Source organism: Peromyscus leucopus, chromosome 8b (genome assembly GCF_004664715.2).
Source record: "Peromyscus leucopus breed LL Stock chromosome 8b, UCI_PerLeu_2.1, whole genome shotgun sequence".
In the NCBI taxonomy this organism is placed as follows: domain Eukaryota; kingdom Metazoa; phylum Chordata; class Mammalia; order Rodentia; family Cricetidae; genus Peromyscus; species Peromyscus leucopus.
In genome coordinates, this window is record NC_051086.1 from 99,233,209 (window position 1) to 99,334,561 (window position 101,353).

The 101,353-nt window shown below is 45.1% G+C and overlaps 4 protein-coding genes and 1 pseudogene across 9 annotated transcripts; 1 reads left to right on the top strand and 4 right to left on the bottom strand.

Moving 5' to 3' along the window:
* Positions 1-2,841: 2,841 nt before the first annotated feature.
* On the bottom strand, positions 2,842-14,787 carry LOC114707073 (CMRF-35-like molecule 4). 3 transcript variants are annotated; one of them, XM_037200808.1, is made up of 6 exons: positions 14,498-14,787; positions 13,930-14,045; positions 7,931-9,321; positions 6,382-6,744; positions 4,337-4,457; positions 2,842-3,083 (listed from the first exon to the last, which is right to left on the bottom strand). In XM_037200808.1, the coding sequence occupies exons 3-6, from the start codon at positions 7,989-7,991 to the stop codon at positions 2,936-2,938; spliced, it is 693 nt and encodes a 230-aa protein (XP_037056703.1). In that variant the 5' UTR covers positions 7,992-9,321; positions 13,930-14,045; positions 14,498-14,787; the 3' UTR covers positions 2,842-2,935. The 3 variants fall into 3 exon arrangements, with proteins under 3 accessions (XP_037056703.1, XP_037056705.1, XP_037056704.1); XM_037200810.1 differs by lacking the exon at positions 13,930-14,045 and having other exon boundaries at positions 7,931-8,186; XM_037200809.1 differs by lacking the exons at positions 13,930-14,045; positions 14,498-14,787 and having other exon boundaries at positions 7,931-9,688.
* Positions 14,788-30,526: 15,739 nt separating this feature from the next.
* On the bottom strand, positions 30,527-39,320 carry LOC114707074 (CMRF35-like molecule 3). The gene is made up of 4 exons (XM_028889702.2): positions 38,903-39,320; positions 34,622-34,963; positions 33,586-33,679; positions 30,527-31,296 (listed from the first exon to the last, which is right to left on the bottom strand). The coding sequence occupies exons 1-4, from the start codon at positions 38,937-38,939 to the stop codon at positions 31,137-31,139; spliced, it is 633 nt and encodes a 210-aa protein (XP_028745535.1). The 5' UTR covers positions 38,940-39,320; the 3' UTR covers positions 30,527-31,136.
* Positions 39,321-48,761: 9,441 nt separating this feature from the next.
* On the bottom strand, positions 48,762-69,541 carry LOC114707032 (CMRF35-like molecule 3). Of its 3 annotated transcripts, XM_028889629.2 has the most exons (5): positions 69,308-69,541; positions 65,386-65,727; positions 64,239-64,524; positions 58,992-59,093; positions 48,762-48,903 (listed from the first exon to the last, which is right to left on the bottom strand). In XM_028889629.2, exons 1-5 carry the CDS (start codon positions 69,342-69,344, stop codon positions 48,858-48,860), a joined length of 813 nt encoding a protein of 270 aa, XP_028745462.1. In that variant the 5' UTR covers positions 69,345-69,541; the 3' UTR covers positions 48,762-48,857. The 3 variants fall into 3 exon arrangements, with proteins under 3 accessions (XP_028745462.1, XP_037056698.1, XP_037056697.1); XM_037200803.1 differs by lacking the exons at positions 58,992-59,093; positions 64,239-64,524; positions 65,386-65,727; positions 69,308-69,541 and adding exons at positions 50,260-50,374; positions 51,487-51,849; positions 52,547-53,612 and having other exon boundaries at positions 48,762-49,005; XM_037200802.1 differs by lacking the exon at positions 48,762-48,903 and having other exon boundaries at positions 57,242-59,093.
* A 1,311-nt stretch (positions 69,542-70,852) lies between these two features.
* LOC114707033 lies at positions 70,853-71,683 on the top strand (annotated as a pseudogene).
* A 2,454-nt stretch (positions 71,684-74,137) lies between these two features.
* Positions 74,138-87,840, bottom strand: Cd300e (CD300e molecule). Of its 2 annotated transcripts, none has more exons than XM_037200813.1 (4): positions 87,687-87,840; positions 77,810-78,079; positions 76,940-77,048; positions 74,138-75,471 (listed from the first exon to the last, which is right to left on the bottom strand). In XM_037200813.1, the coding sequence occupies exons 1-4, from the start codon at positions 87,724-87,726 to the stop codon at positions 75,345-75,347; spliced, it is 546 nt and encodes a 181-aa protein (XP_037056708.1). In that variant the 5' UTR covers positions 87,727-87,840; the 3' UTR covers positions 74,138-75,344. The 2 variants fall into 2 exon arrangements, with proteins under 2 accessions (XP_037056708.1, XP_028745467.1); XM_028889634.2 differs by having other exon boundaries at positions 77,732-78,079.
* Between the last annotated feature and the right edge of the window lie 13,513 nt (positions 87,841-101,353).

Sequence of the window (101,353 nt, forward strand, 5' to 3'; positions counted from 1 at the left end):
ACTCTGCACCAGTATTTGTCGTTAGTCTTGTGTTCCTCCTCGTGCTGACACCGCACACTCAGGGACTCCCCCACAGTGCCTGTCACCTTGCTGGGGCCATGCAGAGGGACAACAGCCTGGAAAAACACAAGCCCAATTCTGCACCCTCACAGCTGGATGGGGTCAGGCTCCCTGGTCATGTCTTAAGGACCTGTCTGCTCTGGAGAAAGCATCAAGAAAGAAGACAGGCTGTGTTAGACCCAGGAGTCAGGACTGAGGTGAGCGCCTGTGTTGTCCTGAAGAGGGGGCAGAGAGGGGGCTTGTCCCTGGAGAACGGAAGGGCCCAGGAGGAAACAACGTGTGTGTGTGTGTGTGTGTGTGTGTGTGTGTGTGTGTGAGAGAGAGAGAGAGAGAGAGAGAGAGAGAGAGAGAGAGAGAGAGAGAGAGATTTTCCCTATGTACATATATAAGTGTATGTCTCTGCGAAAATCAGTGCTTGTGTGTGTTTGGTATGCACACACACGTATGCAAATACATGTGTGTACACAATAAGATTGTGTGGTGTTATGGCAATGCCTGTCTCAGCTAACCCTCTCAGCAGGTCCTGACTGTCTCAGGTGTGGTAGTCATGACTGTACTGTGCACTGATTCCTGACAGCACCTGTGAGGTGATGCTGGCCACTCCTGCTGCCCCCCCCCCCATCACTCCTTGTCTTCACTCTGGGCCCATCTTCCTCTGCTGGCTGCTCTCTCCCACCTCCCATCCCCCATCCTGCCCTCTCACTTACTCCAGGAGTTCCCCTTTCAGAGCTGTAACCCCCACCCCACCCCCATCCCCGTGCTCACCTGGGACCTGCAAGAGGAGCAGAGCTGAAGGCAGTCACTCTCCCATCACTCCTGGGGTCATTTCTTCAGCTCTGATGTCTCCTGCCCACACCAAGCCCAAGAGGAGAGGGGCAGTGTCCTTCTAGAAAGTCCAGTGTTCACATGCCGAGTTCTCCTTTCTGTCCTTTCCTTCCTGATACCCTGGGAGGCTCCAGATGAACTGGTACAAAAAGTGCCCTGAAGATGATCCAGGACTCAGGGGCACTGGTTCCTATCACTCCCAGTGGGGGACACAACCTGGCCATGGATTGAGAATGTCACCGGTCCCCCAGCCTTCTGCTAAGGGCTTCACAACCTTCCCATCTATGGCCAGCCCTGGAGAGCATTTCCTTTTTTGTTCATGCTGTCCATCCTCTGTAACAAGCCACTTCCTGAGCTGACTTGAGATCTGTCCATCTTATCTTGCTCCATCTCTGTGAGGAGAGGAACCACCTCCTTCACTCTTGTGAATCCCACATCATATGTGCCTTGTTGCTCACAGTGAAACCCTCTTGAGTTCGTTGCGAGTGGCCGGTTCATGGGACAATTCTGATGGATGCTTGGCCAGTCTCCTCTTTGTATCTTGGGTCTTGTTAACCCCCCAGGTGGTGAACATGGATGGTAAACACATTGTCACGTCTTGTATTCCTCTTCTCATTTATTCCCCCTTGGGAACTTGTGCAGTGCTGGGACTGAGCAGAATGAAGGTATTGGGGACCTTCTGGAGAGCCTGCTCCAAGGCCACCTCCAGGGTAATGCAAGAGAATCCACTAAGGGGGCATGGGCTAGACTTTCTATCTGAGAGTATTTAGAAATAAGTTTTAATCATCTCTTACGGGTGAAATAAGGAAACACACATGCTTTCTGATGTTAACTTATCTTTTACTTAATCTTAATAACCAATTAATGGCCTCTGACTCTTCCTGTCTCCACACAGCTACACATCTCCACACTGCTGCATAGAGCTGCATATCTTTACAGACACACATCTTTTCACATGGCTACACAATTTCTTTGACATACATTTCTCTTCTCCATCTCTTTTCTAGGCAGTTTCATCTTCCTTGTCTGCACACAGCCACAGCTAAGCATCATTTAAACAGCCCTCTCTCCACACAGCACCGTACACAGCTCCTAGACACAGCTCCTCCACAGAGCTCTCTCTCTCTCTCTCTCTCTCTCTCTCTCTCTCACACACACACACACACACACACACACACACACACACACACACACACACACTACATGATTTCCTTGCTCTTTATTCACTCTTTCACATGTCCAGGTCCTCACACTTCTCTCATGCTTCTTTTTCTCCATCTCTCAACACACACACACACACACACACACACACACACACACACACACCCATTCTGCAGCAGCTCTCACATAGCTCTACACAGCCATCTCTCTTCACACCGATGCTGCTGCTCCCTCTCGGCCAAACTCTGGACAATTATAAGTCACATTTTCAGCGTGCTACCCATTCTCAACACACAAGATAAGCCACTTAGTTTCTCCTAGGCTGGTAATGGCACATTGACCCACGCACGTAGCTCTAAGTTGGTGAGGGTCCCAGACATGAAACACCGGCTGAACCTTGAGCTGTCAGGGTACCGTATGCATCAGCAGCAGAGAGGGAACTACTGCAAGGACTGAGTCTTGATGGAAACAGCCTGGCCTTGATTCAGCAATGAACAACCTCTGGGAATTAGTCTGTGTACATTCTGTAGGGGCAGCTTAGTCTGTTTTGGACTAGTTCTAAGGTCTTTGCAAGATATGTAAAAGGTTGTTTTTGAGACTGAGAATACCTTTATTTTCCTATGTCAGTAAAGTAGAATATTCTGGTAATATTTCTGTTCATCAGAATTATACAGCTTAAACAGAAATCCAGAGCAAAGTAAAGATATTCTATTAAATGTATGTATATGTATTTATTGGGCACATTCTTTTATGTGTTTGACACAGCACAAAGAGTCTTCTAAAAAAAAAAATCTCAGAGTATTCTCAGAATCACAGATTTATTTGTTGTCCTCTGTCACCAGAAGAGCTGTGTCCAGGGACACGAACAGAGCTTTGATGTCAACAGACCTCACTGATTCTCATAATCGGGACAATGCTGCTTCTTCCCAGAGCATCTCTGAGGCCTGTTCACCCAGAGGACAGCACTGAACATGCTCAGGAGCAGGGGCACCTCCAGAAAGACCAGGACCTTGAAGAAGATTCTGCTTTGCAGGGACCTGTGGGGACAAGGTCACAATAAGCTCACTTCCCTGAAGGTGGTGATGATGCCCTGCACTGTGTGAGTGTCTCTTTACCCAGGTGTGTGTCCAAGGTGTTCTTTTCAGGGACAAGGACAAGGAACCCTGCCGGATTGAGCTGTGTGACTGAGCCCAAAAAGTAGCCTGGAATTGTGAATCTGGTCAGTCTCTCCGTGTACCTCCACTCCTAAGGCCTCTATACAGGCAGGCACTGCCTCCTCCACCCAGACCCCAACTCTCTTCTAAATTGAGTTCCCCTATTTCCTCCTGGTGGCTCTTATTTGTTATTTTGCTATTTACTTATGGTTTTTTTTTTTTTTTTTTTGGGTGAGGCGGACAGGGTTTCTCTATTATGTAGCCCAGGCTGTCCTGGAACTCACTATGTTGACCAGGATGGCTTTGAACTCACAGAGATCCACATTTCTCTACCTTCCAAGTACTGAGGTTAAATGCTTGTGCCACTACAGACCAGTGGCTGTATTTATTTTCATTAATTAATTATGAATTAAATAAAATTAATTAATTTGCTGGTGTGTGTGTATGTGTGTGTGTCTTCATGTGTGTGTATGTAGGTGCACATGTGTGTGCATGAACATAAAGACCAGAGGATACCCTTGGGTGTCATTCCTCAAGAATCATCATCTTGTTATGTTGATGTTGGGACAGGTCTCTCTGTGGCTCTGGCTAGAATGAAATTTGTTATGAAGTCCAGGCTGATTTTCAGCTCATAGAGTGGCCTGCCTTTGCCTCCCAAGTGCTGGATTAAAGGTATGAGACACCGCACCTGATCCATCTATATTGTTATATGACAGGATCTCACATTGACTTGGAGCTTGTCAAGTAGTCTAGGCTTGGCTGCCCAGTGATTCTCAGGGATCCTCCTGTCTCCACCTCCACTGCTCAGGTAATTAGAGTGTATGCCGCCATGCCTGACATGTGGGTGATGAGGCTCAAACTCAGATCCTTTACCAGCACAGCTGTCTCCCCAGACTTGGGTGTGTTTGTGTTGTAACTTCTTGACAGGAAACTAACTCCATCTCAGCAGGTCTGGGTCTGGGTGTCATTGCTGTGCCCCAATCTGTAGATGAGCAACTGTTGCTAACAAGACACTCCCCCAGGTCAGTGTGGGACTGGAAGATGCAGGAGATGCCCAAGGAGGGAGATCCAAACCCTTCCACCTCCACCCTCTCAGCATTCCCCCACCCACAATCCAGAGCCCTCAGGGTCCTCACCGGGGTTGTAGGCTGGGACCAGGAGTTGTGTCGTCTGTGGTCACGCTGTGCTGAGTGTGCACTGGTGAGGATGTGGGGGACCCCAGGCTACTTGCTCTGTTCTCGGGGCTAGAGCCTGTGACTGGAGCAAAGGATGGAAACACAGACTGTCCCAGTGACCTCCACTCCATGTCCTCCCCACTGAAACCTCTGCAGCTCTGCTGTACACGGGTCCCTAGGGACACGGTGGACCACTGTGTGACAGCCTACAAGCCCCATGGCCCCACCAAGTCCTGGTCAGGGCTTCCCTCCCCAGGCCTTCCCATGGTGCATTGGGGCTGGTTGGCACTTTCAAACTTGAAGCCAGTCTTCCTGTAGAGGAGAGTTTAAGCCTCAGTGACACCTTTTACCTCTTTGTTTTCCATCCTTCTGGGGACAGATACAGAGTAGTGGGACTCTGTCTGCCTGTCCCCCTCATTCCCACACTGTCACTCAAACAGAGCACTGGATAGTGTTCTCTGAGGAATAGAGAGATGGAAAGATCTAGAAAGACAGATGCTTGAAGGAACCTGTGGAGAGTGACCTCTGCTGAGGGGAACTAGAGACACCAGTGAGATTTGGTTCCACACTCCTCACTATGGGCCCACAGAGGCTGTTGGAGAGAAGCTTTTATGAGGGGAGAACCAGAACAGGAAGCTGGGTGTGGGGATGGGAACCTGTAATCCCAGTGCTGGAGAGGCAGAGTCAGGAAGATCAGTCATTCAAGTTGAATTCCTACCACACAGTGAGTTTGTGGCCAGCCTGGGCTACACAAGACCCTCTCTCAGAAAAGATAAATACTGGGAACAACAGAGCAGTTCATCGCCTTCAGTCCCCGCCACCACCCGGCCCTTAAAGAGATGCACTAATTCGGTTCTGTAAACAAGGGAGGCTCCTTGGGGAGAATGACTGCAGACATGGAGAACATTGGGACCAGAGGAGCTGAGAGACTGTCTTCATGCAGCTTCACCCTCTGCCTGGGAAGGGGCACTTTTGGGGGATTCTCTGAGTTTCTTCCTGCAGTAAATGGTTCCTGGGAAAGGGGAATGTAGGGGGACTTGGACGGGTTGAATGGATTTCTCGGGAATCAAGAAGCCCAATATATAATCTACCCTTCTTGTGTCTGTGGTTCCTCTCCGAAGCCCCAGAACCACTGTGATGAAGCTGGCACCTTGGGACCTCCATGGAAGGGAAGTGTCCATTCAGTTTCAGGACAGGGCATCCTCTGAAGAAGGGGAGTAGATAGGCTGGGTACTGTTCCCACATGAGATGGGCACAGGACCAAATGAGACCTGGGAGAGAGGACTTGTCTCCTATCAGGACAGGAAGTCACAAAGAGCCACTGATTCATGGCTTGTCTCTGGGCCTCAGACTGTCACATGGGACACACAGAGAATCTCAAACATTGGTTGATGAGACAGCTCAGTGGGGAAAGACCCTGCTTGTGAAGCCTGATGACCTCAGTTACAGCCCCAGGACCCCACTGTGGAGGGACAACTAAGTGCGAGTTCTCAGACTGACACACACCAGGGCTAGTCCAACTAACTAATTAACTAAATAAATAAATAAATGTATGTAATAAAAAGAGAGTTTCTAAGAACTCAGGTTCCCCATTGTGCCTGTGTGTACTTGCACACACAGATATTGGTGTACATTCACTATCACATATAAAACACATGCTCTCAGAATGGTACATGTGGCCGGGCGGTGGTGGCGCACGCCTTTAATCCCAGCACTCGGGAGGCAGAGCCAGGTGGATCTCTGTGAGTTCAAGGCCAGCCTGGGCTACCAAGTGAGTTCCAGGAAAGGCACAAAGCTACACAGAGAAACCCTGTCTCGAAAAACAAAACAAAACAAAACAAAAAAAAAAAAAACAAAAAAAAAAAAAGAATGGTACATGTGGACTCACACCCAGTGGCCTGAGTCACTGATTCACCAAGCTCACCATGCTATTGTATCTGGCTTCCTTCCTTCATGAGGGAATGACGGACCTGGACTCAGGGTGCCCTGACATGAAGGGAGCTTACCTGGGTCCACCGACACCACAACTTTGAAGGAGTCATCGATCCCCAAGGTGGGAATGGTTTCCCAGAATGAGCCATTGATAAACGGTATGTCCACCACACATTTATAGATGCCTGCATCCTCTAAGGTGAGGTTCTCCAAGGTCACTGTGAAGGTGAGGGTGGCTGGATGGTCCCTGATGGACACTCGGCCATTCCCAGCTTCTTTTGAGGCTCTGGTCCTGACAATCACTTTACATAATGGTAGTGAAACTCTGCACCAGTATTTGTCGTTAGTCTTGTGTTCCTCCTCGTACTGACACCGCACACTCAGGGACTCCCCCACAGTGCCTGTCACCTTGCTGGGGCCACGCAGAGGGACACAGCCTGGAAAACACAAGCCCCAATTCTGCACCCTCACAGCTGGATGGGGGTCAGGTCTCCCTTATTCATCTCTTAAAGAGCTGTCTGGTCTGAAGAAAGCATCAAGGGCTGGAGAGATGGCTCAGAGGTTAAGAACACTGGCTGTTCTTCCTGAGGTCCTGAGTTCAATTTCCAGCACCTACATGTTGGCTCACAGCCATCTACAATGAGATCTGTCTCCCTATTCTGGCCTGCAGGGATACATGCAAACAGAACATTGTATACAGAATAAGTAAATAAATCTTTTTTTTTTTTTTTTGGTTTTTTTTTTTTTTTTGGTTTTTCGAGACAGGGTTTCTCTGTGTAGCTTTGCGCCTTTTCTGGGACTCACTTGGTAGCCCAGGCTGGCCTCGAACTCACAGAGATCCGCCTGGCTCTGCCTCCCGAGTGCTGGGATTAAAGGCGTGCGCCACCACCGCCCGGCTAGAAGAAGTAAATAAATCTTTTTAAAAAAAAAAGAAAAGAAAAGAAAAGAAAGCATCAAAAAGGAGACAGGCTTTCTTAGACCCAAAGTCTTGAATGAGGTGAGTGCCTGTGTTGTCCTGAAGAGGGGGCGAGGAGGGGCTTGTCCCTTGAGAAACGAATGGCCCAGGATGAAACAACATGTCAGTGTGTGTGTGTGTGTGTGTGTGTGAGAGAGAGAGAGAGATAGAGATAGAGATAGATAGATAGATAGATAGATAGATAGATAGATAGATAGATAGATAGATAGAGAGACAGACAGAGACAGAGAGCTGGTGGGGGGGGAAGTCTTTACATATGTATATGTGTGTGTGTATGTCTCTGTGGGTGTGACATGTGTCTATGAAGGAATCAGTGCTTATACACATTTGGTGTGCAAATACATGTGTATACCCAATAAAGATTGTGTGGTGTTATGACAATGTCTGTCTCAGCTAACCCTCTCAGCAGGTCCTGACTGTCTCGGGTGTGGTAGTCATGACTGTACTGTGCACTGATTCCTGACAGCACCTGTGAGGTGACACTGGCCACTCCTGCCCACCCCTCACTCCTTGTCCTCACTCTGGGCCCATCTTCCTCTGCTGGCTGCTCTCTCCCACCTCCCATCCCCCATCCTGCCCTCTCACTTGCTCCAGGAGTTCCCCTTTCAGAGCTGTAACCCCCACCCCACCCCCATCCCCGTGCTCACCTGGGACCTGCAAGAGGAGCAGAGCTGAAGGCAGCCACACTCCCATCACTCCTGGGGTCATTTCTTCAGCTCTGTTGTCCTCTGCCCACACCAGCCCAAGAGGAGGAGGGGCAGTGTTCTTCTAGAAAGTCCAGTGTTCACATGCCGAGTTCTCCTTTCTGTCCTCTGCTTCCTGGTCCCCGGGGAGGCTCCAGTTAAACTGGTACAGGAAGTGCTCTGAAGATGCTCCAGGACTCAGGGGCACTGGTTCCTATCACTTCCAGTTAGGGGCACACCGTCAGACACTGCCATGGATTAAGATGCCACTTGTCCCTTAGCCTTCAGCTAAGTGTTTTACAACCTTCCCACACCTGGCAGAGCCCTGGAAAGTATTTCCTTTTCTGTTCAGGCTGCTCCACCCTCTGTGACCTGCCACTTCCTGAGTGGACCTGATAGCTGTCAATCTTTTCTTGCTCCTTCCCTGTGAGCACAGAGGAACCATCTCCTTCCAAAATTCAGCTTAGCCTTCCATAGCATGCTCTTAGTCCATGGGGTCTCTGGCACTATTTCTGGCTTCACGCAGCTGGTTCAGCAAACACTGTGATCCTGATACCTTAATCAGAGTTTATGTTGATACAGAGTCCCCACAAAGGGTACAGACCTGTAGGTCACAGCTTTTTCTCTCCTCTTCCATCTTATTCTGTTTGTTTGTTTGTTTGTTTGTTTGTGGCAGATCTCTAGCTCAATCTGGCTCTATACAACTAAGGATGACGTAGAATTGATCCTCCTGCTTCTACTTCCTGAATCTAGGTTATTATAGGTGTGATCTACCACACGCCATTCATGCTGTGCTCAGGATTGAAACCAGGGCTTCATGCATGCTAGGCAAGCACTCTACCAACTGAGATATGTCTCAGATCTTGTTTATTTGAAAGAGTATCTCACATTGCAACCCAGGATGGGCTGGAATGCACTATTTCAAGCTGAACTTGAACTCACAGAAACCCTCCATTCCTTGAGTGCAGAAATTATGGGCATCAGTCACTCTACCTGACCACTCTGTCTTCGTATGTCATGGCCCCGTATCTAGACATGGGCCTGTTGTCATTATTTTGGGTAGGTATTGGGTGTTGGGTGTTTGGAGGGGGAATGAAGAAAAACCTCAGGTCTCTCCTTTCTGACAACTCAGTTCCTAATGCTGGAGGTCCATTTCCCTCTCATGTTGGGGAGGAAGGCAAGAAAATGTTTCCTGGAGCCCAGTGATACACCTAACCATAAAGGCATCTGCACCTCTCTGATATATGTCGGTATCTAAAGGCTGTGGTAATATTTAGGGGGACATTGGTACTTGCTCATAATTGGCCTGGGGCTCTCCTCTGGGCAATCATATGTATTCCATTTGTTTCCAATCCCTATTAACAGAAAATGCAGAAATTTTCTCAATGTAACACTTTCTCCAGTTCTTGCCTCTCACATATACATCTTCAGGGTGTCTGTCTGAATTTTGTCTGTGTCCTTTGTTTCTTTATGCTCAACTCAATATCAGCTCAACAAGAGCAAATAATCTGCTTTGTGTATTCACTTGGGGACTCCAATGCCATAGTCTATGCTTGGTATCTGACCTAGTCACTACTCTACTGCTGTGAAGAGACACCATGACCACAACTCATATTAGAGAAAGTTTGTCATTGGATTACATTATCAGAGGCTTAGTCCATTATTATCATGGCAGCGAGCTCGGTGACAGGCATGGGAGACAAGGTTGTGGAGACATAAATGAGAGCTACATCCTCATTTTCAGAGAGAGAGAGAGAGAGAGAGAGAGAGAGAGAGAGAGAGAGAGAGAGAGAGAGAGAGAGAGATCTGCTGAGCAGTGCCTAATTGAGATGAGGGAATGTGTTCTGATTCCGGTCTGTCCTATAGCAGGCCTCTGACCTGTGATATCTCCTCAGCACAGGGCTTGATTTATAGCACAGCAAATGACTTATAACTGAGCTTAGTGAACACATCAGTTCTTACATCTAGCCCAGACTTGAGGAGTGTGGTAACAGGGAGTCACATTCAAGGTGGAGTCACAGAACCTCCTCTGTGGCAAATCAGTGTACCAACACAACACAAAGCCACATTCCCTTTGTGCTGAAGACTTGAGTGAGGACTAGGGGCTCAGAAGTATCGGTGACGGCCACGGCTGAGCCGCCAGCCGTACCTCATGGTGATGTTGAGTCACTCTGCAAGAGCTGCGTTAGTTAGATAAGTGTGGACAGACAAGGAACTCGCACACACAAGAAAATCTTAGAGTTCTATAGAAATTTGTAAACACAATGCTGTAACAGGAAGTTCTATGTAGGATCTGGATTCCTTCCTGTGGCCCTCTTGTGGCCACATAGAAGGCCCAAGACCACTTCAAGGAGCCTGGTGTCTCAGGGAACTCCACAGGCTGGAGATGGCTCAGGAGGTAAGTGCTCATTCTGCACAGGTGATGACTAGAGTTTAGTTCCCCAGAAGCCATGTCAAGCTGGACAGTGGTACAAGCATCTGGACTCTCAGGGGTCACTGTAGCACACATCTGGACTCTCAGGGGTCACTGTAACACACACATGTACTCTCAGGGCTCCTAAGTAACTGAAGTTTTCCTGTGTCCCATCCAGTCCGCAGACGCTCAGTCCCAAGTAAACACACAGAGGCTGATATTAATTAAAACTGCTCAGCCATTAGCTCAGGCTCCCTACTGAGTAGCTCTTGCACTTAAACTCAGCCCATTTCTGTTAATCTAAATGTCACCACATTTTCCATGGCTTTTCCTGTGTCCCATTACATGCTGTTCCCTGGATAGAGGCCTGGTGTCTCTTGACTCAGTCTTTCTCTTCCCAGAATTCTCCTTATCTGCTTATCCCACCTATACTTCCTGCCTGGCTACTGGCCAATCAACGTTTTATTAAACCAGTGCACAAAAGCATTATCCCACAGCACTGGTTCATATGTGTTTTGGGGTGCGGTGTATGGCTATAGTAAGAACGTGTGTATGTGTACATGTGTGTCTGTTTATGCAACAAAGCCATTGTTCATATTGTATTGTTACAACCTTGGCCATCACAGTCACCCCTATTAATACACCCTGACCTCTTGTCTGAGAAACAGGACCATTGGCAAGGTATGTGTGTGGTATATTCCTCTGTGTAAAGAGTTGTGTACATATATACATGTGATGTGCATGGTATATATACATCATGTGTGTAGCATGTATAGCATGTGTATGGTGCATAGCTGTGTGAGATATAGAATATACACATATAATATTTGCAATATATATGTATAATGTGTAGTGTGTGCACTATGCCCTGCATATATGTGTCATAAGTACACTGTGTTGCAAACATGTGTGTGGCATGTGTAGCAGTGTCAGGAATGTTCACATGTCTATGGTATGATATACACATAACAATGCATGCATGTGTGTGATAAGCCATGTCCCCTCTTGGTCCAGCACAGTTTACAGTTGCATTGATGGATGTGCCTTGGGGAGCCAGACCTTTCCTGGGTAGCTACAGTCCAGTGATTGGCCAGGCTACTTCCATGAGCTCCGAGAGTGTGACTCAGGAGCTGGCCCTGTCTCTGGGAGCCTGGCTCTCCTCACAGAGTGCAGAAGTGAGGGTTGCTCCACCTGCTTCTCTTGGAAGGCAGAAAGGAGTTGGAAGGAGGAGTCACAGCTTTGGCTGCTCCCAGAAATGGATTCTCACCATCCCCATTCTGAACTACCTGTGCACACAGCTTGGATTCACTGACTTCTACCACAGTTGTTGCCAAAGCAAAACCATCAACTCTAGACTGCTGCAACCACACAAGTTTATTTCTTGTTCTTAGGAAAAATGAGTCAGCTCACCCTTCCCTCCCGCCCAGACTGAAGATGCCTCCAGTCTACTGTAGGTGGCAGAAAACCCCATGGTGGCCTTTATTGTCTCAGCTCTGAGGTCCCCAAGTCACATAAACTCACATCATCATGGGGATAGGGAAATGACTCCCTTCTCTGCAAGATCACAGCTGTTGGGGAAACAGCTCTGCTCTGTGAGTCCTGGTGACTCAGTGAGCCCAAGTGACCTTGGGACCCCAGTAACAGCAGGGAGGTTAGGCTGAACTCAAGTGTATTTATGGAAAAGGTCTGCGGGTCATTTGCAGTGGGAGGTTAGCAGCATGGCCATCAAGCTGGCTCCTGGAGAAAGCTTGTCTACCAGACAGATGCTGGAGCATTGGACCACAGGAGTAGGATGGACCGTGGCTAGTGGGGTGACAGATTCTACATGAGGTTGAGGGGACACTGTCCAAGTTAACTCAGTCACAGCTACTGGGAGCCATAGAGGTTTCCTAGTGAGATCTGAGCTTGCTTTACCCAGCAGGACTGCATAAGAGGATGAATGGACCACAGGCCTGGGTACCAGGTGTTTGGAAGGGTCTATACTTGGTTGTATTGAGCAAGGGGATGGTCTTTTGGCCCTCCCCTTGGCATTGTTATATAAAGTCCTTTGAATAAATTTCTGGCCTAGTAGATAAGGATCCAGGCCCTCCTAAGGCTATCCTGTGCTTCTGTCTTTCTCTCTCCCGTCTATATTTGTATCTAAAACTCTTATCCCTTACTCCTCGGGAGTACCCAGGTAGAGGTGGAGGCACACAGTCACCAACATCATGGATCTTTCTCTTATTTCTTTGGACATTCTGACATCTTTCCAAAGAGAAAGCTTTGATTTTAACTGTAATGGGTATTTGATTTTTGTTTTTAATTAAATTAATTAAAGTTTTGATGCAGTCTTTCTGTATCCCAGGCTGGTTTCCAACCCTAGATCCATCTGTCTTAGTCTCCAAAGTGCTGGGGTTATTGTAAGGATTCTGTATAAGAGCAGTTCGTCTGGCATCTTATTACGTCATCAGCAGGTGACTGTATCCCAGTCTAAAATCCAGACGTGCACCCCAGGACTCTCTTTGCACTCTCTCTCCATGCTGTCTCTTGAGGTCTTCCTGTGTGTTTTTCTCTGTGTCTCTCTCTGCTCTCGGTCTCTCTCTCTCTCTCTGTCTCTCTCTCTCTCCTCTCCCCCTTCTTCTCTCTAATAAAGCCCATTCTAACTCTGGTAACCATGGCTCGTGACTCTTCCTCTCATGACTCTTTGGCCGTCGACCAAACCAGCGCCGTATACCCTTTCAGTTATAGGTACATGCTGCTACATATGGCTATCATTTTTATCTTTGGTTCTCCCAGACAAGTTCTTACTATGTAACTCAGATAGACTGAAACACTCTATGTAGGTCAGGCTGGCCTTGTACTCATGGCCATTCTCCCGTTTCAACCTCCTGAGTGTGGGATTAGATACATGTGCTACCATGTTTGGCTAGTTTGTTTACTTCATAGAATTAATTTCTGGGACTTGGAAGACAGGTAAAGTGCTGGAAAGTATGTGAGGCCCTGGCCAATCAGCCATGAGAGACCCTAAGTCTCAAAAAAAAAAAAAATCCCAAAGTGGACAGTACCCGAGGAAGAACACCCAGGCTCTCCACACTCAGGTGCACTCGTGCACACTCACACACACCCATACACACGTACATGTGCACTCACATATGTGTGCATATGCCCCCACCCCATATGAACACACACTAGCACACAACATTTCTGCTTTCTAGACCCTCCTTCAACACTACTACAGCATTTACTCAAGGACATCACCTTGAAGGATTTATAAATGTTACTGAGTCAAAAGTACTGGTCAGAGGAGGGATCTTTAGTATAGACATCAGCAACAAGGAAGTTAGCCTTCAGAAAGAAGTAAATCGGCAAATTTGAGAGAAAGAGCTGGTTTTGACGGGAAAGATGGAGCCACGGAGATTTGGCAAAACAAAGAAGGAGAATGGCAGAAGGAAAACTTGTTTTGCTTCCTCCCCTTCCTCCTCCTCCTCTTCTCCTCCTCCTCCCCACCCCTCATCGGTGTCATCTTCCTGGTCTCCTAGAGACAGGGTCTAGCTATGTATCCCTGGCTGACCTGAAATCAACTGTAGTCTGTCTGGTCTCAAACTTGGCCCAAGGTCAGGATCACCCTGCTAGGTTCTTCTGCATTCTTCAATTTTAGGAAAGAGGGTGTTGACCTGGTCAGGTCGTCTAAGAGGAAGTAGAAAACAAAGAAGGAGGTCATGAAGGTAAATGCTAGGCTAACAAATGACCCCCAGCTGCTGGGCTGCTGCTGGCTGCTGCTCAGTTTGGAATCTGATGAGGCATGAAGCCAAACACTCAGGTTGGACCATCTCCACACTTAGACACTGCTGCCTGGAAGGAGACCCCAGAAATCAGGATCTTGAAACAGGATGAAGTGGGTGGTGACTGACACTCTGGGAAGATTTGAGGAAGGCGGTGGCTTGGTGCAAATGTGCCCCTCTTCCCAGAGTGAGCAGAAAACAGAGCTGGAAGCAGAGCATTCGTGTCCACCAACCGTGATCGCTTAAAATCAGGGCTCACACTTGCTGTGTTCTTAGTGCCTTGCCCATGGTAGCTATAGGAAATAAAACTATACATTTGACAGCAACCTTCAGAGACTAGAGAAATTAGTGACTTACTTTTGTGTCCACAAAAGTCTGGTGAGGTACAGAGTCCACACAGCCAGGGTTCCAGGCTTCTGCTGTCATCCTGTTCTGTGAACTCTCGAGAGTTGACTTCATCTGCACATTGAAGATGGTCATTAGTGCAAGAGTCACATTAGTGCAAGGGTAGAAAGGTGATGGTGAGAGCTTTCTCCAGGGGTGGGGCAGATTCACACTCCTCCACACCTGTCTGAACAACAGAGCCACAGAAGCTCATACAATTGCTATGGAGAAAAGAGGAAATGGAGAAGACAAAGGATGGACTTCTCTTGCCTCTTGCCAAACTCCACCCTACAGTGAAAAGCAAGAAATCTCACTGAGAAGAGGAACAACCTACATACAGATACTGAAAGAGGAAGTGTGTGTGTAGACACATCATGTGCTCATCACTGCAACTCCACAGCCATGGACACATGCAATGTAGGCCATCTCTGGACGTGTGGCACCCTCCCTGTGTCTCTTCAGGGTCTTCCATTGTGATCTAGGCATTCCAAGGAGCAGGATGCAGGCAGGTCCCTCTCAAGCAATTGAGGCAGGTGCGGCAAACAAATGCCTACTGTGGGCTGCATGACAGACTGAATAAACAGCAAAGGGAAGAAGGAGGTGGAGCACCAACATCATGTCTCTGCTTTCCACTCGTGGATGCAGCATCGCCAGCCACCTCACACCCACCACTGTGCATTTTCCATCATGGCGGCTTATTCCTCCAAACCATGAGCTCAAATAACCCTGCCCTCCTCAAGCTGCTTTTGGCCCATTATTTGGTCACAGTAAGGAGAAAAACAGCTAACACAAGGCCTTTGGGAAGGAAGGGAAGAAGAGAAAGAAGAGAAAGATAACAACAGACAGAGAGATTGATGACAGTGTCTAGTAAATTTTTGTCAACTTGATACAAACTAGAGACTCCTGGAAGAAAGAACCTCTATTGAGCAATAGTCTCCATCAGACTGGACCAGTGAGCTCGTCTATAGGGATATTTTCTTGATTGCTAATTGATATGGAAGGGTTAGGCATCTTGTGCCCAGATTGTAACCCCCAGAGAGACCACCGAGGGCGAACATACCAGAATGCAAAAGCAAGATTTATTTCCATTACAAGTCACTGCGACAGGGAACTCATCTCAAGCACTCACTGGCCACAGCTCAGTGAGGCAGGGAGGAGTTACTCTTTCTTGGGGAAGTTAGTTTTTATAAGCAAAACCCACAAAATCTCTTAGAGGAGAGGGGGATTGGTCCAGTTTTTCCTGGGCCTGGACTTTGTCTTATTTCAGCTTCTCTGTTTGCACTGTTAGGAGTTTTACAACCCATCTCTGGTTCTGGTCATGTTATCTCTGGAGAGGGTCATCTCATGGTTAATCAGTCACCACCAGACATCCTGACTTTGTTCTTTTGAAAACACCTGACTTCACCCTCTCCAGGAAGGGGGAACTGACTCAGTTCTGTTTATTTTTTAGATATCTCTCCCCTCAGCTCTTTTGAATTTCTCGGGAACTGTGTCTGGGTCTTTGGTGGGGGTCTTTCACAGCACACCATGTGTGATGCCACCCCTGGGCAGATGGTCCTGAGTTCTATAAGAAAGCTGGCTGGGCAAGCCTTGTAGAGCAAGCCAGTGAGCAGCTTTCCCCGAGGCCTCTGCCTCAGTTCCTGCCTCCAGGTTCCTGCTGAGTGCCTGCATGCTTCCTTCAAAATGTACTTGACATGGAAGACAAATAAAGTCTTTCCTCCCAGCAAGTTGGTCTTGGTCAGTGTTTTATCACAGCCACAAAGCTCAGACTAGAACAGATAGGTAGATGGATGGAGAGATCAGAGAGACAGACAGGTCTGTTTACCTCACCACTTGACTGACACCCAGGGTGGCTTTTTCCTATTTGTAAGTGACATAAACTCTCTCCCTCATGATCCAGCTTCTGCCTCTATCTTGATCCCCTTTTCTCAATCATTCTCTTTTATATTTATTTATTTTCCCAGGACTGGGTATCTCTGTGTAGCCCTGGCTGTCCTGTAACTTGCTCTGCAGACCAGACTGGTCTCAAATTCACTGATAGCCACCTGCCCCTGACTCCCACATGTGGAGATTAAAGGCATGAACCACTACCACTGGACGCTCAAGATCCTCTTTATTGGTCATTATATTCAGCCTCATAAAAGACAGATCCAGATGAAAAAAAAACTGTAAACAGGTTACAGTGTGTTTAAAAATGTACAAAGGCTTAGGAGAGAAAAGAAAAGAGATATAGACAGTCACACACACACACACACACACACACACACACACACAAATATATATCCAAAAAAGAAACCATTAATTTCAAAATATCTTACATTGGTATGGATTTTTGTTTATTGACACAAATTTAAAGTTAATTTTGTTATACTGCATTTATGTTTCTACTCTTTTGTGGGGAATTGTGTTTATACAGCTCATTTAAAAATGTAATATGTAATTATGAAATACAGATTAATAGTTAGCTACCTATTACAATCAGTCTTATAGGTCATGTTAGGTATGTTTTCAAGGTCATACATAGATATACATAGATAGACAGCTGGTCCTTGAACACATCAAAGACCTACAGAATATGGCATTTAATGTGCTTAATTGCCTAAAACTTTTCATAACACTGAGACATTTCTGTTCCTGGCAGCACTAATCTACTTCAGAAAAGATGATGGGCATCGAAGAAACTCCATAAGGAGTTTGCATTCTTCATGTCAAAAGCTAACCATTGGGCGAAGGAAATCCTCTCCTCAATTGCTAACAGTATACTGTCCAAACTGGATTAGCAGGACACACACAAAAAAGCAACTGCCAAACTTTGCCAAGAGAAAATTCTCTGCTTCTGAAAAATGTCTATTAGGTATGCTAGGCCTGTAGGCCCAAGTTAGATGCTCCAATGTTACAGAAGTTGACTGTCCAGATAGTCAATGTCCCTGTTGCTAGGTAACATTTCATTCTTCTGTGTTCTTGGATGGAGTTTGTCTTAGTTTGTGTTTCTGTTGCTGTGAGGAGACACCATGACCACAGCAACTCTTCTGTAGATGTAACCAACCGTCTTATTAAATAAGAAACACAGAAACAATGTAAAAGAGAAAGTCGAGAGGTCAGAGCTCAGAGCTAAATCTCACCCTTCCTTCTGCTGTCCCAGCTTCGCGAAGAGAGACCTACTTCCTGTCCGTTTGTTTTTTTATAGTATGTCGTTCTGCCTTCTCATTGGTTGTAAACCCAAACACATGACTGCCTCGTCACTGTCTGAATGTACAGCCCCCTAGGTCTTAAAGGTATATGTCTCCAATGCTGACTGTATCCCTGAACACACAGAGATCTTATGGGATTAAAGGCGTGTGCCACCACCGCCACACTCTTGCTATGGCTCTAATAGCTCTGACCCCCAGACAACTTTATTTATTAACATACAATCAAAATAATATTTCAGTACAATTAGATTACCACCACATTTCCCCTTTTCTATTTTAATAAAAAGAAAAAAAGCAAAAGGTTATAACTAACAAAAGAAAAACTATATACAAAAGTACAATAACTATATACAATATATACAAGTAATAAATACCTAAACAGGTATTTGACAAATCAGAGAAAATAATTCCATTATCTATCCTATTTTGGTAAATCCAAGATGTATCTAATGCACTTTCTATCCTAATTAATTTTCAACTATAACTAACTAATCTTCAACCATAACTAACTAATCTTCAACTCCCTCAGAGACCCAAGAAGGGAATAATATTAGCTAACAAAAATAAAAACAGGAAGTGCATGCAAGCAACTTCCAAAAAATTTTGTGAGTTGACAGAAACAGCCAGCTGCCTGGGCAGTCACCTGAGGTTTCTCCGCAGTGTTGGGGCATCATCTTCAGCCTATAGGCTTAGTGTATCTGACAGACTCATTTGTGAAGTAGGATGTACACAAGGTCAACAGTTCAACCTCACATTGGGTGAGAGCAGTCCACGTACCAGAAACACCTGAATTCCACTAGTGTCCTGTCATGATTCAGGATTTTAAATTCTGGAAATTGTTGACAGTTTTTTAATTCAGCTGTCCATTCTTCTTGGCTGTGTATATATGGCTTCATCTCAGCATCCCCTTCTTCTCCACATCCCTCTATTAAATGCCAGTCTACTTTCGAGAGGCATGAGCTTTCAGCTGCTGTTCCATTGCACAACAGAAGCCATCGGCCCTCTGCCTGTTAAGCTGCTTTGAAGAAAAGGGCACCGTACCTTTTCCGGATGCGAAGGCCATTTCAGGGATGGGGCCGTATTGTCCTGGCCTCAGAAGATGCCTTTTGATAAAGCCATAACCACACTTGTTTTGGCAAGAATCAGTAGTCCCTTGTTTCGTGTTCTGTCTGTCCATTTTGTCCTGTTGATTCGAGGATACTTTGTTGTCCAGTGGCTAACTTTTGCCACAAGGAAAGTTGACTCCTTATGCAGTTTCTTCAATGCCCATATTTTCTCTGAAGTAGATTAGTACTGCCAGGAGCTGACATGTCTCAAAAAAGAAAAATTTTCTAAGTTATTAAAACATTTTAAATGCCATATTCTGTAGATCTCTGAAGGGTTTGAAGATGACCTGTCTAAAACATCTCTGCTTAATTTTTTAAAACATATCTAATCTGACTACAAGTTCTATGATAATGTCTAACTACTAGCTTTCATTTCTTTATATCCTAATAGTTGATAATAATAACATTCAAGGATCAGAAATTTGCATTACATTGTTAAATGGATGGAATAAATACAATTAGAAATATACATATAGCATTTTCTAACAATATCAGTTTCAAATTTGTATACAATATAAAACAATCCAATCCAATGTAAAGTATTTAAAATTAGTAATTGTCTTTTTCTTTTCTTTCTTTCTTTTTTTTTTTTTTTTTAAAACAAGAACCTTAAATCTAATCTCCTTTGCTTAGCCTTTTTCCTAACCCTTGACAATAACTTGTAACCAACCCCCCTAAATACTGAAAATTATCCCAGACCCAAAACCCATTAAAAAGACTAAAAAACCACCCGCCCCACACCACCTCTTTGGGAATGTGGGCGTCGTATTCTTAAAATTGCTTCCTGCTGGGTATGGGCGAAGTTTTCTTTATCCTGAAAGAAAGATTTTAGGTTAATTGTCAAATTCTAGGAGAGGTAACTATATCCTTCATTATCCAGTCTGTGTATAATGCCAAAGTTCAGGGTTTATCTCAAGTCCTTATTCAAGTAGTCTTTGAGACTGGATCATCTCAGCTAGTCATCTCAAATTTGCTCTGAGCACCTTGTAGTTCAAAGCTGATCTGTGGATGATGTTTGTCAGCTTAATGATATTATTATTGTCCACGTGGAATTGTTGTTGTTGTGGGGCCCCATCTTCTTTCTGGAGACTTCAGTTGATGTTAGGCCTGGCCGTGATTTCCTGCAGAAAACTGATAAGAGACTCGAACACAAAAACATATATATGCAGCTAGCCTTTTTTCTAGAATTAGTTAGTACTCTATGTGACCATTCATATCTTAACAAAGTTTAAAATGTATATATATATTAATCTTGTAAATTTTGATATAAAATTTATACTTTGAGAAAAGTTTAAAGAATCAGAATAGAATCAAAGAGTTGAGATTAGTAATAGAATAGTCCCTTAATTAATTTTGCTTTTGTCCTGTACCATAGCAGAAGATGGCTCTTATTCTGGCATGATACAGGGAGTTTGCATTTTCCTTTTAACAACATGCTTGAGTTTAAAGAAGGAGAGAGCCATTCTCCAACTCCAAAGTCAGCTTTAAATTTTAATTGAACTGGGACTATTAGAAAACCAATAGTGTTAAATCTTTAGAGAAAAGCAGAAACAAACATTTAGGAAGACATAAAAAAATTTTTAGATAATATATACCCATACACCGTTTCACTCTGTTTCTTGGGATAGATGATTTGTCCCTTTTCTTCAGTTGTCTCATTTGTCCAGTGTTCTTCAGATTCCTTAACCTTCATTCTCCTAAAAGACAAAAACAAAAACCTTTCCCCAAGACTAATTTTGGGGATGTTCCTTTTTGGCAAGTTATTATCTGATTAAATGAAAAGGCATGTTTTATTGATACAAGTTAGTTTAAATTGGATGTTCATGCTGGTTGATGAACTATCACCTCCTCAATTAAGAGGTCTCTCTTGTTCAAATCGAACCTTTATCAATTTTGATGGTACCCACAGCTTATCTTCTCCTGTAGAAACAAAAGCAAAACCACGTCCCCAATGTAATACATACCCTGGTTTCCATTCTGAGGTCAGCACATCCTTAAAGTATATAGGCTGATTTAATTCTGTAGTTTTTTCTATTATCCAATGTCTCTCTGCAGCTGTTGTTCCTTTCTCATTGGCATTCAGAAAATTCAAAGTTAGAAGAGCATTATGCAGTCTATTTCTGGGGGTTTTTGTTACCCATTTCTGTTTATTTAGCATATCCTTTAGAGTTCTGTTTGATCTTTCTATAACTGCTTGACCTGTAGGATTATGTGGTATGCCTGTAATATGCTTTATATTGTAATAAGCAAAAAACTGTTTCATTTTAACAGAGACATATGATGGAGCATTGTCAGTTTTGATTTGTGCAGGTATACCCATGATGGCCATAACTTCTAGCAAATGAGTGATTACAGAATCAGCTTTTTCAGAACTCAAAGCAGTTGCCCATTGAAATCCTGAATAAGTATCGATAGTGTGGTGTACATATTTCAATTTTCCAAATTCTGCAAAATGAAACACGTCCATCTGCCAGATTTCATTTCTCTGAGTACCCTTTGGGTTACATCCTGCTGGTAATGGCATTTGATTGTAGACGGAACAAGTAGGACATTTCTTTACTATTTCTTTGGCTTGTTGCCAAGTTATGGAAAAATCCTTTTTTAAACCTTTACTATTGACGTGATGTTTTTTATGAAATTCTGAGGCTTCCAGCACATTTCCTATCAATAATTTATCAATCTCATCATTGCCTTGTGCTAGAGGGCCTGGCAGACCAGTATGGGATCGAATGTGAGTTATATATAAAGGATGATTCCTTTTCCTGATTGTATCTTGTAATTGAATAAATAGTGAAGTTAATTCTGAAGCATCAGGGATAAATTCTGCAGTCTCAATATGTAACACCACTCTTTCAGCATACTGAGAGTCAGTTACTATGTTGAGAGGTTCTGAAAAATCCATTAATACCAATAGAATAGCATACAATTCTGATTTTTGAACTGAATTATACGGACTTTGAATCACTTTACTTAAATTTTCTGATTTGTAACCTGCCTTTCCTTCTTTGTTGGCATCTGTATAAAATGTACGAACTCCAGATATGGGTTTTTGCCGTACAATTCGAGGCAAGATCCATTCAGCTCTCTTTATAAGATCAATTCTATTGCTTTTGGGATATTTGCTGTTAATTTCTCCCAAAAAATTACTGCAAGCTCTTTGCCAAGGTTCACTTTCTGTCCATAATTTTTCAATGTCCTCCTTAGTTAATGGTACGACAATTTCTGCTGGGTCTATGCCTGCTAATTGACGAAGTCTCAGTTTTCCTTTGTAAATCAAGTCAGAGATTTTTTCCACATAAGTTTTTAATTTTTTATTTGGTTTATTTGGTAAAAATATCCATTCCAATATAATATCTTCCCTCTGCATTAATATTCCAGTAGGAGAACGCCTAGAAGGTAAGATAACCAAAATGCAATCCAGCTTTGGATCAATACGATTCACGTGTCCTTCATGCACTTTCTTTTCTACCAAGGCTAATTCTTTCTCAGCTTCAGGTGATAATTCTCTTGGACTATTTAAGTCCTTGTCACCTTCTAAGGTTTTGAACAAATTAGTCAGTTCATCATTTTTTACCCCAACAATAGTTCGTAGATGAGAAATGTCTCCAAATAATCTTTGAAAGTCATTAAGAGTCTGTAGTCTATCTCTCCGAATTTGCACCTTTTGGGGTCTAATTTTTTGTAGCTCTATTTTATATCCTAAATAATTAATAGAATCTCCTCTTTGTATCTTTTCAGGAGCAATTTGTAATCCCCAGCAAGGCAATATTTTCTTTACTTCTTCAAATATTATTTCTAAAGTATCTGCATTTGAGTCAGCTAGTAAAATATCGTCCATATAATGATAAATTATAGATTTAGAAAATTTTTTACGTATCACTTCCAATGGCTGTTGCACAAAATATTGGCACAGAGTTGGGCTATTCAACATTCCCTGTGGGAGGACCCTCCATTGAAATCTTTTAACCGGTTGAGAATTATTATAAGTAGGCACTGTAAAAGCAAATCTTTCTTTGTCTTTTTCTTGTAAGGGTATTGAAAAGAAACAGTCTTTTAAATCAATAACTATGAGAGGCCATCCTTTTGGTAACAGAGTAGGCAAAGGCATCCCAGATTGTAGAGAGCCCATTGGCTGAATTACTTTGTTAATTGCTCTAAGGTCTGTTACCATTCTCCATTTACCAGATTTCTTTTTAATAACAAATACAGGAGAATTCCAAGGGCTGGTTGATTCTTCAATATGCTGAGCATTTAACTGTTCTTCTACCAGCTCTTCTAAAGCCTGGAGTTTCTCTGTTGTTAAAGGCCATTGCTGGACCCATACAGGCTTGTCTGTTAACCATTTTAAAGGTAGAGCTGTTGGTGTCTTTGGAAGATCATCAGTTATTGTGCCCTGTTCTTGTATAATATGGATGGCTGGTGACCACTCATTAGAACAATATCTTCTAATATTTCTCTCAGTAATATGTGCTAGTTTATGATTTGTTTCTGAGATTGGAGGGATGTTAATCTGAGTATTCCATTGTTGCAACAAGTCTCGACCCCACAGGTTCATAGTTATGTTGGCCACATATGGTTTTAATTTTCCTCTCTGTCCTTCTGGACCTATACATTCGAGCCATCTTGCACTCTGTTTCACCTGAGATAATGTCCCAATTCCTAACAGTTGAACGTTTACCTCCTGAAGAGGCCAAGTTGGATGCCAAAATTCTGGTGCAATTATGGTAACGTCCGCACCTGTGTCTACCAGACCAGACAACAAAACACCATTTATTTTTATTGTTAATTTTGGTCTTTGTTCATTAATAGAAGTTTGCCAAAAAATTTTCTTTATGTTTTCTCCTGAATTTTCTATTCTCTCTGTTTCATCATCCTGACCAGCATGATTTATTCCAATAGGCATTTGGTTATTTAATCGCTCTCCAGAGCAGGCATTTCCTCTATGGCTGCAGGAAAGGTTTGAACTGGATTTGCACTGGGGGCCTGCGCGAGGCCCCTCTGGGAGTTTCCCGAAGACTGAGGCAAAGGATTACCCTGTCTGTCCTTTGTTGATCTACATTCGTTGGTCCAGTGTTTTCCCTTACCACACCTTCTGCATACTCCAGAAGGAAGGGGCCTTCTGTTGCCATTGTTCCTTGAAGAAACATTGTTTCTGGGAATGACCTGTCTACAGTCCCTTTTCAAATGTCCTTGCTTTCCACATCCAAAACATCTAACACTCCTCAAACCTTTTGAAATTACTTCTCCTACCCATGTATCATCATGCTCATCAGCTTCAACATTAATTGTTTCTCTAATCCAATCTTCCATAGGTGCAGATCTTGCCCTTAATGGCCTGATTATTGTTTTGCATGCTGCATTCGCATTCTCAAAGGCCAAAGATTCAATTATTGCCTTACTAGCTTCTGAATCCGAGACCATTCTCTTTACTGCTGAAGCCAGTCTTTGTAAAAAATCTGTAAAAGACTCTTTTGGGCCTTGCTTCACCTTTGTAAATGACTCAGATTTTTTTCCTGGTTCCTCAACTTTGTCCCATGCATTCAAGGCTGCCGTTCGACATAAAATTAGGGTTTGGACATCATATAAACATTGTGTTTGTGCTGAAGCATATTGGCCTTCACCCATAAGCTGATCCTGGCAAACTTGTATTCCTTTATCCCTCCATTGTTTTTCTATGTTTTTAGCCTCCTCCTTAAACCAAGTCAGAAATTGAAGTCTCTGGCTGGGTTCCAGAACACCTTGTGCGAGGTCCCGCCAGTCCTGTGGTACTATCCTATTATATGTTGACCAAGAGTTTAACATTTGCTTTACATATGGGGAATGCATGCCATAAGATACTATTGCCTCCTTAAACCTTTTTAAATCCAACATTTCAATTGGAGCCCAATTATTTTGTGTAGCCATTTGATCAGGCATCTGCTGTACGGTTACAGGATAAATTAAGGGTGACTGTGTGAAAACAGGCTTTCTTTCTGCAACCTTATGATCCCGACTTGAAACAACTTCACTGTTAATTTCTTCTGTCTGAATTTTTACAGGTTTAGCAAGTTCTTCTAAAGCTGTTATCCTGGCACTTAAATTGACTATCTTTTTAAATATTAAAATGTGGATTATTATAGTGATAAGGTGCATAATTCCACCAATACTAATATTATATAGTTGTTCCATTGCCAGACTGCCTAAAATTTCGAACAAAAACCAATTTTCTTCCAATGTACACATAAAACCCATTTTTTTTTTAAACGTGGAAAAAAATTCTCTTTTAGATAGTTTCCTTTAAAATATCTGATATATTATGACTTACCAAATCTGCGTAGAACAGTAGAAATCCGAGGGGATTTTCAAAACAGCCACCTAGTGTCCCAGGTGTAAATCCAAAGAGAAAGAGAGAGAGAGAGAGAGAGAGAGAGAGAGAGAGAGAGAGAGAGAGAGAGCAAGAAAGCGTAGCTGGCTAAAGTTTAAATGCAGCCACGTGTTCCCTCTTGTGCCGAATCAAGGCTTGGGTCTGGCTTCCTTAAGCTCCGACCACGTGCGTTGGCTTTACAGGCAGGGCCCTGTTCGGCAGGGCAACTCTGGGTTGTTTGTAGCACCGGCTTTAAGCAAGCAGGATTTAAGCAAGCAGCTCACCGATAGTTCAGCCTGAGGTCAAGCAGAACTAGACCCAGGCTCGGACTAAGAAGCCGATCGCCGCCGGCCGCCGCGTGCCACCGCCGCTGCCGCGGGCCGCCTGGCGCCCTTGCGGGAAAGCGGACCTGCCGCCAAGCCAAGCAGTTTTTAATGGATTCTTGTCACGTTGGGCGCCAGATGTAGATGTAACCAACCGTCTTATTAAATAAGAAACACAGAAACAATGTAAAAGAGAAAGTCGAGAGGTCAGAGCTCAGAGCTAAATCTCACCCTTCCTTCTGCTGTCCCAGCTTCGCGAAGAGAGACCTACTTCCTGTCCGTTTGTTTTTTTATAGTATGTCGTTCTGCCTTCTCATTGGTTGTAAACCCAAACACATGACTGCCTCGTCACTGTCTGAATGTACAGCCCCCTAGGTCTTAAAGGTATATGTCTCCAATGCTGACTGTATCCCTGAACACACAGAGATCTTATGGGATTAAAGGCGTGTGCCACCACCGCCACACTCTTGCTATGGCTCTAATAGCTCTGACCCCCAGACAACTTTATTTATTAACATACAATCAAAATAATATTTCAGTACAATTAGATTACCACCACACTCTTCTAAAGACAACATTTAATTGAGGTGTCTTGCTTAGTTTCAGAGCTTCAGTCAATGGTCCTCATGGCAGGGAACAAGGTGGTGGGTGGGAGATGTGTGTGGTGCTGGAGCTGAGAGTCCTTCATCTTGACTCAGAGGCCAGAGGAAGTCGACTGACTGCCACACTGAGTGAAGCTTGAGAAAAGGACCTGCAAGCCGCCCCACAGTGACACACACTCCAACAGAAGGTGGTGTTGGTTTTATTATTATGCGGCGCTGTTTACCATGAGAGAAAAGCTATGAGGCACAACAAACCCCACTTTGAGAGTTTATTAGAAGGGAGGGACAGGAAAGGGTGTGCTCAGGCCTGTTTGAGAGACGTGTGCGGGGAGAGAAAGGAAGAAGGAGAAGGGGGAAGAAGAAGAAGGAACGAGTCTGTAACCTGCTTTTTATGGGTTCCCCTGCACATGCACTTAGGGCTCCCATAGCTAGGCCACACATGGGCATTGATTTCATGGTCACACTGAGTGCAAATTACATGACCACACAGCTCACAGATTTTGTAGGATGTAAGGCCCCTTGCTTGGCTACTGAACAGTATATGTGCGGTCATGTAGCAACAGGTTTGGCCCAGATTATAGTTGTGCCATGCAGCCTTCTCCAACAAGACCATGCTTCCTCCAACAAAGCCACACATCCTAATAGTACAACTCCCTATGAGCTTATAGGGGCAAAATACAAACTACCACATTCCACGTTCTGGGCCCCATAAACCTTTAACAGTATCATAATGTAAAATGCATTTAGTTTAATGTCAAAAGTTCCATAGTCTATCAAAGTCTCAACAATGTTTAAAAGTCCAAAGCCTCTTCTGAGATTCATGTAATCTCTTAACTATAACCCCTATAAAGCCAAAGCAAAAAGCAGGTCACAGACTTCCAATGTATAATGGCATAGAATATACATTACCATTCCAAAACGTAGGGAAGGGAGCATAGTGAGGAAACACTGTACCAACGCCATGTGGCAGAATGTAGACGAACATAAATGGGTTAATTTAAGTTATAAGAGTTAGCTAGTAACAAGCCTTAGCTATTGGCTGAGCATTTATGATTCATGTTAATCCTCTTTGTAGTTATTGGGGAGTGGGCTAATGGGACAGAAAAGTTCTCCTAAATGTGTGTACACACCATTACACACATACACACAAATACATACTCATACACACTTAATGATTTTTTAAAGGACAATACTCAAGGAGAATCAGATAGGACATGGATGATTTTTGCTGAGATCTAGAGATACTGCTGTTTATAATCAAGGAGGCTGTGAGATGGGAAGCAGGACTCTGTGGCTTCCACCAATTTTTCTCCTTTTCAGCTCCCCCCGGACCCCCCCTCCCGTTCTGGGTTAGTTGTTCTGTGGCCTTGGAGACCTGGAACCATAGGGCTTACTTGGGAGTCAGAGAAAGTCTGTTCTAGATTCCAGGGAGAACAAACATGCCAGAATAAATGACCGACTCCTGTCTCACAAGATCTCTCCCCAAGTGTCCAGAATGATGGTGGGGCTGACTCTTCTGGGTCCCTAACAAGATTCTATGAGTGCAGACAGCGCTGAAGGAATTTTGACATAGTGTGGGGTCTGTGCTACATTGGTTATTTTCTGAGCTTTGATGGTGTCCTTATAGAATGGGCAATAACTGGAAAAAACACAAAGTTTAGTGGATAGAATCTGCTTGTACAGCCTGTGGGACAGAGGACACAGCTAGACTTGGGATCACAGACCTCAGCTACTATTATCTATGTAGCATGGGGCAAGTTACTTCGAGTTGCGTGTCATGTGGGAGGAAAAAGGAGATGAATTAGTGGGTGGTGTGGTTTCTTCATGATGTGTTTGTGCCAGATCAGGGGTGCTTGAGGCAGATGGGAGTGTGTTTGCCTGATATTTCTGCTCAGGGACATCATTCCCAGAAGAAGTGAGAAAAAAATCTATCTTCATATCATGGGCAAATGACAGAGAGTTCTGGAATTCTCCATGGAAGATTTTGTTTCTTTCTCTCTATTATTTAATTAATTAATTAATTAATTAATTAATTAATTAATGTACTTATTTATTTGTGACAGGGTTTGTTTGCGGAGCCCTGGATGTCTTGGAACTCATCCTGTAGACCAGGCTGGTCTTGAACTCACTGAGATCATTCTGACTCTGCTTCCTGAGAGCTGGGATTAAAGAAGTGGTCAGCCACAGCCTGGCTTCTTTCTTCCTACCATCCTTCCTCCCTCCCTCCCTTCCTTCATTCATTCGTTCCTTCCTTCCTTCCTTCCATTTTTTTCTTTTTTTGAGACAATGTCTCTGTATAGCCCTGTCTTTCCTGAAAAACAGTCTGTAGACCAGGCTGGACTCAAGCTCAGAGATTCACCTGCCTCTGCCCCCCTTCTTCTGAAATTAAAGGTGTGCACCACCACCACCAGCACTCTTCTTTCTAATGCAGCCCTCTCCTACTTACGTGACCTCTCTCTCTCTCTCTCTCTCTCTCTCTCTCTCTGTCTCTCTGTCTCTGTCTCTGTCTCTGTCTCTCTCTCTCTGTGTCTGTGTGTGTGTGTGTGTGTGTGTGTGTGTGTGTGTGTGTACATACCACTGAGTTTAATTAGGATTGCTTGTCTGAACATGGGTAGAACACAGGCAACTTACCATCTACTACTCCATTGAAGCAGTCAAAAGCCTTGTCTCAACCAAAGCAGACTCACTAGAGGTCCAAACATGTCATCCAGGAGAAGATGCTCACATGGGGTCTCTTCCCACACAAAGTGAGGAGCACATCCATGTTAGATGTGAGTTTGAGCTGTTGGTGTCAGAGCCCAGCCTGATAACAACACTGTGTGTTGTGGGGTGCATAACTCAGCATGGCTGAGGCTGGATAGCTGGGAACAACTATTTTCAGGCTAAGCATTTACCTTTGAACCTTTCAGCTTCCTCTGTGGATTCAACCAGGTCTTTCTCATTTTGAAGCTTGTATTTGGATGGTGTGTAATGCTTACACATTGAACAGATGCTTCTGAAGGAACAGAAGGACAGCCGAGTGACCTGGTGTGGAGATCGACCCTAGAAGGATCAACAGTGTAGCGGGTTTTTCTCTGTCCCACCAGCCAACTCCCATATAATGACACAGAGACTTCTTTTCATTATGAACGCTTGGCCTATAGCTTAGGCTTGTTTCTAACTCGTTCTTATAACTTAGATTAACCCATTTTGATTAATCTACATCCCGCCACGTGGCTCAAAGCTGTTACCTCTTCTCCTGTATGTTCTGCTTCCTCTGCATCTGGCTGGCAACTCCCCTTCACATCATTCTCCCTGCCCAGAAAATCCTGCCTAGCTATTGGTCATTTGGCTCTTATTAAAGCAATCTGTGTGACATATCTTCGAATTGTACAAAAAGATTGTTCTACAATGCAAGGGGCTGATGTGGACTCCTGATTCCTGAGAGGAAAGCAGCCTTCACCAGTTAACTCCCCTGGGGCAGGATTTTCCTTTGTGACCACCAACCAGCCCTCAAATCATGACATGGAGATTTATTATTAGATATATGAATGGTTGACCTTAGCTTAGGCTTGTTTCTTGCTAGCTCTTTTTTTTTCTTTTTCTTTTCGTAATACTTTTATTATTGATGAAGACAATTAGCAGGAATCCAGTGGTTGTCAGTAGATCCTTTCTGGCTTTAGTGAAACAAGTTTGGGAGGCATGGAGGGAGGTGGCTTACATGGGTTCTGGAAGGCCCCGTTCACGCCACTTTACATGTCTGGCTAGTTCTTATGAATTAACCTATTTCTCATCATCTACATTTTGCCTCGGGGCGTTTTACCTTCCTTTCTTTCTGTATTCTTACTTACCTGGCTTCTGGTGTGTCCCTCTCTTTCTCCCTCACTCTCTTTGTTCCACTTTCTCTCGAACCTGGATTTCTCCTCCTATTTATTCTCTCTGCCTGCCTGTGCCCATATCCCTCTCCTGCCTAGATATTGACCATTCAGCTTTTAATTAGATCTACCAGGTGCTTTATTTAGGCAGGTAAGGAGAAACAGCAACACATCTTTACATAATTAAACAAATCCACCATAAACAAATGTAACACATTTTTACATAGTTACAATAATATTCCACAACACTCCTCATTTGGCCTCACTGAGCTGAATATCCGGACATCAAGGACCAAGTCTGAGCTACACCTTGGGAACCTGGACAGGTGGCACAGAGACTCAGTCAACTGCTCCATCTGTGTTTGGAACAGGTTTAGTCACTGAGTTGTGTTGAAAACAGGCAGGGTGTTTTCTCTCTGTAAACTACAGACATCCAAAATGACAGTTGCAAACTTTTATGCCACTTGGTGAAGCAGTATTTCTCAGATATTTAGTTAAACATCTGTATGGTGGCCCACAGGCTTTGTCCTCCAGGGAACTGGGGTCCTAAAAAGAAACATGACTTATCTTGTATTTTCTCCTCCACTGGAGGCCATCAGAGGAAGAAAGGCCTAGGAAGCACTGTAGAATGTTCTGAGAAAGGGAGAACCTGAGTGGGTTCCAGATTCTCAGCTGTCCCTGCTATAAGAGGTGGCTGACCCCACAGTACCCCAGAGTCATGGCACTGCTGACCACAGTCATTTCCTCATAGAAATATTCTTTTCTAGGCTGGGGAGACGGCTCAGTTGGTAAAGAGCTTGCCTTCATTGTAAGTACAAGCACATGAGTGTATCACCACAGCCCATGGGTTTTTTATTTTGTTTTGACGTGTGTGTGTGTGTGTGTGTGTGTGTGTGTGTGTGTGTGTTGTAAGCTGGGGCAGTTTTGTGTGCTTGTAATGTCCAGATAGGAGGTAGAGTCAGGTAGGTCCCTGGAGTTCCCCACTAGCTAGCCTGGTCTACTTAGCAAAAGTCCAGGGCAATGAGAAATCCTGTCTCAGACAACAGTACAATGACACCTAAATTTGTCCTCCACATACACATATGCACCCACAATGTGTAAACACACACACACACACACACACACACACACACACACACACACACACCAGGGAGAGAAATAGTATTTTGTGTCTTTTGGAAGGTGTTTCTCCCTTACTGGGCATCAGAACTCTGGGCCTTCACCAGGTCAACTTCACCTCCCCCAGAGCACCTCTGAGGTCTGTTCACCCAGAGGACTGCACTGAGCATGCCCAGGAGCAGGGGCACCTCCAGAAAGACCAGGAGCTGGAAGTAGATGCTGCTCAGCAGGGGCCTGCAGGAAATGAAGGAGACAGAAAGTAAGCTGTCACCAGGCATAGAGGTCTCAGGCTTCCTCGTGTCCATGTCCTACCTTCAGTGACCAGATAAGGACAAACCTGGATGCAAGCAGGATGGCCTCCCTGCAGGTGCTTGGCTGGTCAAGCTGCCTGCAGGCTAAGCTCCAGCCTGGGGAAGCTTCGCCTGATTCCCACCTCTCTTCTTGAACCACTCCCTTCTCTATTTGGCTGACTGTGTGAGTCCACAAAGATTTCAACTTTGGGTTTGACTCAAGGTCAGAGGGTCAGAGTTGATGTTGCTCTCCAAGGCTGCATAATAGGGTGCAAAGGCATGGTCACCGGTGTCTTACACTTCAAGGCCTAATCACAAGATGCTTTGCCATGGTCCATGGGTTACCAGGTGTTTGGAAGGGTCTACACTTGGTTGTACCTTGTGCTTTGATCTTGAATGGGGGAGGTCTTTTGCCTCTCCCCTTGCTAGTGTATAAAAAGCCCATTGGAAACAAACTCAAGGTTGCTGGGTATTGACCCAGAGCCCTCCTAATCCTATCCTGTGTTTCTTTTTTCTTCGTCTACTTCTATAATTTCTGTCTAGCATTTCTCAAATTCCTCACTCCCTCCTTCAAGGGACCCTGCAATAGGTCAGGTTGGAACCCCAACCCTGGTCTCCTGACAGCTGGTCTCCCAGAAGTCCTCATCTAGTCTGCATTCCAGTCAGGCTGCTGGCTTCCCTGTTCCCTGACCTTTTGACCTTGGCTTCTGCTACATTCTTCACCCAGATTGCCCTGCCCAATCTCATCACTGCCTATGTGGAAGCTGATATACATCTTAGGAGGCTTGGACAAACTACATCGAGAAATGGTTGGTGGCTACTCCTGCTCTGTCACATGAATTGATACTCATGTTGTAGGTTTTTTTTGTTCCTTTATTATACCCCATGGACCATGAGGCCCTGAACAGTATTGATCCCCTATTCCTACCTCTCTGTCATCCTCATCCCCTGCCCAGGACTCCATCTCCTTTTTTGACCATCCTTGATTTCTCTTTTGGCCCAACACAAGGCCATCCTGAGCTCATGGAAAGGATCTACAACTGCAGATACTCTGTGAGTCACAGTTTGGCATGAACATGTTCCTGGAAGAGAGAAGAGCTGCCACTTGTCAGACCATGCATCAGATGTGCTGACATGTTTCCCAGGACTGAGCTCTGTCCATGCTCTACAATCTCTTGAACTCTATACATTTCTGGATCCTCTTACGTTCTGTCTCTCCATAACTAACACTCCATCCACTGCAAAACAAATTAACAAGAACGCTTCCAAAGTACTAGGAGAGAAAGAAAATTTTAAAAGTGATCCTCAAGATAGCTTAAAAGGTGGGAGTGTTTTGAGACATGTTTGTCTACCTTAAGATTTAGTGCATAGAAAGAACACAATAGAGGTCGGAGTGGAGTAGAACTAAATAAGACTTGAGGGACAATTCTCAGGGAGGGTTAGTGAGGCGACCTCTGCCTTTGCTATAGGGAGATTTGGGGACTTGTATTTTAGCTGTGTCCTTGACATGGAGACTTGTGTTTTAGCTGTGTCCTTGACCTGGAGACTTGACCCCAACAGGCTGGGATGGAATTATGCCAAAGCAGCTATAAGGTGCTGGGAATTCCTCTGGACACCTTCAAGAGTGACGAGCATAATACTGGCACAGCACAGCCCTCAGTTTCCCATGTCCTCCTCTGCACGGTGTGGACCCATACTGGCTCCTGGCAGAGTTGCATTGGAACAAGGTTTGTTTATGAAGCTGAAGCAGGAGATGATGGGAGAAGAATCTCTTCTAACTCAGAGGAGACCGAAACATGGCCCTCTGTCCTGCCCTCTGGGGGACACATGGGGAGACAACAAAGTCCAGGCTCAGTCTCTTTTGCCACTCAGAAAAAGATGTTGCCTTCCTGTAGCTGAGGCTTAGAAGGGAAGTCTTGGTATACTAAAAGGTAAAAGGTTGGGAAGCCGACCTCAAACTTTGACATCAGAATACAGCAGCCCCAGTGTCCCTCTAAGATACTTACTGAGTTTAGCAAATAAAATTACAATATGGCCAGGCCAATTTGATATTCAGATACGTGACTTTTTCAAAATTATATATATTGCCGTGTAATGCTTGGGATGTACATGAGCTAGAAATGAAAGGTTTTCATGTATCCTAGGAGTCCTGGGCATCTTGTGTTTTATTCAGAGGAGAGGCCACAGGGACAGTCCAGAGATGGAAGAGCTGCCGGGGTCCAGCTCTGCTTACCAGGTGTGGGTGTTGGTTTGAGTCCCTCCATAGTTGCCAGTGTTCTCCATGGTTGACGCTGTGGTTGTCAGGACTGGGGCCATGGTGGTTGACGCTGTAGTTGTCAGGATGGGGCAATGATTGACACTATTTTAGTTGAAGTTTTTGTGGCTAAAGACACAAACAGCACATGGTTCACTCTTCCTGTGGACAGTCCAGCTCTGGGTATGGCCTAATCTTTCCCCACTAGTAGCTAAGGGATTTGCTTTCCAGTCACCATCCAAACCTTCAAGTTAATTCTTTTCTAAAGAAAGATGATGTGGGAACAAAGCAGCCCCCCTTTAAAACCAGCTTCCTTCCTGGCTCACTCATTACTGCCTGGTGTGCAATGTGCAGAAAAACTTCAGTTTCGCAATTTTTCTCTTTTTAAAAAAATATTTATTTATATGTCTACGAGTGTTTGCTTGCCCATATCTATGTGCACTATATGTATGGCCACCATGTGCCTGTGATGTCCATGGAGACCAGAAGAGGCCATCAGATCCCCTGGAACTGGAGTTGAAGATGGTTGTGAGCTGCTATATGGGTGCTGGGATCCAAACCCAGTCCTCTGGAAAAGCCGCCCGGGCTCTCAATCACTGCGCCCTCTCTCCTGCTCCAATTTTCTCTATTGTCTTTACTGTAGTTGTTTCACCAGACACAAATCTGATCCTTATTACTCTATCTTATGCAGAAACAGAGCTTCTGTGGCTTCATCTATTTTATGAAAAGGGTGGTGTTGGGGGTGTCAGGATGGGAGTTTAGTTCAGTGGTAAGTGCGTGGCTAGCACACCTGAGGGTCTGAGTTCAGTCCCCAGATCTGCACAAGTGAGAATGTGTGTGCAAGACTCACATGTGGGGGCGGGAAGACAAGGCCTCCCCAGCTCACCTTTATCTCAGTAGAAAACAGGGGCAGAGGAGTCAGCTGTGGTTATCTTTTCCAGTAAGACTTTTACAGTAATGAGTTCAGGGTCCCTGATTCCTCACCCCAGCCAGAAGCTTCTGGAATTTTTCTTACCTGGGTCAATATTCACATTAACTTCAAAATGGGGATGAAATCCAGTTCTCTGAATCGCACACCAGTAAATGCCAGCATCACTTATCCTCAGGTCCTCCATGGTCACTGTGACGATGAAGTCTGTCTGGTCATCCCTGATGGACACACGGTCCTTCTTCACCAACTGCTCTGATGCATCGGTTTGAATGAGGATCTCACATGTTCTCCAAACAGCTCCTTGGCACCAGTATTTCTTGTAATCCTTCCAGGATGAGGCATAACGGCACTGCACAGTCAAGAAGCCCTGCACCTGACCTCTCACCGTGTCTGGACCTGTGATTGGATCCTGAGCAGTGGAGCAGCCTGGAAAATACAAAACCACGGATAACTGATCTCCCACTCTAAGAATGGGACACAATATCCTGTGCTGAAAAGAGTTCACAACTTATCATCAATTAAGAGCAACCCCTTTCTCAAGACAGATCATCGCCATGCTATTAGTCAAAGACTCAAGAAAAAAAAATGCTGAAGGGCCCAGTTACAGGTCTCAAAAGGTAAATGGTGACACTAACCAATCATGACTTCTGTCATCCATACCTCTTCACTCCCCAGTGGACAATAAAAGTACATTTCTAAGGATCCTTTTGCAACCATCTTTGTGTTACCCTGGAGCAGAGGACATGTCAGAAGGGATTATGCACAGGACGTGATCCTGAGTTCATTTCAGTACCCATGGCCCTCAGAAGGTCCATCTGAAGACATCACATTCTGTGACCATGCAGAGGCCACTTCAGGGAATTCAGTAGTCTCTAGGGGCTGAGTGTGTGTGTGTGGATGGGGGGGGGGGGTTACTTATATAGGAAGCACAAAACAAACAAAATAAATACTGCTTAAAACCAGTAAAGGAAGCCCTTCAGGGTATTAGATTCAACAATAACAACAACAATAACACCAAAGTGTGTTCCTAAGGGCACAGGTAATAAAACAAAAATTACTAAATGTAATTATTTCTTACTAAAAGGACTCAATCAACAGAGTGGGGACACAGATTCCAGCCTGGGAGAGCATCTTTTCAAGAAGTTAATTTCCTATGCATCTGACAAGAGGTTAATTTCCAGACTACATGAGCAAGAATTCAACTCAAGAGTCCACCAGCAGTCATAATCCAGTAGAAAATGATCTACTGAAGCGCTGTAGTGAAGGTTTAGTCAGCGAGACACCTGCTGTGTTGGCCTAAGCATCAAGATGAGCGTGTGTTCCCAGCAACCATGTAAATGTCAGGAGTGCTGGTGTGTCCCTGGAGCCCAGCACTGAGGTGGACTATGGTGATATTTTATTTGTGCTGAAATGTGATTTTATTTGTATGTTAATAAATAAGTTGCCTGGGGGGTCAGAGCTAATAGCAATCCATTTAGCAGAAGTCTGGCAGTGGTAGCACACGCCCTTAATCCGATCATGTGGCAGGCAGAGACTGTGTGTTCAAGGACATAGTCAGCTTGGTGACCCATGCCTTTTATCCAAATACCAACCATAGAGACCTGGAGGTCTGTATAGACAGGCATTAACAAAGAAGTCATGTGGTTGGGTTTAGAACCAATAAGAAGGCAGAACAGAAAGTCAATAAAAAATACAGACACAGGAAAGTAGGTCTCTTTCTCAGGGGAAGGAAGGCAGTGGCTGGTAAGCTAAAGGCTATTAGCTAGTGCTCTGATCTCTTGGGCTTTTAACTCTTTATTTGGCTCTGTGTTTCGTATTAAATAACACGTTTGGAATTACATCTACAGTAGACAGTAGAGACAGAGGATCCTGCAAGCTCCTTGGCCATCCAAGCCAGCCTCAGTGTCAGTGTGGAACCCTGTCACAAAACATAAAGGTGGGAGTAGGGCAGTGGTGGTGCATGCTTTAATGCCAGCACTCTGGAGGCAGAGGCAGGCAGATCTCTGTGAGTTCAAGGCCAGCCTGGTTTACAAAAAGAGTTGCAGGCCATCTGGAACTACATAGTGAGACCATGTGCCAAAAATAAAATAAAATAAAAAGATAAAGGTGTGCATGCACACTTGCTCACACCCATACACACATGAGCAGATGAACAGTAAACAGTTCTCAAAGGATGTACAAATGGTCAATAAATAGATGGAGAAATGCTCTATTTCAATAATTGTCAGGAGGATTTATGCAAATCAGAATCACAGAGAGACATCATCATCCCCCAGTCAGAATGGATATTACCCAAAAGACAAAATATAACAACTGTAGATGTGCGTGTGGGACAGTGGAAGTCTCACACGCTGTGGGATGGAATGTAAATTAAACATTGTAGGAAACAGTATGAACGTTTGTCAGAAAAGCATAGAACTGCCACATAATTCAGCAGCTACACTCAGGGATAAAGCCTGTGTTGGTGAGCTTTTTGTCAACTTGACACCGCCTGGGGGTATGCTAAGAAAGAACATCAGCTGAGAAGATGCCTCCATCAGGCGGGCATGTAGGCAAGTCTGGGGGACATTTTCTTGATGTGGGGAGGTCTAGTCCACTGTGGGTGGTGTCATTCCTGGGTAATGAAAGAGAGCAGGCTGAATAAACCATGGGGAGCAAGCCTGTAAGCAGCACTCCTCCATGATTTCTGCCTCAGTTCCTGCCTCCAGATTCCTGCCCATCTTGAGCTCCAGCTCTGGATTCTCTCCATGATAGACTGTGATCCGGACATGTAAGTAAACAAGCCTTCTCCTCCCCCAGCTGTTCTTGGCCATGGTCTGTATCACAGTGATAGAAAGCAAGCCCAGAGTCCAGAGAATTAGTGAGTGTACTGCAGTGATCCTTCCCGTGTTTCCTGCAGCAGATTCATGACAGCCATGGCACAGGATCAGCCTCAATGTGGATGGATGGGTAATAAAGTGTGGTACATAAATGCAGTGGAATAGGATTGTAGATGGATTGAATTCCGTCATTTGCAGCCCAGGGATGGGATTGGAGGAAGTGAAATAAACCAGACACAGAAAGACACTACCACAGATTTCTATCTATATGTGGAAGCTAAAAAGTTATTCTCTGGGTCTAGCAGATGGGGAGATGAACAGGTCAGTGAAGTGTTTGCTGCAGAAGCAGCAGAACCTGAGTTTGGATCTTCAGAACACATAGAAAAATTCAGATGAGGTGGGGTGTGTCTGTAGTCTAAGAGCTGGGGAGTCAGGGAAAGAAGGATCCCTGGGGATCCATCTCTGGCCACCTAGACTGAGTCAGTGAGCTCCAGGTTCAGTAGGAGAGCCTGTCTCAACAAACAAGGTGGAGCGGGATAAAGGTATCCAATGGTAATTTCTGGCTTCCACATATATGTGTGCACACACATATGTTCCTAAGCACACACATACAAACACTAAACATTTACACATGCATACACCTCGCAGACAGATTTTTTTTCCAAAAAGCATGAAAGTTAACATCCAAGAAATAGTGAACAGAATAGCCATTATTGGCCTGGGAAGGGTGCCAGGGAAGAGGTGGACAGAGAGAGTGCTGAGAATGTAGGGGTCGTTTGGTGAGTTGACAACGTCTAGTGTTGTACAACACAGCTGAGAAATATGGTTGACGATTCAGTATTTCAAATTACTTCATAGAGATTTCCGATGCCTCTAGTACACAGAAATGACAGACTCCTGTGGTAGAACGTCAGCTACCTAGATTTGACTATCAAATCCTATATACACACATGCAGATATGACATTGTACCTATCAGTTTCTTTTTTCTTTTTGAGACAAGTCTCCCTATGTGGACGAGATGGGCCTTGAACTCACAGAGGTCCACCAACCTCTGCCTTCTGAGTACTGACATTAAATGCATACACTACGACACCCAGCCACTATAACTATGTTTAAATACTGTGTCAATTAAATTTCAGAATGCAACTCGAAATTGAGATGCATGCTAGAAATCACAACACTCAGGATGGAGTCCAGAGGATCACAAATTCAGGATCGTCCTAGACTGCATGAGATCCTATCTCAAAGTGCCAAATATAAAGTATAAACATATTTTTAAAATAATTCATTTATCCATTCACTCAACTGCTTTTGTGGAGCAACAGGGTTGAGAAACACACTCTGGAAGATTTTTGAAAATTTGTTGTTTATTTTGGCTTTTCTGAAGCACCCATAGGATCCATCAGATGCCAAAGACTTGCCTTTTATTTAGGGAATAAGCAGCTGGTGGATGAATTAGCCTTTCCTGTTTTCCCTAACCCAGGGCAGACTCTGTGTCCTGTGCCACCACTGACTCTGTGATGTCTTAAAGCCCCAGCTACTTACCTGGGATGAAGAGGAGCAGAGCAGGGAACAGCCACATGGTCCTGTCTCCTCTCCTGGCCGTGGTGGTGACTGATGCCAACACCCGGCAAGGACTTGTGGTTCAGCCTGAATTTCCTTTAGGTCTCTCTCATTCACTGCCTTGACAACTTCTCACTTTTGCATATTTCCTGAAAGAGGAAGTCAGTCTTTGAGAAGACCAAGCCATTGCTTGTGTGGTACAGGTGATAGATGCAATGCTAGATCTGAACTTGAAAGATGGGTGGGACTTCCAAGGAAAGACACAAATAGTCAGAACAGTAGAGACAGATGCAATACAGCCAATCCCTCTGATCACCCGGGACATGAGTGAGCTTCAGCGGATCATGGGAAAGGGGAGCATGTAACGAGCTTTTCTGTGTACTGCCGGCTCCTGAATAATGACACAGAAAACTTTTAAAAATTATGAAAGCTTGGCCTTAGCCTAGGCTTGTTCCCAGCTAGCTCTTTTTTTCTTTAATTTTTATGTCTTTTTATTTTATGTATGAGTGCTCTGCATATATACCTGTATGCCAGAAGAGGACATCAAATCCTATAATAGATGGTTGTGAGCCACTATGTGGTTGCTGGGAATTCAACTCAGAAACTTTGGAAGAGCAGCCAATTCTCATAACCTCTGCACCATCTCTCCACCCCCCTCAACTAGCTCTTAATACTTAAGTTAACTTGTTTATATTAATCTAAATTCTGCCACATAGCTCATTACCTCTCCTCAGTACCCTAAGTCCAACTTCCTCCATGTCTGTCTGGGGAATATCCTACTCCTCAAAATCTTTCCCTGAGTTCCTTTCTCTGCCCGGAAGTCCTGCCTATCCTCTCCTCTCTTGCTATTTGCTCTTCAGCTCTTTATTAAACCAATCAGTAAGGGAGGAGAAAGATACATCTTTATACTTTGTACAAAAAGATTATCCCAACATTTCCCCCTTTTAGAAATCCAATAAAATGCTCTTTCTCTAACATCAATAAACTATATACAATAAAAACAATTATCAGGCAAGAATTACATTCTCAATGTCCAGCCCATTTGGAATTTCCAACTGTGGAGAAAGTACTCTATCATCTATCCTACTTGATGAGTCTGTAGTTTTGTACCTAAATCACTCTTTATCATAACTTATATTACTAGGCAAAGATATCCTTTTAGAGATTAAAACAATTTTAGATAAACAACTTAAGCTTATGTTTCTCAACCTTTATAAACTTTAAATCTCTTTCTGAATTTCTTTTTTAAATTTGGTAGCAATGAAAACTATAAAACCATAACTATCTAGCCTTTAATACCATCAGAGACCTGAGAAGGATAAACTATTACCTGAGTAAACAGAAAGTACAGAGCAAGCAACTTCCAAAACTAAGAAATGACAGAGATGACTGACTGCCTGGACAGTTACTCAAGATTCCTCTGCAATGTTGGAGCATCCATCTTCAGCCTTCAGGCCCAGAGTATCTGACAGACTTTTCCTGGAGCAGAAACTTTGAAGGACTGGCCTTCCTTGTTTTTGCAAAGTTTAACAGTCAACTTCTTTTGTCTCCTATTTGTCCAATGTGTACAGCATACTGTCAGCAGTCAAGGCAAGAACAGTTTCTTGCTCAATTGTCAGCTTTGCCACATTTGAAGCAAACTTCATATGGAGGTCCTTCAGTGCCTGTCATCCGCTTCAAATTAGATTGGTGCTGAGCAGACAGTGTCACTGTCATGAAAGCTTTATGTTATTCAAACATCTTAAATGTCATATTCTATAAATCTCTGAAGTGTTTAAAGACCACCTATATATCTAAAATGTATCTCTGTTTAACTTTGAAAACGTACCTAATATGATCACAAGCTTGATTGTTATAGATGACTATTAACCTGCATTTCTTAATTATCCTTAACAGTTTATAATAGTAGCTTTCAGGGCTAGAACACTACATTACATTTTTAAATGAGTTGCATAGGTACAATACCTTAAACAGGAGCAGAAACATCTATACAATATGTTTAACAAAAATAAACTTAAATTCATATCAATGCACAAAAATCCACGCAGTGTAAAATATTGAGACTAGTAGTTGCTTTTTAGTTTCAAAGTAGATTCAAAAATCTACCCTTTTACCCTATCATTCCTATATCCCCCATTTTTTCATCCCATATGCCCCTTTCTTTCCCCAACATTAGATAAAAGAGGAAGGAGGATAGAGGAAAGAAAAAGGAAGAAATCCCTTAATTTAACTCTTTGTTTAGTTTCCTCCCTGATCATGAACAATAATAACTTGTACTCAACCCCCCTAAATGACAACAAACATCTGTAACCCACCAAATGACAAAAAACAACCTTCCATATCTCTCAGGAATGTGAGTGTCATGTTCTTAAAATTGCTTCTTGTTGTCTGTGGGTGATGGCATCTTCAGGTGACCCAGAGAAAATTGGGACAATGGTCATGTCTTGGGAGAGCTAGTTGTATCATTGGTTGTCCAGTTTCTCTGTGATGGAAAAGTGCAGGGCTTAACTGAAGTCCTGGCTAGCAGTCTGTGAGGATGGATCATCTTAACTAGCAGCTTTGAAGTTGTCCTGTATGCAGATTTCTGAGGAAACAGCAACACAGGCATTCTGTGAGTCTGGATCACCCGGGCTACTTGTCTTGTCTTCATTAATGTCTTGTCCTTTTGTTCTGAAAACATACAAACTTTTAAAAGTAACATACATATCTACATTAACACAAGTATGGAATGTGTGGTATGCACAAATCATCTAAAGATGATTCTCTGTTCTATATTTGAGCAGGTAAAAGGCATCTGTCAATTTTATAAGTCTGTTTGGACTACATACCCAAACTGTCAGGAGCACATTGTAGGCAACAAGATTTATCATGGCTCATCCAGTTTCAGAGCTGTTCCCATGTAGAGGGACCAGCATATAATGTTACCTGTCTTATAGTTTTCTTGGTTCCTTCCTCATCTGCAGCCATGATTTCAGGAGATCTCCCCTGATCAAATATGATCTTTATTAATTTTGAAGGAGTCCATAGCTTTTTTTTCCCTGTGGAAACAAAGGTATAACCTCTCCTCCAATGTAACACATTTCCTGAATTTCATTCTGAAGTTAAGACATCCTTAAAATATATATGATGATTTAATTCAGCAATTTTTTTACTATTCATTGTTTCTCCACAGTAGCTGTTTTTTGTTCATTAACATTTAAAATATTTGAAGTAAATAAAGCACTACATAATGTCTAAATGCCCTGTGTATGGCATTTCCCATTCTTACATGGCTTATTCTGTTTATATTACTTTACTCTCTCTTTGAAGACTTACTTTATTTTTTTCTAATAATAAATTAAAAAATAATTTAATTTTTTTCCCGATGGCTGTCTACACCCATTTAATTTTCCTTCTTCAGCACCTAAGAACATTTTCAAACATCTTGTACCTGTTCAGAGATTTTCTGTCTGGCCTTGGTTTTCTGCTTGCCTGCAGCATATCTCTGACAGCATGAGCTAAGCCTTAAAGGGCCCCTGTCATGACAGACTGGACAGGAAGGGGTGATTGTACTCAACAAGCACCCACAAGCCTGCTGGGGAGACTGTGGTTTTGAAACTTCTTTTCAGCTTTCTTAGGAGGGTGACTGCAATAGCAAGAAAGCATAAGGCAGCCCAGGCTAGCCCAGTGGTGAGGGGCACTGCAGAAGGCTCAGCCTGGGGCAGCACTGCTATGAACTCAGAGCAGCGAATTCTCTGGCCAGGGACACCTGTCACAACGGCCACTAGGGCCATAGGTGTTTGCAGAGACAGGGAGAGTTTGGGTTTGAGACAAGGTCTCATGTAGCTCAGTCTGCCTTGATCCTCCATCCTCTGGCACCAAACTGCTGGGATTCCAGGCATTCACCACCATGCTCAGTGTTATGAGGGGCTGAGGACTGAACCCAAGGTTTCATGAATGCCAGCAAGCACTCTACCCACTGAGCTGAATCCACAACCCCTTGTGTTGTTTGTATAAGACAGAGTTTTACTGTGTACCCCAAGTTGTCTTCAAACTCTCTCCAGTGTGAGTCTCCCCAGTGGTGGGAATCTGCAGTTGGTTTAAATCCAGAGGACAAATTGTATGTGTCCATAGATACAGGTACAGAGTAAGCCTGGGATCAAACTTTTGGGAGGAAAATTTAAGCATGCATACACACACACACACACACACACACACACACACACACACACACACACATTTAATCTTCATTGCCCACTTGCCTGGCTTTGAAATCACCAAGGAGAATACCCTGTAGGTACATCACTAGGGTGTGTACAGGGAAGTTTGAATGAGGATGTTGGCAGTTCTAAGAACTCTAGGCTGAGGTCTATATTCTGTCATACTCATAGACTGGCACTGCCCCAGTTGTCATCAGAGAGCTGTTAGCCAGTAACTGATGGAAACAGATGCAGAGACCCACAGCCAAGCATTGGTCCAAACTTGGGGAATCCTGCTGAAGAGAGGGAGGAAGGATTGTACCAGCCAGGGGGACAAGGACATCACAAGGGAATCCCAAGAAACAACTAACCTGGGCTCATAGGAGCTCAGAGTCTGGACCAACAGCCAGGGAGCCTGCATGAGATCAATCTAGGCGACTTACACATGTGTGACAGTTGTAGCTTGGTCTACTTGTGGGACTCAAAGAAGTGGGATCCGGGGCTGTGCCTAGTGCTTTGGATGTCTTTTGGGAAACTCTTCCTCATACTCGGTTGCCTTGCCCAGTCTTAGTCCAAGGAGAGGAGCTTAGTCCTACCTGAACTGGATATGCCATGCTTTGTTGGGACCCATGGGAAGCCTGCCAAACAGAGGAGGAGTGGGTGGGGTGGATAGAAGTGAGGAGGGGGAGAATAGGAGGAGTGGAGGGAGGGGGAACAGTGGTCAGGATGTAAAATAAACAAAGTTAATTTACAACTGATGCTGATTGAAGGAAACATTAAGAAGACTCTGCCATCTACTGGCCTAAGCGACCTCAGAACGGACACCCACAAGGGGAAAGAAGATTGAGCCTGATAGGTAGGTAATAGGAGTTTTAAAGAATCTGCAGCCAGGACATTAAACTGCTACAGAAAAGGGTCTAAATCTAGGATGGTCTCATTGCTTATTAGAAGGACAACAAGATCTGAAGGTGTGACACTATACATGCCCAGTCACAAGGCAGGCAGAAGAGCTGACTCCACCCTGCTGACTGGTCCCCAACTCATCCCCACATGCCCATCTGTGCACCTTAGGTCCGTCCCCATGCCTGCTGGGAGCACCATATGGCCCAGGCATACACCCACAGCTCTCAAGTCTCCATCCTCTGGTCAGAGGTCACAGACTAGCATCTGAGGTTCTGCACAGACTAACAGGCATGTTCTGGTTTGCTCATAATAATTCAAGGGAAATTTGTCTGTGTAAGTTGAACTGTGGGTGCTCTGTCCTTGGTTGAGAATCCATATTTTAGTGGCCTCATCCTTTCCTGGGCTCTAGGTAATGTCACATGTCTTCCACTCAAATGGGTCTGACTGGTTTTTGACAAAAACAAAAGCAGTGTGGAAAGATGGTGTGCTTAACACACACTGCTGAAACATTTGGATATCCACACCCCAGAAAACTAAATGCCTAGACCTGCCCCCACTTCAGAACAAGAAATCCCAATTAAATCATGATTCATGAGCTCAAAGGTTGACAAAAAGCTACAAAACTCAGGCCTTTTGGCTACTAGCCTAGCCAAAAAAGCAGTGAGCTCCACTTCAGGGAGAGACCCTGCCTCAAGGAATGAGGTGAAGAGTGATATAGCAAGGCAACTCACACCCTCCTATGACCTCTGCACGCTCATGTGAGTGTGCGAATGCGCGCGCGCGCGCACACACACACACACACACACACACACACACACAAGGTGGGGAGGAGTAAATTAATATAGTAGATAGATGCTTTAAAACTTTATAAAAGTGCAACAAATACAAGGCTGCTATTGATTTTTTATAGACAATACCAAACATAACCTTTAAAAGAAAATTTGAAGAATTGTGTGTCATCAAAGCTTTAAATGTGTAGTCTAGGGGAATGGGTAAAGTGCTTGTCATGTAATCATGAGAACCTGAGTTCAGGACACAGCACCTTCATAAAACCTGGGTACAGTGGCACACATCGGTAACTTCAGCACTGAAGGTGGTGGAAGCAGAGCCAGGGGACTTAGAAAATGGACTTTCAGCAACATTTCTTTCGTTTTTAAAGTTTTACTTTCTTTATTTTACATGTGTGAGTGTTCTGCCCGCCCATATGTATGTGTAAGTGCAGTGCCCACAGAGGCCAGAAGGAGGCATCGGATTCCCTGAGCCAAGTTCTGAGAGTGTGGCTACTAAGAGCTGAACTTAGCTCCTCTACAAGAGCAGCCACTTCTCCTAACCATTGAACCATCTCTCTAGCTCAGATGGGGTCTTCTTTTTAGGAACTGATTGGCTAGTCCAAAGGTGTGCATAGAAGAGGACCCGACCATTGTTGACAGACTTCCTGACATCCACAAGAGTGACATCAAGACTTGAGACTAAAGCTCTAGCAATGAAACAGTAGTGGACCTGTTAAGAGCTGAGAATAGACAAACCACACAAACAAGAGAAGCCAGAAAAAAAAAAAAAAAAACCCAAACATATTCAGAATCAGTGTCTTCCTCAAAGTGGCTGGCATTGCAGGGCACTGGGAAGATGTGATAAGTGTTAAATTAATTGAGAGGAAACAATCAATTATTAGTTCAGCCTTGATGGAAAAACCAGTAAAGAGCAGACACGGTGGTTCAAACCTTTAATCCCAGCACTCAGGAGGTGAAGACAGATGGGTCTCTGTGAGTTCTGGGCTAGCCTGGTCTACATAGAGAGTTCCAGGCCTTCCAGAGTTACAGAGCAAGGCCTTGTCTGAAAAATATCAGTTAAAAATTGGTTAGGCCGGGTGGTGGTGGCAGCGGCGGCGCATGCCTTTAATCCCAGCACTCGGGAGGCAGAGGCAGGTGGATCTCTGTGAGTTCGAGGCCAGCCTGGGCAACCAAGTGAGTTCCAGGAAAAGCTCAAAGCTACACAGAGAAACCCTGTATCGAAAAAACAAAACAAAACAAAAAAAAAAATTGGTCAAGGACATACTTCCTCATAAAAGGAAAAAATTGTAAATCCTTCACAAGGACTAGGAGGATGGATCAGTGGTTGAAGATGCTGTGTGAGCCTGGGGCCTAAATCTAGTTCTCAGAATCATGTGGAAGTTGAAGGAGAGACCTGATTCCACAAAGATGTTCACGGACTGCCAAATGTGTGCTGTGACATGCACATGTGTGCACACACAACACAAAAATAATAAATAGCAATAAATAAAAATGTAAGATATAAAATAAAAATGTTTACAAGAAACAGGAAAACAATTTTCAGGATATCACCTCCATTTATCTCTGTTGCTGTTACTACCCCCCTCTTACTCCTCCTCCTTTTTTTCATCCTCTCTGAGGCTTTGGTTTGTTTGTTTAAAAATTCCCTTATTTGTTTTTATGTGCATGGATGTCTGTACCTCTGTGCATGTCTTTGCACCATGACAGTGCTCACAGAGGCCAGGGAAGGGTGTTGGATCCTCTGGAGTTGTAGACAGTTGTGAGCTGCCATATGGGGGCTGGGTATCAAACCTGGGTCCTCTGGAAGTACAGCCAGTGCTCCTAACTGCTGAGACATCCCTCCAGGCCCTGCTTGCTTTTGGAGACAGAGTCCTTTGGAGCCCAAGCTGAACTGGAGCTGAGGATGACTGAACTCCAGAACTCAGGCCTCTACCTCCCAAGTGCTGGGATTACAGACATGTGCTTGGCTTGGTATTAATAATTTCTTAAATGAGAGGCAAAATGTATAATCAGTAGACTAATTTGGTTCATTTTAATTAAAAGTCATTTAAAAAAGATATTAAAAAAAAAAGGTGACTGGGGAGGTAGGTCAGTCAATGAAATGTTTGCTGTGTGAGCATAAGGACTTGAATTGGATCTGCGGAACCCACATAGAAAGCAGGCCTTCAAGACACATGCTTATGCCGGGCGGTGGTGGCGCACGCCTTTAATCCCAGCACTCGGGAGGCAGAGCCAGGTGGATCTCTGTGAGTTCGAGGCCAGCCTGGGCTACCAAGTGAGTTCCAGGAAAGGCGCAAAGCTACACAGAGAAACCCTGTCTCGAAAAACCAAAAAAAAAAAAAAAAAAAAAAAAAAAAAAAAGACACATGCTTATGACCAAGTCAGCCATCTGTGTTCTGTTTCATCACAAACACAGGATAGGAGAGGGTGGGAAGAGGAGGAGGAGGAGGGAAGGAGGCAGAAGAAAAGGAAAAGGATGCTCTAAAGTGTTTAACCGCAGAGGAAAATGATGTAATAGTGTACTAACCCAGCCAGCCAGAGCAACACAAACAAGATGCACGTCACAGTGTCAACACATCAGTGTGCATGGACCTCCAAGACACAACGATGTCGAATGATAAAACCAAAGACTTAGAAATGAGGCCTGCCAAGTGGGCATGGTAGCACATGCCTATAATCCCAGAACTCGGGAGGCTGAGGCAGGAGGATGAGGAGCTGGAAACTAGCCTGGGCTACACAGTGAGACCCTGCTAATGAAAGAAAGGGAAGAAGGAAGGAAAGAAAGAAGGAGAAAGGGAGAGAGATATACAGACAGACATACAGACACACAGGTAGATATTTAGACAGAGGAAGAGGGCTGGGATGCATCTCTGTGACAAAGTGCTTGTTCTGCATGTCAGGCTTTGGATTTACTCCTGAACACTGAGGGAAAGAGTGGACACTGGTACAGGCAGCTGGTGGGGGTGAATCTCTGTGAGTTGAAGGCCAGCTTGGTCTACATAGCGAGTTCTAGACCAGGGTTCCATAGTGAGACCCTGTCTCTAGAAAAGAAAGTATAACTCTGTCTATATAAAAACTCCAAACAGAGACACTAAACAATACACCCTGTGCAAACCCATGTGCATGTATGTGACAAAATATTAAGGCAGCAGAAAAAAATACCAGGTTGAGGTTGTCACTGAGGAGGGTAGAAAGCAGGGATGTGACATCAGAGAGGACGAAGGTCAGTATGGACCACATTCTATTACTGTATCTGGAGGAGGACACATTGCCAAGTGTCTTTCCGTGTGTATCTATTTATTGGACATGTTGTCAAACTGCCCTCTAAATATCTATATCCATAAACTCTGATTAGCGCTGTCCTCAGCCTGGGTAGGAGAAGCTTCCCTCTGCTGTGGTCTCAGTGGTGAGAAAATGTGACAATTGAGTGATCAGCCATAGACGGGACATCTATATCAAAACCTAGCCTATGCCACCCCAAGGCACCTCCTCGCTACCAGAAGGTGCCTTCACCATACCCCACGCAACCCCATTTTATCCCAAGGCTCAGGGACATTATGGAAGGAAGAAGGAGAGGAAAGCATTCGACAGCCAGAGGTGAGGAGGAGAGTGCTGTGAGATGGTGGGATCTGGCTGAGGCATGGTCACTGCACTCATGACACTGTGGCTGTGGTCACCTGTCCAAGATCAAGACAGCAAGATCGGTTAGCATTCTGGCGGGCGGCACTATGGACTCAGTTGGTTAGGAAGAGAAAGAAGAATGGAAGGAGGGAAGACCATGAAGGGGAGGAGGGAACACATGAGGGAGTGGGAGGGTGGGGTTGGAGGTGGATATGATAGACTGATGTTGTACATGTGTGAAGTTATCAAAGCATAAGTAAAAATATTCTATTAAAATATATATATGTATGTATTTATTGGGCACATTCTTTTATGCATTTGACACAGCAAAAAGAGTCTTGTAAAATCTGAGAGTATTCTCAGAATCACAGATTTATTTGTTGTCCTCTGTCACCAGAAGAGCTGTGTCCAGGGACATGAACAGAGCTTTGATGTCAACAGACCTCACTGATTCTCATAATCAGGACAATGCTGCTTCTTCCCAGAGCACCTCTGAGGCCTGTTCACCCAGAGGACCGCACTGAGCATGCTCAAGAGCAGGGGCACCTCCAGAAAGACCAGGACCTTGAAGTAGATGCTGCTCAGCACTGGCCTGTGGGGACAAGGTCACAATAAGCTCCATGTCCAGAAGGTGATGTTGGTGTCCTACACTGTGTTCCTGTCTCTTTATCCAGGTATGTGTCCAAGGTGTTCTTTTCAGGGACAAGGACAAGGAACCCTGCCTGATTGAACAGTGTGACTGATAGCCCAAGAATTAGCCTGGAACTGTGAATCTGGCTCAGTCTCTCCATGGACCTCCACTCCTAAGGCCTCTATCCAGGCAGGTGCTGCTCCTGCACCCAGACCCCAACTTTCTTTTAAACGCAGTTCTCCTATTTCCTCCTGGTGGCTCTTATTTGTCATTGATTTATTTGTTTGTTTGGTAGTTGGTTTTCTTGGGGGGCGGGCAGGGTCTCTCTTTTATGTAGCCCAGGCTGTCCTGGAACTCACTTCTAGACCAGGATGGCCTTCAACTCACAGAGATCCACCTGCCTTTATCTCCCAAGTACCGGTGTTAAAGGCTTGTGCCACCACAATACAGTGACTGTATTTATTTTCATTAGTTAATTAATTAATTTACTGTTTGTTTGGTTTTTTTTTTGTGTGTGTGTGTGTGTGTGTGTGCATGTGAGTGTATCCAGGTGCACATATGTGTGCATGAATGTGCAGCCCAGAGGATAACCTTGGATGTCATTTCTCAAGAATCATCACCTTGTTGTGTTTATTTTGAGATAGGTCCCACTTTGCAGCTCTGGCTAGAATGGACTTTGCTGTGTATTCCAGGCTGGTCTTAATCTCACAGATACTGGCCTGCCTTTGCCTCCTAGTGCTGGATTAAAGGCATGAGTCACCACACCTGATCCATCTGTCTTCTTATCTGACAGGATCTCACATTGGCCTGGAGCTTACCAAGTAGTCTAGGCTGGCTGCCCAGTGAGTCTCATGGAACCCCCTGTCTCCAATCTCTATAGCTCAGATATTTCAATTGTATGCCACCATGCCTGAGATGTGGGTGCTGAGGCTCAAACTCAGATCTTTTACCAGCAGAGCTGTCTCCCCAGACGCTGGGTGTGTTTGTGTTGTAACCTCTTGACAGGAAACTAACTCCATCTCAGCACGTCTGGGTCTGGGTGTCATTGCTGTGCCCCAATCTGTAGATGAGCAACTGTTGTTCACAAGACACTCCCCCAGGTCAGTGTGGGACTAGAAGATGCAGGAGATGCCCAAGGAGGGAGATCCAAACCCTTCTACCTCCACCCTCTCAGCATTCCCCCCACCCACAGTCCAGAGCCCTCAGGGTCCTCACCGGGGTTGTAGGCTGGGACCAGGAGTTGTGTCCTCTGTGGTCACGCTGGGCTGAGTGTGCACTGGTGAGGATGTGGGGGACCCCAGTGTATGTGCTCTTTTCTCGAGGCTAGAGTCTGTGACAGGAGCAAAGGATGGAAACACAGACTGTCCCAGTGACCTCCACTCCATGTCCTCCCCACTGAAACCTCTGCAGGTCTGCTGCACCTAGGGACACGGTGGACCGCTGTGTGACAGCCTACAAGGTCAGGGCTTCCCTCCCTAGGCCCTCCCATGGTGCATTGGGGCTGGTTGGCACTTTCAAACTTGAGGCCAGTCTTCCTGTAGAGGAGAGTTTAAGTGTCAGTGACAAGACACTTGTTTCCAGGTCCCTTCCGGCCTCAGTGACAGAAGCTCTCCTCTGAGGGACACACCACGGCAAGTCCCCAAAGTAAGTCATAAGTAAGTAAGTAAGTAAGTAAGTAAGTAAGTAAGTAAGTAAGTAAGTAAGTCTTAAGTAAGTAATTAAGTCTTAAGTAAGTAAGTAAGTAAGTCTTAAGTAAGTAAGTAAGTCTTAAGTAAGTAAGTAAGTAAGTAAGTCTTAAGTAAGTAAGTAAGAAACTGTCATAAAAAGAGAATTTCTAAGAACTCAGGTTCCCCATTGTGCCTATGTGTACACGCACACACAAATATTGGTGTACATATGCTATCATACATACCACATATGTCCTCGCAAGGCACATATGGACTCATACCCCCTGTGGCCTGATTCACTGTGTTGCTGGAGGGCTTCACTCCAGGTTCCACCAAACCCCACAGTCCCACAATCCACGTATAAAATAATCACTCAGACACTTATATAACTTATAAACTGTATGGCCGTGACAGGCTTCTTGCTAACTGTTTTTATATCTTAAATTAACCCATTTCTATAAATCTATACCTTGCCATGTGGCTGGTGGCTTACCGGCGTCTTTACATGCTGCTTGTCCTGGCGGTGGCTGCAGTGTCTCTCCACCTCAGCCTTCAGATTCCCAGAATTCTCCTCTTTCCTTGTCCCACCTACTTCCTGCCTGGCCACTGGCCAATCAGTGTTTTATTTATTGACCAATTGGAGCAATTTGACATACAGACCATCCCACAGCACACTGATTCACCAAACTCACCATGCTATTGTATCTGGTTTTCCTTCCTTTGTGAGGGAATGACGGACCTGGATTCAGGATGCCCTGACATGTTGGGAGCTTACCTGGGACCACGGCCACCACAATTTTGAGGGAATCATCATCAATCCCCAAGAAGGGATAGATCCCTAAGGAGTCATCAATATGTGGCATGTCCACCCCACACTTGTAGGTGCCTGCATCCTCCAGGGTGAGGTTCTCCAAGGTCACTGTGAAGGTGAGGTTGGCTGGATGGTCCCTGATGGACACTTGGCCTTTCCCAGCTTCTTTTGAGGCTCTGGTCTTGACAAGACCTTTACATGGTAGCATAGTCACTCTGCACCAGTATTTGTCATTAGTCTTGTGTTCCTCCTCGTACTGACACCACACACTCAGGGACTCCCCCACAGTGCCTGTCACCTTGCTGGGGCCATGCAGAGGGACACAGCCTGGAAAACACAAGCCCCAATTCTGCACCCTCAGAGCTGGAAGGGGATCAGGCCTTTCTTGGTCAGCTCTTAGAGAGCTGTCTGGTCTGAAGAAAGCATTGAGAAAGAGGACAGGCTTTCTTAGACCCAGGAGTCAGGACTGAGGAGAGCGCCTGCGTTGTCCTGAAGAGGGGGGCGGAGATGGGGCTTGTCCCTGGAGAAAGGAAGGACCCAGAAGGAAACAACGTGTGTGTGTGTGTGTGTGTGTGTGTGTGTGTGTGTGTGTGTGTGTGAGAGAGAGAGAGAGAGAGAGAGATTTTACCTATGCAAATAATGAGTGTATGTCTCTGTGAGAATCAGTGCTTATGTATGTTTGGTATGCACACACACATGTATGCAAATACATGTGTATACACAATAAAGATTGTGTGGTGTTATGGCAATGTCTGTCTCAGCTAACCCTCTCAGCAGGTCCTGACTGTCTCAGGTGTGGTAGTCATGACTGTACTGTGCACTGATTCCTAACAGCACCTGTGGGGTGACATTGGCCACTCCTGCCCACCCCTACTCCTTGTCTTCACTCTGGGCCCATCTTCCTCTGCTGGCTGCTCTCTCCCACCTCCCATCCCCCTGTCCTGCCCTTTCACTTACTCCAGGAGGCCCCCTTTCAGAGCTGTAACCCCCACACACACACACACACACCCATCCCCGTGCTCACCTGGGACCTGCAAGAGGAGCAGAGCTGAAGGCAGCCACACTCCCATCACTCCTGGGGTCATTTCTTCAGCTCTGATGTCTCCTGCCCACACCAAGCCCAAGAGGAGAGGGGCAGTGTCCTTTTAGAATGTCCAGTGTTCACATGTCAAGTTCTCCTTTCTGTCCTCTGCTTCCTGCTCCCCTGAGAGGCTCCAGATGAACTGGTACAGGAAGTGCTCTGAAGATGGTCCAGGGCTCAGGGGCACTGGTTCCTGTCCATCCAGTTAGGGACACATCCACAGCCATGGATTGAGGATGTCACCTGTCCCCCAGCCTTCAACTAAGGGCTTCACAACCTTGCCACTCATGGTCAGTCCTGGAGAGCATTTCTTTTTTTTTAATTTTTATTTTTTAAATTACACTCATGGGCATTTCCTTTTTTGCTGATGCTTTCCATCCTCTGTGATAAGCCACTTCCTGAGCTGACTTGAGATCTGTCCATCTTATCTTGCTCCATCTCCGTGAGGAGAGGAACCACCTCCTTCACTCTTGTGAATCCACACCATATGTGCCTTGTTGCTCTGGTGAAACCCTCTTGAGTTCATTGTGAGTGGGAGGTTCATGGGACAGTTCTTAAGGATGCTTGGCCAGTCTCCTCTTTGCATCTTGGATCTTGTTAATCCTCCTGGGTGGTAAATATGGATGGTAAACACATTGTCATGTCCTGTATTCCTCTTCTCAGAAATTCCCCCCATGGGGACTTGTGCAGTGCTGGGACAGAGCAGGATGAAGGATCCTGGGAAACATGAGTATGGGTTCTGGCTTCTCATGTGGGCCAGGCTTGAGGCTCCCTGGGATCTGGTCCTAAAGTGACCTCTGTTTTAGAGGAGGCTGAGGAGGGACCCTGTCCTTGTCAGACCCTGGACTTGAGACTGAGGGGTAGGGAAGTAAGGGGACAGGGAGGGAAGGTGTGCATGGAAATAGGGAAGACCTGGGGCAGGGGGACTAAGTTCTGTATATGGGATTGTGTTTACTTTTTTGCACATGTGTGTTTGGGTGGGGCATGTGTCTTTGTTCGTGTGTGTGTGTGTGTGTGTGTGTGTGTGTGTGTGTGTGTGTGTGACAGAGAGAGAGAGGAAGAGAGAGAGAGACAGACAGACAGAGAGACAGAGAGACAGAGAGAGAGAGGGAAAAAGAGAGTGAGAGAGACAGAATATGACAGACATCGTTCATGTCATATTGCTATAGGAAAATATCCCTACAGACATGCTCACTGGTCCAGTCTGATGGAGACTATTGCTCAATAGAGGTTATTTCATCCAGGAGTCTCTAGTTTGTATCAAGTTGACAAAAACTTACTAAACACTGTCACCTGTCTGTCTGTCTATCTGTCTATTATATTTCTCTTCTTTTTCTTCTTTCCTTCTTTTATCAAAGGCCTTGTATTAGTTATTTTTCTTACTATTGTGACCAAATATTTTCTTGATTACTAATTGATATGTAAGTGCTCAGCGACCATATGTGATGCCACCCCTGGGCAGGTGGTCCTGGGTTCTACAAGAAAGCAGGCTGAGTAAGCCGTGTAGAGCAGGCCAGTAAGCAGCGTTCCCATGGCCTCTTTTTCAGTTCCTGCCTGCAGGTTCCTGCAGAGTTCCCGCACACGTCCTTCAGAATGCAGGACCGTGAAATTGAAGCCAGATGGAGCCTGTCCTCCCAGCAAGTCAGTTTCGGTCAGTGTTTTATCACAGCAACCACAACAGCAAGCTAGAACAGATCGATGGATCGATGGATCGATGGATCGATGGATAGATGGATCGATGGATCGATGGATAGATGGATAGATCAGACAAACAGGTGGATCAGCTTATCCTTGACTGACACAGAGGCTGGCTTTTTCCTATTTGTGATTGACACTGTTCCCTCATGATCCGATTTCTGCCTCTGCCTTGCTGCCCTTCGCTCATCATCCTCTTTATTTCTGAGACAAGGTTTCTCTATACAGTCCTGACTGTCTTGGGACTCACTCTGTAGACCAGGTAGGACTCGAACTCACAGAGATCTGTCTCCTTTACCTCCTGAGTGCTGGGATTAAGGGCATGCATTCCCACCCCCTGGTTCATTTCATGGTTTTAAAGCAGATTATTTGGCTGCCATTCTACAGCATTTCCCCCGTGGGTCCCAGACGAAAAGCCATGTCCCCAGAGAGGACTTGCACGACCACCTTGCATCTCTTCACCTGCTTTGGTTCCTCCACTGAGCTTATGACAACTTGCAAGTCTTTTATGTGCTTGGGACAGAATGTAAGCTCCATGAGGGCTGCCATTCTACCTTTCTGTTTATACCAGGGCTTGGCACTTAGTAGGCTCTTAATAAATATTTCTTGAATAATAACAAACGAATGACTTTGAGAGGCTTCACATAATTCTCAGTGGGGCTAGGGGAGAATCGTCAATTTGTTCATCATGCCCCTTTCATTATTAATTGGTGTGGCCAGTTTGGATACATGATGGACAGTGTCTGTCCTTGTCAGAAACCATGCTAGGGGCTGGAGGGATGGTTCAGTGGTTAAGTTGTTGTTCTTCCAGAGGACCTAGGTTCAATACCCAGCACCTACATAGAGGCTTACAACCATCCTTAACTTTAGTTCCAGGAAAGCTGACGCCCTCCTCTTGCCTCTGTGTGGCACTAGACATGCATTCGGTGCACAGACATGTGTGCAATCAAAAGACCCATACATGTAAGATGAATGAATAAATAAAAATTAAAAAAAGAATGGGTGCTGCTCTTGCAGAGGACCTGAATTCAGTTCCCAGCATCCATGCCCCCAGGTGGCTTACCACCACCTGAGCTCCAGCTAGGGAATCTGCACCCTTTTCTGGATTCCCAGGACACCTGCACTCACATGCACATACCCACATACAGATAGATACACATAATTTAAAATGATAATAATAATAAATAAAAAACTCATGGCAGGAACTGGAGAGATGGCTCAGCGGTTAAGGGCACCTGCCACTGTTCCACCAGCCAGGATTGATTCCAGCGTTTATAGAGCAGCTCACAACCCTCTGTAACTCTAGATCCAGGGGATCATCTGGCTTCTTCTGGCCTCTGTGGGCACCAGGATCACATGTACTACACAGAAAAATATGCAGGCTGAAAACCCATGCACATAAAATAAAAATTTTAATTACAAAAAGAAACTCATACCAGGGTACCTGGCAGTATGGTGACTGCGATCTCAGGACTCCAGTGATGCTCTGGCCTTGAGGTGGCTCCAGAATCTGCCTTCCTTCCCTTCCCCTACACTTGGCACCAACTGTTCCTTGTCACGTTTCTGAACCCTGAGCCACTGTATCTTAAGGCTTGAAATTGGGAGGAAGTTGAAGAATTTAACAAAAGGAAGAGGGTGGAATTTAAAAAAAAAAAAAAAAAAAAAAAAAAAAAAAAAAAAAAAAAAAAAAACAAGGATAGCTGAGTGAAATTACTGTTGAGAGCAAAGCAAATGCCAGCACACATAGTTCTGTCCCTGTAACCCAAGGAAAAGCTGAGGAGGGACCGATTGTATAACAGTGTTCTCTGACCTCCCAATTTGTGCTATGGCAATCCACACACACTATAGGTGTGTGTGCATGCCATTACACACACACACACACACACACACACACACACACACACACACACACACACACTTAATTATTTTTTAAGGACAAAACTCCAAGGAGAATCAGATAGGATGTGGATGATCTTTTCTGAGGTCTGGGGATACAGCTGTTTGTAGATGAAGGAGGCCGTGAGATGGGAGGCAGGACACTGTGTCTGCCACCAGATCTTCCCCTTTTCAGCTCCCCCCACCCCACCCCATTCATTGTTCTGTGACCTTGGAGACCTGGAACCCAGGGCTTATGGAAATCAGAGAAAGTCTGTTCTAGACTCCAGGTAGAAGAAACATGCCGGGGAAAATGACCAGGACCTGTCTCACAAGATCTCTCCCCATAACAGACCTCAGCTACAGTTTTCTATGTAACATGGGGAAGTTGCTTCTAGTTTTCCCTGATGTGGGAGGCAAAGGAGATGGATTAGAGGGCTGCGTGGTTTCTTCACCATCTGTTTGTGCCAGACCAGCAGTGTTTGAGGGAGACAGGAGTATGTCTGCCTCACATTTCTGCTCAAGGACATCTGTCCCAGAAGACTTGAGGAAAGATCTATCTTCATATCATGAGCAAATGACCGAGAGGTCTGGTGTTTCACCACCAGGGCAGATTTTCTAGGCCTCCAGCCACAGTCAATCACAGCACGAGAGGAGGAAGAAATACAGTGCCCATGGGTCCACTAGAATCTCGAAACACGTCATGGTGAAAGTTTGCCAACAAGGCAGCAAGTTGAGCAACAAGAAAAGAGGAAGCGGTGCGGACAAAGAATCTGCATAAATAGGAAGGGCGGGGACGGACCCAGAGGGCTGTTTGCATAAGGGGGCATAAGTATCACACGCATAAAACATGCTGTGCTGACAAAATCTGCTGTGGAAAGAAGGTGGGGACACTCAGATGGAAACTCTTCCCTTGTTAAATTATTATTTTATTATTTTAAACTTCTTTTACAGCTTCACAAGTATATACAATAAATATTAGTCATTTTCACTGCTATTACCCTTCCTCTTCCCTTCCTGTTTCCACTTCTTTCCTTGTTTTCTTTTTACTTTTTTAAAACTTTTTTTTTTGAGACAGGATTTCTCCCTGTAGTCTTGAAACTCACTCTGTAGACCAGGCTGGCCTTGAATTTAGAGATCTGTTGGGATTAATGGCAAGTGCCATTACCTTCATGTAATGAGCACTTCTTTTGATTACATACCGTGTGTGTGTGTGTGTGTGTGTGTGTGTGTGTGTGTGTGTGTGTGTGTGTGTTTGTGTGTGTGTGTGTGTGTGTTCCACTGGGTTTAATTAGGATCGAGTGTGGGTGGGGGAATTATTTACTGGACATGGGCAGCTGACCAGCGCCTACACCACTGAAGCAATGAAAAGCCTCCTCTCAACTAAGGCAGACTCGATAGAGGTCCAAACATGTCATCCAGGAGGAGATGCTCACAGGGGGTCTCTTCCCACACAAAGTGGGGAGCACACCCGTGTTAGATGTGAGTTTGGGCTGTGGGTGTCAGAACCCAGCCTGATAAGCAGACTGCGTGTTGTGGGGTGCATAACTCAGCATGGCTGAGGCTGGAGAGCTGGGAACAACTATTTCCAGCTGAGCCTTTGCCTTTGAACCTTCAGCTTCCTCTGTGGATTTAACCAGGTCTTTCTCATTTTGAAGCTTGTATTTGGATGGTGCGTAGTGCTTAGACATTGAACAGATGCTTCTGAAGGAACAGGAGGACAGTGGAGTGACCTGGTGTGGAGACCGGCCCTAGAGGGGTCCACGGGGTGACATGAGCTCGTGACTCCTGAGGGGACAGCAGCCTTCACCCAGTTCACTCCCCATTTGGTCTCACTGGGCAGAGAGTCTAGACTTCAGGGACCCAGACTGAGCTACCCCGTGGGAACAGGTGCACAGAGACTCAGCCAACTGCTCCATCTGTGTTTGGAATGCACAACCCTGGGTTGTGTTGACAAAAAAGAGAATACAGTGTCTTCTCTGTGTAAACTACAGACATCCATATGACCGTGGCAATTTTTTATGCCACTTGGTGAAGCCTCATTTCCCAGATATTTGGTCAAACACCTGGCTGGTGGCCCACAGACTTGGGATGACATGTGTCCTCCAAGGAACTGGGGCCCTAAAAAGAAACATGACTTTTTTTGTATTTTCTACTCCACTGGAGGCCATCAGAGGAAGAAAGGCCTCAGAAGGCACTGTAGGATGTTCTGAGAGGGAGAACCTGAGTGGGTTCCAGAACCTCAGCTGTCCCTGGTATAGGGTGAGGGAGTAGTCTGAGGCTGGACCCACAGAACCCAGAGTCATGGTACTGCTGACCACAGTCATTTCCTCATAGAAATATTCTTTTCTTGGCTGGAAAGACGGTTCAGTTGGTAAAGAGCATGCCTTCCTTGTAAGTACAAAGACATGAGTTTAATCACTACAACCTATGGTTTTGTTTTGGTGTGTGTGTGTGTGTGTGTGTGTGTGTGTTAAAGCTAGGGCAGTTGTGTGTGCTCATATTGGCAAGATAGGAACTGAGGCAGGTAGGTCCCTGGAGTTCCCCATCACTAGCCTGGCCTACATGGCAAAGGTCCAGTCCAGTGAGAAATCCTGTCTCAGACATTAGTGGAATGACACCCAATTTTGTCCTCTACATACACATATGCAACCACAATGTAAACACACACACACACTAGATATAGATAGATAGATAGATAGATAGATAGATAGATAGATAGACAGATTATTTTCTATCTACATGGAGGTATTTCTCTCTGTACCAGGCATCAGAACTGTGGACTTTCACCAGGCCAACTTCACCTCCCTCAGAGCACCTCTGAGGCCTGTTCACCCAGAGGACCGCACTGAGCATGCCCAGGAGCAGGGGCACCTCCAGAAAGACCAGGAGCTGGAAGTAGATGCTGCTCAGCAGGGACCTGCAGGAAATGAAGGAGACAGAAAGTAAGCTGTCACCAGACATAGAGGTCTCAGGCTTCCTCATGTCCATGTCCTAGCCTTCAGTGAACAGATAAGGACAAACCTGGATGCAAGCAGGATGGCCTCCCTGCAAGTCCGTGGCTGGTCATGCTGCCTGCAGGCTAAGCTCCTGCCCAGGGAGTTTTGTCTGATTTTCCTCAATTCCCCTTTGACCACTCTCTGTTCTGTTGGACCGGTCTCTGAGAAGTCCTCCTCATCTAGTCTGCATTCCAGTCAGTTTGATGGCTTCCCTGATACCTGAGCTTCTGACCTTGGCTTCTGCTACATTCTTCACCCAGATGTCCCTGCCCAATCTCATCACTGCCTGTGTGGGAGCTGACATACATCTTAGGAGACTTGAGCACACTACATCGAGAAATGGTAGGTGCTGCTTCTGCTCAGTCACATTGGATTTGACACTGAGACTGTAGTTCTTTGTGTTCCTTTATTATACCCTGTGGAACCATGAGGCCCTGAACAGTATTGATCCTCTCTTCCCCACCTCTCTGTCATCCTCATCCCCTTCCCAGGACTCCATCTCCCTCCTTGACCATCCTTGGTTTCTCCTTTGGCCCAACACGAGGCCATCAGCTCATGGAAAGGATCTACAACTTCAGATACTCTGTGAGTCGCAGGTTAACATGAACGTGTTCCTGGAAGATGTAAGAACAGCCACTTGTCAGACCATGCATCAGATGTGCTGACTCGTTCCCCAGGACTGAGCTCTGTCCATGCCCCACACTCTTGGACTCTATACATTTCTGGAGCCTCCTACCCTCTCTCTCTTTATGACTAACACTCCATCCACTGCAAAACAAATTAACAAAAACACTTCCAAAGCACTAGGAGAGAAAGAAAATTTAAAAAGTAATCCTCAAGGTAGTCTACAGTGTGGTTACACTGTGGAATATTCCTTTACACTGCATGAATATGTCACTGTGACTGGTTTAATAAAAAAGTTAAATGGCCATTAGGTAGGCAAGATTTTGAGGGCAAAGAGAATGCTGGGAAAAAGGGTGGAGTTTGGGAGTCACCAGCTAGATGGGAAAGAAGCAACATGAAAAGTACATTGATGAGGTAAGCAAGCCTCAGGGCAGCACATAGATTAATAGAAATGGGTTAATTTCAGGTATAAGCGCTAGCTAAAAGCAAGCCTATCAGCTGAGGATTTATAATTAATACTAAGTCTCTGTGTGGTTATTTGGGAGTGGCTGGTGGGACAGGGTGGTCTGTTGAAAAACTCTGCCTGCAAATGGTGCCCAAGGTGGGGCAAGGCCACTCTTATCCACATAAAACCTAAATAAAAGCTTAAGAAAGCCTTCCAAACACACAAAAACAGAGCCAAACTCACTTTTCTAGTCCCACAGTCCTCACCCAAGCTATAGTACAAAGAGGTTTCTCTCAGTCACTGCCTGCCGGCTTGAGCCCCCAGAGTGAGTGAACTAAGCGGCAAGGGTTTAAGTTTTGCTCATACAGACAGAAAAGATCACTGACACACAGTAAAGGCAGATCCAGACCAAAAAAAAAACAAAAAAAAAAAACAAAAAAAAAACCCCTAAACTGATTACAGTGTGTTTAAAAATATACATAGTGTGGGAGGTCAGCTTCCACTTTTTCTCAGGGTACTCTAGAGGAGAGAGAGAGATTAAGAAATACTAGATAGAAGGAGATTGTGGAGAAGAGACAGACAGAAACACAGGATAGCTTTGGGAGGGCCTGGATCGATATCCACCCACTCCTCTGTCTCTTCAAAAGGACTTTTTATAGGAATGCCAAGGGATGGTGTAAAAGATCTCCCCCTAGCACAGCCAAGTGCAGACCCTTCCAACCACCTGGTAACCATGCACGGTCAAGCCATCCCTTAATGCAGCCCTGCTGGGTAAAGCAAGCTCAGATCTCACTAGGAAACTTCTGTGGGCTCCCGTAACATAGGCTTGGGAGAGAAAAGAGAAAGACTATTAGACATTCATACGAAAAAAGTTTAAAGACAATGAAGTCCTTAAAAAAGAAATAAAGTAAAAAAAAAAAAAACATGTAAAGATGAAAAGTACACCGGAGTCTGGATCCTATGTGTTACTGTGTTGTCCTTAATTTTTTGATTGCTGATGAAGGAGCAATAGCTGCTAAGAGACATTGAATTATGAAAACTGCTAGATCAAACCAACCTATATATTTCAAAAATATCTTGACTTCAAAATGGAAGTCAAAAGGTATGTTGCTTTGGGAGAGAGGTTACACTTTCATTTCCACAGGAAATGAGAGGCTATGGATTAATTCCAGGTTGATATGGCTCAGGTTTGATCAGGAAAGACCCCCTGAAAATCCTGGCTACAGACATAAAGAAATAGACCTTAAAAAAAACTACAAAACATGTAAGGTATATTTTTCCTGGTAAAACATAAAACAAAAAATCATCTTTGACTAACTTGTGTACAACACACAGTCTATACTTGTATTGGTACAGATATGTATGTTACCTTTAAAAGATTATGTATTTTCAGAACTAGGAGACCAGACACCAATTAAAAAAACCTATGGCCCAAATGATCCAACATCTCAGAGTGCCTCTGTTGCAGTTTCCTGAGAGTTCTGGATCCAGAACAGCTTCAAGACTGCTGGCTTAGGTGGTCTAACCTAACAAAATACTCCAGTCAAGACTTGACTATAATCCTGAACTTTCTTCAATAATGCCAGTGCCCCCAGACAATAGGAAGCAGTCTAGAAAAAACAACTGCCCACATTTCCAAAAGATGGGTTATGGATGTTTGTTATCATGTAAGGGGGGTTGGTTACAAGTTGTTATTGGTCATAGTAAGGAAAAAAGCTAAACAAAAGAGTTAAATTCAAAGATATCCTTCGAAAGGAAAAAATGGGGATATGATATAGGAATGATAGGAAAAACAGGTAGATTACTGAATCTACTTTAATTCAGAAAACAACTATAACTCTCAAAATATTTTACATTGGTATGGATTTTGGTGTATTGATACAAATTTAAAGTTATATTTGCTATACTATATGTATGTTTCTACTCTTGTTTGGGGTATTGTGTTTATGCAACTCATTTAAAAATATAATATAATTTAAAAATACAGGTTAATCGTCATCTATAATACTCAAACTTATAGTCATGTTAGGTATGTTTTCAGGGTTAGACAAACAGATTTAGGTAGATGATGGTCTTTAAACACTTCAAAGATCTACAGAACATGGCATTTAAGGTGGTTAATAACCTAAGGCTTTTCATGTCATGTCTGCTTCTGACAGCACCCATTTACTTCAAAAGAAGATGATGGGCATCGAAGAACTTCCTTATAGAGTTTGCTTTCTTTATGGCAAAATCCAGCCCTCTGGGGAAAGAAACTGCCCTTATCTCAATTGCTGATGGTATACTGTCCAAACTGGACCAGAAGGATGCAAAAAAGTGACTGCCAAATTTTGCCAAGACAAGGTAGGACAATCCTTCAAAATTCCCTGCTTCTCAGAAAGGTCTGTGAGATATACTAGGCCTGTAGGCCAAAGATGGATGCCCCAACATTACAGAAGAACTTTGGGTGACTGTCCAGGCAGCCAGATGTCGCTGTCATTAAGTAACGTTATATCCTTCTAGGGTCTTTGATGGAATTAAAGACTAAATAATTAAACTTAAAGTTTTCCTTAGTTATGATAAAAAGTAAATTAGGTATAAAACTTTGAACTCACAAAGATAAGATAAATAATGGAGAGTTTTCTCCAAACATGCCAAATACAAATGGACTGGACATTATAAATGTAATTCTTACCTACAATTGTTCTTATTGTCTATAGTTTAATTATGTTAGAGTTAAAACCTTTCTCTTTTTATTTACACAAAAAGGTAGAAATGTGGAATATTCCTTTACACTGTGTGAATATATGTCACTGTGACTGATTTAATAAAAAAGCTGAACATCCAGCAGCTAGGCAGGATTTTCAGGGCAGAGAGAATGCTGGAAAGAAGAAGGGTGGTGTCTGGGGGTCACCAGCCAAATGTGAAAGGAGGAACATGGAAAGTGCATAGATAAGGTAAATGAGCCTTGGGGCAGCACATAGATTAGTAGAAATGGGTTAATTTAAGTTATGAGAGCCGGCTAAAAACAAGCCTCAGCTGTCAGCTGAACATTACAATTAATAATAAATCACTGTGTGGTTATTTCAGAGTGGGTGGCAGGACAGAGCTGACCAGTGGTCCTTAGGAAAAACTCTGCCTTCAGAACACTTTGAGACATGTTTGTATAACTTAAGATTTAGTGGGCATAAAGAACATGATAGAAGGGGTAGGGACTAGATAGGACCTGAGGGACAATTCTCAGGGAGGGCTAGCGAGGTGGCCTCTGCCTTCAGGGTAGGGGGACGAGGAGGCTTGTGGTTTAGCTGTGTCCTTGACTGGGATGGGATTATGCCGAGGTAGCTATACAGTGCTGGGAATTCCTCTGGACACCTTCAAGAGTGGGAAGCAACACATCGAGAGTGGGGCTGGCACAGCCCAGCCCTCAGTTTCCCATGTCCTCCTCTGCACGGTGTGGACCCCACACTGGCTCCTGGCAGAGTTGCTTTGGAACGATGGAATTTATTTATGGGCTGCAGTCAGAAGCTGATGGGAGAAGAATCTCTCTAACTCAGAGGAGACCCAGCCGTGGCCCATTCTCCTGCCCTCTGAGGGACACATAGGGGAGACACCAAAGACCAGGCTCAGTCTCTTCTGTCACTCAGAAGATACTGCCTTCCTGTAGCTGAGGCTTAGAAGGGAAGTCTTGGTATACTAAAAGGTAAAAGGGTTGGGAAACCCACCTCAAACTTTGACATGAGAATACAGCAGCCCCAGTGTCCTGTCCCTCCAAGATAGTCACTGAGTTTAGCAAATAAAATTACAAGATGGCCAGGCCAATTTGGTATTCAGATACGTGACTTTTTCAAATTTATAAGTATAGCCATGTAATGCTTAGGATATACTTAAGCTATAAATGAACTGTTTTCATGGATCCTAGGAGTCCTGGGCATCTTGTGTTTTATCTGGAAGCCCTCCCAGGGGAGAGGTCACAGAGTCAGCCCATTAGGAAGAGCTGCCAGGATCCAGCTCTGCTTACCAGATGAGGGTGCTGGTATGGGCCTCTCCACATTTGCCAAAGTTCTCCATGGTTGGTGGTGTGGATGTCAGGACTGGGGCCATGGTGGTTGATGGTGTGGTTGTCAGAACTGGGGCCATGGTAGTTGATGGTGTGGTTGTCAGAACTGGGGCCATGGTAGTTGATGGTGTAGTTGCCAGAACTGAGGCCATGGTGGTTGATGGTGTGGTTGTCAGAACTGAGGCCATGGTGGTTGATGGTGTGGTTGTCAGAACTGGAGTCATGTTTGTCATTATAGTTTCTGGGGCTAAAGACACAAACAGCACATGGTTCACTCCTGTGGACAGTCCAGCTCTGGGTATGGCCTAATCTTTCCCCACTAGTAACTAAGGGATTTGCTCTCCAGTCACCATCCAAACCTTCACGTTAATTCTTTTATAAAGGAAGATGATGTGGGGAGCAAAGCAGGCCCCCTTTAAAACCCGCTTCCTTCCTGGCTCACTCATTACTGCCTGGTGTGCAATGTGCAGAAAAACTTCAGTTTCGCAATTTTTGTCTTTTTTAAAACGTATTTATTTATATGTCTACGAGTGTTTGCTTGCCCATATCTATGGGCACCATGTGTATGTGGGGCTTGTGGAGGCCAGGAGAGATCAGATCCCCTGGAACTGGAGTTGAAGATGGTTGTGAGATGCTGTGTGGACTGGGATCCAAATCCAGTCCTCTGGAAAAGCAGTCAGTGCTCTTAATCACTGCACCCTCTCTCCAGCCCCAATTTTGTCTATTGTCTTTATTGTAGTTGTTTCAACAGACACAAATCTGAGCCTTATTACTCTATCTTGCCCAGAAATAGAGCTTCTGTGGCTTCCTTTATTTTATATTAAAAAGGATAGGGTGGGGCGGTCAGGATGGGAGTTTAGTTCAGTGGTAAGTGCATGGCTAGCACACCTGAGGGTCTGAGTTTGGTCCCCAGATCTGCACAAGTGAGAATATGCAAGACTCACATGTGGGGGCAGAAGACAAGGCCTCCCCAGCTCACCTTTATCTCAGTAGAAAACAGGACCAGCAGAGTCCACTGTGGTTTCCTTTTCCAGTAAGACTTTTACAGTAATGAGTTCAGGGTCCCCGATTGCTCACCCCAGCCAGGATCTTCTGAAATTTTTCTTACCTGGGTCAATATTCACATTAACTTTAAAATGGGGATCACGTCCAGTTCTCTCAATCGCACACCAGTAAATGCCAGCATCGCTTATTCTCAGGTCCTCCATGGTCACTGTGACGATGAAGTCTGTCTGGTTGTCCCTGGTGGACACACGGTTCTTCTTCACCAACTGCTCTGATGTATCAGTGTGAATGAGGATCTCACATGTACTCCAATCAGCTCCTTGGCACCAGTACTTCTTGTAATCCTTCCAGGATGAGTCATAAGGACACAGCACAGTCAAGGAGCCCTGCTCCTGACTGCTCACCATGTCTGGACCTGTGATTGGATCCTGAGCAGTGGAGAAGCCTGGAAAATACAAAACCACGGACAACTGATCTCTCACTCTAAGATCAGGACCCACTGCCCTGTGCCAAAAAGAGTACACCACTGAGTAACAATCAGTGCAGAGCTACCCCTTTCTCAAGACAGCTAATCATCATTCTTTGGTTAAAGACTCAAAAATTGGCTGAAGGGCCCAGTTATAGGTCTCATAAGTTAAAATGGTGACACTGAGCAATCATGCCTTCCCATCATCTACCCCTCTTCATACCACAATGGCCAATAAAAGTACATTTCAAAGAATCCCTTTGCAACCATCTTTGCGTTACCCTGGAGCAGAGGACATGTCAGAAGACCTTGTCCACACAACATGATCCTGCCTTCATTTCTGTGCCCATGACCCTCAGGAGGTCCATCTGAAGAAGCCACAGCCTATGGCCATGAAGCGGCCACTTCAGGCAGTTCCAACAGTTTCTAGGGGTTCTTTAGGGAACCACCCTGGATGAATGACTTGGAAGATGACCAAAATGACGCCATCAATCTAGTCTCCCTGTGGTACAGAGTCCACAGCACACAGATCCTGTGCTGTCCTTCAGATCCTTGTAAATCTGACCCAAAGCTCCCAGTGAGGGCTGAGGGTGCAGCTCAGTAAGTGGGGTTCTTACATAGCAGGGACAAAACCAAACAATAACAAATATCTGCCTAGAAATGATAAAGAAGAGCAGCAGGGTTTTAGATTCAACAACAACAATAACAATAACAAAGTATGTTCCTAATGGCACAGGTAAGAAAACATAAATTACTAAATGTACTTATTTCAAACTAAGAGGACTCAGCCAACAGAGTGGAGTGACGGCTTGCATTGTGGGAGAGCATCTTTTCAGACTATGCATCTGACATGAGGTCAATTTCTAGACTATATGAGCAAGAATTCAACTCAAGAGTCCACCAGCAGTCATAATCCAATAGAAAATGATCTACTGAGGCGCTGTGGAGAAGGTTTAGTCACGAGACACCTGCTGTGTTAGCCTAAGCATCAAGATGAGTGTGTGTTCCCAGCAACCATGTAAATGTCAGGAGTGCTGGTGTGTCCCTGGAGTCCAGCACAGAGGTGGACAGTAGAGACAGGAGATCCTGGAAGCCTTGGCTATCCAAGCCAACCTCAGTGTCAGTGTGGACCCCTGTCTAAAAACATAAAGGTGGGAGTAGGCTGTGGTGGTGCATGCTTTAATGCCAGCACTCAGGAGGCAGAAGTAGGCAGATCTCTGTGAGTTCTGGTTTACAAAAAGAGTTGCAGGCCAGCTGGAGCTACATAGTGAGACTCTGTGTCAAAATAAAATGAAATAAAAAGATAAAGGTGTGCATGCACACTTGCTCACACCTACGCACACATGAGCAGATGAACTGAGCACACAGTTCTCAAAGGAGATACAAATGGCCAATAAATATATGGAGAAATGCTCCATTTCACTAATTGTCAGGGAGATTGATGCAAATCAGAATCACAGAGAGCCGTCATCATCCCCCAGTCAGAACGAATATTACCAAAAAGACAAAATATAACAACTGTAGATGTGCACGTGGGACAGTGGAAATCTCACACACTGTGGGTTGGAATGGAAATTAGACATTGTGGGAAACAGTATGGACGTTCCTCAGAAAAGCCCAGAACTGCCACATAATTCTTCAGCCGCACTTGGGGATAAGGCCTGTGTCAGATACTTCTTGTCAACCTGACTCCATCTTGGGGCATGCAGAAAGAAAGACATCATTTGAAAAGATGCCTCCATCAGTATGGCCTGTAGGCAAGTCTGGGGGACATTTTCTTGATGTGGAGAGGGCTAAGCCACTGTGGGTGGTGTCACCCCTGGGTAGTGAAAGAGAGCAGGCTGAAGAAACCATGGGGAGCAAGCCAGTAAGCAGCACTCCTCCAGGATCTCTGCCTCAGTTCCTGCCTCCAGGTTACTGCCCATCTTGAGCTCCAGCTCTGGATTCTCTCCATGATAGACTGTGATCCGGACATGTAAGTAAACAAGCCTTCTCCTCCCCCAGCTGTTCTTGGCCATGGTCTGTATCACAGTGATAGAAAGCAAGCCCAGAGTCCAGAGAATTAGTGAGTGTACTGCAGTGATCCTTCCCCTGTGTTTCCTACAGCAGATTCACAACAGCCATAGCACAGGATCAGCCTCGTTGTGGATGGATGGGTAATAAAGTGTGGTACATAAATGCAGTGGAATAGCATTGTAGATGGATTGAATTTCGTCATTTGCAGCCAGGGATGGAATTGGAGGAAGTGAAATAAACCAGACACAGAAAGACACTACCACACGTTTCTATTTATATGTGGAAGCTAGAACACTATTCTCTGGGTCTAGGGGATGGGGAGATGGACAGGTCAGTAAAGTGTTTGCTGCAGAAGCAGGAGGACTCGAGTTCAGATTCCCAGAACACATGGGAAAAGCCAAGTGAGGTGGGGTGTGTCCGTAGCCCTCAGAGCTGGGGAGTCAGGGACAGGAGGATCCCTGGGGATCACTGGACACATAGACTGATTGGTGAATCAGTGAGCTCTGTGTTCAGTTTGAGACTCTGTCTCAACAAACAAGGTACCCAGTGTTAATCTCTGGCTTCCACATATGTGTGTGCACACACATATGTACTTGAGCACACACATACACACACTAAACATTTACACATGCATACACCTCACAGACAGGTTTTTTTTTTCATAAAGAACAAAAGTTAACTTCAAAGAAGTAGTGAACAGAATAGTGGTTATCAGCCTGGGCAGGGTGCCGGAGAAGAGAGGTGGACAGAGAGAGTGCTGAGGATGTAGGGGTCATTTGGTGAGTTGACAACGTCTAGTGTTGTACAACACAGCTGAGAAATATGGTTGACGATTCAGTATTTCAAATTACTTCATAGAGAAGATTTCCGATGCCTCTAGTACACAGAAATGACAGACTCCTGTGGTGGAATGTCAGCTACCCGGATCTGACCGTCACATCCTATATACACACATGCAAATAGCACATTGTATCTATCAGTTTCTTTTTTCTTTTTGAGATAGGTCTACCTGTGTAGACCAGACTGGCCTTGAGCTCATAGAGGTCCACCTAGCTCTGTCTTTTCAGTGCTGGTATTAGAGCATGCACTACTACACTCCTATAAATGTTTAATTACTGTGTCAATTAAAAATCAGAATGTAATTGGAAATGGAGGCGTATGCTAGAAATCCCAACACTCAGAAGGTAGAGGCCAGAGATTCACAAGTTCTGGGTCATCCTAGGCTGCATAAGATCTTATCTCAAAGTGCCAAATATAAAACTATAAATGTATTTTTAAAAGAATTAGTTTGTCCATGGACTCAACCACTTTTATCGAGCATTGGGATTGAGAAACACAATCTGGAAAGTTTTTTAAATTTTAGTTTTGGTTTTGTTTTCCTGCAGCACCCATAGGATCCACCAGATGCCAAAGACTTTCCTTTTATTTAGGGAGTAAGCAGCTGGTGAATGAATTAGCCTTTCCTGTTTTCCCTAACCCAGGGCAGACTCTGTGTCCTGTGCCACCACTGACTCTGTGATGTCTTAAAGTCCCAGCTACTTACCTGGGAGGAAGAGGAGTAGAGCAGGGAACAGCCACATGGTCCTGTCTCCTCTCCTGGCTGTGGTGGTGACAGATGCCAGCACCCTGCAAAAACTCAAAGCTCAGCCTGAATTTCCTCTAGGTCTCTCTCGTTTACTTCCTTGACAACTTCTCACTTTTGCTTGTTTCGAGAAAGAGAATGTCAGTCTTTGAGAAGACCAAGTCATCGTATGTGTGGTGCAGCTGGGTGAACAGGGAATTTCCTCTGCTGCTGTATATGAACTTAAAAGATGGGTGGGACTCTTAAAGGGAGAGGCAGATAGACAGGACAGTAAAGACAGATGCAAACTACAAAACACAGCAAACCCCTCTGCTCACCCAGTACACATGTGAGTGCAGGGAATCATGGGAGAAGAGAGCAACCAAAGGCAGGTTGTCTGCAGTAACAAGTGAGCACAAGGCAGCCCAGGCTAGCCCAGTGGTGAGTGGCACTGCTAAAGGCTCAGCCTGGGGCAGCACTGCTATGAACTCTGAGCAGCGATTTCTCTGGCCAGGGACACCTGTCACAGTGGCCACTAGGGCCACAGGTGTTCCCTCTGAGACAGGGAGAGTTTGGGTTTGAGACAAGGTCTCATGTAGCTCAATCTGCCTTGATCCTCCATCCTCTGGCACCAAACTGCTGGGATTCCAAGCATTCACCACCATCCTCAGTGTTATGAGGGGTTGAGGACTGAACCCGAGGTTTCACGAATGCCAGCAAGCACTCTACCCACTGAGCTGAATCCACAACCCCTTGTGTTGTTTGTATAAGACAGAGTTTTGCTGTGTACCCCAAGTTGTCTTCAAACTCTCTCCAGTGTGAGTCTCCCAAGTGTTGGGAATCTGCAGTTGGTTTAAATCCAGAGGACAAGTTGTAAGTGTCCATAGATACAGGTACAGAATAAGCCTGGTATCAAATTCATGGAAGGAAATTTTAAACACACACACACATTCACACACACGGGGGGGGGGGGGGGGGGAGGATGTTTATGGTGGTTAATCTTCATTTTCAGCTTGACTGGCTTTGAAATCCCCCAGGAGTCTATCCTGTAGGTGTGTCTGTGAGGGTGTGTACAGAGAAGTTTGAATGAAGAGGAACAACCAACCCTGAATGTAGGCAGTTCTAAAAACTCTAGGCTGAGGTCCACAAGATGCTGATTGAAGAAGAGATTAAGAGCCACACTGCCATCTACTGGCTGAAGCTGTCCCAGACCACCCAGTTCAAGGCAAAGGAAAATTGATCCCGATGAGGAATGGAAGTTTAAAAGAATTTGCAACCAGGACATTAAACTGCTACAGAAAATGGTCTTAATCTAGGACCATCTCATTGCTTATCTCTGGCTCCTCCCTGGCAAGTGAATTGGGAGTGTGAGCCAAGGCACCAGCTGCGTGCAAAGAAAGACTGTGAAACTTCCTGCTCACTGGTACACCAGGAGTTGGAAAAGCCACAATAGGCAAATAATCTGCATCAAGTTCAGGACTGAAGTGCATTCATGTGGGTGATTTAGCTCAACAAGTCTGATCACCCGATATCATGGAGTCTGGTAAGATGGCTTCTCCCAAGAGCATGCCAAAAGATGCTGAGATGATTGATGGCACAAATCCTGAAGGACATGGAGATTGCAGAACATGAGCCAGGAGTTATAAATCAGATGTTGGAGTTTGCCTTCCAATAGAATGTGACCACAATTCTAGATGATGCTAAAATTTATTCAAGACATGCTAAGAAAGATACTGTTGATGCAAATGATGTGAGGTTGGCACTCCAGTCCCGTGCAGACCAGTCTTTCACTTCTCCCTTGAAAACCAGTCTTTCACTTCTCCTGTGAGAGGTTTTTTTATTACATGTTGCAAGATAAAGAAATCAAACCCCATTGCCATTGAGCAAGCCATACTCAGGTCCTCGGTTGCCTCCTGATAGATATTGCTTAATTGCCCCAAACTACAGTCTTTATTAAAAAAGGGGGGGAGAGGAGTAACAGTTCCACTGTGAAGTGTTGGCTCCGTTTCTAGCAGACCAAGTACTCCCACACTAGGCACTCCATTCCAACTGAACTGTCTCAACTAAAGTAGGCATGCCAGTGTCCCTCACAGGGCAAAGGTTTAGTACAGAAGCCTGCTCCTCAGTCTTTTGCTTTAAAAGCTTTGATTCCTGCAATATCAGCAGTTCAGAACGTTCTAATTAACCCATCATTAAATGGATCCGAAAACATTGTTATTGTTACTGATATGGTATTACAAAATGCAGCCAACGAGTCGGCAAATGTGCTGATAAGAAAACTTGAAGATGATGATGATGATGACGACAACGATGATGATGACTATGATCATTTGTAATCTAACTGTGGTGCATGTAACATGCATACTTGGTCTTGAATCCTTTGTACTGAAATTAAACAAGCATGTTAGATGTTTTAATGCTGTATTTTAGAAAATGGTATTTAATAAGTATACTTACTATGCTTTTTAATTGAAATGTTCAGCTGTAATAGAACTAGCAATGGTTTTTCATCAACTTTTATATATAAAAAATTTTAATTGTCATTTATAAAAAAAAATAATAAAAGAACAACAAGACCTGAAGGTGTGACACCAGGGCCCCAGTCACAAGGCAGGCAGAAGAGCTGATTCTGCCCTGCTGACTGGTCCCAACCTCATCCCCACCGCCCATCTGTGCACCTTAGGTCAGTCCCCATGCCTGCTGGGAGCACCATATGGCCCCAGGCATACACCACAGCTCTCAAGTCTCCATCCTCTGGTCAGTGGTCACAGACTAGCATCTGAGGTTCTGTATGGATTAACAGGCACGTTCTGGTTTGCTCACAATAATTCAAGGGAGGGCCGGGCAGTGGTGGCGCACGCCTGTAATCCCAGCACTCGGGAGGCAGAGGCAGGTGGATCTCTGTGAGTTCGAGGCCAGCCTGGGATAGAGAGTGAGTTCCAGGAAAGGCGCCAAAGAGAAACCCTGTCTCGAAAAACCAAAAAAAAAAAAAAAAAAAAAAAAAAAAAAATTCAAGGGAAACTTGTTGTCTGTGTAAGTTCCACTGTGGATGCTCTGTCCTTGGACCAGAATCCATCTTTTGGTGGCTCCATCTCTCCCTGGGCTCTAGATAATGTCAAACATCTTCCACTCAAATGTGTTTGATTGTTTTGTTTTTACAGATAGTTGGGTTATTTACTAGAAAACTAAACATAAACTCACTATATATCTTAGTAGTTGTGAAGCATACACACTGGAGAAATAAAAATGCATAATCATATAAAGGAAAATATGTATGAATATGGATAACAGTTTTATTTGTAATGGAAGGGACCCAAATACTCCAGTGAACAAGTAGTTAAACAAACTGTTGTGAATTTATTCCATTTTGTGATAGAATCACACCCAGTAATAAAGAGGAGTGAATTATTTCTAAGTACATCTGCTTGTATGGATCCCAGAATCGTTGTAACTTACCAAGCATGGAGGAAAGCTGATCTCAAAATATGACATTGAAATGCTTTCATTTCAAGTACATTCTCAAAGTGACAAAACCAGAGTTGGAGAACACATTAGTGGTCTCTAGTGGACAGTCGTGGGGTAGATTGACATGAAGTAGGTTTTGTGATGATGAAGCAATTCTCTGTTTTGACCATGATGGTCATTACATGGATGTACACATGGGACAACAGTGCATAGTTAAACACACATGTAAATGAACACATGTGAAAACTGTTGAGAACTGAGTAAGCTGCAATGCAGTTCACAATATTGTGCCGACACCTCGCACTACACACATACAGTGCGCCCCTGGTAGGGGAAGCTGGAAGAAAGGGTCACAGGACTTGTGCATTATAGGCACGAGGTCTCTAGAGGGTCCAGTAACTGTGCATGTCAACTTCAGTGGCCCTTCATCCTAGCTCACTTCTGCCTTTTACACTACCTTGCGCCTTGAAACAGTTATGGTTGGCATGGTTTAAGAGCCTCCATGGGGGGCTGGAGAGATGGCTCAGAGGTTAAGAGCACCGACTGCTCTTCCAGAGGTCCTGAGTTCAATTCCCAGCAACCACATGGTGGCTTACAACCATCTGTAATGAGATCTGGTGCCCTCTTCTGTATACATAATAAATAAATAAATCTTAAAAAAAAAAAAAAGAGCCTCCATGGTCTCTGTCCTTGGTCCTGAACGCCTACCTCAGCGGCTTCACCTCCCCCTCCAGAGCTCTGTTCTTGGTCCTGAAGCTCACCTGGTGATTTCACCTACCCCTGGGCACCAGCTAATCCCTCCCTGTTCCTTCCTCTCCAGCCCTCAACATTCTGCTAGCCCACACCTCTAGACTCCTAGCCGACACCCTCTGTCTGGTAATGCAGTCATGCACTAGGCTCCACACCATCCAAGCCCGCCCCTCTCTTTCCCATACCCAGCAGTTACTCCCATCTTACGCTTAGACCTGCCACTCTCTGACTCTTCCTTGAAGATGATGCACCACTGGCCAGGTAAACTCTCCTATATTACATCCAGGATCTTGGTATGCTCAAGAGTACCCAATGTTCAGAAGGAAAATGTAAGCAAGGGTTGATGCTGAATCCATACACTCCATCTGAACTGTTAGAAGGAAATCTTCACTATGCTGGACTGACAGACAAGCCTCACTCTAAGAAACTATGTTCGTGGTGTGCTCTGTCAGTGGACAGCTTCCATGGAGAACTATCATCATAAGAGTTACCCCTTGGGTCTTTACATTCACATACGATGCTCATATAAATATGTTCTCTCTGTGGGAACAGGCATCACTAGTTCAAGGCAAGCCTGAGCCTGAGGGTGGAGAAAGAGGTCTGACATGAATGCCTGGAGTGAATGGAGATGGTGACACTTGTAGCTAACCCTGTGAGGCCCCCCCTGCAAAGAACATCAAGGAAGAAACCTGGCAAGCATTCAACAAACGGGCCTTTTTCTGAGCTGAGGATGTCCAGTGGATGCCCAGATGATATGATATCTCCTCACTACTGGCCCTGCATCTGTCTTTGAATATCTATCTTTATCCTCAAGGTGTTCTCAGCCAGTTTCTAAAGTGAACAAAGATGAACCCTAAGTTGGTACTATGCACAGGAGACCCCTGGGTTAGGAAATACAGAGTGACATCCAGAGCACTCACCACCTTTCTCTACTGCTGATCTGAGTAACCACAGAACTTCACTTTCAAGGTGATTGGCTATTTTCAGCCCAGCCAAGTATGTGCTGAACTCTGACACATGCTCTCTGGTCATGGGACATAAGGAGGCTTCAAGATCATGTGAACTATAAGGATCAGATGAGGTTTTTAAAAAAGCTGTATTTTTGAGAAAGTGGGCCGTGAAGATGCTCTGCCAGAAGCCGAATCCTCTGGGATTGTTCTAGAAGAGGGAACATGGCCTGTGATCCAAATCTATGAGGGATGTGTTCCTCAGGAAACTCTTCTCTGTAGGAAGGAGGTGATTGCTGCCATCAGAGACAATGACCTGAGATGCTTTTATGTCACAGAGATCAAGGGGGCTAGAGGTGCTCAAGAACCTTCTAGAGGGTTCTTACCCTTTGGAGCTGACATGAGAGCAGAAACCAAGAAATCTGGAGAAGGGAAAGGAGGACCTCCAACACAGGGCTCAGGGGAGTCTTGTTCCCTTTTTTGGGTCGGTGGAGGATGTTTATATAGCCTTGAGTCTTGTTTATATAGCCCTGGCTGTCCTGGAACTCACTATGTAAACTAGGCTAGCCCTGAACTCATAGAGAGCCACCGGCCTCTGCCTCTCCAACACTGGGATTAAAAGTATGTCCCAACCTTGTTCCCTCTTTATGCTGAGGACTCCACAGGAGTCTGATTGCTAAGACTCTCAGATAACCAGGACCCTCCCTTAAGACATGGGAATAGTGAAGTCCAGAATCCAGGCACTGCTGCCTCTGTGCAGAATCAACCCAGAGTCCAGTGTCTCTCATCCAGTCTGCAAGGGCTGAGTCCCTCCCAGAACATTCCTGGGATGCTTCGCTTCATAGCTCTTGGGAAATTCACTCTAAATTCCCCCCAGGGATCTTCTGAAGCCTGTTCACCCAGAAGACAGCACAGAGCATGCTCAGAAACAGGGGTAGCTTCAGGAAGACCAGGACCTGGAAGTGGATGCTGCTGAGCAGGGACCTGTGGGCATGTGGGGAAGGAAAATGAGTTCAAGAGGAGGTTCCAGGACCCATCTGTCTCGTCCCATGTTTCCTCAAAAGCCCAAATGACCCAGAATCAAACTAGAAAATTACTCAAGGAAGTCTGCCCTTGTGGTCCCACCACCCTTCCTCCCCGCATCTCTTGTTGAGGGGTGACTAGTGAAGAGAGGAAAGGGTTCTAGGTAGACACAGTTTACTAGAAGCAAGGCCCAGAGCCACCTACTGTCTTCCAGTTATTAAGTGACGTTATTAGTGGTGGGGCAGATCTCACACAGCGGCGCAGGCCGGCTTCCTGACATAGTTACAACTTTGAACTGCTGTGTCTTCTGAGGTCAATTCCCTAACGCACATTACAGATGTGCACATTACAGCACCCAATCTAGGCAGCTCTGGGGGTCGCACCCTGGGATTTGTGCATGTTAGACAAGCATTGTAGCAACTAAGCTACATCCCCAGTCTTCAGCTGACTTCTTGAAACTAGTTCTCCTGACTTTCTCTCCCTCAGGGCCTAAAGGCACTGTCTTAGTCAGGGTTTCAATTGCTTCAACAAAACACCATGACCAAAAAGCAAGTTGGGGAGGAAAGGGTTTGTTCAGTTTACACTTCCACATTGCTGTTTATCACCACAGAAGGTCAGGACAGGACCTCAAGCACAGCAGGAACCTGGGGGCGGGAGCTGATGCAGAGGCCATGGAGGAGTGCTGCTTACTGGCTTGCTCCCCATGGCTTGCTCAGCCTGCTTTCTTATAGAATGCAGGACCACCATCCCAGGGGTGACACCACCCACAACGTGCTGGGCCCTCCCCTGTCCATTACTAATTAAGAAATGTCCTATAGCCATATCTCATGGAGGGATTTCTCACTGGAGGTTCCCTTCTTTCAGGTAACTCTAGTTTGTGTGTCAAGCCGATATAAGACGATCCAGCACAGGCATCATAGCCCTTTCTGAGTACCTCTGGGAGAGAAGGGAGAACAACCGAAAACTTCAGCCTGGGGCTGGGTCTGCTCCTCGTGAACAGCTCCTGGGAGCAAGACCCCGGCTGAACAAAGACCTTTACATCTATTTGTTTATTGTGGGGTTTGGAGACTGAATGAAGGTGACAAGCACCTTTACCCACTGAGTCACCTCCCTGACCTCCAACGATGACCTTTGAAGAGTCTATACAGAGCTAGGACTGCGAATCTAGAGTCCAGCAGGGATGGATAGAAAAGAGAGGGGTGAATGGGAAAGGTCTGTGAATCTACCAAACATAGACTCGGCCTCAAGTCCGTGTCCCTCGAACCCCTCCTCCACACTTGGCACCCACATGCAGGCTTGGAGGATGTGGAAGCTGAGATCAGAGGGGGAGGAAATATCACTCAATAGTAAGGTTTCCTCAATGTGGGTGACACTGCCAACCCCCCGGAATCCTACAGCTCCTGACTCTCTCCAGGCCTTGGACCCTTACCATAGTTGGAGGAAGAACAGCTCGGTGGTGCTCATCCTCAGATGTCCAGTATTCACTAGTGGGAGGGTGGGAGTTGTTGCTGGGAGTGTGGTCTCCATGGGAGTTGTGGCTGTTAGAGATAAAGATACACATCAGGTCACTGCTTGATCCCAAGCCTGCACTAAATGAGTGTCTGTGTGGATCTGACATCACACAGAACCATACATTCACAGAGGGTTTCGAGAAGTGCTTTAAACCATATCCTGGGTGGGGCTCTCAAGGCTCAGCCATATCCTGGGTGGGGCTCTCAAAGGCTGAAGGGGCCTTCCTACCAAAAGACTGGTCCTATGTGTCATCTCAGACTTTCCTCCCATCCCTGACTCTGCCCAAGGGAGGGCAGAGAGGTCTTCCAGGATTCCCCCTGCTTAGTGAGAAGCCCAGGAGAGAGAATGAAGGAACACAGCTCAGCTTGTGGCCCAAGGATTCTCCCAGAGACCATGGAAGGTTTTCACGCATCTTTCATATGGGAACAATTAAAGATCACTTTAATGCAACACTAAGGAGGAATTAGATTGTCTCTAGGCTCCTCCTAGAGACATCAGGAGTTGGGTCATTTGTGTGACCTATATCTCAACCGCCCCTCCTATGGGTGAAAGGTCAGCCATCTCTCTCTCCATGTCTATAGCACACTCTCTCCCCAGCCCAACTGAGATGAGGACAATATTCATAGGCACGCTTCAAGACAATGCCCACCCATGTCCAAAGCACAGACCCTTCCTAAAAGTTCTGTGGCTGGAGCCAGGATAGTCTTACCTGGGAAAACATGTACCTTTACAAGGACGGCTGGGTCACGTGACCATGAATCCCAGATAAAGAAAGTTTGAATCTTACACCAGTAAGATCCAGCGTCATCTTCGCTGAGGTTCTCCATGGTCACTGTCATGGTGAAGTTCTCAGTATGGTCTCTGATGGACACTCGGCCATTCTTCTTTTCTTCCCCATTTCCTTTGGTTTCCACAATAGTTTTACATTTTGTGTCATACTCTCCTCGACACCAGTATTTGAGATGGTTCTTGTATGATTTTCCATATTGACACTGCACATGAAGAGAGCCTCCCACGTAGCCAGACACAGAGCCAGGGCCCGTCAGAGATAGACAGCCTGGAAAACACAAGCCTGAGTCAAGACCTCCTTCCTGATGGGCCCAGAAGTAAGTTTCCCTGAAGCATGGGGAGATCCAGGAAAAGGACCAGGAAGGACATTTGGACTTGGGACCCAAACCAAAAGAACTGGAGGCTGTGACAGAGAAACAAATAAAAACCTGTCCCCAGTGGACACTAGGCACCAAGTGACCACACAGGGACTTTAGGGACTGGTTAAGTGAAGTCAAGGCTGACATAAAGTTAGGTTATAGGCAAATCACTTCCTTTGGACTCATACCTCTGCATTCTGGAATCTTCTGCATGTCAAACTTGCTCTTTAAAATTTTAACTTCTAAACTGCATGTGGTAGAGCCTTCCTAGCACTCAGGGGCCTGAGATGGGAGGATTTTGAGTTTGAGGTCAGCCTCATCTACATAGTGAATTTCAAGCCAACCTGAGCTATGTAGCAGACCATCTCAAAAAAAAAAAAAAAAAAAAAAAAAAACCTGATTTACTCCACTATTGCAACCAGGCTGTGTGTGTGTCCTGACATAAGTTACTTCATATTGTTTAAAATATTTTTCTAGATTGTGTCTTGCCATGAGAGAATATATATATATGTGTGTGTGTGTGTGTGTGTGTGTGTGTGTGTGTGTGTGTATTCAAACTATATATATTCAAACTATATATATTCAAACTATATATATTCAAACTATATATATATATGTTTTTTTGAAGATAGGGTTTCTCTGTGTAATAGCTCTCTCTGCCCTGGAACTCACTTTGTAGACCAGGTTGGCCTTGAACTCACAGAGCTCCCCTGCCTCTGCTGCTCAAGTGCTGAAATTAAAGGCATGCGCCACCACCACCCAGCAAGAGTCTATTTTTTTTTAAGATTTTTACATTTTATTTTATGTGTGAGGCATGCATGCCCTCAGAGGTCAGAAGAGGATCCCTGGAACTACAGTTACAGATGGTTGTGAGCATCCATGTAAGTTCTAGGAACCAAATCTGGGTACCCTGTGAGAGCAACAAGTGCTCTTAACAACGGAGTCCTAGTCAGTCCCAAGAGACTGCCCTTTGCAAGTAACTCTTGACTCTATTTTGAGAATGGAGGATAATCGCACACACCGGAATGGACACAAACACCAGCATCCAGCACCACCCACATGGCTCAGGCTGATAGCTGACATATTTCTGGAAGTAGAAAGGGGGCACCCTATAGACTCATTGGGGGTAAACTGAGACTTTAGGGGTACATGGGCAGTATAGAAAGAAAGGGAAATTACGGGTAAATGAGAAGGTGGTGGAGCCTCCTTGTCCTAGAGTCTGATCGGAGCCTCTCACCAGCAAATGAAAACTTTCCAGCACAATCAGTATTTGCTGTAAAGGCTGCCGTCATAGAGTTGGCATTCCTTTCATATATAGATATTTAGTGTTAAAGTAGGAATGGCCCAGGCTTAATTAAGGCTTGAACTTGCCCTTGGGTGAGGTTTCATTCCTTTCCTCACATTGCCCAAGAAAGTGGTATCTTAGAGAAACCCTGCCTTGAAAAACCAAAACCAAACAAACAAAAGACAAAGGTAGCTTTAGGTCTACTAATAGTTTGCTAAGCCTTATTCCCTTGAACTCCAAGCCCAGCTAAGCCCTTCCTCCCTGAAGTTGCTTCTTGCCAGTTGTTACAGCATCAAGAAAACTGATACATCGTAGCAGCGCAGCCAGCAGGAAGCATCCTGAGCTGTTTCTTGAACATACAAGCTTGTCTTGATTCTAGACACTTCCATAGCCAGTGGTAAGAGCTCCTGAGGCTGACTACCAAGGTCCAGCAATCAAAGCCCCCTTTGGTTCACCTAATTAACATGCCCAGTTAAAATTAAATACCTCATCCTAACACAGGGTTTCCCCCTTTAACTTTATAAGTCAACTTTGGCCTCTGTGCCACATCTCTCTCCCCTCTATCCAAAGGCAGTCCTTTGTCCCCCCCAAGACAAGTCCCCCTCTCCCTTTCCATCGTCCCCTTCCCTTCTCCCTGATCACCCATCTCCTTTACCACCCCAGCCCAGCCCACCCTAACACAGACCTCCTCCCCTTCTTCTCCTCCTAAAAATGACCCCTGCAAGGTCATTTGCTGCTGTGTTCTGCCTGAGTCAGAAAGCAGCCACTTTAACTTTTCTTCCCCACTTAATAAAGGATCTCTGTGAAAATAGGTGTTTGTGCCTAATCCGGGGTTCAGGAGGGAACCCCGCTGAGTATGGGGGTCTCCTTTAGGTGCCTCTTACTGTGTGTCTATAAAATGGGGACTTTGCTGCCTTCTCTGCCTCATTCACAAATGTCTCATATAGGCTTAAATGGTATTAACGGTCCCAATGAGATCATCTACTGTGGGCTCCATGGGCTGCTGAGAGCACACAGTACTCAACATTCTGCACTTCAATTAAGCTTTTTTATTAGTTTTTCCATTAAAAATTATTTTATTCACTGGGCATAGTGATGCATGCCTTTAATCCCAGCACTCAGGAGGCAGGGGCAGGTGGATCTCTGTGAATTTGAGGCCAGCCTGGTCTACAAACAAACAAAAAAACAAACAAGCAAAAAAAAACCCTAAAAACAAAATTATTTTACTCAAATTATGTTTTCTCAAAGAGAAGGCTCTGTGTGAGTCATCTTTGCAAGTTCTTGTGCTGTTTCAAAGCCACATTTGCTGAACTGAGCATTTTAGATGGACTTGGTGTCATCTCGACTGGAAGACAGTGAATGACAGAGTGAAGGTGAACGTTGAGCAACATCTTTTGTGTGGAGCCAGAGCCTGAGTCAGCTGAGGACGTGGCAGCACCGGCTACAGGAGTCTGGGGAGCCAGACCATTTGGCAATTTCACCCAAATTCCAATCTGAGCATTTGTACAACATTCACATGGGGATTGTCTTCTCTCTCCAGGCTCCTCGGCACCAGGCAATGGGTCATGGCGGCGCTCTCAACACCTCCATGTAGCCGGGGAGGGGGGGGGCACCTCAAGCCACAGGCCAGGACTCTGGTAGCTACTGATCTAATCAAACCTAAGAACCTTCCAGAATTTGCAGGAGGGAACCTGCCTCTCCACTACATAGCAACAAGGCCAGGACAGAAATGCCTTTTGTGTTTTTGTTTTTGAGATAGCATTTCACTATTTTAGCCAAATCAAACCTGAACTCAAGATCCTCTTGCCTCTGCTTCCTGAGTGCTGAAATCACAGGCCTGAGTTATCACACCCAGAGCATTATTTTATTTAATATGATGTCCTCAGGTTCATTCATGTTTTGATAAATGTCAGTACTGATCTGAGCACTGCAAAATGTGTGCACACATCAAAATAACATTGTACCCCATAGTGTGTGCAATCATCATGTCAATCAAATAAAATTCTAATAACATTATAAACTTGAAAGTGTGGACTATAAAATAGAAATTCAATGAATAGAAATTCTAGTTTCTCCCTGGAGGGCCAGGATCCAGAGGCTAGATGTCCCAGAGACCTAGGATAGAACCAAACATGACTGGAGAAAAATAAAATGTCACCGGGCGGTGGTGGTGGTGCACACCTTTAATCTCAGCACTTGGGAGGCAGAGCCAGGCAGATCTCTGTGAGTTCAAGGCCAGCCTGGTCTACAGAGTGAGTTCGAGGAAAGGCGTAAAGCTACACAGAGAAACCCTGTCTTGAAAAACCAAGAAAAAGGAAAAGAAAATGTCAGTGTAATGATTCCTAATGATATTCTGCTATACTCATAGATTGGTGCCTAGCCCAATTGTCATCAGAGGGACTTCATCCAGCAAGTATAGAAACAGATGCAAAAACCCTCAATCAAACATTAGGCTGAGCTAGGGAATCCCGCTGAAGAGAAGGAAGAAGGATTGTAGGAGCCCGAGGGGTCATGGACATCACAAGAAAACCCACAGAATCAACCAGCCTGAACTTACAGGGGTTCACAGAGACTGAACCAACAACCAGGGAGCCTGCACGGGATTGACCTAGGCCCTGTGAATATATGTGACAGCTATGTAGCTTAGTCTTCTTGTGGGACTCCTAACAGTGGATGCAGGGGCTGTCTTTGATTCTTTGGCTGGCTTTTGAGATCCTACTGCTCATACTGGGTCTCCTTGCCCAGCTTTAATACAAGAGGAGGTGCTTAGTCTTAATGCAACTTGGTATGCCATGTTTTGTTGATGTCCATGGGAGGCCTGGCCTTTTCTGAATAGAAGCAGAGGAGGAGTGGATTAGGGGTACAGAGGGGAGATGTGGGGAGGGGCTGGGAGGAGAGACGGGAGGGGAAACTACATCCAGAAGTAAAATAAATAAATACATTTAAAAAAGAAGTTCTAGTTTCTCATTAACTTTTTGTTTATTTATTGGTAGGGGACATGGTATTCATAGAGGTCAGAGGACAACTTCAGGGGGTCAGTTCTCTCCTTCCGTTTTGTGGGCTCCAGGGACCAGACTCGAGGCTCGTGTTGCAAGCTCTTTCTCCTGTGAGTCATCTCACTGGCCTAGCTTTGTTCATTTTATTTTGATTTTTGTTGTTGTTTCGTTTTTCTTTCTCTTTCTTTCCTCCTCCTTTTTCTTTAGACATGGTCTCTCTGGTAAGCCAAAACTGGCCTCAAATTCACAATCCTCTTGTGTGTGTGCCTACAAGTGTGTGCCACCCTGCCTGGCTATTTCTGTTGGTTTTTTACCAGAAACCACTTCCTTTCTCTTTGCCTCCCTCCTCCACCACCCACCACCCACCCCCCACACCCCACCCCCACTCTGGAATTGTCCCTTCTGTCTTTTTTTCTATCGTTTTCTCATTCCTCATTCTCACACTCATGATATAAACCCTGGTGGGTCTCCTCTACAAATATAAAATGCCTGCCTTTTCCCAAACAGTCTTTACAGCCTTGGGTGGGTGCAGCGGGTGGAGGGAGGGTTATGAAAGTAGAGGGTGGGTGGGATGCCAGGGCTGAGATACAGCAGAGTGCACTTTGTCAGTACAAATTGCTTCAAAGTTGAAATCTAGGAGTGAGCACTTGCCTGCCCAGGTGCAAATATACCCTTGGTGAAAAGGTGAATGGGTCAGGTGGTGAGGCCAGCTAGCTCCTGAGGATGAGTGAAAAGGGGTTCCTGTTTTCAGTTAACTGCACTGAACTACTGCACTTGGGTAATTTTGTCAAATGTAAACAAGCTTACTCAAAGAAGCTGGAGTGGTCCTGCTTCATGGTGTTTACTGATTATTGTGGTGTCAATATTCTCATCCCATCTGACTTTAAGTTGCCATTTACTGTAAAGAAGGGAAAAGCCCACTGCTGGGGGAAGTCTTTCTGTATGCTGGGAGTATGTGTCTTTCCCATTGGCTAATAAATGGACTGCTTTGGCCACACTTTTTATTATTATGTATAAAGTATTCTGATTGTGTATATCCCTTCAGGCCAGAAGAGGGAACCAGATCTCATTACAGATGGTTGTGAGCCACCATGTGGTTGCTGGGAATTGAACTCAGGACCTCTGGAAGAACAGCCAGTGCTCTTAACCTCTGAGCCCCAAGTCTTTATTTTTTAAAACTATCTACTTCTCTTTCTTTCTTTCTTTCTTTCTTTCTTTCTTTCTCTCTTTCTTTCTTTCTTTCTCTCTTTCTTTCTTTTGTTCGTCCTTCCTTCCTTCCTTTCTTTCTTTTCTTTTTTTTTTTTTTTTTTTTTGGTTTTTCAAGACAGGGTTTCTCTGTGTAGTTTTGGTACCTGTCCTGGATCTCACTCTGTAGACCAGGCTCGTCTAGAACTCACAGAGATTCGCCTGGCTCTGCCTCTCGAGTGCTGGGATTAAAGGCATGTACCGCCACTGCCCGGTTCTATTTCTTTATATAACTGTCTATCCTCCTTTTCTTCTCTCTTCCAAGCCTATGTACATTTTTACACACACTAAACAGTTTATTCCATCTGAATCTGTCTCATTGTGAATCTATAATCTTTCTCTGACCAGGAGATATTTTAAACTGCTAAGCTGCATGGCTTGGACCAGCAACCTTTGCTGCTGACTCTGCCCACATCAGCTTTCCAACATGGCAGGGGTACTCAGGAGAGTCACACTTACTCCACTAACTCTAGGGTCCATGCTGCCATCAGGGAGCATAAGTTGGCCCATAAACCCTTTTTGTCTGTTTGAGTAAAAGCTAAATCCACCATGCAGTGTGCTGCATGGCTTGGAGACACCTCTGTGTACTGGGGCAGGAATCCACCATGCTGCTTAGCTTATGGTAGCTGGCAGCCAACTCCATCTCACAGGCAGCTGTTGGGAAACAAGTCTCTGTGCTGCTACTGACATGAGACTGTGAGACTAGGAAGCCTAGTGTGGCTCCGTTACTGTGCGTTCAGAATCTTTAAGCTTTCTTAGGTCTATGTGGATCAATGCCCAATGGTGAGTGCCAAATGTAGTCAGAAGTTTTCCTGTGTCCCACCCGTCCCATAGCTTCTCAGACAAGTAAACACATAGACACTTATATTACTTACAAACTGTATGGCCTAATGGCTCAGGCTTCTCACTAACTAGCTCCTATAACTTAACCCATTTCTATTAATCTATAAGTTGCCACATGGCTGTGGCTTACTGGTATTTTCACATCTTGCTTCTCCTGGTGGCTACTGGCATCTCTTCTCTGCCTGTGCCTCTCCTTTTCCTGTCACTTTCCTGGACTTCCTGCCTGCCTATAAGCTGCCTTGCCATAGGCCAAAGCAGTCCATTTATTAACCAATGGGAAAGACACATATTCCCAGCATACAGAAAGTCATTCCCTGGCAATCCTCTTTTCTATCTAATCAAAAAGGAAGGTTTTAGTTTTAACATAGTAAAATTATATGTAACAAACAGTTATCAAGTAAGAATTACAATTATAATATCTAGTCTATTTGTATTTGGCAAAATTAAAGAAAATATTCTGTCATCTATTCTATTTTTGTGAGTCTAAAGTTTCATACCTAATTTATCTTTGATCATAACTAAGGAAAATTACAATTATGACTATCTAGTCTTCAACAACATCAAAGACCCCAGAAGGATATATTACCTAAGTAAACAGGAAGAGCATTGTAAGCAACTTCTAAAAATCTAGAATGACAGAGACAGCTACCTGCTTTGACAGTCACCCAAAGTTCCTCTGTAATATAGACCTTTAGCTTGTAGGTCTAGAGTCTCAGTCACTTTTCTCGGTGTCCTGTAGAATGTCTGGCAGTCTCCTCTGCAAAGCAGGAACCTGAAGGACCATTTCACCCTTGTTTTGGTAAATTCAGTGGTAATTTTCCTATGGTTCCTGTATGTCCAGTTTATGCAACATATTATCAGCAGTCCAGGCAAGAGCAGTTTCTTGCCCAAATGGCTATTTTTGCCAAGAAGAAGATAAACCCCATATGACGTCTCTGACGCCCATCCTCCTCTTAGAAGTAATTGGTGCTGCCAGGAGCAGATGAGTCTCACTGTCCAGAAAGCCTGAGTTTTTAAAACATTTTAAATGCCATATTCTATAGGTCTTTGAAGTCTTTGAAGATTACCTACCTAATCAAAATATATCTATATATGCCTAGAAAACTTAACTAACATGACTATAAGTTTGACTATCATAGATGACTATGGCTTATTTTTTATATTATTCTTATTGTCTCTTTAAAGACTTTACTTTTTTTTAAATATATAAGTGTGTTTACTTGTCTGAGAGGCTGTGGGACAGGAAGGACACAGGAAAACTTCTGACTACAGCCCATATTCATCTCCTGCAATCTGGGACAAGGCAGCTCCAAACATCATTGTTTCTGCAATCTACTCCAGTAATTACAGTCTCCACCACACATTCCAAATTGTATGAAGAGTATATCATCATCATCACAATCATCATCCCCATTATTGTATTCACCATCCTTACTATTATAATCATTATTATTATCACCACCACCACCACCACCATCATCATCATTATCACCTTCAATCAGGGCAATTCAAGCCCCTCCTAAATATAACACTATGCATCTAATTGTCTTACTTAGCCTAAAGATCTAGATTGGTTTGTTGTTTATTTGTTGTTTTGTTGTTTTAAACCAGACTCTCATGTAGCCAAACTGGCCTTGAACTGGCTGTGTAGTTAAGGACGTCCTTAAGCTCCTGATCCTCCTGTCTGTCTCCCGAGTGCTGAGACTACATGGGTGTGAAGCAACTCCCTGGGAAAGATCTAGATCCTGAAGGTGTTGAGGGATCTTGGAGGTCACCCGGTCTCCTCTCACTTTACTCATGAGAAAGCTGTTTGGGGGCCATCAAGATGTCTCAGTGGCTTGCTGTGCAAACCTAGCTGTCATAGTTAGGTCCCTAGAATCCCCATAAAGGTGGAAGGAGAGAACTGACTACAGAACTGGCCTGTGACCTCACATTTCCACCCACAACCACACACACACATGCACACCCATAATTTTTTTTTTTAAAAAAAAAAAAAAGGAAAAGAAAAGCAAACTGTGATCAGAGTCACCCAACTGGTCTCATCCTTTAAATCCTGGCCTTTAAATTCTATGTTCTGTGAGGGTCCATTTAAAAAAACCAACAGCCAGGCAGTGGTGGCACACACATTTAATCCCAGCACTCAAGAGGCAGAGGCAGGCAGATCTCTGAGTTCGAGGTCAGCCTGGTCTACAGAATGAGTTCCAGGACAACAAGGACTAAACAGAGAAACCTTGTCTTGAAAAACAATAACAACAACAACAACATGAAAACTCATCTGTAAGAAAGAGAAATATTCTCTAATTTTCATTCTGAAATATTTCCCATAGAAAAATGTGTTTCCCTCATTTTTTGTCTGTTTTTTAAGACAGGGGTCTCACTATGCAGACCAGAGTAGTCTTTCGCTCATAGAGATCCACCCTGCCCTTATCTCCCAAGTACTGGGATTAAAGGCATACACCACCATGCTTGGCCTACGTATCTTTTAAAGCAAGTATTTTTTTAAAGGCAAGATCTCACTATGTAGCCAAGGCAGGCCTACAACTTGCAAGCCTCCTGCCTCAGCCTCCTGTGTGCTGCAATTACAGGTACACGCTATCAGACCTGTCTATACATTATTTCTTACAAACCTTTCCAACCTCCTTAAACTAAACTCCAATAAGACAAAGCCATTGCTACTTCTGCACTTTCCATAATCTTTAAGATCTCTATCTGCAGTAAATGTAAATTATTGCTTTCCTGTTTGACAGCTGTTCATCCTTCAAGACTGACTTCCATGAAGCCTCAATGAAGCTTCCATTCCTCTGAGAGAAAAGCTGGCGGGTCCCCGGTGTAGTCTATTTCTACATGAAAGCTCCATGTTGTAGCAGGTCCCACACTGTAGTAAAATTACTAGACTGCCTCATTTAAATAGGATTAGCCTCAACTGGGGAACTTACTTAGAGTTGCAACATTCAGAACAATCCAGGCTTGCAGTTGCTACTTAATAAAGGTTTGTAGAGTCCATGGATGAATGTTGGCGTATACAGATAAAGAGACGGGTGCATGGATGCCCCTCTTTTGCTGACTCCTCGTTTCTGGCTTGAACCCAGGACTCCTCCTCTCCCATCCTCTGAAAAATTAGGTTCACAGATCCATAGCCCCACTCACCTTGAAGGCAGAAAAGGAGCAGACCTGGGCACAGCCACATGCTCCTGCCTTGCTGGGTGCTGCCTCTAGGAAAATTCAGGTGGCTGCTGGAATCCAGATGTGCGTAACAGAGCCCTGGCACCCACCTTCTTGTTCCACTTTCCTCTGTGTTTTTCTCTCGTCTACTTCCTTCCCACTCTAAGCTACTTCCCAGTTTAACAAAAGAGGAAGATGAGCAAGAGCCACTTCAGAGAATGAGCTAATCCACCACGTAAGCCTGCACTAAAGAAAGGACAGTTTTCACAGCCGAACCTTCAGGGAAGCCAATTGCTATGTGTGGACACTCCAGTGGGAAATCCCTGTTTTTCCCACTCCGTTCCTGGTTAGTGTACTTCCTCAATCTCCATAGCTTCCCTTTGCTATGTCTATCGACTTTGGGGTCATCAGCAATTGTCTCTGTGCGGTTGACTTCAGGCTTCCTCATCCACTTCAGCATCTCAGTATCCCTCTAGACTCAACGTTCTGACTTCCTGTGGGCCAGCGCTACTTAAGTTATCAAGTGTTCACCTAATTCAGAATCAAGATCACCACTCACGATGGAGACTCCCGTCATGCCAACTCCAATCCAGTTTCCATCATTTTATAACATTATTTCTTTATCTGTCTACTGTGTGCACACATGCCGTGGCATGTGTACGGAGACTAGAGGACAATTCGTGGGAGTCAGTTCTGTCCTTCTACCACGTGGGGTTTGGGGCTCCAACTCAGGCCATCAAGCTTGGCAGCAAGCATCTTCATCCACTGAGCCAGCCCCCCGTTTCCATCATCGGCTAACAGTGTGCCTCTGAGCCTGTTGTGGAATCCTTCTTCCCTCCAGTCCCCTCATCTATGAAGCAGAATAATCGTGACAATTCTTTTGCTACTGCCTTTGCTTATCCATTATCCTTCAGCAATTTCATGTGTACATAGCGTATTTTATTCTCACTTGCTTTACTCTCTCTCAACTTCCACTCCCACCAAACCCTTTTTTTCCTTCTTGCCAAGCCCCCCTCTTATTTCCGTGGGTTTGTCTGTTTGTTTGTGTTTTGTTCTGTGGCCCACTGAGTTCAATCATGGTTGCCTGCATGAGCATGGGATGGGAGGGCTACTTACTGGAGCATAGACAAGTTCCCTCTTCCAGCAAAATTGTGATGATGCTTTTTTAAGAGTTTATGCATTTTTATTTTGTTGTGTGTGTGTTTACCTGAATGTATGTCTACACACTCCATGTATGCTTGATGCCCACAGGGGCTGTAAGAGAACAACGGATCCCCCTGGAGATAGAGTTACAGACCGTTGTGAGTCACTACATATGTGCTAACAAGGGGAGATTTCAGGTCTCCCCACCAAGAAGGTCTAACCAGGGAGATGGCTCATCAGTTAAGACCACTTGTTGCTCTTCCAGAAGACAAGGGTTCAGTTCTCAGCACCATATGGAATCTCATAATTGTCTATAACTCCAGTTCTAGGGGATTCAACACCATCTTCTGGCCTCTGTGGGTACCAGGCATGAATACAGCACACATACATATACCTGCAGGCAAAACACTCTTACATGCAAATAAAAACAAAAATGTTTAAAAATAAACAAACAAACAAAAAGATCAAACCAGTCTCCAGCTCTTTCCATTTGGCTGTTTGGTTGTGTGTGTGTGTGTGTGTGTGTGTGTGTGTGTGTGTGTGTGTGTCTGTCTGTATGTGTGTCTGTGTGTGTGTGTCTGTGTGTGTGTGTCTGTGTGTGTGTGTCTGTGTGTCTGTGTATGTCCATGTCTGTGTGCATGTGTGTAGCTGTATGGTTTTCCTTACCTAATCTGATTTCTAGAGTTGTTCATTTAAACTAAAACATATTACATAAATGTCTGAAATTCTCAAAGAATAAGTTAAAATTTTGTAAATAAAACCAAGCAGTTTTAAAGCAAAAAATCGAAACCAAAATGGTCTCCAGCATTCCTAAAGGTGGGGACAAGAAGATTGCTGTAAATTTCAGGGTCAGCCTTGGCTACAGAAGTGAGTTAGGGGCCAACCTAAGATACATAATAAAACCCTGTCTCAAAAAAGAAAAAAAGTGATAAATAAATAACAATAAATGGAATGGGAGTTAGCAAAGGCAAATATGATTTAAAACCCACAAAATAAGTCTAATGTGACATCATCTCGCTGCACCCTAAATTCCATAGGCATCAGTAGGTTGGGTACATAAGAGCTTCCCCCAGAGGCTCCAAATAAGGGAAGTCTCTACGAATTGCAGACCCAAAGTTTTCGTCTGCAGTGAGTCAAAGTCAGGAGTTGGAACTGTAAAGGGAAAGGCAAGGCTGTGAATGAGAGCTGGTGCCAGGGGGCCAAGGGGGAAGTGGCCTTGGGCTGCAGCAGGGCGGGAAGGGGGAATCTAATGAAGCACGATGGGAAGAAGCCAACAGCTTAAGCCTCTGCCAGACGAACGAGGACCAACAACTGAGTTCCCCGCGGCAAACTGGGATCCTCTAAGGGTCCCTGCAGCCACAGACAGCCAGTGAGGGGGCCCGTGGTAGCACTGAGGTATCTTGAGAGAGTCATGAGCCACTAGAGAGTCTCCCAGAAGAACAGACACTTAGGGCCAGCGAGACGCCTCAGTGGGTAAAGATGCTTGCTGCTCAACCTGAAGACCTTAGTTCTTGCTCTGTTCCGAGGAAACACCTTCCTTGGTAAGGAAGAGTAGGAATTGAAAGGTTGTTCTTACAGGGCTGTGAAGATGGCTCCGTCAGTAAAGTGCTTGTCACGAAGGAATGAGTACCTGGGTTCAGATTGCTAGCACTCATGGTAAAAAGCCAAACACAGCTGTGTTTGCCACACAGTGGGAAGGCAGAGAGGTAGGAAGAACCCTGAGGCTTGGTGGCCAGCCAGTTTAGCTGAATCAGTGAGCTCCTGGTTCACTGAAAGACCATGTCTCAAAAAATAGGGTGGAGAGCACTTGAGGAAGACACCTGCATTGACCTTTGACCTCTGCGTGCGCACATGTGCACACAAATCGCGACACAAATCGCACGCACGCGTACGCAGCCAGTCTTGCCAGCTTTTCAGATTTTTTTCTTCTATTATGGAAAAGCCATAGAGGACCAAAAAAGGGGAGGAATTCATAAAGAAAGTGTTCAGGATAGGCATGTTGGCACATGTCTTTAATCCCAGAACTCAGACTCGGGAGGCTAAGATGGACAAGGTATCTATCAGTTCAAGGTCAGCCTGGTCAACATAACAAACAAGTCATAGAATGGCTAAGACTACACAGTAATAACCCATCTCAAGATAAATAAATAGAAATAAAGAGGTCACCTAGGAGATAAAAAGATGCACATAGGGTCTGGAGAGATGGTTCAGTGGTTAAGAGCACTGGCTATTCTTCCAGAGGATCTGAGTTCAGTTCTCATCACTCAAAGATGGCTCACAGCAGTAAAAGTAAGCACTTGGATCCCAGCACTCAGCAGGCAGAGGCAAGCAGATCTCTGTGAGTTCGAGGCCAGCCTGATCTACAGAGCAAGTTCTAGGACAGCCAGGAATACACAGAGAAAATCTGTCTTTAAAAAAAAAAAAGAGGCACTTAGGTCCCCAGCATGGGAGGTTGTAGATATTTCTCTCTCTCTCTCTCTCTCTCTCTCTCTCTCTCTCTCTCTCTCTCTCTCTCTCTGTTTTTACAGAGAGTCTGGTGAAGAGGACAAAGGCTGGCTTGATATGACATGCCCCATCACTGAAGGGCACAGTTCTCCCTTCTTGACAGGGCTATGGCTTGCAACTGCCAAACTTTGCTAGGACTAGGTAGGACAGTCCTTCAGAATTCCCTGCTTCACAGGAAAGTCTGTCAGATTTTTCTAGGCCTGTAGGCCAAAGATGGACGCCCCAACATTGCAGAGAAACTTTGGCTGACTGTCCAGATAGCCTGATGTCCCTGTCATTAGATAACATTTCACCCTTCTGGGGTCTTTGATGGAGCTGAATATTAGATAGTTATAGTTTTCTTTAGTTATGATAAAAGATAAATTAGGTACAAAACTTTAGAGTCACAAAGATAAGATAGATAATAGAGCATTTTCTCTGATTTTGCCAAATACAAATAAACTGGGTATTGTAACTCTAATTCTTACTTGGTAACTGTTTTTGTTGTATGTAATCTCACTATGTTAAAGTTAAAACTTTCCCTTTTATTTTAATTAGACAAAAAGGAGAAATGCTGTGGAAACATTGTAAAGAATTTTCATTCAAACTAGTTTAATAAAACGCTGATTGGCCAGTAGCCAGGCAAGAAGTATAGGTGAGTCAACCAAACTAAGGATGATGGGAAGGAAAAGGGCAGAGTCAGGAGTCACCAGCCAGAAGCAGAGGGAGCAGGAGATGAACATGCCTTGCTGATAAAGGTACTGCCTTGTGGCAAAGCATAAATAGAAATATGGGTTAACTTAAAATGTAAGAGCTAGTTAGTGATAAGCCTGAGCTATTGGCCGAGCATGTATATTCATATATAAGCCTCTGCATGTTTATTTGGGACCAAGCGGTTAGAACAGGAAAATATCCTATTATAGGAAACTGGAACTTTTAGCTTCCCAGGCAAATGGGAAGCACAAGGAAGCATCTCTGTGGATGCGCAGGAAATGGTTGCACATCAGATGTTTTACCACCTATGGCTGTAAGTCCTGACTGGATTTGCAATTACCTAGAAGACTCATCTTTGGGTGTGTCTAAGAGGTGTTTCCAAAGAAGTTCAACTGAAGGGAAAAGACGCTCCCTGAGTGTAGGTAGCACCATCCCTTGGTGTGGACTCCGAGACTGAATAAAAATGGAAAGAGGATGGATCATCAGATAAAGACACTTGCTACCAAGCCTGAGGACCTGAGTTCAATCCCTAGGAACCACACTTTGTGCACCATGCTACACACACACACACATACACACACACACACACACATACACACACACACACACACACACACGCACACACACACACGCACACACACACACGCACACGCGCACACACACACACACAATCAGCAACCCGTGATTTTCTTTGTATTTAAGAGAAAAAGGAGAAAGCTAAGCCAACACCAGCACTCATGTCTCTGCTTCCCACCTGTAGACACACTGGCTAGCTGCATCCGCTGTCATCACCCCTTCCCCGTCATGGTGAACTGCACCCTCAAACTGTTAGCCACAGCAAACACTTTCCTCCCCTGAGATAATTTTGCTTGTGCTTATCCCAAGAAAAGAGGACAAATTAGGACAGTGTTCACAGCTCAAGGGGCTTCCAGTAAGAAAGTGTAAATCAGAAGTCAAAGGCCATCTGCCAGAACGGGCTTCCGAAGTCTCCAGCGACGCCCTTGCAGCTCTCGGTGCCTGTGTGCTGTGTTCCGTGTGCTGCACCACAGCTCCCTGAGAGCACCCCACTTGTAACATTGTGTTTACCCTGGGCTTAGCCCGTTCTCGCCTAAATGAAGTTTGGCTATGTCTTTCCATAATACTAAAAGCCCAGACGCGGCATCTGAAGAACTCCCATGGGGCAAGCCCGCTCTGTCCTGCTGGTTGTCAGCCTCCTGCGGTCTGCTTTGCCTGCCCTTTCCACAGGAGTTAATCAGTCAACACTGCCTTCCTGTCTCCACTGAGATTCCCCGGTGTTCAGAGCAGCTGAGATCTCTCCGGGTAGTCAGAGGCCCTGCTTTGTGCCACTAGTCTTGTGTGTGTTTGGAGCTGAAAACACAGTCTTGCTCTCAAAAGCTCCCCACACACACCTGTATTGTCCCTGGACCTCTGGACAACCAGCCTGGCGGGGTGGCTTTCCTTGGGTCTTTGATGAGCAGAGATCCCCTGCCCACCCAAGGCTGGAGCGGGAAACTCTGTACCCCCTTCCATCTCATCCTCTCACTCCCTAGAGCAGCCCCACCCCCACACACTCTCGCCCCATCCCACCAGGCCAGGCCTCCCCCACTGACCCAGAACCAGAAGCATCACCCTGTCACTCCGCCTCCTCTGTGAAAACTGGGGCTGGGCCAGGGGCTCCTGCCAGCTGGATTGAGACGCACTGATTTTCTCCTGCACACTCGGGTTTTGTTTCTTCCTCATCTCAGGAGTAGAAACTACAGCTTCCCAGAAAAAGAGGAACTACCAGTAGGAAAACAACAGAGGACATTGTGGCTTTGAATCTAATAATAATTAACATAGAGCTCCCAGTTTCTAATGGGTGGCCCCCAAACAGACAGGCCACGCTTTCATGCATCATTGAGTTCTCAAATGCATGGGCAAGCAGAATTATCTGCAGTCAGGACATGACTACTGGGAACTGAACTCAGGTCCTCCGCAACAGCAGTATGTGCTCTTAACCACTGGGCCATCCCTCCACTTCACACTAGCAAATCTTGGCAAAATATTGCTGACACGGCCTGTGTAACACACATTATTGCTCACTGCACAACCTGTCAGTGACTGGTTTAGTAGATTCCCACTGTGGACCCCAAGGTGAAGAGAAACGTGGGTGTCAATGAGCATCCTGGTAACAGTCAGACAGACTGATGCAGCAAACAGACTCAGATGCACAGTGCAGGAAAACACAATATGGAAAAAGGTAAGGAAAATCAGCAAGAGACAGAAAAGCAAAAACACAGGACACTGGCAGCAGGAAGCCCTTGGCTCTCTAACAAGAGCTCAGCAGGGCCGAAGCAGGCCTTCTAGCCTAATGGGGTGGTCACAACCGAGCAGGCCCGAGCAGGGGCACCTTCAGAAATACTAGGGACAGGGAGGGCAGGCTCACGGCCTACAGAGGGACATGAGGACAGGAGGGTGGGTTGCTCTTTGCTCTCCTTTCTTCAGTCCCCCCGGTGACCCCCGTCTCCACTCTAAGCAACACCAGCTGGAAGGCTAGCCCGAGCAGAGCCATCAAGAGGGCTGTCCCTAGTGAGAGGGATGCTGAAGGCGGATCTCAAGCCAGAGACACCTCTATGTCAAAGACATCTGGACCAAGGCAGGCCACAGAGCCACCTGGTCCACGCCAGGCCTCCAGAGGACACTGCAGACCACAGCATGTCAAACTTCTCCCAGCCCTTCTGCCTCTGACATCTGATGTTCTCTTCCCAGGATCCCTATGGACCATTTGTTCAACACAAATAAGCCCCGGGTTAGAATGACTTCAAAAACTATCACTTCCAAGCTCTTATTTATTTCATTTTTAGCTTTCCTGGAATTTTTTTTTAAACTGCTTTTCCATCTGAAATCTATTTTGGGGTTGTTTTCTGTAAATTTCTCCAATAAAGGTCTCTTTGGGGTTCTTTACTTTGGCCAAGAAAGCTTTCTTCTGGTGCCAGGGTTCATTGGCTGGTTCTCTGAAGGCCAATGGAGTGGAGCATGTGAAAAGCAGAGCCAATTTAGAATGTCTTTTTATATCCCTCTCACTTGTCAATGAAGCATCTCAAGCCTGGACTTAGAGCTCTGTAGCAAGAGATGACACAGATACACACAGCGCATAGGCCTTTAGAGCAGGCCCCACGCGGCCACGGATAAATTGTTGTTTGTGAAGTTTGTATTAAGGGAGCCTCAGTACCACGTATGGGGTGCTACAAAGTGGGCAAGGCAGCCCCCAGCCCCTGTGGGACTTGCATGTAACAGGCAGAGGCACACACATCCAACCGTAGCACCACACAACAAGGGCAATGGAGACCAGAGGAGGGACGGGGAGGCTTCCAAGAGAAGACGATGCTGAACTACATGTCAGGAGAAATTTAAGAGCCAGAGTGGACACGCAGAAGAAACCGTCTCATCTCCAGACCTCATAGCTGGGTAGATGGAGCATGCTTGAAATCCCAGAACTAGGGAGGCAAAGAGAGGAGGGTTCAGGGTTCAAGACCACTCAGGGCCACAGAGAGAGTTCAAGGACAACCCTAGGCTCCATAGTGAGACCTCATTCACAAAAGACAGGGGAGATGGGCCAGCAAGATGGATCAGTGGGTAAAGGAAGTTGCCATTAAGCCTGACAATCTGAGTTAGATCCCCAGGACACACATGATGGAAACAGAGAACCAGTTCCTCCTTCAGGTTGTCCTCTGACTGCCTATGTGTGTACACAGGCGCATGCGCACTCACACACACACACACACACACACACACACACACACACACGTTTATTTGTTTATTTTTAACGTTTAAGGGGGGGTTAAAAACCACTGCTCATCAGCTCTTGGGGACGACAGCCCTTTCTCATACAGCATGCACGTTCCCAGTCAGGGGCCTGGTTTGACTCCAGGCAAACACCTCACCCAGCCTGATACCTGAGATGTGCCAGTGTAACAGACGCGCTGGGACCCTGCTCCACCAGGAGAAGGTTACTAGATGGTGCTGCCTCCAGTCCTTGCCAGCCTTCACCTCTACCAAGCCAGCGTTGGATAAGCCCGTCCCTGTCACCACTGTTTGGCTCGCCCCAGAGGAGCCCAGGAAAAAGTGGCAAAGCTGAGAAGGCGACACCCCCTGAACCTGCACCCCCTGACCCTGCACCCCCTGACCCTGCACCCCCTGGCCCTGCACCCCCTGACCCTGCACCCCCTGACCCTGCACCCCCTGGCCCTGCACCCCCTGACCCTGCACCCCCTGGCCCTGCACCCCCTGACCCTGCACCCCCTGGCCCTGCACCCCCTGACCCTGCACCCCCTGACCCTGCACCCCCTGGCCCTGCACCCCCTGACCCTGCACCCCCTGGCCCTGCACCCCCGACCCTGTGGTTTCCTCCTGAGCTGAGGCGGAGGGGCCCGGTCTTCAGACCACCCACAGCTCTGCTCTCCAGTCCCCAAGCCCACCTTTCTGCAGCCCACCTTGCACTACACCAGTGAACGTGCACACTCAAACGTGCACTTCAATGTCATGTGTAACACATGCCCACAAAGTGGACAGGCACACAGACCCAACACACCAGTGCACACAGAACTAAAACCATCTGATATCCTGATTCAAAACATGACAGACATGACATGAATGCATGTAACAGATACCCAAGACACGGTCATATTTCCATCCAATGTGGTTGGCCATCTTCATGGTCAATGGGATTTTGAATCACCTAGGAGACACACCTTTAAGTGTGTCTGTGAGGGTCTTACAAGCAATTTAACTAAAGATGGAAGACCCACCTTGAATGTGGCCAACACCACCCCAAGAGCTCATGTCCCAGACCAAATAAAGGACAAGTGAGCTGAGCACCAGCGTGGTCTCACTCTGCTGCTTCCCAAGTGTGGCTATAATATGGCTGCTCATGCCCTGCTCCACGCTTCCTGCCATAGTGGACCGAGTCCTCCAAACAGGAGCCCACAATAAACCTTCCCCTCCATTCTTAAGTTGCTTCCGTCAGATATTTTGCCACAACAATGAGAAAAAATAACTAACACAGACCATAGGACACACAGGACCCCAACACACATATGTAAGAGATACAGAAAAAGCGCACAGGGCTGTTGAGATGACTCGGTGGTAAAGATGCCTGTCACCAAGACTGATGACCCGAGTGCGGTCCCCAGGACCCACATGGTGGAAGGAGAGAACAGAATCTCAAAAGTTGTGCTCTGACCCACACACAGTGTGGCATATACGCTTTCCATGCTACATGAATAAACAAAAGTAATAAGTTTTTTTATTTAAATCACAGATGCACACAGCATACACGCAGAGACGAAAAGCAAATGAGAATTCAGCACACATGAGCACAACAGATACATACAAATACATACACAGCCAGGTGTGATGGTGCATGCCTGTAACTCCAGCACTGGAGAGATCGAGGCAGGGAGATTTTGTATTAAGGCCAGCCTGGGCTACACGACCAGACCCTGTCTCAAAAATAATAATAGAGTCGGGCGGTGGTGGCACACATCTTTAATCCCAGCACTCGGGAGGCAGAGGCAGGCTGATCTCTGTGAGTTCAAGGCCAGCCTGGGCTACAGAGTGAGTTCCAGGACAAGCTCCAAAGCTATACAGAGAAACCTAGTCTCAAAAAACCAAAATAATAATAATAATGATGATGATAATGATGATATGATGATGATGATGATGATGATGATGAGATGGGAGAGGTGGTATACCCACCTTTAATCCCATCACTTAGGAAGCAGAGGCAGGTGGATCTCTGTGAATTTGAGGCCAGACTAGTCTATGTATTAAGTTCCAGGCCAGTCATAGTAAGACCTTGTCTCAAATCTCAAATAACAGTAACAATGATGATCACTATAATTATAATAAGGACCTGTGTTTTCTGAGACTGCTACTGTACCTATTATCTCATTCCATGTCGAAAATCACTTGAGAGAAGAACCAATTCTTACCCCATTTTGCACAGGAGAAAACTGTATTGTAGAGAGAACAACTGATCCACACCTGAAATGAGAGCCAACATTCAGCCCAGTCAGAGTCCAGTGCTGGTCCCTCCCCTTCCGAATCCCACATCTTCGGTCAGTTTATTTACAGTCTGTAGCTGAACCAGGACCACAGAGGCTGACAAGCAGACACTCCCACCCCAACCTGTCTCTCTGTAAGTGCTCTGAATTCAGGGCTGTGTCACTCACAGTCCACGAGGTATCGGTCAGTAGAACAACAGAAAACAGCCTGATATTTGGGCATCTCAATGACCTACACGGTAATCACTATCAGGAACTGGCCGACACGTCATTGCACAACTCCTTCCAGGCCCAGCCTGCAGTTTCACACCCACAGAAGTTTCAGTGTGACCTCATGTGGTGAGGAAGAGGGCTGGGGCATAGGGGTTCAGCCAAGCAGAAAGGTATAAACCTACAATAAGCCCTAGACGCAGAGCAACTTGGGGTCGTTTAGAATCGCTAGAGAGGAGAATACAGCATATTAATGATCTCATGTCCACCAAATCTATAAGCAAAGTTGCATAATGATCAATGGAAGTGTGAAAAGCCCGGGATTAGACTCAGACATGGTCGGTTGATTGCCAACCAAGACAACAAGGCAATTAGACAGGGAAGCAATAATTTCTGTGGCTGGAGAGATGGTACCGTTGGTAAAATGCTTGCTGTGTGGACATGTGGGCCTGAATTTCATCCTCAACAGGCACATAAAAAGCCAGGCACAGTGGTACACACTTGGAAGCCCAGTGCCAAGGAGGCAGACAGGAGGAGCCCTGGGACCCCCTGGCCAGCAAGCCTAGCCCAGTCAGTGAGCCCCAAATCCCAGTGAGAGACCCTGCCTCAAAAACCAAGGTGGGCAGTGCCCAAGAAACCATATACACACACACACACACACACACACACACACACACACACACACACACACTTCCCTTAACAAATAGAGCTGAGAGCTGGGCACAATGGCACACAAGTGAAATTCGAACACTTGGAAGATGGAGGAGGTAGGAGAAGATCATTTTAGGCCATCTTAGGCTACTGTGAAATCAATGGAATATAGTGCTGAAGGCTGGTGAGAAAGCTCAGCATGGAAAGGCACTTGCTTCCAAAGCCTGCAGACCTAAGTTCAAGTCCTGGAATCCACGTAAAGATAGGAGACAACTGACTCTGACCTCTACGTGCATGCCAGTGATGCACCCCACCTCCATATCATGTACATAACAATAATAATAGTTTCTAATGGGTAAAATAGTAAATTTATACTATGTAAATTTTACATGAAAAGAACAGACAATAAGCACATAGATACTTAAGAGGTTTCCTGAGCCTGCATGTTATAATCCTTGGGAAAGACATGGCCAAATATAAAGAAACTGCGCTACACACACACACACACACACACACACACACACACACACACACACACAAAATCCAGGGATAAAACAGGCTCAGGCTGCAGGAAACCTGCTGATCTCTCAGATCAATAAGGGTTTGCTTTCACTGTTCTGCAGCTGAACTGAGTCTATTCCTTTCTTTTTCTCCACTGACCTATTTCTCACAATACATACATGCCCATCCCCATTCTAGTTTTCTCCCTGGTTAAAAACTGTCAAGCCAGGCTTCTTCTTCCTCTTCCTCCTCTTTCCTCTCTCTCTCTCTCTCCCTGTGTTTGAATAAGTATGAATGCCCATGGGTAGACGTACCTGTGTGTACAAATGTGTGAAGGCAAGAAGAGACTGATGCCCAGTGCCTTCCTCATAGCTCTCCACTTCATTTCCTGAGGCAGAGTCTCTCCCTGAACCTGGAACTTGAAGATTCAGAGTCTGTCTAGCCAGCTTTTCCCAGGAATCCTGTGTCTCATGTCCTGAGCACTGGGATTACAGGTTGGCCAGGTGGCTCACCCTTTATTTATGTGGATCCTAGGGATCTGAACTCCGGTTTTCATACTTGCACAGTGTTTAATTAGGTTTTTGTTTTGTTTTTGAGGCAGGGTCTCACTATGTAGCCTTGGATATCCTGGACCTCACTATGTAGACCAGGCTAGCCTGGAACTCACAGAGATTCACCTGCCTCTGTCTCCTGGTTAGATTTTTTGGGTTTTTTGTTTATTTGTTTGGTTGGTTTGTTTTGTTTTTTGTTTTGTTTTGTTTTGGTTTTTGGTTTTTCAAGACAGGGTTTCTCTGTGTAGTTTTTGTACCTGTCCTGGATCTCACTCTGTAGACCAGGCTGGTCTCGAACTTACAGAGATCTGCCTGGCTCTGCCTCCTGAATGATGGAACTAAAGGCATGTGCCACCACTGCCTGGCTCCTGGTTAGTTTTTACCGTCAACTTGACACAACTCAGAGTCACCAAGGAAGAAGAGTCTCACTGAGGGACTGCCCAAAGCAGACTGCTTGAAGCCATATCTGGGGGGATTGCTATGATTGTGATTGATGTAGGAGGGTCACCCCCGGGCAGATGGTCCGGAACTAGAGAAGAAGCTGCCAGAGCCATTAATCAGCGCTCTTCCGTGGTTTCTGCTTCAGTTCCTGCCTGACTACCCTCAGTGATGCCCCATGACCTGGAAGTGTAAATGGAAATAAAGCCTTTCCTCATCAAATTGTTTTCGGTCATGGTGTTTATCACTGCAAGGGGAAAGCAAACTAGACACACTGTAGAACTTTGTCCACTGAGCATGCCCCCAACCCTTCCTCACAGCAGGGAGAACCATGCCTTGTCCTCTGGGTAAAACCTTCAGATAGAAAGAACTGGGCTGTATCCACTGAGCATGCCCCCAACCCTTCCTCACAGCAGGGAGAACCATGCCTTGTCCTCTGGGTAAAACCTTCAAATAGAAAGACGCAGAGACAGCAAGCTTCAGCATGTGTTAAGAATCCACCAGACCCTCCACGATTGGCTGGTCTGTACACAAGCCTTCTAGAGCATTCTTGTTGACAAAATTGCTTGTTTTTCACTTTCTCTCTTATCTCCAGAGAGGCTTCCTGCTTTCAGCCCCATGAGACATCATCATCAATCACGTTTAATCACCGGATACTGCCCTGCCAGACACAACAGGGTGCGTTTATCAGCCTCTTCGTTTGGTGTATTTTAGGTAGAAGTAGCCATTCCCTCTTCTGCTTCTACTTGGAAAACAGAGTCTCCATTTAGAGAGAGAAAGGAAGGAAAGAGAGAGAGAATATGAATGAATTTGGAATCAAATGATGATGAGAAGGGGGAGCAACTGTGTGATATCTAGCATCTGGATTTCAGAGAAAAAAGAACGCTTGGGTGGAAAGGCTCCTGAAAAAGCTAGA

Bases quoted from the DNA above. Each gene is read 5' to 3' on its own strand.
- LOC114707073 (XM_037200810.1), bottom strand. From the start codon at position 7,991: ATGACCCCAGGAGTGATGGGAGTGTGGCTGCCTTCAGCTCTGCTCCTC. The intron at 4,458-6,381 runs GTAAGCTCCCTT...CCTTTGCTCCAG, and splicing joins TGTGGTGTCGGTGGACCCAG to TCACAGGCTCTAGCCCCGAG. The intron at 3,084-4,336 runs GTGAGGACCCTG...TTGTCCCCACAG, and splicing joins GGTCCCAGCCTACAACCCCG to GTCCCTGCAAAGCAGAATCT.
- LOC114707074 (XM_028889702.2), bottom strand. From the start codon at position 38,939: ATGTGGCTGTTCCCTGCTCTGCTCCTCTTCATCCCAG. The intron at 34,964-38,902 runs GTAAGTAGCTGG...TGTATTTTCCAG, and splicing joins TCTGCTCCTCTTCATCCCAG to GCTGCTCCACTGCTCAGGAT. The intron at 33,680-34,621 runs GTAAGAAAAATT...TGACAACTACAG, and splicing joins TAATGTGAATATTGACCCAG to CGTCAACCACCATGGCCCCA.
- LOC114707032 (XM_037200802.1), bottom strand. From the start codon at position 69,344: ATGTGGCTGTTCCCTGCTCTACTCCTCTTCCTCCCAG. The intron at 64,525-65,385 runs GTAAGAAAAATT...TTGTGTCTTTAG, and splicing joins TAATGTGAATATTGACCCAG to CCCCAGAAACTATAATGACA. The intron at 59,094-64,238 runs GTAAGCAGAGCT...CATTTCCTGCAG, and splicing joins CATACCAGCACCCTCATCTG to GTCCCTGCTGAGCAGCATCT.
- Cd300e (XM_028889634.2), bottom strand. From the start codon at position 87,726: ATGTGGCTGTGCCCAGGTCTGCTCCTTTTCTGCCTTCAAG. The intron at 77,049-77,731 runs GTAAGACTATCC...TATCTCTAACAG, and splicing joins AAAGGTACATGTTTTCCCAG to CCACAACTCCCATGGAGACC. The intron at 75,472-76,939 runs GTAAGGGTCCAA...ACATGCCCACAG, and splicing joins CTGTTCTTCCTCCAACTATG to GTCCCTGCTCAGCAGCATCC.